This window comes from Bos grunniens, chromosome 5 (genome assembly GCF_055505025.1).
Source record: "Bos grunniens cultivar Pamir isolate PY7600 chromosome 5, Bosgru_T2T1.0, whole genome shotgun sequence".
Taxonomy (NCBI): domain Eukaryota; kingdom Metazoa; phylum Chordata; class Mammalia; order Artiodactyla; family Bovidae; genus Bos; species Bos grunniens.
In genome coordinates this window covers 79,197,385-79,341,563 of record NC_141169.1, presented here as the reverse complement: position 1 = coordinate 79,341,563, position 144,179 = coordinate 79,197,385, and the positions used below count along the sequence as shown (strand labels likewise).

At 40.2% G+C, this 144,179-nt stretch overlaps 2 protein-coding genes and 1 long non-coding RNA gene across 46 annotated transcripts; 2 read left to right on the top strand and 1 right to left on the bottom strand.

The window, feature by feature from the left end:
• Nucleotides 1-37,435: 37,435 nt before the first annotated feature.
• On the top strand, nucleotides 37,436-61,315 carry ETFBKMT (electron transfer flavoprotein subunit beta lysine methyltransferase). Of its 20 annotated transcripts, none has more exons than XR_015164117.1 (6): nucleotides 37,451-37,634; nucleotides 39,715-39,897; nucleotides 40,022-40,404; nucleotides 42,614-42,744; nucleotides 46,117-46,220; nucleotides 47,401-47,524. XR_015164117.1 is itself a non-coding variant. In XM_086401437.1 (6 exons), exons 4-6 carry the CDS (start codon nucleotides 40,079-40,081, stop codon nucleotides 47,742-47,744), a joined length of 801 nt encoding a protein of 266 aa, XP_086257563.1. In that variant the 5' UTR covers nucleotides 37,498-37,634; nucleotides 38,503-38,620; nucleotides 39,715-39,897; nucleotides 40,022-40,078; the 3' UTR covers nucleotides 47,745-47,914. The 20 variants fall into 20 exon arrangements, 17 of the variants coding, with proteins under 17 accessions (XP_086257561.1, XP_086257560.1, XP_086257551.1 ...); XM_086401437.1 differs by lacking the exon at nucleotides 46,117-46,220 and adding an exon at nucleotides 38,503-38,620 and having other exon boundaries at nucleotides 37,498-37,634; nucleotides 47,401-47,914; XM_086401435.1 differs by lacking the exon at nucleotides 46,117-46,220 and having other exon boundaries at nucleotides 37,436-37,634; nucleotides 47,401-47,914.
• AMN1 (antagonist of mitotic exit network 1 homolog) lies at nucleotides 55,989-124,617 on the bottom strand. Of its 25 annotated transcripts, none has more exons than XR_015164129.1 (9): nucleotides 123,740-124,617; nucleotides 120,563-120,626; nucleotides 103,310-103,442; nucleotides 101,685-101,829; nucleotides 100,648-100,762; nucleotides 99,108-99,325; nucleotides 98,740-98,796; nucleotides 86,835-86,946; nucleotides 55,989-57,659 (listed from the first exon to the last, which is right to left on the bottom strand). XR_015164129.1 is itself a non-coding variant. In XM_086401445.1 (8 exons), the coding sequence occupies exons 3-8, from the start codon at nucleotides 103,424-103,426 to the stop codon at nucleotides 57,586-57,588; spliced, it is 723 nt and encodes a 240-aa protein (XP_086257571.1). In that variant the 5' UTR covers nucleotides 103,427-103,442; nucleotides 120,563-120,626; nucleotides 123,740-123,868; the 3' UTR covers nucleotides 55,989-57,585. The 25 variants fall into 25 exon arrangements, 12 of the variants coding, with proteins under 12 accessions (XP_086257571.1, XP_086257572.1, XP_086257581.1 ...); XR_015164127.1 differs by lacking the exon at nucleotides 120,563-120,626 and adding an exon at nucleotides 71,742-72,638; XR_015164128.1 differs by having other exon boundaries at nucleotides 56,331-57,659; nucleotides 100,648-100,774.
• LOC147372496 (uncharacterized) lies at nucleotides 123,874-127,153 on the top strand. Its single transcript, XR_015164133.1, has 2 exons — nucleotides 123,874-124,292; nucleotides 126,978-127,153. It is a non-coding gene; the product is annotated as an uncharacterized LOC147372496 (long non-coding RNA).
• Nucleotides 127,154-144,179: the final 17,026 nt, after the last annotated feature.

Sequence of the window (144,179 nt, the reverse complement as noted above, 5' to 3'; positions counted from 1 at the left end):
TATTTCAAATCCTAAAAGATGATGTTGTTATAAAGTGCTGCACTTAACGAGTCAGCAAATTTGGAAAACTCAGCAGTGGCCACAGGACTGGAAAAGGTCAGTTTTCATTCCAATCCCAAAGAAAGGCAATGCCAAAGGATGTTCAAATTACTGTACAATTTCACTCATTTCACATGCTCAAAATCCTTCAAGCTAGACTTCAGGAGTATCTGAACCAAGAACTTCCAAATGTACAAGTTAGATTTACTAAAGGCAGAGGAACCAGAGATCAAATTGTCAACATCCATTGGATCATAGAAAAAGTAAAGGAATTTGAGAAAAACATCTACTTCTGCTTCATTGACTAAGCTAGAGCCTTTGACTGTGTGCATCACAACAAAATATGGAAAATTCTTAAAGAGATAGGAATACCAGACTACCTTACCTATCTCCTGAGAAATCTGTATGCAGGACAAGAAGCAACAGTTAGAATCAGACATGGAACAACAGCCTGGTTCCTGTTGGAACCTGGGAAAGGAGTACATCAAGGCTGTATATTGTCACCGTACTTATTTAACTTATATGCAGAGTACATCATGCAAAATGCCAGGCTAGATGAATCACAAGTGGGAATCAAGATTGCTAGGAGAAATATCAACTACCTCAGATATGCAGATGATACCACTTAAATGGCAGAAAGTGGAGAGGAACTAAAGAGCCTCTTGATAAAAGGTGAAAGAGAAGAATGAAAAAGCTGGCTTAAAACTCAACATTCAAAAAACGAAGATCATGGGATCCTGTCCCATCACTTTATGGCAAATGGGAAAAAATTGAAACAGTAACAGATTTTATTTTCTTGGGCTCCAAAATCAGGGAGGACAGCCACTGCAGCCATGAAATTAAGATGGTTGCTCTTTGGGGGGGTGGTCCCAAGATGGCAGAGGAATAGGACAGGGAGATCACTTTCTCCCTGACAAATTCATCAAAGGATCATTTCAATGTTGAGCAATTTCCACAAAACAACTTCTAAACACAGGTGGAGGACATCAGGAAATCCCTGAAAGGCAGCCCAATCTCTTCAAAAGGAGGTAGGACAAAATATAAAAGACAAAAACAGACAAAAGATTTAGGGACAGAGACCCATCTGGGGGAGGGAGTCATGAAAGAGGAGAAGTTTCCACACAGTAGGAAACCCTCTCAAGGCGTGTCCGTGGGGAATTTTGGAATCTCAGAGGGCAACATAACCAGGAGGGAAGAAGGAAAAAAAAAAAAAACAACTCACCACAGAATATGTGCCTAACTGCAACTACAAGCAAAGACCAAGAAGTGGCACAGATGTTCGCATCTGCCACCAGCGAGTGTGGGCTGGGCAGGGAGGTGCGGGCTGCATCGTAGGATAAGTCCTTAGGATAAAGACTGGGTCTAAATGCCCTGAGGACAATCTGAGGGAGCTTATGGGAGATTGCAACCCAAACTGTGGAATTACCAGAGAGAGAAGGAAAAAAAAGACCTTTCCCACATAGGCTCTAATGCTGCACAGTGACGCCTGGCACATTCACAGAACAAAGAATTGAGCGAATACCAAGGGAGAGCAACTGCTGCTGCTGCTGCTGCTAAGTCGCTTCAGTCGTGTCCGACTCTGTGCGACCCCATAGACGGAAGCCCACCAGGCTCCCCCGTCCCTGGGATTCTCCAGGCAAGAACACTGGAGTGGGTTGCCATTTCCTTCTCCAATGCATGAAAGTGAAAAGTGAAAGTGAAGTCGCTCAGTCGTGTGCGACTCTTAGCAACCCCATGGACTGCAGCCCACCAGGCTCCTCTGTCCATGGGATTTTCCAGGCAAGAGTACTGGAGTGGGGTGCCATTGCCTTCTCCGAGGGAGAGCAAATTGGCTGCCATATAGGGCCCTCCTTCCCCAGAGGCAGAGAGGCAGACATGTGACAGTCAGAGCTGGAAGGCCAGGGGATGTTTCAATTTCGGCCCCAGAGACCGCATCTTCCATCAAACTGTGAGCAGGTTCCCAGTTGCTAACCATGTCTTCCTGGGATCCTGGATGGTTGACATCTGCCAGGAGTGTCACAGCCTAAGATCAGCCCCCAGAAGAGACACATGGCACACCTGGGACTGTGCTCTCGTGGCACCCCTGGGAAACCAAGCAGCCGGGACCAGGGAGGTGAATAAGATGCACAGCCCACCTGGGACAGTGCACTCATCAAGCACCCAGTGGACTGAGCTGCTTGGATCTGGGATGCGCACAAAACACACAGCCCATCTGTGTCTGTGCCCCTGCTGAGCAGCCAAGAACCTAAGCAGCTTAGACCTGCGAAGTGCACAAAATGCAGGGCCCATTTGGGACAGTGCCCTGGAGCCTGAGCAGTGGAGACCTGGGAAGTACACGCTGGCTTGGGTTGTGGCAAACCCAGTGTGGTCCATCCACTGAGAGCACTCCCCACACATGACAGCACACAGTATTTGTTTGCAGTGTCTCTCTCCCCACAATACAACTAACAAGTGAGCCTAAATAAGTGGCCACCTTCATCCTTGTGTCAGGGCAGAGATTAGATACTGAAGAGACTTGCAAACAGAGGAAGCCAAAATAAATAAAGAAAGGGGAACCACTCTGGAAGTGACAGGTGCAACAGATTAAAATCCAGCAATTAATACTGAGACTGTGCATTTGAGGGACACCTATAGAACTTAAGAACAAGTACAAGCCAGAACAAGGGACTATCTGACACTGAACTGACCCCACATTGCCCACAACAGCGCCAGAGAAATTCCTAGATACATTTTTACTATTATCACTTCTTAATTAAAAAAATTAATTCTTTATTACCCCTTTAACTTTCATTTTTTTATAGCCTACCATTATCTTTCCAAAAAACCCCCTTATTTTTTAAAAAACAAATTCCTTATATATATATATATATATATATTTAATTTTGGTGATTGATTTTGTTTTGTATTTTTTATAATGTATTTTTGAGAGTCTAACCTCTATTCTCTGCTGGGAAAGATTGAGGGCAGGAGAAGGGGATGACAGAGGATGAGATGGTTGGATGGCATCACAGACTCAATGCACATGGGTTTGGGTGGACTCCGGGAGTTGGTGATGGACAGGGAGGCCTGGCGTTCTGCACTTCATGGGGTCACAAAGAGTCGGACACGACTGAGCGACTGAACTGAACTGAACCTCTCCTCTAGCTTTTTAATCTTTGCTTTTTGATATTTGTTATCAATTTTTTACCTTCAAGAAACTAATCAGTATCCATTTTCACTTAAGCATTTAATTACTGGCTTGATTGCTCTATCCCCTTTTAACTCTCCCTTTTCTCTACCAGGTCACCTCTATCTCCTTCCTCCCTCTTCTCTTCTCTGCATAACTTTGAGAATCTCTCTGCCTCTGGGCTGTGGAGAGCACTTAGGGATTTGATTACTGGCTAGATTTCTCTCTCCCCTTTTTACTCACCCTTTTCTCCTCCTGGTCACCTCTCTCTCCCTCCTTGCTCTTCTCTATATAAACCTTTGTTCCTGGCTGTGGAGAATTGTTTCACCATTGACCTAGGGGTTTTATCTTCTATGCTGTATGGATGGAGAAATCTAGAGGCTACTGTAAGAGAAGGACCAAAAGCCAGAGTCAGGAGGCTTAACTCCAAAACTTTAGAACATCAGAGAACTCCTGACTCCAGGGAACTTTAATAGACAAGTTCAGTTCAGTTCATTTCAGTCACTCAGTAGTGTCTGACTCCCCATGACCCCATGAACCGCGGCATGCCAGGTCTCCCTGTCCATCATCAACTCCCAGAGTTCACCCAAACCCATGTCCATTGAGTTGGTGATGCCATCCAACCATCTCATCCTCTGTCGTCCCCTTCTCCTCCTGCCCTCAATCTTTCCCAGCATCAGGGTCCTTTCAAATGAGTCAGCTCTTTGCATCAAGTGGCCAAAGTATTGGAGTTTCAGCTTCAGCATCAGTCCTTCCAATGAATATTCAGGCCTGATTTTCTTTAGGATGGACTGGTTGGATCTCTGTGCAGTCCAAGGGACTCTCAAGAGTCTTCTCCAACACCACAGTTCAAAAGCATCAATTCTTTGGCGTTCAGCCTTCTTCACAGTCCAACTCTCACATCCATACATGACCACTGGAAAAACCATAGCCTTGACTAGACGGACCTTTATTGGCAAAGTAATGTCTCTGCTTTTGAATATGCTATCTAGGTTGGTCATAACTTTCCATCCAAGGAGTAAGTGTATTTTAATTTCATGGCTGCAATCACCATCTGCAGTGATTTTGGAACCCAGAAAAATAAAGTCAGCCACCGTTTCCACAGTTTACCCATCTATTTGCCATGAAAGGATGGGACCGGATGCCATGATCGTTTTCTGAATGTTGAGCTTTAAGCCAACTTTTTCACTCTCCTCTTTCACTTTCATCCAGAGGCTGTTTAGTTCTTCTTCACTTTCTGCCATAAGGGTAGTGTCATCTGCACATCTGAGGTTATTGATATTTCTTCTGGCAATCTTGATTTCAGCCTGTGCTTCCTCCAGCCCAGCGTTTCTCATGATGTACTCTGCATAGAAGTTAAATAAGCAGGGTGACAATATACAGCCTTGACACACTCCTTTTCCTATTTGGAACCAGTCTGTTGTTCCATGTCCAGTTCTAATTGTTGCTTCCTGACCTGCATACAGGTTTCTTAAGAGGTAGGTCAGGTGGTCTGGTATTCCCATCTCTTACAGAATTTTCCACAGTTTATTGTCGTCTCACCCCAAAGTCTCCATACCTACACTGAAATCAAGCTCCACCCAAGAGCCAACAAGTTCTAGTGAAAGACGTGCCATGCTAATTCTCCAGTAAAACAGGAACACAATCCTGAACATTAAAAGATGGGCTGCCCAAAGTCATGCCAAACCCATAGACACTTCAAAACTCACTACTGGACACTTCATTGCACTCCAGAGAGAATAGATCCAGCTAAACTCAGCAGAACACAGATGCAAGCTCCCCCAGCCAGGAAATCTTGACAAGCCACTAGTCCAACTCCACCCACAGGGACTCCACAATAAAGAGGAACCACGAACTCCAGCCTACAGAAAGGGCATCCCAAACACAGAAGTATAAACAAAATGAAAAGGCAGAGAAATAGTCAGCTGGTAAAGGAACATGATAAAAACCCACCAAACCCAACAAAAAAGGAGGAGTTAAGGATTCTACCTGAAAATGAATTCAGAATAATGATAGTATAGATCATCCCAAAATCTTGAAAACAAAATAGAGTTACAGACTAGAGACAAGGATTAAGATGATTCAAGAAATGTTTAACAAGGACCTAGAAGAAATAAAGAAGAGTCAATCAATATTGAACAATGCAATAACTGAGATCAAAAGCACTCTGGAAGGAACCAACAATAGAATAACTGAGGCAGAAGAAAGGATAAATGAGATGGAAGATAGAATGGTGGAAATAAATGAAGCAGACAAGAAAAAAGAAAAAGAATTAAAGAAATGAGGACAGCCTTAGAGACCTCTGGGACAATGTTACATGCCCCAACATTCGAATCATAGGTGTTCCAGAAGAAGAAGACAAAAAGAAGGGGTATGAGAAAATACTTAAGGAGATAATAGTCAAAAACTTCCCTAAAATGGGAAGAAAATAGCCACCCAAGTCCAAGACACCCAGAGAGTCCCAAACAGGGTAAACCCAAGGCAAAACACCCCAAGACACATATTAATCAAACTAACAAAAATCAAACACAAAGAACAAATATTAAAAGCAGGAAGGGAAAAGCAACAAATAACACACAAGAAGATCCCCATAAGGATAACAGCTGGTCTTTCAATGGCAACTCTTCAGGCCAGAAGGGAATGGCAAGATATATTTAAAGTGATGAAAGAGAAAAACCTATAACCAAGATTACTCTAACCAGCAAGGATCTCATTCAGATATGAAGGAGAAATCAAAAGCTCTACAGACAAGCAAAAGCTGAGAGAATTCATCACCACCAAATCAGCTCTTCAACAAATGCTAAAGGATCTTCTCTAGAAAGGAAACACAGACAAGGTTTATAAAAATGAACCCAAAACAACAAAATAAATGGTAATGGGATCATACTTATCAATGATTACCTTAAATGTAAATAGACTAAGTACTCCAACCAAAAGACAAAGACTGGCCAAATGGATACAAAAACAAGAGCCCTATTTATGCTGTCTACAAGAAACCCACCTCAAACCTAGGAATACATACAGACTGAAAGTGAAGGGCTGGAAAAAGATATTTCATGCAAATGGAGACCAAAAGAAAGCAGGAATAGCAATACTCATATCAGATAAAATAGACTTTGAAATAAAGACCGTGCTAAGAGACAAAGAAGGACATTACATAATGATCAAAGGACCAATCCAAGAAGATATAACAATTGTAAATATATATGCACCCAACACAGGAGCACTTCAACACATAAGGCAAATGCTAACAAGTATGAAAGGGGAAATTAACAGTAACACAATAATAGTGGGGGACTTTAATACCCCCCTCACACCTATGGTTAGAGCAACCAAACAGAAAGTTAGCAAGGACACAAGCTTTAAATGATGCAATGGACCAGTTAGATCTAGTTGATATCCAATTGATAGATATCAGCACCTTATTGATAGGTATTTCACTCCAAAACAATGGATTTCACCTTTTTCTCAAGTGCACGTGAAACATTCTCCAGGATAGATTACAACCTGGGCCATAAATCTAGCCTTGGAAAATTTAAATAAACTGAATCATTTCAAGCATCTTTTCTGATCACAATGAAGTAAGATTAGATGTCAACTACAGGGAAAAAAAAACTATTAAAAATTCAAACATATGGAGGCTAAGCCACACGTTTCTAAATAACCGACAGATCACAGAAGAAATAAAAAAGGAAACCAAAATATGCATCAGTTCAGTTCAGTTCAGTCGCTCAGTTGTGTCTGACTGTTTGTGACCTCATGAATCACAGCACGCCAGGCCTCCCTGTCTATCACCAGCTCCTGGAGTTCACTCAAACTCACGTCCATCGAGTCAGTGATGCCATCCAGCCATTTCATCCTCTGTCATCCCCTTTTCCTCCTGCCCTCAATCCCTCCCAGCATCAGAGTCTTTTCCAATGAGTCAACTCTTCGCATGAGGTGGCCAAAGTACTGCAGTTTCAGCTTCAGCATCATTCCTTCCAGAGAACACCCAGGACTGATCTCCTTTAGAATGGACTGGTTGGATCTCCTTGCAGTCCAAGGAACTCTCAAGAATCTTCTCCAACACCATAGTTCAAAAGCATCAATTCTTTGGTGCTCAGCTTTCTTCACAGTCCAACTCTCACATCCATACATGACCACTGGAAAAACCATAGCCTTGACTAGACGAACCTTTGTTGGCAAAGTAATGTCTCTGCTTTCGAATATGCTATCTAGGTTGGTCATAACTTTTCTTCCAAGGAGTAAGCGTCTTTTCATTTCATGGCTGCAGTCACCATCTGCAGTGATTTGGGAGCCCCAAAAAGATAAAGTCTGACACTGTTTCCACTGTTTCCCCATCTATTTCCCATGAAGTGATGGGACCAGACGCCATGATCATTTTCTGAATGTTGAGGTTTAAGCCAACTTTTTCACTCTCCACTTTCACTTTCATCAAGAGGCTTTTTAGTTCCTCTTCACTTTCTGCCATAAGGGTGGTGTCATCTGCATATCTGAGGTTATTGATATTTCTCCTGGCAATCTTGATTCCAGCTTGTGCTTCTTCCATCACAGCATTTCTCATCATATACTCTGCATATAAGTTAAATAAGCAGGGTGACAATATGCAGCCTTGATGTACTCCTTTTTCTATTTGGAACCAGTCTGTTGTTCCATGTCCAGTTCCAACTGTAGCTTCCTGACCTGCATACAGATTTCTCAAGAGGCAGGTCAGGTGGTCTGGTATTCCCATCTCTTGAAGAATCTTCCACAGTTTATTGTGATCCACACAGTTAAAGGCTTTGACATAGTCAATAAAGCAGAAGTAGATGTTTTTCTGGAACTCTCTTGCTTTTTCCATGACCCAGCGCATGTTGGCAATTTGATCTCTGGTTCCTCTGATTTTTCTAAAACCAGCTTGAACATCTGGAAGTTCACGGTTCACGTGTTGCTGTACCCCACGTCTGAGGTCAGGGGTGGCGGCTGAGAGGAGCTACCCCGTGTCCGAGGTCAGGGGCGGCAGCAGAGAGTGCCAGGCTGTGACAGCGCAGGAGCAGCCAAGAGGAGCTACCCTCAACCTGAGGCCAGGGGCGGCTGCTGGGAGGAGCTACCCCATGTCCAAGGAATGGTGGCTGAACGGGTGCAGGAGGGCCTAGAGGAGCTACTCCATGTTCAAAGTCAGGAGGGGCAGCAGTGAGGAGATACCCCATCCAAGGTAAGGAGCTGTGGCTGTGAAGAGATAACCCACGTCCAAGGTAAGAGAAACCCAAGTAAGATGGTAGGTGTTGCAAGAGGGCATCAGAGGGCAGACACACTGAAAACTTGCATAGAAGCAAATGAAAATGAAAACATGAAAAGCCAAAACCTATGGGATTCAGTAAAAGCAGTGCTAAGAGGGAAGTTCATAGCAACACAAGCCTACCTCAAGAATCAAGAGAAACAACAAATAAACAACCTAACTTTACATCTAAAACAACTAGAAACAGAAGAAGAACTCCAAAGTTAGTAGAAGGAAATAAATCATAAAAATCACAGCAGAAATAAATGAAAAAGAAATGAAGGAGACTATAGCAAAAATCAACATAACTAAAAGCTGGTTCTTTGAGAAGATAAATAAAATAGGCCAACTGTTAGCCAGACTCATCAAGAAAAAAAGGGAGAAGAATCAATAAAATTAGAAATGAAAATGGAGAAATCACAACAGACAACACAGAAACAAAAAAGATCACAAGAGACTGCTATAAGCAATTATATGCCAATAAAGTGGACAAGTTGGAAGAAATGGACAAATTCTTAGAAAAGTATAGCCTTCCAAAACTGAACCAGGAAGAAATAGAAAATCTTAACAGAGACAGCACAAGCACAGAAATTGAAACCGTAATAAAAAATCTTCCAACAAACAAATGCCCAGGACCAGATGGCTTCACAGGTGAATTCTACCAAAAATTCAGAGAAGAGCTAACACCTTTCCTACTCAAACTCTTTCAGGAAACTGCAGAGGAAGGTAAACTCCCAACTCATTCTGTGAGGCCACCAGCACCCTAATACCAAAACCAGAAAAAGATGCCACAAAAAAAGAAAACTATAGGCCAACATCACTGATGAACATAAGTGCAAAAATCCTCAACAAAATTCTAGCAAAGACTCCAACAACATACTAAAAAGATCATACATCATGACCAAGTGTGCTTTGTCCCAGGGATGCAAGGATTCTTCAATATTTGCAAATCAATCAATGTGATGCACAATATTAACAAACTGAAAGATAAAAACCATATGATTATCTCAACAGATGCAGAGAAAGCCTTTGAGAAAATTCAACACCCAGTTACAATCAAAACTCTACAGAAAGCAGGCATAGAAGGAACATACCTCAACATAATTAAAGTGATATATGACAAACCCACAGCAAACATAATCCTTAATGGTGAAAACTTGAAAGCATTTCCTTGAAAATCAGGAACAAGACAAGGGTGCCCACTCTTACCACTACTATTCAACATAGTTTTTGAATCCCTAGCCAAAGCAATCAGAGAAGAAAAAGATATAAAAGGAATCCAGACTGGAAAAGAAGTAAAACCCTCACTGTTTGCAGATGACATGGTCCTCTACATAGAAAACTCTAAAAACACCACCAGAAAATTACTAGAGCTAATCAACGAATATAGTAAAGATGTGGGATATAAAATTAATACACAGAAATCTCTTGCATTCCTATTCACTAACAATGAGAAAACAGAAAGAGAAATTAAGGAAACAATCACATTCACCTTTGCAACGAAAAGAATAAAATGCCTAGGAATAAATTTACCTAAAGAAACAAAAGAGCTCTATATAGAAAATAATAAATCACTGATGAAAGAAATCAAAGATGACACAATTAGATGAAGAAATATACCATGTTCATGGATTGGAAGAATCAATATAGTGAAAATGAGTAGCAATCTCTAGCAATCTATAGATTCAATGCAATCCCTATCAAGCTACCAATAGTATTTTTCACAGAACTAGAACAAATAATTTCACAATTTGTTTGGAAATACAAAAAACCTCGAATAGCCAAAGCAATTTTGAGAAAGAAGAATGGAACTGGAGGAATCAACCTGCCTGATTTCAGACTATACTACAAAGCTACAGTCATCAAGACAGTATGGCCCTGGCATATAGACAGAAATATAGATCAATGGAACAAAATACAAAGCCCAGAGATAAATCCATGCACCTATAGGCACCTTATCTTTGACAAAGAAGGAAAAAATATACAATGGAGAAAAGACAATTTCTTTAACAAGTGGTGCTGGGAAAACTGGTCAACCACTTGTAAAAGAATGAAACTAGAACACTTTCTAACATCATACACAAAAGTAAACTCAAAATGGATTAAAGATCTAAATGTAAGAGCAGAAACTATATAACTCTTAGAGGAAAACATAGGCAGAACACACTCAGACATAAATCACAGCAAGATCCTCTATGATCCACCTCCCAGAGTAATGGAAATAAAAACAAAAATAAACAAATGGGACCTAATTAAACTTAAAAGCTTTTGCACAATGAAGGAAACTATAAGTAAGGTGAAAAGAACAGAAGCCTACAGAATGGGAGAAAATAATAACAGAGGAAACAACTGACAAAGAATTAATCTCCAAAATACACAAGGAGCTCATGCAGCTCCATACCAGAAAAATAAATGACCCAATCAAAAAGTGGGTTAAAGAACTAAACAGACATTTCTCCAAAGAGGACAAACAGATGGCTAACAAACACATGAAAAGATGCTCAACATCACTCATTATCAGAGAAATGCAAATCAAAACCACAATGAGGTACTATCTCATGCAGTTCAGAATGGCTGCCATCAAAATGTCTATAAACAATATATTCTGGAAAGGATGTGGAGAAAAGGGAACCCTCTTATGCTGTTGGTGGGAATACAAACTAGTACAGCCACTATTGAGAACAGTGTGAAGATTCCTTAAAAAACTGGAAATAGAAGTGCCATATGACCCAGCAATCCCATTGCTGGGCATACACACTGAGGAAACCAGAATTGAAAGAGACACATGTACCCCAGTGTTCATTGCAGCACTGTTTACAACAGCTAGGACATGGAAACAACCTAGATGTCCATTGGCAGATGAATGGATAAGAAAGTTTGGTACATATACCCAATGGAATATTACTCAGCTATAAAAAAGGCCACTTTTGAGTAAGTTTTAATGAGGTGGATGAAACTGGAGAATATTACACAGAGTGAAGTAAGTCAGAAAGAGAAACACCAATACAGTATGTTAATGCATATATACGGAATTTAGAAAGACAGTAACTATGACCCTATATGCATGACAGCAAAAGAGACTCTGACATAAAGAAGAGACTTTTGGACTCTGTGGGAGAAGGCAAGGGTGGGATGATTTGAGAGAATAGCATTGAAACATGTATTTTGCCATATGTAAAACAGATGACCAGTGCAAATCTGATGCATGAAGCACGGCAAACAAAGCCGGTGCTCTGGGACAACCAGAAGGATGTGGTGGGGAGGGAAGATGGAGCGGGGTTCACGATGAGGGGACACATGTACACCCATGGCTGATTCATGTTGATGTATCGTGAAAACCACCACAATATTATACAGTAATTAGCCTCCAGTTAAAAAAAATAAAAAGACAGTTGCTCTTTGGAAGAAAAGCTATGACAAATCTAGACAATGTATTCAAAAGCAGATATATCACTTTGCCAATAAAGGTCCGTATAGTTAAAGCTATGGTTTTTCCAGTAGTCATATGTAGATGTGAGAGTTGGAGCATAAAGAATGCTGAGTACCAAGGAATTGATTCTTTCAAACTGTGGTGGTGGAGAAGACTCTTGAAAGTCCGTTGGACAGCAAGGAGATCAAAAAGTCAATCCTAAAGGAAATCAAACCCTGAATATTCATTGGAAGAACTGGTGCTGAAGCTGAAGCACCAGTATTTTGGCCACCTGATACAAAGAACTGACTCTCTGGAAAACACCCTGATGCTGAGAAAGACTGAGGGCAAAAGGAGAAGAGGCTGGCAGAGGATGAGATGGTGGGATGGCGTTGCAAACTCAATGAACATGACCTTGAGCAAACTCTGGGAGACAGTGAAGGACAGGGAGGCCCAGTGTGCTGCAGTTCATGGGGTCACAAAGAGTTGGATAGACTTAACTACTGAACAGCAATAGACACTACAGACAATAATAGTAGAATATATATCCTTCTCAAGTACACATGGAAAGTTCTCCAGGATGGACAGTATGGTGGGTGAAAAATGATATCAGTGAGCCTCAATGATATCAAAAGTATTGAAATCATACAAAGTGTGCTCTCTAATTCCAATGGAATGAAATAAAAATCAGTGACAGATGAATCTTGGGATATTCTGACACCATCCATTTGTAGTTAGCATCAGATTCCACAGGTCCAAGGGCTCAGTCCCATAAGACTGCCCTCACTGCAAACACCAGTCACCGGGACCAAGTCCTCAGGTTACCAACACTTGTCCAACTTGACTACAAAGTCAGAGCTTCCCACAACCCCTTTCTCAGTGTCAGTAAATCACTACAACCCCCAGAACTCAAGAAAGTGATTTACCTTATCGGGATTCCCAGGTGGCTCAGTGGTAAAGAATTTGCCTGCCAATGCAGGAGATGTGCAATCTATCCCTGGGTTAGAAAGTTTCCCTGGAGGAGGAAATGGCACCCCACTTCAGTATTCTTGCCTGAAAAATCCCATGGACAGAGGAGCCCAGTCGCAAAGGGTCATACACAACTGAGCACAGCACAGCACTAGTTACAACTGAGGAACAATCAAATGGAAAAATATATAGTAGAAGGTACTGAGGAGGGAGGGAGGGCAGAGCTTTTATGCCCTCTCTAGGAGTACCACCTTTCCACAATCTTGATGTGTCTTCCAACCCAGAAGTTCTCTGAAACCCCTTCATTTAGGGGCTTTTATGGAGGTTCCATTAGGTAGACAAGATAAATTAAATTATTGGCCATTGGTAGTTAGCTCCATCTCGTCTGTCTCTGCTCCCTTGAGTTCTGGGAGTGGAGTTGAACGTTCCAGCCCTCCAGTCATAAGGCTTGTTCCTCTGATGAGCAGCCCTCATCCTGAAGCTGTCTAAATATTTACCAAGAGTCAGTTCATCAACTTAAACTCAGGGTTGGTTGAAAAGGGCTTGTTATGAGTAATAAAAGATGCTCCTATAACAGGAAATTCCAAGGGTTTTAGAAGCTTTTTGCCAGGAACTGGGGACAAAGACCAAATACATATTTTTAAATATGCCACAGGTCTGAGGATCCTAACAGTTAAGAGATGTGGCACATGACTAGAACCGACTGTCATTAATAATTATTCTGGACTGGAATCCTTACTGTACAAAAATGTCTCCAGGGAAAGTCACTCAAGTTTGCAAACTTCCATTTCATCTTGTCAGGTTCTAAAAGCAGGAGCACTGCCAGCGGTACCTGGCTTCATCCTTTCAGACATCTGATAAATTGAGCTAAGAGACAATGTCATCTCTTGCTCTGAATCTCTTTTGAGTATTAATATAATATTGGGATTCCCTTGTTTAATAACTCATTTATTCATTCCTATAGTGCTATTCCTCCTCTCTACTTATACCCAAACTTTTATACCTTTGGAAGAACATTGGGTTTGGCTACACTGCTGGTTTAGTCTGCAGGCAGCAAAACCAGTCTAGCAGGAACCTCCCTTCAGTGCACCCTGATTCATATAGGAAAGGGTTATAAGATTAGTGAGCTGTTTCTATCACTAGGTAATATAGCTGCCTCACTGTTAACCCAAATTTTGTCAGATAGGGTGAAGGTACAACCTGTACCAGGAACAATGACCAAATATATATATCTTACAATATCACAGTCTTTTATAAGCCTTTAGGAAATCTTCCATAAGATTTCAGAGGATATCTCTGGAAGGTGATCCATCCATCCAAACCGTATTCCTAGGAAATCTCTTAAAGAAGGAACATTGAAGTGAGCCAAAAACATTTATGTCCTTTAAACTTCTACATATGGATTTAACTCAGCTTCTTTCTCATGAAATTCTATATGTGTTCTTACTACTCTGTCTCTGTTTTTTGATTGGATAGAAGCCTTCTCTTGTAAAGCAACTGCTCTGACGGTAGTAAAATTTTTTTAGTTCTTATGTTCCCACTTGGAGAAAATCCACCTAATTTGTCTAGTGATGAAGGAACCCAATTCGCTGAAATAGTTAAGGAACTCTCTAGGGCTCCGTCACACATAAACTTTGCTGCCTTATCACCATTAGTTCTCAGAGAAAATTGAATAAATGGTAATTTATGAAACTACCAAAGGAACTCCAATTACTGCAGCCAAAGGCTCTCCTGGACTTTAGGGTCACTCCAAAAAGAACTCATAGACAATCCCCATGTAAGGTACTCACTGAACTCTTCAGTATCTGTGGATCTCACCCTTACCCTTGAGGCTGCTCTTGTACAGTCCAATATGGCAAAAGGTGAGGGTGAATGCAGAACTTCCCTGTTTATAAAATGGGTTCAGCAACTTTTCTAAAAGGTAAATCTCTGCATGACCTTCATCCCAGAGAGTTTGGCTTATTAAAAATCATAATAGTGTAAGACTGTCTTGAGCATCACTGGGAGGAAATTTATCAGAAACAGAAGCATCATGAAGGAAACTATTTTCACAAGAGCCTCAGACTATGCAGCAGGTGGCTAGCTGTGGGTAACTTCAACCCAAGACCTGGGAATCAGGATCCAGGTGTACCTAAAGTCAATGACTGCCACACTCTTTGTCTCTTTCTCTACTTTTGCTTGGCTATCTCTTCTCTGTGTGTTAATTTTAAGCTCTTATTGCTAAAATGAAATTCTTAAAGTTTCTTCCCTTGATGTTTATTACTTTGGGAAAATGAGAAGGATGAGCAAAGAGAGTGTTACAGAAACACATTAATATATAATCCTATTTCTCTATAGATTCAGGGGCCAGCAGGTAGGGCTCTTGATGAGGACCCTTTTCCCGTTTCCACACAGCCATCTTCTACCTACATCTTCACATGGTGCTGAGCAGAAAGAACAAGCTCTCTCCTGTCTCTTCTTATAAGGGCACTAATTCCATCATGATTGCCCTATCCATATGACATAATCACCTCCCAAAGGCCCCATCTCTAAATTCCATCACACTGGGGATTATGGTTTCAAATCTGAATTTGGGTGGGGGTGGGGGAGATGTAAATGGGCAGTCCATGACAGTTGACAATTATTTACTATTTTCTCCTCTGGGCAACCACTCAGTCATAAGGTGACTGGAGTTACAAAGGCAAAAGTCATGGGAATCCTGAATGTCTGTGTTTCACTGAGCCTTCAGGGGCAACATAGATCTAGTGAATTGAACAAGCCAAGATGTAGTAAGATCTAGATATGAGACTCAGTATCCCCATCAACCAAAACGAGGGACTGCAAGACTAGAAAAGAAAGACTAGAAACTTTCCACTGAGAACCTGGCAGGTCTTTGTCCCAAGAGTTCTTCTGCCCAACCTTTGGACACAGGACTTAAATCTGTTCTTTCCCAGCACTGCAGCCAAACTGCAGATTGCTAAATATATGGTTGCTAATCCTCAAGAATGATTCTTCTCTATTCCTGGAACAATCTGAACTTTGACACACTCTGCTTGCTAAAGTCCCATAAAACATTCTACTCTTTTCCCCTAAATTGACTGCTCCTCTTGAGATTTCTCATGCCAGGTATTCTCAAAAAAAAAAAAAAAAAAAAGCTTAGATTCTGCAGTTCACTTTTTCCTCCATAGATAATAATTACAATTTCTCAAATGCCTGGGAGATGCCTACAGTCCTTTCAAAATAATTACCTGAAAGTCTGATTATGGTGAAGATGAAGAAATAGAGTTTATCAAACCCTGAAAGAGCTAATTCAGAAGTTAACATGAAACTATCACCAGGAAGAGACCCACACCTACACGAAACTAAACTACTTTCTCTTTTCCCACCACAATCCATTAATCTATGCCCACATCTGTGCTCACTTAACAGAAACTAAGGCAGATGCTGCTGCTGCTAAGTCATTTCAGTCGTGTCCAACTCTGTGTGATCCCATAGACGGCAGCCTACCAGGCTCCTCTGTCCCTGGGATTCTCCAGGCAAAAACAGTGGAGTGGGTTGCCATTTCCTTCTGCAATGCATCAAAGTAAAAAGTGAAAGTGGAGTCGCTCAGTTGTGTCTGACTCTTAGCGACCCCATGGACTGCAGCCCACCAGGCTCCTCTGTCCATGGGATTTTCCAGGCAAGAGTACTGGAGTGGAGTGCCAGTGCCTTCTCTGAAGGCAGATGACACATAGCAAAACCACAGAACCAGCTGGAGTCAGAAAGGCCCAAGATGGGCAGAGTCAACTGCCCTGAACCAGTTTCACCTGGCCATGAATGCAGTGCCTGCACAGAAGACCCAAAGTGTCTAAAAGTTGCCTTTACCCCTTACCATGCTAGAACCTCTGCCCAAAGGTGGAACTTGTATGTCACTAGGCGCCATTAGTTCTATGCAAAGGAGCCCACCCCTTCATGGATTGCAGTCTTGTCGTGGTGATGGGGCTTGCATAACTCAGTGAAGCCATGAGCCGTGTCATAAGGGCCACCCAAGACAGACAGGTCATGGTGGAGGGTTCTGACAAAAAGTGGTCCACTGGAGGAGGGAATGGCAAATCACTCCAACATTCTTGCTGTGAGAATCCAATGAACCGTATGAAAAGGCAAAAGGATATGACACCAGAAGATGAGCAACCGTATGAGGAGGCAAAAGGATATGACACCAGAAGATGAGCAACCGTATGAAAAGGCAAAAGGATATGACACCAGAAGATGAGTGCCCCCAGGTCAGAAGGTGTCCAATACGCTACTGGGTAAGAGCAGAGGTCAATTACTAATAGGTCCAGAAAGAATAAAGTGACTGGGCCAAAGTGGAAATGACACTCAGATGTGAATGTGTCTGGTGGTGAAAGTAAAGTCTGATGCTGTGAAGAACAGTATAACATGAACCTGGAATGTTAGGTCCATGAATCAAGGTAAATTGGACTTGGTCAAGCAGGAGGTGGCAAGAGAGAACATTGACATCTTAGGAATCAGTGAACTAAAATAGAAGGGAATAGGAGAATTTAATTTAAATGACCATTTTATCTCTGTGGGCAAGAATCCTTTAAAAGAAATGGAGTAGCCCTCATGGTCAACAAGAGTCCAGAATGTAGTACCTGGGTGCAATCTAAAAAAATGAGAGAATGATCTTGGTTCGTTTCCAAGGCAAACCATTCAACATCACAGTAATCCAAATCTATGCCCCAGCCACTAATGCTAAAGAAGCTGAAGTTGACTGAAGTTCTACGAAGACCTACAATACCTTCTAGAACTAACACCAAAAAAAGATGCCCTTTTCATCCTAGGAAGTCTAGTGATACCCGAAATAATAGGCAAGTTTGGCCATGGAATACAAAATGAAGCAGGGTAAAGGCTAACACAGATTTGTCAAGAGAGCACATTGGTCAGAGCAAATGTCCTTTTCCAACAACACAAGAGACAGCTCTACACATGGACATCATCAGATGGTCAATATCAAAATTAAATTGATTATATTCTTTGCAGCTGAAGGTGGAGAAGCTCTATACAGTCAGTAAAAACAAGATCTGGAGCTGACTGTGACTTAGGCCATGAGCTCCTTATTGCAAAATTCAGGCTTAAAACTGAAGAAAGTAGGAAAAACCACTAGTCCATTCAGATAAGACCTAAATCAAATCTCTTATGATTATACGGGGGTGGGGGGGGTGATGAATAGATTCAAAGGATTAGGTCTGATAGAGTGCCTAAGGAACTATAAACAGAATTATAACATTGCACAGGAGGCAGTAACCAAAGTCATCCCAAAGAAAAAGAAAAGCAAGAAGGCAAAATGGTTGTTTGAGGAGGGCTTACAAAAGATGAAGAAAGAAGAGAAGAGAAAAGCAAGGGAGAAAGGAAGAGATATACCCAACTGAATGCAGAGTTCTAGAGAATAACCAGGAGAGATAAAAAGGCCTTCTTAAATGAACAGTGCTAAAATGGGAAAGACTAGAGATCTCTTCAAGACAATTAGAGATACCAAGGGAACATTTCATGCAAAGATGGGTATGATAAAAGACAGAAGCAGTAAGGACATAAAAGAAGCAGACGAGATTAAGAAGAGGTGGCAAGAATAGAAGAAATATACGAAAAAGGTCTTAATGACCCAGATAACCACGATGGAGTGGTCCCTCACCTAGAGCCCTCACACTCCCTCATCCTGGGGTGTGAAGTCGAGTGGGTCTTAAGAAGTATTACTGCAAACAAAGCTAGTGGAGGTGATGGAATTCCAACTGAGCCATTTCAAATCCTAAAAGATAATGTTGTTAAACTGCTGCACTCAGTGTGTCAGCAAATTTGGAAAACTCAGCAGTGGCCACAGAACTGGAAATGGTCAGTTTTCATTTCAATCCCAAAGAAGGACAATGCCAAAGAATGGTCAAACTACGGTACAATTGTGCTCACTTCATATTGCTAGCAAGGTAATGCTCAAAATTCTTCATGGTAGGCTTTAGTAGTGTGTGAACTGAGACCTTCAGAAGTACAAATTGAGTTCCAAAAAGGCAGAGGAACCAGAGAGCAAATCACCAACATTTGTTGGATCATAGAGAAAGTAGGGGAATTCCAGAAAAAAATCTGGTTTTGCTTCATTGACTACATGAAAGCTTTTGACTGTATTATTGTTCAGTTGCTCAATCATGTTCAACTCTTAGCGACCCCATGGACTGCAGCATGCCAGACACAACAACAACAAACTGTGGAAAATTCTTAAAGAGATGATAGTACCAGGCCATCTTACCTGTCTCCTGAGAAACCTGTATATTGGTCAAGAAGCAACAGTTAGAACCTTACATGGAACAAATGATTGATTCAAAATTGAGAAAAGAGTACATCAAGTCTGTATATTGTCACCCTGTTTATTTAACTTATATGCAGAGTAAATCATGCAAAATGCTGGGCTGGATGAATCACAAGCTGGAATCAAGATTGCTGGAAGAAATATCAGCAACCTCAGATATACCACTCTAATGGTAGAAAGTGAAGAGGAATTAAAGAGCCTCTTGATGAAGGTGAAAGAGGAGAGTGAAAAAGCTGGCTTAAAGGTGGGGACCTTCAAGATGGCAGAGGAATAGGATGGGGAGAACACCTTCTCCCCTACAAATGTATCAAAATATCACCTGCATGTAGAACAACCCCCAGAGAGTCTACCTCGGAGCCCAAGGGTCTTGGTTCTGCCCCACAGCCCAGAGCCAACTCCTTTGGGGAAGTACAGGACTGCCTCAGACTGTGGTGACCTCCTGCATAACCCAGCTGAGGCAAGCACTCCCCACTACCACAGCGGAATCTGCTGAACCCCTCTCTCCAGCACAACTGAGCAAGTGAGCCTGAATAAGTGGCTCCTTTCACCCACTCCTGTTTGGGCAGTGAACAGATATTGGAGAGATTTAAAAGCAAAGGTGGGCCCCAAACCAAAGCAGAACACCAGGGTCTATGTGAGCAAAGGAAAAAAGGGGAAATCATCCCAGAAGTTATAGCTGTAGTGGTTTAAATCCCAGAATTTAGCCGGAAACTATGCTTTAGGAGCAATTGTAGACTATGAGAGCAAGTACACACTGGAGCAAGACAAGACCTGAGACTGAGCAGACCCCCACACTGCCCAAAACAGATCCAGAGACCTTCTTAGATATACTAGAAGACTTTCTGAGTAGGCAAATCAACTGGAGCAGGAAATCAGAGAAATTACTTGGACATTCCTCTGACTATATTCCTGTCACCTTTCAATATATATATTCTCCCCTCCATTTTCCCCCTTTTTATTTTTTTTCCTCATACTGTCCTAATGTCATTCTTCATTACTCCTTTAATTTTTATTTTTTATAACCTACTTTTCCCTCTTTTTTTTTTTTAAGACCTATTTTAAAAATAAATTCCAAGTTTTCAACTTTTGTTTTAGATGTTTTATTTTTGATTTTGTATCTTTGAGAGTCTAACTTTTTCTACATTTTTGATTTGGCTTTTTTTAATCTTTTGTTTTGGATTTTTTATCTTTGAGAGTCTATTAATATTTTTTGTATCCATTTTCATTTAGGGGTTTAATTATTGGCCTGATTGCTCTCTTTTGACTCTTCTTATCTTTTTCTTCATTTCCCCTCTTTCCTTCTCTTTCCCCTCTTTTCTTCTCTGTGTGAATCTCTTTGGGTGATCTTCACTATTTTGTCTTCTGCTGTGTGTCCTGTGAAATCTTGATGTTACAGTAAGGGGTTGGGCTTGAATCACAGAGGAGGAAGACTCAACTCCAGGACTTTGGACCACTAAATAACTCCTGACCCCACAGAACATTAATACATGAGAACCCTCCCAAAAGCCTCCTTTCAACACTAAGACAAAGCCCTACTCAAAAGCCAGCAAGCTCCAGTGCTGAATGCCCCACACCAATCCTTCAGCAAAACAGCACAACGTTGCACATTAGCAGACAGGCTGCCCAAAGCCATACGAAACCAATAGACACCCCAAAACACACTACTGGACACAGCACTGCCCTTCAGAGACACAAGATCTAGCTCCATCCACCAGAACGCAGGCACAAATCCCACAAACCAGGAAACTTAAACAAGGCATTGCACTGGTCCAACCCCACCCAGGGGAGGCAGACTCCAAAATTAAGAGAAAATGCAACCTTCCAGCCTGCAGAAAGGAGACCCCAAACACAGTAAATTAAACAAAATGAAAAGCCAGAGAAACATCCAGCTGATGAAGGAGCATGGTAAAAACTCACAAACAAATGAAGAGAAAATAGGCAGTCTACCTGAAAAAGAATCAGAGTAATGATAATAAAGATGACACAGAATCTTGAAAATAAAATGGAGGCATGGATAACTAGACTGTTTAACAAGGACCTTGAAGAATTAAAGAATAAACAATCAATAATGAAAAACACAACAACTGAGATTACAAATACACTGGAAGGAACCAACCATAAAATAACTGAGGTGGAAGAACACGTAAGTGAGCTGGAAGATAGAATGGTGGAAATAACTAAAACAGAATACAAGAAAGAAAAAAAAAAGTAAAGAAAGTAAAAAAAAAAAAAGTAAAGAAAGAAAAAAAAAAAGAGTAAAAAGTAATGATGACAAGCTCAGAGACCTATGAGACAACATTAAATGTAGTAATATTCTAATCATAGGGGTCCTAGAAGAAGAAGACAAAAGGAAAGGCCATGTGAAAATATTTGAGAAGATTATAGTTGAAGAGTTCCCTAAAATGGGAAAGGAAATAGCTACCCAAATCCAGAATGCCCAGAGAGTACCATACAGGAGAAACCCAAGGAGAAACATGCCTAGACACACATTAATCAAACTAACAAAAATTAAACACAAAGAATAAATATTAAAAGCAGCAAGGGAAAAGCAACAAACAACAAATAACATACAAAAGGATCTCCATGAGGCTAACAGCTGATCTTTCAACAGAAACTTTGCAGGTCAGAAGGGAATGGCAGGACATACTTAAAGTGATAAAAGGGAAAAACCTACAACCTTAATTACCCTATCTAGCAAGGATCTCATGAAGGAGAAAAAAGCTTTACAGACGAGCAAAAGACACAGATTGGCTGAATGGTTACAAAAATAAGACCACCTATATACGGTGTCTACAAGAAACTCACCTCAGACCTAGGGACAAATATAAAAGGAAAGTGAGGGGCTGGAAAAAGATATTCCATGCAAATGGAAATCAAATTAAAGCAGGAGTAGCAATACTCTTATCAGATAAAATAGACTTTAAAATAAAGACCATTACAAGAGACAAAGAAGGACATTACATAGTGATCAAGGGATCAATCCAAGAAGATATAGCAATTATAAATATATATACACCCAATATAGGAACACTTCAACACATAAAGCACATGCTAATGCCTATTAAAGGGGAAAGTGACAATAACACAATAATAGTGGGAGACTTTAATACCCCACTCACAGCAATGAACAGATCATCCACACTGAAAATTAACAAGAAAACATAGGCTTTAAATGATACATTAGACCAGTTGGACCTGATTGAGATCTACATGGCATTTCATCCAAAAACAATAGATTTCACGTTTTTTTCTCAAGTGCACATGGAACCAGAATAGATCACATCTTGGGCCACAGATTAAGCCTTGGTAAGTTTTTAAAAATTGAAATCATTTCAAGCATCTTCTCTGATCACAATGCTGTAAGATTAGACATCAACTACAGAAAAAAAAAACTATAAAAAACACAAAAACATGGAGGCTAAACAACATGCTTCTGAATAACCAACAGATCACTGAATAAATCAAACAGGAAATCAAAATATGTCTAGAAACAAATGACAATGAAAACATGACAATTCAAAACCTATAGGTTGTAGTAAAAGCAATGCTAAGATGGAATTTTATAGCAATGCAAACCTACGTTGAAACAACAGACATCAAATAAACAACCTAAACTTACAACTAAAGCAACTAGAAAAAAAGAACAAAAAACCCCCACCAAAATTAGTAGAATGAATGAAATTGTAAAGATCAGGTTAGAAATAAATGAAAAAGAAAGGAAGGAGGCAATAACAAAGATGAATAAAACTAAAAGTTGATTCTTTGAGAAAATAAACAAAGTTGACAAACTCATCAAAAATAAAAAAAGACTCAGATCAATAAAATTAGAAATGAAAAAGGAAACATACAGCAAACAACACAGAAATACCAAGGATCATGAGAGTACTATGAGCAACTCTATGCCAATAAAATGGGCAATCTGGAAGAAATGGACAGATTCTTAGAAAAGTAAAACCTTCCAAAACTGAACCAGGAAGAAATAGAAAATATGACCGGAACAACCACAACATGGAGATCAAAATTGTAATAAAAAATCTTCCAACAAACAAAAGCCCAAGGCCAGGTGGATTCACAGGCTATTTTTATCAAAGGTTTAGAGAATAGCTAACACATTTTGTGCTCAAACTCTTCCAGAAAATTGCAGAGGGAGGAAAACTCCTAAACTCATCCTACAAGACCACCATTACCCTGATACCAAACCAGACAAAGATACCACACACACACAAAATTATAGGCCAATATCACTGATGAACACAGATGCAGAAATCCTCAACAAAATTCTAGCAAACAGAATCCAACAACACATTAAAAAGATCATACATCATGATCAAATGGGCTTTATCCCAGGGATGCAAGGATTCTTCAAACACAAGTCAATCAATGTGATACACCATATCAACAAATTGAAAGATAAATACCATATGATCATCTCAATAGATGCAGAGAAAGCTTTTGATAAAATTCAATACCCATTTATTATAAAAACTCTCCAGAGAGTAGGCATAGAAAGAACAGACCTCAACATTATAAAGGCTGTATACAACAAACCCAGGCTTCCCAGGTGGCACTAGTGGTAAAGAACCCACCTGCCAATACAGGAGACATAAGAGATGTGGTTTCGATCCCTGGGTTGGGAAGATGCCCTGGGGGAGGAAATGGCAACCCACTCCAATATTCTTGCCTGGAAAATCCCATGAACAGAGGAACCTGGCAGGCTACAGTCCTTAGGATCACAAAGAGTCAGACACAACTGAAGCAACTTAACATGCACAGCACAACGAATCCACAGCTAACATTATTCTCAATGCTGAAAAATTGAAAGCATTTCCTTTAAGAGCAGGAACAAGGCATGGGTGCCCACTCTTGCCACTATCATTCAACATAATTTTGGAAGTCTTAGCCACAGTAATCAGGGAAGAAAAAGAAATAAAAGTAATCCAGATTGGAAAAGAAGAAGTAAAACTCACACTGTTTGCACATGGCGTGTTTCTTTATATAGAAACCCTAAAGATTCCACCAGAAAATTAGTAGTGCTAACCAATGAAAATAGTAGTCACAGGATATAAAATTAATACACAGAACTCCTTTGTATTCCTATACACTATCAATGAAAAATCAGAAGAGAAATTAAGGAAACAATCCCATTCACCATTGCAGCGAAATGAATAAAATACTTAGGAGTAACACACCTAAAGAGACAAAAGACCTGTTTGCAGAAAACTGTAAGATGCTTATGAAAGAAATTAATTAACAGATGGAGAGATATACATTGTTCTTGGATTGGAAGAATCAATATTGTGAAAATGATTATACTACTCAAAGCAATCTATAGATTCAATGCAATCCCTATCAAACTACCAATGATATTTTTCACAGAAGTAGAACAAATAATTCCACAGTTTGTATGGAAACACAAAAGACCCCGAATAGCTAAAGCAATCTTGAGAAGGAAGAATGGAGCTGGAAGAATCAACCTCCCTGACTTCAGGCTTTACTGTAAAGCTACAGTCATCAAGGCAGTATGGTACTGGCACAAAAATAGAAACATAGAAAAATGGAACAAAATAGAAAGACTGGAGACAAATCCACCCACCTATGGGCAATTTATCTTTGACAAAGTAGGCAAAAATGTACAATGGAAAAAAAGACAGTCTCTTCAAGAAGTGGTGCTGGGAAAACTGGGCAGTTCCAGTTCCAGTTTAGTTGCTCAGTCATGTCCGACTCTTTGCAACCCTATGAATCGCAGCACGCCAGGCCTCCCTGTCCATCACCAACTCCTGGAATTTACTCAAACTCATGTCCAAGGAGTCGGTGATGCCATTTAGCCATCTCATCCTCTGTCGTCCCCTTCTCCTCCTGCCCCTAATCCCTCCTAGCATCAGGGTCTTTTCCAATGAGTCAACTCTTCACATGAGGTGGCCAAAGTAGTGGAGTTTCAGCTTTAGTGTCAGTCCTTCCAATGAACACCCAGGACTGATCTCCTTCAGAATGGACTGGTTGGATCTCCTTGCAGTCCAAGGGACTCTCAAGAGTCTTCTCCAACACCACAGTTCAAAAGCATCAATTCTTTGGTGCTCAGCTTTTTTCACAGTCTAACTCTCACATCCATACATGACTACTGGAAAAACCATAGCCTTGACTAGACGGACCTTTGTTGGCAAAGTAATGTCTCTGCTTTTTAATATGCTATCTAGGTTGGTCATAACCTTCCTTTCAAGGAGTAAGCGTCTTTTAATTTCATGGCAGCAAACACCATATGCAGTGATTTTGGAGCCCAGAAAAATAAAGTCTGACCCTGTTTCCCCATCTATTTCCCATGAAGTGATGGGACCATATGCCATGATCTTCATTTTCTGAATGTTGAGCTTTAAGCCAACTTTTTCACTCTCCTCTTTCACTTTCATCAAGAGTCTCTTTAGTTCCTCTTCACTTTTCTGCCACAAAGGTGGTATCATCTGCATATCTGAGGTTATTGATATTTCTCCCAGCAATCTTGATTCCAGCTTGTGATTCATCCAGCCTAGCATTTTGCATGATGTACTCTGCATATAAGTTAAGTAAGCAGGGTGATGATATATAGCCTCGATGTACTCCTTTCCCAATTTGGAACCAGTCTGTTCCATATCCAGTTCTAAAAGTTGCTTCTTGACCTGCATAGATTTCTCAGGAGGTAGGTCAGGTGGTCTGGTATTCCCATTTGTTTTGATCCACACAGTCACAGTATTTGGCATAGTCAATGAAGAAGAACAGTCACAGTATTTGGCATAGTCAATAAAGAAGAAGTAGATGTTTTTCTGGAATTTTCTTGCTTTTTTTATGGTCCAATGGAAGTTGGCAGTTTGATCTCTGGTTCCTTTGCCTTTTCTAAATCCAGCTTGAACATCTGGATGTTCATGGTTCACGTACTGTTGAAGCCTGGCTTGGAGAATTTTGAGCATTACTTTGCTAGCGTGTGAGATGAGTACTATTGTGCAGTAGTTTGACCTTTTTTTGGTATTGCCTTTCTTTGGGATTAGAATGAAAACTGATTTATTCTAGTCTTGTGGCCACTGCTGAGTTTTCCAAATTTGCTGGCATATTGAGTGCAGCACTTTCACAGCATCATCTTTAAGGATTTGAAATAGCTCAGGTGGAATTTCATCACCTCCAGTAGCTTTGTTCATAGGATTGCTTCCTAAGGCCCACTTGACTTCACATTCCAGGATGTCTGGCTCTAGGTGAGTGATCACACCATCGTGGTTTCTTGGGTCATTAAGATCTTTTTCGTATAGTTCTTCTGTGTATTCTTGCCACCTCTTCTTAATACCTTCTTTTCTGTTAGGGCCATACCATTTCTGTCCTTTATTGAGCCCATCTTTGCATGAAATGTTCCCTTGGTATCTCTAATTTTCTTGAAGAGATCTCTAGTTTTTCCCATTCTATTGTTTTCCTCTATTTTTTTGCACTGATCACTGAGGAAGGCTTTCTCATCTCTCCTTGCTATTCTCTGGTACTCTGCATTCAAATGGGTAATCTTTCATTTTCTTTTGCCTCAGCTATTTGTAAGTCCTCCTCAGACAACCATTTTCCTTTTTGCATTTCTTTTTCTTGGGAATGGTTTTGATCACGGCCTCTAGTCCAGTGTTACAAACCTCTGCCCATAGTTCTTCAGGCACTTTATCAGATCTAATCCCTTGAATCTACTTGCCACTCCCACTGTATAATCATAAGGGATTTGATTTAGGTCATACCTGAATGATCTAGTGGTTTTCCCTATTTTATTCAATTTAAGTCTGAATTTTGCAATAATTAATGATCTGAGCCACAGTCAGCTCCCAGTCTTGTTTTTGCTGACTGTATAGCGCTTCTCCATCTTCAGCTTCAAAGAATATGATCAATCTGATTTTGGTATTGACCATCTGGTGATGTCCATATGTAGAGTTGTCTCTTGGGTTGTTGGAAGAGGGTGTTTGCTATAACCAGCATGTTCTCTTGGAAAAACTCTGTTAGCTTTTGCCCTGCTTCATTTTATACTCCATGCCAAACTTGCCTGTTACCCTAGATATCCCTAGACTCCTACTTTTGCATTTCAGTCCCCTAGGATGAAAATGACATACTAATACCATACTCAAAAAATCTCAAAATGGACTAAAGATGTAAATGTAAGACCAGGAGCTATAAATGTCTTAGAGGGAAACATAGACAGAACACTCTTTGGCGTAAACCACTAGATCCTCTCTGACCCACCTCCTAAAGTATTGGAAATAATAACAGAAATAAACAAATGGATCTAATTAAACTTAAAAGCTTTTGCACAGCAAAGGAAACAATAAATAAGAATAAAAGACAACCTTCAGGGAGAGGACATATGTATACCTATTGCTGATTCATGTTGATGTTTGGCAGAAACCAGCAAATACTGTAAAGCAATTATTCTTCAATTAAAAATGAATAAATAAAAAAAGATACAGCCCTCAGAATGGGAGAAAATAATAGCAAAAGAAACAACTGACAACCAATCCCCATAATATACAACCAGTTCGTTCAGGTCAATACCAGAAAAACAAACAACCCTATCAAAAAGTGGGCAGAAGATTTAAGCAGGCATTTCTCCAAGGATGAGACATTTCTCCATACAGATGGCTAATAAACATATGAAACGATACTCAACATCAATCATTATTAGAGAAATGCAAATCAAAACTACAATGAGGTATCATCTCACACTGGGTCAGAATGGCCATCATCAAAAAGTCTACAAACAATAAATGCTGAAGAGAATGTGGAAAAAAGGGAAACCTCTTCCACTGTTGGTGGGAATGCAAACTGATACACCCACTACGGAGAACAGTATGGAGATTCCTTATAAAAAACTAGGAATAAAGCTACCGTAAGAGCCAGAAATCCCACTACTGGGCAAATACTCTGAGGAAATCATAACTGAAAAAGACACATGTACCCTAGTGTTCATTGCAGAACTATTCACAATAGCCAGGACATGGAAGCAACTTAGATGTCCATCGACAGATGAATGGATAAAGAAGTTGTGGTACATATACACAATGGAATATTATTCAGCTATAAAAAGGAATTAAAAAAGGTTCTAACGAACTGGACAAATCTAAAGCCTGTTATACAAAATGAAGTAAGTCAGAAAGAGAAAGACAAATATCATATATTAATGCATATACACGGAACCTAGAAAGATGGTACTGATGAACCTATCTACAGGGCAGCAATAGAGATGCAGACATAGAGAACGGATTTTTGGACACAGTCGGGGAGAGAGAAGGTGGGATTGTTTGAAAGAGTAGCAATGAAACAAATATATTATCATATGTAAATTAGAAAGCCAATAGGAATTTGCTGTATGACACAGGGAACCTAAAACTGGTGCTCCAGGACAACCTAGAGGGGTGGGCTGGGGAGGGAGTTGTGAGGGAGGTACAACAATACAAACAACAGTGTAGCTGAATCTCAAGAACATTATGCCCAGCAAAAGAAGCCCAGATACAAAAAACTGTGTAATTTCATTTATGTGAAACTCTAAAACAGGTGAAGTTAATCTAGACTTCCCTGGTGGTCCAGTGGTCAAGAATTCACTTGCCAGTGCAGGGAACACAGGTTCGATCCCTGGTCTGGGAAGATTCCACATGCCTCGGGGTGACTAAGCCCACGTGCTGCAACTATTGAGCCCTTGCTCTAGAGCCCACATGACACAACTACTGAAGCCTGAGAGCTCTAGAGCCCATGCTCTGCTACAAGAGAAGCCATAGTAAAGAGGAGTCCGCACACCACAGCTAGAGAAAAGCCCACCTGCAGCAATGAACACCAGCACAGCCAAAAACCAAACAAAACACTTAAGACAATTGTTGAAGGAACACCCTGACCATCCAGTGGTTAAGATTACATGCTTTCACTGCCAAGGGATGGGATTCAATCCGTAGTTGGGGAACTAAAATCTCACAAGCCAGGCTTCCCTGGTGGCTCAGTAGTAAAGAATCTGCCTGTGAATGCAGGAGACATGGGTTCAATCTGGGAAGATCCCACATGCCGTGGAGCGACTAAGCCCCTGTGCCACAACAGCTGAGCCTGTGCTCTAGAGTCAGTTCAGTTCAGTTCAGTCGCTCAGTCGTGTCTGACTCTTTGTGACCCCATGAATTGCAGCACACCAGGCCTCCCTGTCCATCACCAACCCCCGGAGTTCACTCAGACTCACATCCATCGAGTCAGTGATGCCATCCAGCCATCTCATCCTCTGTCGTCCCCTTCTCCTCCTGCCCCCAATCCCTCCCAGCATCAGAGTCCCGCAACTACTGAAGCCCACATGCCCTAGAGCCCATGCTTCACAACAAGAGAAGTTACTGCAATGAGAAGCCAGCGCACCGCAACTCGAGAGTAGCTCATACAGCAACGAAGACGCAGGAAAGCCAAAAACAAATTTAAAAAGTAATGAAAAAAAAAAAAAGATTTCACAAGCCACACACCACGGCCAAACAAAAAACAAAACAGTAGAAGTTGGTCGAGTGTGTATGAAAGGTCGTCAAAATAGGGGAAAGCAGTCGGAGTGGAAGTCACGCCAGGAAGGAACAATAGGGCGTTGTCAGAGGGCTCCAGTGAAGTGCTGATAACTTCACTTCCTTCTCAAAGGATCACTTTAGCTCTTTTGTTGTTAATAGATCACCGGGAGAAGACGGCAGAAATCTAGGGGCTGGTTCAGAGACTGTCACAATAATCACCTGACACTGGGTGTACTGGAGGGAAGCACTGCAGGTGGTGAAGAGAGCTCAGAGTCTAGTAAATTTTGAAGGAAAAGCCTACGGATTTCCTGATGGGTTAGTTGTGGAGTGTGTGTGCGTGTGTTTGTGTGAGACAGAGATAGAATCATGAGTGATACCCATTCTTTCATAAATTTTAGGCCTTCACTTTAATCAGCGATAAGTATTTCTGTTGCATCGTACAACTAAACATGTATACCAGTGTCTGGTCAAATTGTGGTTGAGAATCTTGTGTATTATTTTAAAATTTTTACCATTTTTGCTCGGAGACACCTACATTACCACTAGATGGCACTATGGATTTAGTTGGTTGAGGATTTCACATCTCTGTGGGCCCACAATCTTTTTTTATAACAGACTGGTCTTAAAGGGCCAGATGTCAGGATTTTTAGGCAAGATTCAGTGACAGGTGTTCAACATTTGTCTAGAGATTGCCCTGGTGGTCCAGTGGTTAAGACTCTGTGCCCCTATTGCAAGGGGTATAGGTTTGATCCCTGATCAAGGAAATAAGATCTCATGCGCTGTGAGGTGCAGCCAAAAAAATAAAATTAAATAAATAAAAGCTTGCCAAGTGACGAACTGAAGACTGCAAATGCAGATAAGGAACTGAGAAAAGGAAGCCTAAAAAAGACATGGTGCTATAGACTTTTTGCAAGGGCAGTTTGAGGGAGAAAAGAGGAAGCCAAAGCTCTAGAAAATCCAAAACCTCAAACTTAATTTAAAGTCTGGCAAGAAACACATTCTGGGATGGCAGAGGCAAATCACACTTTCCTAAGTACAATTTATCTGTTGTTCATATCTCAAGGCTGATTGAAGTAAATGTTTTATTAGAAATATATTTACAAGCATTTACCTGATGGTCCAGTGGTTAAGAATCTACCTGCCAATGCAGGGGACACAGGTTTGATCCCTGGTCAGGGAAGATCCCACGCTGGGGAGTAACTAAATACTGAGCCTGCACTCAAGAGCCTGTGCTCCGCAACAAGAGAAGCCACAGCAATGAGAAGTCTGTGCATTGCAAACCCCACCTCACAACTACTAGAGAAAGCCCACGCACGGCAACAAAGACCCAGTGCAGCCAACACTAAGTAAATACATAAAATAATTTTAAAATAGCTATATTTACAAATTTATTTAGAATCAGTATTTATAAACATCTGCCAATTGTGTTATATTTATAAATAAATTATCTGAAAAAGGTTATTTTTCTCTCATAATTCCAGATAATTCCACTAGCTTTATTGAACTATTCTTCCAGCACTGAGGAAAAACATAGATAAAAAAATGCCTATTTTAAATGTGCCCAAATTATGAAAGATCAGAAAAATAATGCAACAATTTGGATGCTGAGACACTGTTAGTCTTTGAGGAAATGCAAATTAAAACCATGATGAACTAGCACTTCATGCCTCCTAGGATGTCTATAATCAGAAAGAAAGAAGTGTAGATGAGGATGTGGAATGTGTTGAGAAGCCAGAGCTTGTGTACTGAGTTAAGTATATATAGAGGGCTTCCCTGTTGGCCCAGTAATAAAGAATCTGGTGCCAATATAGGAAACACAGGTTCTATCCCTGGTCCAGGAAGATTTCACATGCTACAGAGCAACTGGGTCTGTGCACCACAATTATTAAGTGTGTACACTGTTGCCTGGGAGCCACAACTACTGAGCCTGTTTGCCCTAGAGCCTGTGCTCTGCAATAAGAAAAGCCACCACTGTGAGAAGCCTGTGCACCAAAACTAGAGAATAGTGCCCACTTGCAGCAGATAGAGAAAAGTCCATACAGCAACAAAGACCAAGTGCAGCTAAAAGTAAATTATATGTATATATAAGAATGGGCTTCTATGGTGGCTCAGTCAGTAAAGAATCCACCTGCAATGCAGGAGACCTAGGCTTGATCCCTGGGTTGGGAAGATCCCCTGGAGGAGCGCATGGCAACCCACTGCAGTATTCTTGCCTGGAGAATCCCCATGGACAGAGGAGCCTGGTGGGCTGCAGTCCATTGGGTCACAAAGAGTTGGACATGACTGAGTGACTAAGCACACATGCACATATATAAGAATATGTAAATTATGACCTGAATAATGAAGGGGCAAAAGTCACTCAGGGTCAGTATGTAGCTCCCTCAGCAAATAAGCTCCCAGTTTGGGGAATTGAAGCCCATGGGTCATGTTAAGTGAAGATGCAGTTTCAGTATACCCACACAAAGGAAGTAGAATCACAAGATTTATTATTACTTCCAGATCCCAGAAGCAAGGAGGGTACGTTGAGCTGTGGAAAAGGAGAGCTAGGTAAGTAGGAAGTGGAGAGCAGGGTAGCAAGCACCTGTTACTCCAGGTGGTTGGGCAGAGGTTGCTAACTTTAATCAGGCTTTCCTCTAAGTTGTTATTTTAAAAGGTGCCCTGCAGAAAGCAAAGCAGGAACTTACTGTGGGTATCATCAACTCAAGTTTTTTCTAAATGTTCAGACTCTTGGTGTGAGTGGTGTTTTCATATTGTAAAACGAATAGGTAGCAACACTTTGGCCACCTGATGTGAAGAGTTGACTCATTTGAAAAGACCCCGATGCTTGGAAAGATTGAAGGCGAGAGGAGAAGGGGATGACAGAGGATGAGATGGTTGGATGGCATCACTGACTCAATGGACATGAGTTTGAGTAAACTCCGGGAATTGGTGATGGACAGGGAGGCCTGGAGTGCTGCAGTCATGGGGTTGCAAAGAGTTGGATATGACTGAGCAACTGAACTGAACTGAAGCAACCCAGAAAAATGAAATTATTTTTCTCATCTCTTTGAAAGACCGGGGTTTTCATTCGCTGATGATTGAAATGTAAAATGACAACCCTTTTGGAAGAGGTTTGCAGTTAATCACACCACCGTGTGACTTAGCCGTTTCACTCCTAAGTATTTGCCCAATGAAAAAAAGAGCATATGTCTATAAAAGACTTGGGGCTCTGAAGGTGATGCTAGTGGTAAAGAACCCAGCTGCCAGTGCAGGAGATATAAGAGACGCAAGTTTGATCCCTGGGTCAGGAAGATCCCCTGGAGAAGGAAATGGCAACCCACTCCAGTATTCTCGCCTGGAGAATCCCATGGATTCTATGGGGTTGCATGAAGTCAGACATGACTGAAGCGACTGAGCACATACAAAGACTAGTGCTCAAGAGTTTGCAGCAGTTTTGTTTGTAATAGTAAATAAACAAAATCCCCCAGATTGTTCATCAACAGATAAATGAATAAACACATATTATACATACATACTAGCTTTTCCAGTAGTCATGTAGGATGTAAGAGTTGGACCATAAAGAATGCTGAGCACTGAAGTATTGATGCTTTGAATTGTGCTGGAGAAGACTCTTGAGAATTCCTTGAACTCAGTCAATCCTAAAGGAAATCAACCCTGAATCTTCATCAGAAGGATGGATGCTGAAGCTGAATCTCCAATACTTTGGCCACCTGATGGGAATAACTGACTCATTGGAAAAGACCCTGATGCTGGGAAAGATTGAGGGCAGGAGAATAAGGGGGAGACAGAGGATGAGATGGTTGAATGGCATCACCAACTCAATGGACATGAGTCTGAGCAAACTCTGGGAGATAGTCAAGGACAGGGAAGCTCAGTGTGCTGTAGTCCGTGGGGCTGAAAAGAGTTGAATACAACTTAGCAACTGAACAACACAGCAACAACAATATATACATGCAATAGAAAATTACTTTGCAATGAAAAGGAATGAATAACTGATGCATGAAATAGCATAGATGAATCTCAAAATAATTATGATGAGTGAAAAAAAAAGACCAAAAAAAAGAGTACATACTGTAAAACTGCATTTACATAAATATCTAGAAAATGCAAACTATACTGACAGAAAGCAGATCAGAGGCTACTGGGGATGGAGAGGATGTACGGAAGGGCAAGAGGGAGGGATAACAGAGGGCACTGAAGATGTTCAGTCTCTTGATTTTGGGGACAATTTCATAGCAAGACATTAAAGTGTACACTTGAAATTTGTGAAATTTATTGTATGTCAATTCTACCTCAAAAAAGCTGTTAAAAATAAAATTTGGAAATGAGATACTGATATGTAATATTTGCTAATTTCCTTCTTTATTTGGTTTTTCTTTCACTTAACTGAATTTATTGAATGTCTTAACTGTGGCAGAAGATAAAAGAGGAATGAAATGGTCTTCCTCTAAGTCCAGTAGAGGAGCCAGACAATGACAGTTTGCATGGTATTCTTGCTGGATATGCCCATAGGAAGCTAATGAAATGTCAAGATCAGTGTGTGTGTTGGGAATGGTTTCTGAGGGCTTTAACTCTGAGCTGCATTCTGAAAAATGAGGAGGTGGTTAGGGACAGTGAGGAGGGGATGTATGTGTGGTAGGCCCGGTAACTTTGTTGGAAGCAAGGCATGAAGTGAGAGGACAAGGGCTTGTTACAAGAAAACAAAGTATAGGAGAGAAAGGGTTTTCTAAAGGCAAGATGGGTAAGCAGGGACTGATTACCAAGAGCTTAGGAAGCTGTGATCAGGAATTTGGCTCTGATATTGACTGCTTGGGAAGTCAGACAGGATTTCAAGCAGGGAAGAATGAGATCAAATAGCATGGTGATTAAGAGCCCAGGTCAAGCTGATAAAGAAAAAAATGACATCTTGCCCTTGTATTGTCTATCATTATGGTTAAGCATAGCTAGCTTAACCATGGTGGCTCTGACGGTAAAGAATCTGCCTGCAATGAGGGAGGCCTGGGTTCGATCCCTGGGTTGGGAATATCCCCTGGAGAAGGGAATGGCAACCCACTTTAGTATCTTTCCTGGAGAATCCCATGGACAGAGGAGCCTGGCGGGGTGCAGTCCATGGGGTCACAAAGTCGGACACCACTGAGTGACTAAGCACATGCACGCACATGGTTAAGCAAGCATATTTAATTGGTCTCCAAGTCCTGCCAATGGCTTTTGCTGAGTCACACTCAAATGTGTCCATTTCTTCCCATGCCTTCATTAATTCTTCTTTGGGTTACCACCAGGTTCTTCAACTGATGTCTCCTTCAGTCCAACCTCTCTCTTTGATACCCACAGTTTAAAACTGTTTTCTAAAACTCAAATCTGATCCCGTCGCTCTTCACTGAAAACCCGATCTTCATCTTCCAGTCTTGTTTCTTATTAATACCAACACTAACTCCATAGTTTCAACAATGATAATCACACTGTTCAGATATGTCAGCAACTGTGCCAAGCACTTTATTTTCTATCTCATTAAATCCTCTCAATACATTGTTATTATCATCATTATTTTACAGATGAGAAAACTGATACTTAGTGTAGGGGAGGTAAAGCTTTTCTTTACCTTCTTATGTTCACTGTCTGGGATTTGTAAGTTAAACTCACAAAAGACAGATTAACAGGAGAAAAAAAAAACTCAAGTTTATATATGCAACACATACCATACACACAGGAGAATTCAGTGATGACTAGCTCATAGGGAGTGGTTAAATTTTTGTGTTTATATATCTAACTCAGTTGGTGTTGATGAAAAATTAATAGTAAATCTAAAGAAGAAATAGAGGGTTTTTTTTTTTTTCCCTAGCCAACCTGAAGGCTATAACACTAGAGACAGTCAGATAACTCTGCAGACTGTTCCCCTTGGTTAGAAGTCAAAAGCACATTTATATATTTTTAAGACAAAGGATCATTCATCAAACTGGTACACTGACATTTTACAGTTCAGCAGAGACATGAAGTCCAGACCTACATGTAGGAAGGGAGCAGCAGGTCACCATGACCCCTTACAGGATTAGGAAAGGAATGTTATCTTCTAAGGAGTCACATTGCTGGCGTCAGAAGAAGGGAAAAACGAACTTTATGGTTGAGCAGACATTTCTGTTTGAGGAGGTCTGGTTAATGTATAATGAAGAAGCACATTGCAGATTAGGGAGAGCCCTGTCCAGGAGGGCATGTGTTATGCTTAAATTTTCTTGTCCTGCCTTAAAAAACATACATTTTATTCCATCATAGGTGATAGGGAAAGAGAGCTTATAGGAATGACATTTTGGAAAGATAAGTGGTTTACTAGGAGAATAGATAAGAGATATGATAATCTTGAGACAATGTCTGTTTGGGTGTGGTGTCCACTTTTCAAGTCCAAGAAGATTAAGGGTGTTTTCAAGGAGGGCTTTTATGACAATTGAGTTCTTTGGGGAGAGTCTGCTTTAGGCAGATAAGAGATTTCAGAAACTCAAATCTCTTTCACTCAAAACAATTCCTGTGCTACAGTGGCATATCCTGATCCCCATTCATTAGGAAGGTTTAATAATGTGCCCAAGGTCACACAGCTAATAAGTATACTTAAATAACTTGTTCAAAAAAAACTTTAAAGACAAATTTGAGTATGAGATTTATTTTTTTTAACTTGCAAGAGTGTCCAGTTATTAGGGAATTGGAACGTGTACAGAGATGTAGGCAGATATTTAAAGGCAAAAATCACAAGGTCAGATAGATAGCTCAGTTGTTACCAAACAATTGACAGGTCTGCTTGGTTGCATTTGGGTCAGTTTTGATAAAAGAGAGACAATTCTTTCTCTCAATTAAAAAGAACAAAAGGGACTTCCCTGGCTGTCCTGTGGTTAAGACTCCAGGCTTCCACTGCAGGGAGCACAGGTTCAATCCCTTATCAAGGAACTAAGATTTTTGCCCTGTGACAAAAATAAATAAATAAAAATAAAAAATCAACAGCAAACAATAGAAAAGAAAGTCCAGGTTTGCTTCTCAGGGCTTACAGTCTGTTTCTCTTGGCTTATCTGCTTAGCTTATCTTGTAGGAATCCTTTTTTTTTGGACTATGGAATGAAAGTTTCAGAAAAAAACATTTAAATTGCACAATAGTGAATGGGATATAAAAGGCAGGATTGCAGAGAAACCAGTTGCAGGAATTCAGGCAAGCAATCATAAGGCAGATCTAAGGGCAAGGCAAGAGGAATGGAAAGAAGATCAATTTGAAAACTGTCTCTATGATAGAATACATTAGCTGGTTAAACACTAAAATCCTGAGACAAACCGATCTGGATTTTTTTTTTTTTTTTTGCCACACCGTGTGGCATGTGGGATCTTAGTTTTCAGACGAGGGATCATGCCCCCTGCATTGGGATAATGAGAGTCTTAACCACTGGATTGCCAGGGAAGTCCCTAGATCTTGAATATCTATTAGGAATTATTACTAACAATAGAATCAGTGAGCGTTAATTGAAATGACAAGTTACAATTAAAGAAACAAAAAAGATTGTACGTGTATGAAAATTATTATAATCAGGACATATTATGATTTAATCTCAGCTGAATGTGTCATTAAGGATTTCTGCTGTGTCTATTTGGCTCACCACCCTATGCCCAGTACCTAGAAGTGTGATGGGCACAAAGCAGATGCTCCACGGCTTCAGAGCGTATTTTTTAGAAATCAGTATTTGACATTCCCTTATTTTCCAAGCGAGGTCAGGGCACCCTCTGGTTTCACACTTCTGTCCCTTTAAGAAGCCCGGGTGAAGGGAGAGAGCGCTGCCGGGAAGGAAGGCGGAGCAGGAGGTCGGGGCAGGGGCGGGGCCAGGGGTGCTGTAGCCGGCGACGCCGGGAATTCTGGATCCCGAGAGCAGTTGTAAAGAAAGCGCCAAAAGAGGTGCAAAGGCAAAGTGACTGACTTGCCCTATGCTTTGCTCCCCAGGGTGGTGTTAGCACAGACAGGTAAGGAGAAAAGGAAGACTGTGCCTGCCCCTTTAAGGCTGACTCCCTTCCTCCTCGGAGGAAAATAAGGTGCTAACGCTTTTGGAGCTTGCAAAAGCTCCAAACCTGTCTTGCTGCTACCTGGGGAGCTGGCCAAGCACGCCGCGTCCGAGGGCACTAAGGCTGTCACCAAGTATACCAGCTCCAAGTAAATATAATATGCCTAGCCGCTGTTAACGGAGAAGGCAATGGCACCCCACTCCAGTACTCTTGCCTGGAAAATCCCATGGACGGAGGGCCTGGTGGGATGTAGTCCATGGGGTCGCTAAGAGTCGGACACGACTGAGTGACTTCACTCACTTTCACTTTCTTACTAATTAATCCAAATACCCAGTGTTCCCCCCTTAATCACATATTCATAACAGATGCTTCATTGGTGCTTGGCGTGGGAGGGGGCGGCATCGGTTTGGATGACACTATGTCCAAAATAGTCTCCTATTTGCTCTGCTTTCTTTTTAAACCTTAGACTCAAGGGCTGACCCAATCCTTCCTACGCAATGAGTCCAATGAGGTCAGGCTGTTAAGAGAGCCTGTGATTACAAGGGCATAAATGTGGGCTGACACCTACTTAAAATCTATCCCGAGTTCACAGACTAGTGGCCTGACAGGCATTTTGACCCTCCTTCTGTGTTGACATTTTAATTAATTCCTGCGTTTAAAAGTGGGAATTTTTTTTTTTTTTTTTTTTCGGGTGGGGACTTGCAGCAGATGGGATCTTAATTCCAGGAGCAGGGATTGTGCTCCCTTTATTGGGAGTCTTAGCCACTGGACTGCCGGGGAAGTCTGTGGATTATTTTGAAAAATGAAAAGATCTGGCCATATGTCCCAGGACAGGCTGCAGCTTGCTGGCTCCGTTGGACTGTTTTGAAACACCTTCTAGTTTGCCACAGCCTCTCTGTTATCAGCAACCAGCCTGCATCACTCATTTATCACCAGTCTGGCCCCAGGTAGGCATTTGAGTTTGGGCCCCCTACCCTTGGACAGCAAGATCAAACCAGTCAATCCTGAAGGAAATCAAACCTGAATATTCATTGGAAGGACTCATGCTGATGCTGAAGCTGAAGTTTCAGTACTTTGGCCACCTGATGGGGAGAGCTGACTTACTGGAAAAAACCCTGATGTTGGGAAAGATTGAGGGCAGGAGGAGAAGGGGGTGACAGAGGATGAGATGGTTGGATGGCATCACTGACTCAAGGGTCATGAATTTGAGCAAACTCTGGAGGACAGCGAAGCCTGGAAGCGCTGCAGTTCATGGTGTTGCAAGAGTTGGACTTGACTTAGCAACTGAACAACTCTAAATATTTGGGTGAATTTAAGACTATTTAAAATATTTATGCAGAACAGGCCAAAGGTTCCAAACAACTTGGTGTATAATTTGTGTTTAAACTTCTCTTCCTCATTCCTACTTATTCTTAATCAAAATGTCTTTCTATTAAGTCCAGGTTTGGTGAAAATGACTCATCAGAGGTATTTACAGAAAGTGATTTGATATTCTTTTATTACGATTAAATCCATAGTATTTTTTGTTTGTTTTAGGAAAAAACAATCTTAATTACATTGATGTTTTATACTAGGGCTATTTTTTTTTTGGTTGGGCTGGGTCTTTGTTGCAGTGGGCAGGCTTCTCTAGCTGTGGTGCACGGACTGTACAGCATGAGGACTCAGTAGTTGTGACAAGCGGTCTTAGTCCCAGACCGGGGATTGAATCTGTTGCATTGAAAGGTGGATTCTTAACCACTGGACCACCAGGAAAGTCCCCATATGCTAGGCTTATCTTTATTGACCAGTCAGTATAATTTATATGTCTCTAACCATAGTTACAGTTTGATAATCTGCATAACTCTTGGCTAGACTCCATAAAAGCAAGAACTGTGTTTGCCCTGATGACCTGCTCTATTCCATCACTAGAATCTAAGTTTCCTGAAGATAGGGGCTTTTGTTTATTTTGTTCACGGTTATCAAGAACAGTGTCTGCTTAAAGGAAAATGATTTATTAAATGAATGAAAGAATGTTAAGGGTATACCTTATTTTATCTAACAGGAATGTTCCTGAGGATTCTATCAAAATCAAATGCTTATATATTTGGTTTTCTAAATTATTAAAAGGATTCTGTTGTTCACAAAGAATGAAAAGGCATGTTTTAGAAGATTGGATTTTCCTAAATTAACACAAAAAAACTTTCATCTAAAGTGACCTTGCACTTGTGCATCATCTGCTACAGAGGTACACTAATATTTTCTTACTATGTGATAGGATTTGGAAATGTTAGTGTTTTCATTATTATTATGTTTTTAGAGGTCTAGTGACTCCAGCTGAGATCAGTTTGGCAACCAAACTCTTTCCCCAGGAGAAGCAGCTCTTATCAAGAGCAACACCAGCATACCTGTGCTTTGGGACCAGACTGATGGCTTTGAGCCCAGGGTGGAGAGTGTTTGCATCATTTCCCATGAACCGCTATGTTGTCCTCTGGAAGGCTGTGAGAAGCAGTGGCTTCCCCTTGTTTCCCTGGGGTCACTGCCCCTGGAGAGGAACTGGAAGCCTTTTGGACCCTAAGATGAAAGCTTTCCTGGAAGAGAACACTGAAGTCACCAGCAATGGCAGCCTCACCCCTGAAATCCGGTTGCGGCTTTTGACCCCCAGATGCAAGTTCTGGTGGGAGAGAGCTGACTTGTGGCCCCTCAGGGATCCTTACTGGGCAATCTACTGGCCAGGGGGCCAAGCCCTGTCTAGGTATGTATGGCCTTAAGTGAAGCAGGAACCTTTACGGCTCCTCACCACCTCTCTCTTTTCTGTCCCTTCCAACTCCACATTCTCCCTGTTCCTCAAAAACAAAACAAAACAAAACACGAAACCATATTCTTTTATTAGAGTTTAGGAACAGTTCTGGGTTGCTTTGTTGCATGGTTTTCCCTTCTATTCCAAGCTTACCAAGGTGTTTCCCCATATATAGTTCTCTCCCCAAGAGAAATCCTAGGTTAGCTGTCAAGACCCTAGGTAACTGGTAATGATCCAGAAATCTCACACTGTTCTCAGGTTCATGGTTTGTGATGCCCATGAAGATCCTTGGTGGAACTTAAAGCCCCCCCACTCCTCCTGGTTTAATTCTGTAAATGTTGCTCCTCCACCACTGCCTTTTCCCAAGCACCCAAAGAATGAGGGATATGAGTGATTGGGACATCACTCTGGTGGACTTGAATCTGCATTTTTAAGTTTCCCCCTTTCAACTCCCCATACTGCAAAGGTCTTCTTTAGGACATTTTCTCACATATACACACAATGCTTTTTATTATAACAGTCGCTGAAACAAATGCAATAACTTTCAGCATTTTAATCTAGTCTTTGCTCTTAGATTGGTAAATGATTTAATTTTTTAATGCCTTGATGTTTCAAGGAACATCAAGGAAATGTATAAGGAACTTCTCTTTCACAGGAATGGTATGGTCTAGCAGAACTCAGATTGTATTTAGTTTTTTAAATTTATTTATTTGCCCACGCTATGTGGCGTGTGGGGTCTTAGTTCCCTGACCAGGAATTGAACCTGCATCCCCTGTACTGGAAGCATGGAGTTTTAACCACTGGACTGCCAGGGAAGTCCAGTTTGTATATAGTTTTAAATGCAAAATGAATAAATGCAAACATAGAATTTTTTGGAAAATCCTGAGTTCTGGAAAACTTTCCAGGTGGTATCAATTCCAATTTTCTGGTTGTTGTGTTGCCAAATTTTCCTATATTTACTTGTATCATTTAAAAAAATAAGTGATATCTTTGCAAGTGATACCTATGCAAATTGTGTGTCAACTCCAAATATAAGGGCAATCAGATTCCTTAAGAGACTGAATCAGAGGTCACAAATTGGTGATCCACAGATGTGTTTTCTGTTTTAAAAAAATGGATATGTTTTTGTAAACTTGTTTTACTTATAAACTTTTAAACAATCAGTTGCTATCATTTAAAACTTGAAGCATGTAAAAATTTACTTCAATTGAAAAATAAGAATCTCTGGGGAGTTACTTGGCACTTTCACTGCCTGGTCCAACTTCAATCCCTATTCAGGGAACTAAGATCCTGCAAGCCAAAACACATGGCCAAAAAAAAAAAAAAAAAGAAAAGAAAAGATCTCTGCTAACATCAGATTCAAATCTCTGCTAACACCTAATTCCTGTTGTGGCAACTGTTACCTCCAGATGGGTAACAGCTGTCCCTTTAGATGGGGCACTACACCCCTGCCTTGCCATTGTTCCTTAGTCTTTTTTTGGATCGCAGGATCTCAGGGATAGGCCCTTGGCAGTGAAAATGTGGAGTCCTAACCACTGGACCACCAGGGAATTTCCTCTGCTCTTTATTTTTCCAGTAGTGAGGTCAGGTGTCAGTTGACATTTATCATTTCACTGTTTGCCCATTCGTCTTCACTTGTTTGGTAACTGCTTAGCCCAGGTCCACATTCTTTGGTTGAACTGGACTTTGATGGTACCTTTCCAGAGAGGTCATTTTTATATAGTTTAAGCTGTAGGTAAAACCACTTTCTGATGAACAATGAAAAGGAGACAGTGAATTTTGGATCTAGCTTACTGAGTCCTGATTATAACAGTATTTTGTCAGTCTGTATTTTTGGTGGTTGGTGGTTTCTGGTTCGTAGTAAATGCTCAATACTTTAAAAAGTTGACTTTAAAAGCATGATTAGTCAGTTGTATGGAACTGCTCTTCGCACTTGGTAAAGTAACAGACCAAAATGACTAGGTCCTCTCTCTGCCATCTCTGCCCAGCTCTTAAAACTGACATTTTTTTCTCACTCTATTCAGGCCAAACTTGCCAATGTTGGACTGAATTCTTCTGCTAAGGTTCACTATTTCCTTGTCTAATCAATCCAAAGAAAAAATATTGGACACCTCTTACTGGCCTCCCATCTGTCTTAGATTATATTTTCCCTTTTCTAATTTAGGTATCTTTTGGATAATCCTGATCTTGTCAGAGGAAAATCTGTGTTAGATATTGGGAGTGGATGTGGAGCTACAGCCATTGCTGCTAAGATGAGTGGAGCCTTAAGGATCTTGGCCAATGACATAGACCCTAGTAAGTGTCATATTTTTGAATATTTTGAGCTCATCTTTTTTTTTTTCCTCCAGGATAAATATCTACAGTTGCTCCAACACCATAAGCCATTTCCATGTTGTATTTCATAATCTAATATGGTGAACTCAGTGGGACATTGTCTGTGGGAACCCTGTAAGGCCTGAGTTAATGGTGCATTTTTGACAGGAGGACTTGTATTTGTGTCTGGCAGATATCCCAAAGTGATACCAACCTGGGAACAATTACTGTTGGTCATCTCTGGGCTAGGGATTTCCTGAAATATGTAGGTAGTGTTTATTTGACCAAAACCCAAGTGAAGATAGACCTGGGCATTTGAGGGAGATTTTATTCCATTCGAATCCAAGTTGAGACAGGTAAGTGTTAATTTTACCTGATTTTCTCTAGTCTTCCCTTTCATTGAGGATCTAGCCCTTGAGGAGCCTTATATATAGGACTCTCAGTTCCAAGTTGTCATCCTGCTCAAACATAAGCCTTGTTTTCCTGTCTCTTATACAGCCATGACAGACCAAAAGTCTTCATTGTTGTCCAACTCTTTGTGACCCAATGGACTGCAGCCCGCCAGGCTCCCCTGTCCTTCATTGTCTCCCAGACAATGAAGTTATGGCCGTTGAGTCGGTGATGCTGTCTAACCATCTCATCCTCTGCTGCCCCTTCTCCTTTTGCCTTCAATCTTTCCCAGCACCAGGGTCTTTTCCAATGAGTTGGCTCTTCCTATCAGGTGGCCAAAATATTGGGGCTTCACCATCAGTACTTCCAATGAATATTCAGGGTTGATTTCCTTTAGGATGGACTGGTTTGATCTCCTTGCAGTCCAAGGGACTCTCAAGATTCTTCTCCAACACCACAGTTCAAAATCATCAATTCTTCAGTGCTCAGCCTTCTTTAAAGTCCAACTCTCAAATCCATACATGACTACTGGAAAAACCATACCTTTGACTATATGGACCTTTGTTGCTTTGTGATGTCTCTGCTTTTTAATACACTGTCTAGGTTTGTTATAGCTTTCCTTCCAAGGAGTAAGCATTTTTAAAAAATTCATGGCTGCAGTCTCCATCAGCAGTGATCTTGGAGCCCAGGAAAATAAAACCTGTCACTGCTTCCACTTTTCACCCTCTGTTTGACATGAAGTGATGGGACCAGATGCTATGATCTTTTCTGAATGTTGAGTTTTAAGCCAGTATTTTTAACTGTCTTCTTTCATCCTTATCAGGAGGCTTTTCAGTTCTTCTTTACTTTCTGCCATTAGAGTGGTCAGTCAGTCAGTTCAGTTGCTCAGTCATGTCCAACTCTTTGCAACCCCATGAATCACAGCACGCCAGGCCTCCCTGTCCATCACCAACTCCCAGAGTTTAGTCAAACTCATGTCCATCGAGTTGGTGATGCCATCTAGCCATCTCATCCTGTCGTCACCTTCTCCTCCTGCCCCCAGTGCCTCCCAGCATCAGAGTCTTTTCCAGTGAGTCAACTCTTTGCATCAGGTGGCCAAAGTATTGGAGTTTCAGCTTTAGCATCAGTCCTTCCAATGAACACCCAGGACTGATCTCCTTTAGAATGGACTGGTTGGATCTCCTTGCAGTCCAAGGGACTCTTATGAGTCTTCTCCAACACCACAGTTTGAAAGCATCAATTCTGCGGTGCTCAGCTTTCTTCATGGTCCAACTCTCACATCCATACATGGAGAAGAACCATAGCCTTGACTAGACAGACCTTTGTTGGCAAAGTAATGTCTCTGCTTTTTAATATGCTATCTAGGTTGGTCATAACTTTCCTTCAAAGAGTAAGCGTCTTTTAATTTCATGGCTGCAATCACCATCTGCAGTGATTCTGGAGCCCCCAAAAATAAAGTCTGACCCTGTTTCCACTGTTTCCCCACCTATTTCCCATGAAATGATGGGACCAGATGCCATGATCTTCGTTTTCTGAATGTTGAGCTTTAAGCCAACTTTTTCACTCTCATCTTTCACTTTCATCAAGAGGCTTTTTAGTTCCTCTTCACCTTCTGCCATAAGGGTGGTGTCATCTGCATATCTGGTTATTGATATTTCTCCTGGCAATCTTGATTCCAGCTTGTGCTTCTTCCAGCCCAGCGTTTCTCATGATGTACTCTGCATATAAGTTAAATAAGCAGGGTGACAATATATAGCCTTGACTTATTCCTTTTCCTATTTGGAATCAGTCTGTTGTTCCGTGTCCAGTTCTAACTGTTGCTTCCTGGCCTGCATATAGGTTTCTTAAGAGGCAGGTCAGGTGGTCTGGTATTCCCATCTCTTGAAGAATTTTCCACAGTTTATTGTGATGCACACAGTCAAAGGCTTTGGCATAGTCAATAAAGCAGAAATAGATGTTTTTCTGGAACTCTCTTGCTTTTTCCATGATCCAGCAGATGTTGGAAATTGATCTCTGGTTCCTCTGCCTTTTCTAAAACCAGCTTGAACATCTGAAAGTTCATGGTTGACGTATTGCTGAAGCCTGGCTTGGAGAATTTTGAGCATTACTTTACTAGCATGTGAGATGAGTGCAATTGTGCGGTAATTTGAGCATTCTTTGGCATTGCTTTTCTTTGGGATTGGAATGAAAACTGACCTTTTCCAGTCCTGTGGCCACTGCTGAGTTTCCAAATTTGCTGGCATATTGAGTGCAGCACTTTAACAGCCTCATCTTTCAGGATTTTAAATAGCTCAACTGGAATTCCATCACCTCCACTAGCTTTGTTCTGAGGTTATTGATATTTCCCCCAGTAATCTTGATTCCAGCTTGTGCTTCATCCAGCCCAGCATTTCACAAGATGTACCCTGCATAGAAGTTACATAAGCAAGGTGATAATATACAGCTTTGGTGTACTCCTTTCCCAATTTTGAACCAGTCCATTGTTCCATGTCCAGTTGTAACTACTGCTTCTTGACCCACATACAGGTTTCTCAGGAGACAGGGAAGATGGTTTGGTATTCCCATTTCTTTAAGAATTTTCCATAGTTTGTTGTGATCCACAGAGTTTAAAGCTTTAGCATAGCCAATAAAGCAGAAGTAAATGTTCTGGAATTCCCTTGCTTTCTCTATGACCCAACGGATGTTGGAAATTTGATCTCTAATTCCCCTGCCTTTTCGAAATCCAGCTTGTACATCTAGAAGTTTTCCATTCAGTGACTGCTGAAGCCTAGCTTGAAGGATTTTGAACATAATCTTATTAGCATGTGAAATGAGTGCAATTGTACAGTAGTTTGAATATTCTTTGACATTGCCCTTCTTTGGGATTGGAATGAAAACTGACCTTTTCCAGTCCTGAGACCACTGCTGAGTTTTTTAAATTTGCTGACACATTGAATGCAGCACTTTAACAGCATTATCTTTTAGGATTTGAAATAGCTCAGCTGGAATTCTATCACCTCCACTAGCTTTGTTCATAGTGATGTTTCCTAAGGCCCACTTGACTCACACTCTAAGATGTCTGGCTCTAGGTGAGTGACCACACCATTGTCATTATTCGAGTCATTTGGACCTTTATTGTATAGTTCTTTGGTGTATTCTTGCCACCTCTTCTTAATCTCTTCAGCTTTTGTTAGGTCCTTACCATTTCTGTCCTTTATCATGCCGATCCTTGCATGAAATGTTCCCTTAATGTCTCAAATTTTTTGGGATCTCCAGTCTTTCTATTCTGTTGTTTCCCTCTATTTGCATTGTTCATTTAAGAAGACTTTCCTATCTCTCTTGGCTATTCTCTGGAACTCTGTGTTCGGTTGGGTTTATCATTCCCTTTCTCCCTTGCCTTTTGCTTCTCTTCTTTCCTCAACCTTTTGTAACACCTTCTCAGACAACCACTTTGCTTTCTTGCATTTCTTTTGCTTTTGGTCACTTCCTCCTGTACAATGTTTCAAACTTCTGTCTGTAGTTCTTCAGGTACTCTGTCTACCAGATCTAATCTCTTGAATCTATTCATCACCTCCACTATATAATTATAAGGGATTTGACTTAGGTCATACCTGAATGACCCAGTGGTTTTCCCTACTTTTTCAATTTAAGCCTGAATTTTGCAATAAGGAGCTCATGGTCTGAGCCACAGTCAGATTCAGGTCTTGATTTTGCTGACTGTATAGAGCTTCTCAGTCTTCAGCTGCAAAGAATATAATCAATCTGATTTTGGTATTGGTGATGATGATGATGATCTGGTGATATCCATGTGTAGAGTTGTCTCTTGTGTTGTTGGAAGAGGGTGTTTGTTATGACCAGTGTGTTCTCTTGACAAAACTCTATTAGCCTCTGCCTTGCTTCATTTTGTACTCCAAGGCCATACTTGCCTGTTACTCCAGGTATTTCTTGACTTCTAGTTTTACATTTCACCCCACTAGGTTGACAAGGACATCTTTTTTTGATGTTAGTTCTAAATGGTCTTGTTGAGATAAGCAAATATTCCTTAAAACCTCTCCTTTTCCAGGTGTGTGGTATTGTTTGGTTTTCAGAATAGTCATATATTTGAGCATTGTAGGAAATAGCCTATAGTTTAGGCTTCTTTACCTAAAAAAACAGCTTTCAACAGAAAAGGGAAAAAAAACCTATTGGATATTCTCTAAAATTATTTAATCAGTAGGAAATGAAAATAACCTAGCATATACCAATTCACCATGTCCTTTTTTTTTAAAGTTGCAGGAATGGCTATTACACTAAATTGTGAGTTGAACCAACTGAATCCTTTTCCCATTTTAATCAAAAACATTTTGGATTTGGAACAAGATAAGTGGGACATTGTTGTCCTTGGAGATATGTTTTATGATGAAGACCTTGCAGACAGTCTGCTTCAATGGCTGAAGAACTGCTTTGAGACCCACAGAACTCAAGTACTGATTGGTGACCCTGGGCGACCCCAATTCACTGGACATAGCATTCAGCATCAACTGCACAAAGTAGCAGAATATTCACTTCCAGAGCCTACAAGGCAGGATAACAATGGACTGACAATAAGCACGGTGTGGCAGTTTCAGCCTTGAGCTGTTGAAGTTCCTCCAATAGGGGATATAGCTATGTTTGGGTTTAACCTGAAAAGACTGTCTGGTTCAATTTGTGTTAAATGGTAAATCTTGCTTCGAAATATGAGGTTAAAATTTTGTCAGCCTTTGCCATATAACTTGTTCTACAGTAAGCCAAATGCAAAAATCTCTATCTGTGTTTTTTTTTTTTTCTAGTTTTACTGCTGTGCTTAGTTGTTCTGTCATGTTGAACTCTTTGCAATCCATGGACTGTAGCCCACCAGGCTCTTCTGTCCGTAGGGATTCTCCAGGCAAGAATACTGGAACGGGTTGCCATGCCCTCATCCTGCTATAGGAATATAATTATACAAGGCAGTCAGAAAACGAAGATCATAGCATCCGGTCCCATCACTTCATGGCAAACAGATGGGGAAACAGTGGAAACAGTGTCAGACTTTATTTTTCTGGGCTCCAAAATCACTGCAGATGGTGACTGCAGCCATGAAATTAAAAGACGCTTACTCCTTGGAAGGAAAGTTATGACCAACCTAGATAGCATATTCAAAAGCAGAGACACTACTTTGTCAACAAAGGTCCGTCGAGTCAAGGCTATGGTTTTTCCAGTGGTCATGTGTGGATGTGAGAGTTGGACTGTGAAGAAAGCTGAGCACCGAAGAATTGATGCTTTTGAACTGTGATGTTGGAGAAGACTCTTGGGAGTCCCTTGGACTGCAAGGAGATCCAATCAGTCCATTCTAAAGGAGATCAGTCCTGGGTGTTCATTGGAAGGACTGATGCTGAAGCTGAAACTCCAATACTTTGGCCACCTCATGCGAAGAGTTGACCCATTGGAAAAGACTCTGATGTTGGGAGGGATTGGGGGCAGGAGGAGAAGGGGACGACAGAGGATGAGATGGCTGGATGGCATTACCGACTCGATGGACATGAGTTTTGGTGAACTCCAGGAGCTGGTGATGGACAGGGAGGCCTGGCGTGCTGCAGTTCACAGGGTCGCAAAGAGTCGGACATGACTGAGGGACTGAACTGAACTGAGGCATCAATGGTATGTGAACCAAGACATTCCAGATATACAAGCTGTATTTAGAAAAGACAGAGGAACCAGAGATCAAATTGCCAACATCCACTGAATAATAGAAAAAGCAAGAGAATTCAAGAAAACCATCTGCTTCTGCTTTATTGACTATGCTAAAGCCTTTGTGTGTATCACAACAAACTGGAAAATTCTTCAAGAGATAGGAATACCAGATCACCTTACCTGCCTCCTGAGAAACCTGTATACAGGTCAAAAAAAGCAAGTTACAACCAGACATGGAGCAATGGACTGGTTAAAAATTGGGAAAGGAGTACCCCAAAGCTGTATATTATCACCTTGCTTATTTTAACTTCTATGCAGGGTACATCATGGGAAATGCTGGGCTGGAAGAATCAGAAGCTGGAATCAAGATTTCTGGGAGAAATATCAATAACCTCAGATATGCAGATGACACCACCCTAATGGCAGAAAGCAAAGAGGAAATAAAGAGCCTCTTGATGAAAGTGTAAGAGGAGAGTGAAAAAAACTGCCTTAAAACTCAACATTCAAAAATGAATATCATGGAATCTGGTCCCATCACGTCATGGCAAATAGATGGAGAAACAAAGGAAACAGTGACAGACTTTATTTTCTTGGGCTCCAAAATCACTGCGGATGATGACTGCAGCCATGAAGTTAAAAGACAGTTGCTCCTGGAAGAAAAGTTATGACCAACCTAGACAGCATATTCAAAAGCAGAGACATTACTCTGTCGACAAAGGTCCGTGTAGTCAAAGCTATGGCTTTTCCAGTAGTAATGTACAGATGTTTTGAGAGTTGGAGCATAAAGAAGGCTGAGCGCCGAAGAACTGATGCTTTCGAGTTGTGGTGTTGGAGAAGACACTTGAGAGCCTCTTGGACTGCAAGCAGATCAAACCAGTCAATCCTAAAGAAATCAACCCTGAATATTCATTGGAAGGGCTGATACTGAAGCTGAAGCTCCAATATTTTGGTCACCTGGTGGGAAGATGTGAGTCATTAGAAAAGACCATGATGCTGGGAAAGATTGAGGGCAGGAGGAGAAGGGGACGATAGAGAATAAGATGGTTGGATAGCATCACTGACTCAATGGATGTGAGCTTGAGCAAGCTCTGGGAATTGGGGAAGGACAGGGTAGGCTAATGTACTGCAGTTCATGGGGTCTCAAAAAGAGTCGGACAGGACTGAGTGACTCAACAACAACAACATACTCAGTACTGTGATACCTTATGATGCATTTTTATGGTTTATTAAGGTCATTTCCTGGAGAAGGAAATGGCAACCCATTCTAGTATTCTTGCCTGGAGAATCCCATGGACGGAGGAGCTTGGTGGGCTACAGTCCACGGGGTTGCAAAGAGTCGGACACGACTGAGCGACTTCATTTCAAGATCAGTAACAGTTTGTTATACCACAAATATCCCAAGTTGTCAGGATCTTATATATCAATAAGAATGTTGGGACATAAACGAGAAACAATGTGAAGGATTATATGTACAGTATACCACTATTTATGACAAAAAAAAAAAGATGTGTATGTACCTACATATGAATGTATGTGTAAAGCATATATATTTATTTGCAGTAGACATATTATGCCTTCAGAAAGGTAAGTTAAGAAACTGGTCAGAGTGGTTGTGTTCTGAAAGGGTACCAGATGGCTGATGGATGAGGGTGGGAGGAAGACCTAGTTTTTACTTTTGGGTCTTGTAATTTTGTACTGATTTTATGTACTATATTTCCTGTTCTTCAATTTAAAACAAAACATGACCACAATACATATTACAAGTGAAGTATAAAATGCAACTTTGTATACATGTGGGGGTTAGGGTGCTGACAATCGCCAACCACCCTCTTAGAATTCAAAATCTACATATAACTTTACATTACAAATCCAAGTTTCTGCATCCGAGGATGGACTGCATAATACTGAAGTATTTATTGAAGACCAACCAAACAAAAACACATAAAGTGCAGTTCACACCCATGTTGTTCAAGGGTCAACTGTACTCTTGTTCTTACATACTACTTAGGAATTGGTTATGACACTTGCATTATATGCTTTCTAATAATACACACATGCCAATGGGATTAGGATACCAGGGAGATGTGATCATAGTTACAGTTATTCAACAGAAATGTAGAGAAAGCAGTTAGGAGAAAGTTGTTGCTTAGATAGGAAAACAGGATCATTACATGGGAGTTTTGGAGCTGAGGTCAACAGAGGATCCTCTGATTTCTGAATTTAGAAGTCAGAGATTATTATAACCCAATAAATCAATTCTTGTATCCAATTTCCATTGGTCTACTGGGGGTCAATTATAAACTCAAAAGTTTGATTCCGCATTGGTAAACATTAATGGAAATTATAGGCTACAGTGGTATTGGATGGTATTTGAGGAGAAAGAGTTTTGTTGACATATTCTTGGAAAATTCAGGATATTCTGCTGGGTAATGTCTTTCTCGGCAGGAAAAGAAGGAGAAAATTAAAGGGAATTATACTCTGGAGCACTGTTGGACATTGACTTGAAGAGGCCAAGAGTAGGTTTAATTTTAAATACCTACAACCCTGTTTCTGTTATCTTCTCTTAATTATTTATGAGGTGGGTACAAGAAGGTGTTTGAGATATTCAAATATTACTTAAAATATTTAAAATCTCCCATATATATATAACAGTGATCCTTGAAATGACTTAATAGCTAACAAACAGGTTGTATTAAGACTGTTCACATATGCACTTCCCTGGTGGTGCAGTTGTTGAGAATCTGAGAGTCAATTCCTAGGTAGGTTGATAAGAAGTCCAGGGTCCCCGAGAAGACGATAGGAGTCTGGAGTTGTCAAGGAGGATAAAGGACAAATGTTTTTTCTTTAAATCAAGACCTGATGATTGCACAACAAAACAACTCATCTTGCTCAAGGATATGTTTTTCCTTAAACTCTGTACCACGACTATATAACAACAATGTATCCTGCTCAAGGACATATTTCTCCTTCCTAAGAACCTTCTGAATAATCCTTAGAAGAAATGTAGTAGCCTCATAGTCAACAAAAGAGTCCGAAATGCAGTACTTAGTTGCAATCTAAAAAATGATAGAATTATCTCTGTTTGTTTCCAAGGCAAACCATTCAGTATCACGGTAATTAAAGTCTATGCCCTGACCAGTAATATTGAAGAAGCTGAAGTTGAACGGTTCTATGAAGACCTACAAGACCTTCTAGAACTAACACCCCCCAAAGATGTCCTTTTCATCATAGGGGACTGGAATGCAAAAGCAGGAAGTCAAGAAACACCTGGAGTAACAGGCAAATTTGGCCTTGGAGTACAGAATGAAGCAGGGCAAAGGCTAATAGAGTCTTGCCAAGAGAATGCACTGGTCATAGCAAACACCCTCTTCCAACAACACAAAAGAAGACTCTACACATGGACATCACCAGATGGTCAATACCAAAATCAGATTGATTATATTCTTTGCATCCAAAGATGGAGACGCTCCATATAGTCGGCAAGAACAAGACCAGGAGCTGACTGTGGCTCAGATCATGAACTCCTTATTGCCAAATTCAGACTTAAATTGAAGAAAGTGGGGAAAACCACTAGAACATTCAGGTATGACCTAAATCAAATCCCTTATGATTATACAGTGGAAGTGAGAAAATAGATTTAAGGGATTAGATTTGACTGTGCCTGATGAACTATGGATGGAGGTTCATGACATTGTACAGGAGACAGCGATCAAGATCATCCCCAAGAAAAAGAAATGCAAGAAAGCAAAATGGCTGTCTGAGGAAGCCTTATAAATAGCTGTGAAATAAAGAGAAGTGAAAAACAAAGGAGGAAAGGAAAGATATACCCATTTGAATGCAGAGTTCAAAAGAATAGCAAGGAGAGATAAGAAAGCCTTCCTCAGTGATCAGTGCAAAGAAATAGAGGAAAACAGTAGAATGGGAAAGACTGGAGATCTCTTCAAGAAAATTAGAGATACCAAGGGAACATTTCATGCAAAGATGGGCTCAATAAAGGACAGAAATGGTATGAACCTAACAGAACCAGACGGTATTAAGAATAGGTGGCAAGAATACACAGAAGAACTATACAAAAGAGATCTTCACAACCCAGATAATCACAATGGTATGATCACTCACCTAGAGCCAGATATCCTGGAATGTGAAGTCAAGTGGGCCTTAGGAAGCATCACTACAAAAAAAGCTAGTGGAGGTGATCCAGTTGAGCTATTTCAAATCCTAAAAGATGATGCTGTGAACATGCTGAACTCAACATGCCAGCAAATTTGGGAAACTCAGCAGTGGCCACAGGATGGGAAAATGTCAGTTTTCATTCCAATCCTAAAGAAAGGCAATGCCAAAGAATGCTCAAACTACCACACAATTGTACTCATCTCACACGCTAGTCAAATAATGCCCAAAATTCTCCAAGCCAGGCTTCAACAGTATGTAAACCATGAACTTTCAGATGTTCAAGCTGGTTTTAGAAAAGGCAGAGGAACCAGAGATCAAATTGCCAACATCTGTTGGGTCATGGAAAAAGCAAGAGAGTTCTAGAAAAACATCTGCTTTATTGACTATGCCAAAGCCTTTGACTGTGTGGATCACAATAAACTGTGGAAAATTCTTCAAGAGATGGGAATACTAGACCACCTGACCTGCCTCTTGAGAAACCTGTATGCAGGTCAGGAAGCAACAGTTAGAACTGGACATGGAACAACAGACTGGTTCCAAATAGGAAAAGGAGTACGTCAAGGCTGTATATTGTCACCCTGCTTATTTAACTTATATGCATCATGAGAAACACTGGGCTGGAAGAAGCACAAGCTGGAGTCAAGACTGCCGGGAGAAATATCAATAACCTCAGATATGCAGATGACACCACCCTTATGGCAGAAAGTGAAGAACTAAAAAGCCTCTTGATGAAAGTGAAAGTGGAGAGTGAAAAAGTTGGCTTAAAGCTCAAAATTCAGAAAACTAAGATCATAGCATCCGTCCCATCACCTTATGGCAAATAGATGGGGAAACATTGGAAACAAATGGCTAACTTTATTTTTTTGGGCTCCAAAATCACTGCAGATGGTGATTGCAGCCATGAAATTAAAAGATGCTTACTCCTTGGAAGGAAAGTTATGACCAACCTAGACAGCATATTAAAAAACCGAGACATTACTTTGTCAACAAAGGTCCATCTAGTCAAGGCTGTGGTTTTTCCAGTAGTCCTGTATGGATGTGAGAGTTGGGACTATAAAGATAGCTGAGCGCCAAAGAATTGATGCTTTTGAACTGTGGTGTTGCAGAAGACTCTTGAGAGTCCCTTGGACTGCAAGGAGATCCAACCAATCTATCCTAAAGGAGATCAGTCCTGGGTATTCATTGGAAGGACTGATGTTGAAGCTGAAACTCCAGTAGTTCCACCACCTGATGCGAGAGCTGACTCATTTGAAAAGACCCTGATGCTGGGAAAGATTGAGGGCACTGACTCAATGGACATGAGTTTGGGTAAACTCAGGCACTGGTGATGGACAGGGAGGCCTGGTGTGCTGCAGTTCATGGGGTTGCAAAGAGTCGGACACGACTGAGCAACTGAACAGAAGTGTCATCTGAAAATGTAAATTATGGGACTGGATCTAGTAAGATCTTTGTAACCTTGAGACATTCTTTTGATTTATTGTTATACCCAATTAAAAAGTATATAGCTCCCTTGCTAAGACTAGCAAGTGGGGTGCTATCCGTTCCCCTTGTGATGTCTATGTTAGAAGATTTCTTTGTCCCCTCTTATACTTTAATAAAACTGTGCTACACAAAAGCTCTTGAGTGATCAAGCCTGGTCCCTGGTCCCGAAGCTAAATCTTCTTCAGAGTTCTTGCCAATGCAGGAGAAACTGTTTCGATCCCTGCTCTGGGAAGAACGCAGAGCAACTAAATTTGTGTGATGCAACAATAAGCCTGCGCTCTAGAGTGCACTTGCTGCAACTACTGAAGCTCAAGTGACTAGAGCCTGTGCTCTGCAACATAGTAGCCTGAACACCCTATCAGAGTCGCTGGCACTCCTCACAACTAGAGAAAAGCCTGCATGCAGCAACAAAGGCCCACCCCAGCCAAAAGCTTAAATAAATAAATCTTTTAACAAATAGATTGTTCACATTTAAACATTTAAAGACATTATTGATATAGTTGGATTAATTTCTACCATCCTTATAGCTGTTTCCTATTCCTTGCCGTTGTTCTTTTTTGTGTTCTACTTTTTCTTCCTTATTTTATCTTTTTTTGTGGGGTTGGGGTGGGGGTGGGGCTGCATTGCAAGTCTTGTGGGATCTTAGTTCCTGGACCAGGAATAGAACCCAGGCTCCACTCCAGTACTCTTGCCTGGAAAATCCCATGGACGGAGGAGCCTGGTAGGCTGCAGTCCATGGGGTTGCTAGGAGTCGGACACGACTGAGTGACTTCACTTTCACTTTTCACTTTCATGCACTGGAGAAGGAAATGGCAACCCACTCCAGTGTTCTTGCCTGGAGAATCCCAGGAACGGGGGAGCCTGGTGGGCTGCCATCTCTGGGGTCGCACAGAGTCGGACACGACTGAAGCGACTTAGCAGCAGCAGCAGCTTGTCAGTGAAAGTGCAGGGTCTTTAGCCACTGGACCACTGGGGAATTCTCCTTTATCTTTTTTTGTTTTTTGGCTGTGCTGGGTCTTTGTTGCTGCTTAGGCTTTCTCTAGCTGTGGTGTGTGGGCTCCTCACTGCCGTGACTTCTCTTCTTGTGGAGCATGGGCTCAAGGGTGCATCAGCTTCCATAGTTGCGGCTCTTAGACTCCTGAGCACAGACTCAATAGTCGAGGCGCACTGACTTAGCTGCTCCACGGCATGTGAGATCTTCCCAGACCAGAGATCAAGCTCGTGTCTCCTGCATTGGCAGGCGGATTCTTTACCACTGAGCCAGCAGGGAAGCCCCCTTTTCTGGTAATTGAGCATTTTATATGGTTTCATCTCCCCTCCCTTAGGATGTCAATCATATTTATTAAAATTTATTTTACCGGTTGCCCTAGAGTTTGCAGTGTACATCTACAACTAACACAACTTTACTTTCAAACAATGCTGTACTGCTTCATGATTTTCAGTTTGTTCAGCTTTTATCTTGTGGGAGTGATGACTTCCAATCTCTGTACATGTCACAGACCAGAAACTTGAAGTATGGGTATTACTTTTATTTATTTTCTTGTCTATTTATTCAACAAATATTTGGGTGCTTATTAGATACCAGACACTGTTCTAGGTACTGGAGATACAGCAGTGAAAAAAGAGAAATAATGTCTGTCTTCATGAAGCTTATATACTAGGGTGGGCAGATAGATAATAAATAAAAAAATAAGATGTCAGATGGTAAAAGATGGATAGGGGAAAAACAGAGTTCAGAATGACAGGTAAGGGTGAAGTTATAGGTAGGATAGGGATGGGAGACCAGACTTTTAAGCAGGGTGCTGAAAAATAGTTGATATAACCAGTAATATAAAAAAGATCAAGCCACAAGCTGCTTTAGGATGATAGTCCTTTATAGACCTTAAAAATCTCACACTTTAGATCTTGAAACTAGTTTCTTCAAAAGGGGAAAAAGGTAGTGACTTGGTTAGGTGTTCAATATTAAATCTTACTGAATTTGTCTTTAAAGAAATTTCACAGCTGGAACAGGCCTTACCCATTTTATACATACACGCATGTGTACCACCTTTGCAGTGGCAATACACTATATTGTACACTATACACTATAAACATAGCACATTTATAAAGTAGTTAATAGTAAGGAGAAGAAGTAGAGTTGAATATGTAAACCTGTCCCTCTACGTATGTCCAAGTAATCTACCATACCATACTTTCCCTGTTATTCACTGTATCACAGTTCAAATAGGAAGTCTTTAAGAAGGTCCCACTGACAAAGGCTTTTGGCATAGGGAATATGGTGAATTTGGGGGTAGTTTAAACATGGTATGTTTTAGAGAATTTTGTGATTATAGATAGTAATATATTGCATTTGAAAACTAAGATCTCTGCTGTTTATTTTACAATGTGAAACCAGTAGAGCTTCAGGATACAACCTCTGTGATGCTATTTCATATTGACTCATTCTTACACATTCTTGAATGCAGTTTTTAAGGAAGAAAGTTTGTAGATGAATAGCATGTATTGGGGGAAAGTAGCCATAAAAACCAATGTAATAAGTGGCCGGGCAAAGGCCTCAGTATCACTCATATGCTAAATGGCTAAGGTATGATATCTGAGATTATGATATTAAACTATTACATTTCTTTGTTTCATTGAAATAATAATTTTTGTGAAGAATATACAGGCATGATATTCAGCTTTGCTTTTTGGCCAGTGGACATTTAAATACTTTGGAAGGCAGTAGCCAGAAAACAGCTAGGAAGGTAACTATGCTTTTAGAAATAACTTAGAATTCTCCTGTTTATCCACAGTGATAAATATCTCTTATAGTAGCTCAAATATCTAGTTAGGAGAAGGAAATTCCCAGCGGAAATAGGTAACTAAAAACGTTCTTATTTAAGAAGAAAACAGTACCCTTCCCCAATATATCAGAGGGCATGCTATAACTGCCATTTCAAGAACACTCACTCATCAGCAAACTTATATATAGAAATAAAAGCACTATTAAAATGTTTAAAAGCCAGGTTAACTTCAAAGCATAAATCATACTATTGGAAAGCCAATCTCTGAGACCATTGTTTCCAGGGCAAGTAGTATGAAGATTATAGATCTGATAAGCTTCAGTGAGCATCAATACACAGTCCACGTCACTTGCTTTAGTTTGTTCGGGCCTACTAATTGCTCCAAGACTTCTCGTGAATGATCTACAAAAGAAAACAATAACAATATGTTAATACACAGTAATCAGCGATATTGAATGTATCCTCATGTATAAACTGGGGATGATGACTGTTATACATCATAGGGTTAAAAGACTGAGATGATATACAAAGCATAGTATAAACTAAAAATACGTTTAATTAATGGTAGCCATCACTATTATTGGACTTCCCTGCTGGTAGTTCAGATGGTAAAGAATATGGCTGCAATGTAGGAGACCTGGGTTTGATCCCTGGGCTGGGGAGATCTCCTAGAGGAGGGCATGGCAATCCACTCCAGTATTCTTGCCTGAAATATTCCATGGACAGAGAAGCCTGGTGGGTTATAGTCCGTGGGGTTGCAAAGAGTTGGACATGACTGAAAGACTAACACAGCTGCAGTAAACATAGTAATACTTTGAAAAAAAAAAACAGGCATTTCTTGTTTTCTCAGTAATCTCATCTTTTTTTTTTTTTTTGGTTGTGCTGGGTCTTCATTGTTGCTCAGAGGCTTTCTCTCATTGTGGTGAATGGGGGGTACTCTTCTTTGCAGTGAGGGAGCTTCTCCTTGTGGCAGCTTCTCTTGTATAGCACGGGCTCTAGGCACAAGGCCTCACAGGGTCTCAAGCATGGGCTCAGTAGTTGTGGTACATGGGCTTAGTTGCTCTGCAGCATCTGGGATCTTCCCTAACCAGGATTTGAACCATGTCCCCTGCTTTGGCAGCTGGATTCCTATCCACTAGACCACCACGGAAGTCCTGTAATTTTATCTTAATTACATCAAACAGACAGTAACAGGGTTAAACTTTCTCAGGGTCCTGCCAGGAATTAGATGACACACTAAAGTAGCATGTTTGAACAGTGGTTAATGAAGTGACTGTTTACAAAGGAGTGATTAAAGAAAGCCAGAAGGTATGGTAAAACACCTTGGGAAGCTGCAACATGCTGAAAGAAGTCAGGGGAGAGAGTAGTTACTAGAACAGGACAACTTAACCAATTGTTGAACATGTTCCATGTCATATACTTACAAAACATGATTTTAAATAGATAACTATTACATGAATTCCTTGTAATTTAACCAATGTATATGACTAGACATTTAGATGGTTTTCAGTTATTCACAATATATAGGAGTGATTTTAATATGGTTTATGTTTACAAAGTCAGTTTTATAATATCTTCTAATGTAAAAATACTGCTAAAAGTTTATTACTTTAAAAATTATTTCAAGATAAATGCTGGAGAGGATGTGGAGAAAAGGGAACCCTCTTACACTGTTGGTGGGAATGCAAACTAGTACAGCCAGTATGGAGAATAGTGTGGAGATTCCTTAAAAAACTGGAAATAGAACTGCCATACGACCCAGCAATCCCACAGCTGGGTGTACACAATGAGGAAATCAGAATTGAAAGAGACACGTTGGGATCTCCCCAAGAGAACATTGGGGTCAATGTTCATCACACTACTGTTTACAATAGCTAGGACATGGAGGCAATCTAGATGTCTACTGGCAGACGAATGGATAAGAAAGCTGTGGTATATATACACAATGGAATATTACTCAGCTATTAAAAATAATGCATTTGAATCAGTTCTAATGAGATGGATGAAACTGGAGCCTATTATACAATGAAGTAAGTCAGAAAGGAAAACACCAATATAGTATATTAACGCGTATATATGGACTTTAGAAAGATGGTAATGATGACCCTATAGGCGAGACAGCAAAAGATACACCAGTGTAAAGAACAAACTTTTGGACTCTGTGGGAGAAGGCAAGGGTGTGATAATTTGACAGAATAGCATTGAAACATGTATATTACCATATGTGAAATAGATGACCAGTCCAAGTTCGATGCATGAAACAGGCCACTGAAAGCCAGTGCACTGGGACAACCTTGAGGGATGGGATGGGGAGGAAGGTGGGAGAGGGGTTCAGGATGGGGGACACAAGTACACCCATGGCTGATTTCATGTCAATGTATGGCAAAAACCACTATAATATTGTAAAGTAGTTAGCCTCCAATTAAATTAATTAATTTTAAAAAAATTCAGGAGTTTCAGCTATAAAAAGGAACGAATTTGGTCGGTTCTAGTGAGGTCGATGAACTTAGAGTCTGTAAGTAAGTCAGACAAATATCATGTATTATCACATATATATGGAATCTAGAAAAATGATACTGATGAACCTATTTGCAGGGGAGCAATAGAGACACAGACATAGAGAATAGACTTGTGGACACAGCGGGGGAAGGAGAAGGTGGGACAAATTGAGAGAGTAGCATTGAAACATACATTGCCATAGCCAGTGGGAATTTGCTGTATGACATAGGTAGCTCAAGCAGTGCTCTGTGACAACCCAGAGGAGTGGGATAGGGTGGGAGGTGTGAGGGAGGTTAAAGAGGGAGGGGACATATGTAAACCTATGGCTGGTTGACTGGATGTTTGGCAGAAACCAACAAAACATTGTAAAGCAATTAACAATCTATGTTGTATGTATAACATATCTCTAACCTAGTCTTAGTGGTTCTCAGACTTAAAGAGACTATGCTAAACCCTTTGACTGTGTGGATCACAGCAAGCTGTGGAAAATTCTTAAAGACATGGGAATACCAGACCACCTTACTTGCCTCCTGGGAAACCTGTATGTGGGTCAAGAAGCACCAGTTAGAACCAGACATGGACTGGTTCAAAATTGGTAAAGGAGTACGTCAAGGCTGTATACTGTCACCATGTTTATTTAATTTATATGCAGAGTACACCATGCGAAATGCTGGGCTGGATGAAGCACAAGCTGGAATCAAGACCGCAGAGAGAAGTATCAATAACCTCAGATATGCAGATGACACCACCCTAATGGCAGAAAGCGAAGAGGAACTAAAGAGCCTCTTGATGAAGGTGAAAGAGGAGAGTGAAAAAGCTGGTTTGAAACTTAACATTGAAAAAACTAAGACCATGGTATCTGGTCCCATAACTTCAGGGCAAACAGAAGGGGGAAAAATGTAAACAGTGGCTGACTTTATTTTTGGGGGGCTCCAAAATCACTGCAGAAAGTGACTACAGCCATGAAATGAAAAGACACTTGCTCCTTGAAAGAAAAGCTATGACAAACCTAGACAGCATATTAAAAAGCAGAGACATCACTTTGCCAACAAAGGTCCGTATAGTCAAAGCTATGGTTTTTCCAGTAGTCACATTTGGATCATAAAGAAGAAGGCTGAGTGCCAAAGAATTGATATTTTTGAACTATGGTGTTGGAGAAGACTCTTGAGAATCTCTTGGACTGCAAGGAGATCAAACCAGTCCATCCTAAAGGAAAGCAACCCTGAATACTCATTGGAAGGACACATGCTGAAGCTGAAGCTCCCAATACTTTGGTCATTTGATGCAAAGAGCCAACTCACTGGAAAAGACCTTGATGCAGGGAAAGATTGAGGGCAGGAGGAGAAGGGGGCAACAGAGGATGAGATGGTTAGATGGCATCACTGACACAATGGACATGAGTTTGAGTAAATTCTGGGAGATAGTGAAGGACAGGGAAGACTGGCGTGCTGCAGTCCATGGGGTCGCTGAATCAGACATGACTAACCAACAGCAATAAGAAAGAAAAAAAAGAGGGCCCAACATATGTTTACTAGATTTTATTTTAAGTAAAACAAAAATAAGTCAAACATTAAGATTTAGTATAAGAAAGAGAACCATAGAGTGTCTGGAAACAAGAAATTATAGTTGTGAAATCAAGGTTTACATTGGCAGCTAATTTTGTTAAGTGCCCAAAAATACAACAAATGGGGTTTTCATTGTTTTAAAAGTATCATTAATTATTACACAGGAAGTCTATTATTACAGGAAATTTAGATTAATGGCAGATTTCAAATAGGTTGAAAGTAAAAGGATGGATAAAGACAGCAACTATAACAAAACTATGTATAGAAGTTTATACCCCACCTATGAGAGGGAGGAACACTTTCTAGTTTATTTTATGAGGACAGTATTACCTTTACACAAAAGCCAGACAAAGACATTACACGCACAGGGAAAAAGAACAACAGGTCAATGTTTTTTATGAATATATATTCAAAGATCCTCAGTAAGACAAGAGCGAACCAAATCTAGCAACAGAGAAAAAGGATTTATCTTAGGAATGTAAGGTTAGCTTAACATTTGGGAATTAATTAATGTAGTACACTATTTTCCCCTTCATGGACAGTCTTGTTGTGGTGACAGGACACATTAATTGTCACATTAAAAAACTTATTATAATGGCAAATTCGTAAAGACAGAAGATAGAACAGACGTTGCCAGAGGCTGGGGGAAAGGATAATGGGGAGTTATTGTTTAAAGGGCAAAGAGTTTCTATTTCGGATGAGGAAAAATTTCTGGGGATAGTTAATGGTGATGGCTGCACAATGATGTGAATGTACTTAAATCCACTGAATTGTACCCTAATACTGGTTAAAATAGTAAGTTTTATGTATATTTGCCAATATCTATTTTTTTCAACAATTCTGAAAGTAAGATTCATCTTATTAATAATTGATATGTGAAGAGGAACTCAAAAGCCTCTTGATGAAAGTGAAAGTGGAGAGTGAAAAAGTTGGCTTAAAGCTCAACATTCAGAAAACGAAGATCATCGCATCCGGTCCCACCACTTCATGGGAAATATATGGGGAAACAGTGGAAACAGTGTCAGTCTTTATTTTTCTGGGCTCCAAAATCACTGCAGATGGTGACTGCAGCCATGAAATTAAAAGACGCTTACTCCTTGGAAGGAAAGTTATGACCAACCTAGTAATGTCGAAAGCAGAGACATTACTTTGCCAACAAAGGTCCGTCTAGTCAAGGCTATGGTTTTTCCCGTGGTCATGTATGGATGTGAGAGTTGGACTGTGAAGAAAGCTGAGCACCGAAGAATTGATGCTTTTGAACTGTGGTGTTGGAGAAGACTCTTGAGAGTCCCTTGGACTACAAGGAGATCCAACCAGTCCATTCTAAAGGAGATCAGCCCTGGGATTTCTTTGGAAGGTGTGATGCTAAAGCTGAAACTCCAATACTTTGGCCACCTCATGCGAAGAGTTGACTCATTGGAAAAGACTCTGATGCTGGGAGGGATTGGGGGCAGGAGGAGAAGGGGACGACAGAGGATGAGATGGCTGGATGGCATCACTGACTCGATGGACGTGAGTCTGAGTGAACTCCGGGGGTTGGTGATGGACAGGGAGGCCTGGTGTGCTGCAATTCATGGGGTCGCAAAGAGTCGGACATGACTGAGCGACTGAACTGAACTGAACTGAAACTGATGGCAGAAGTTTTCTTTTCTATTGAAAAGTTGATATTATGTTGGTGTACATATTATTATAATTAATAATATCTTAAAGGAAACTTGAATATATTGAAAATTAATGAAAACTGAGGTGAAAACATCATATATTTTACATTGGACAAGGCATTCTATCATATGAATTGGCAAAGTGACAGACAATGAACCCCTTCATGGATCACAGCCTTGTTGTGGGGCAGATCAGATCAGTCGCACAGTCGTGTCCGACTCTTTGTGACCCCATGAATCACAGCACACCAGGCCTTCCTGTCCATTACCAACTACCGGAGTTCACTCAGACTCACGTCCATCGAGTCGGTGATGCCATCCAGCCATCTCATCCTCTGTCGTCCCCTTCTCCTCCTGCCCTCAATCCCTCCCAGCATCAGAGTCTTTTCCAATGAGTCAACTCTTCGCATGAGGTGGCCAAAGTATTGGAGTTTCAGCTTTAGCATCATACCTTCCAAAGAAATCCCAGGGCTGATCTCCTTTAGAATGGACTGGTTGGATCTCCTTGTAGTCCAAGGGACTCTCAAGAGTCTTCTCCAACACCACAGTTCAAAAGCATCAATTCTTCGGTGCTCAGCTTTCTTCACAGTCCAACTCTCACATCCATACATGACCACGGGAAAAACCATAGCCTTGACTAGACGGACCTTTGTTGGCAAAGTAATGTCTCTGCTTTTGACATTACTAGGTTGGTCATAACTTTCCTTCCAAGGAGTAAGCGTCTTTTAATTTCATGGCTGCAGTCACCATCTGCAGTGATTTTGGAGCCCAGAAAAATAAAGACTGACACTGTTTCCACTGTTTCCCCATATATTTCCCATGAAGTGGTGGGACCGGATGCGATGATCTTCGTTTTCTGAATGTTGAGCTTTAAGCCAACTTTTTCACTCTCCACTTTCACTTTCATTTTCATCAAGAGGCTTTTGAGTTCCTCTTCACTTTCTGCCATAAGGGTGGTATCATCTGCATATCTGAGGTTACTGATATTTCTCCCGGCAATCTTGATTCCAGCTTGTGTTTCTTCCAGTCCAGCATTTCTCATGATGTACTCTGCATATAAGTTAAATAAACAGGGTGACAATATACAGCCTTGACATATTTATTTGGAACCAGTCTGTTGTTCCATGTCCAGTTCTAACTGTTGCTTCCTGACCTGCATACAGATTTCTCAAGAGGCAGATCACGTGGTCTGGTATTCCCATCTCTTTCAGAATTTTCCACAGTTTATTGTGATCCACACAGTCAAAGGCTTTGGTATAGTCAATAAAGCAGAAATAGATGTTTTTCTGGAACTCTCTTGCTTTTTCCATGATCCAGCGGATGTTGGCAATTTGATCTCTGGTTCCTCTGCCTTTTCTAAAACCAGCTTGAACATCTGAAAGTTCACGGTTCACATATTGCTGAAGCCTGGCTTGGAGAATTTTGAGCATTACTTTACTAGCGTGTGAGATGAGTGCAATTGTGCAGTAGTTTGAGCATTCTTTGGCATTGCCTTTCTTTGGGATTGGAATGAAAACTGACCTTTTCCAGTCCTGTGGCCACTGCTGAGTTTTCCAAATTTGCTGGCATATTGAGTGCAGCACTTTCACAAATCATCTTCCAGGATTTGGAATAGCTCAACTGGAATTCTATCACCTCCACTAGCTTTGTTCGTAGTGATGCTTTCTAAGGCCCACTTGACTTCACATTCCAGGATGTTTGGCTCTAGGTCAGTGATCACACCATCGTGATTATCTGGGTCATGAAGATCTTTTTTGTAGAGTTCTTCTGTGTATTCTTGCCATCTCTTCTTAATATCTTCTGCTTCTCTTAGGTCCATACCATTTCTGTCCTTTATCGAGCCCCTCTTTGCATGAAATGTTCCTTTGGTATCTCTGATTTTCTTGAAGAGATCTCTAGTCTTTCCCATTCTGTTGTTTCCCTCTATTTCTTTGCATTGATTGCTGAAGAAGGCTTTCTTATCTCTTCTTGCTATTCTTTGGAACTCTGCATTCAGATGTTTATATCTTTCCTTTTCTCCTTTGCTTTTCACTTCTCTTCTTTTCACAGCTATTTGTAAGGCCTCCCCAGACAGTCATTTTGCTTTTTTGCATTTCTTTTCCATGGGGATGGTCTTGATTCCTGTCTCCTGTACAATGTCACAAACCTCATTCCATAGTTCATCAGGCACTCTATCTATCAGATCTAGGCCCTTAAATCTGTTTCTCACTTCCACTGTATAATCATAAGGGTTTGATTTAGGTCATACCTGAATGCTTTAGTGGTTTTCCCTACTGTCTTCAATTTAAGTCTGAATTTGGCAATAAGGAGTTCATGATCTGAGCCACAGTCAGCTCCTGGTCTTGTTTTTGCTGACTGTATAGAGCTTCTTCATCTTTGGCTGCAAAGAATATAATCAGATTTTGGTATTGACCATCTGGTGATGTCCATGTATAGAGTCTCCTCTTTGTGTTTTTGGAAGAGGGTGTTTGTTATGACCAGTGCATTTTCTTGGCAAAACTCTATTAGTCTTTGCCCTGCTTCATTCCGTATTCCAAGGCCAAATTTGCCTGTTACTCCAGGTGTTTCTTGATTTCCTACTTTTGCATTCCAGTCCCCTATAATGAAAAGGACGTCTTTTTTGGGTGTTAGTTCTAAAAGGTCTTGTAGGTCTTCATAGAACCGTTCAACTTCAGCTTCTTCAGTGTTACTGTTTGGGGCATAGACTTGGATTACCATAATATTGAATGGTTTGCCTTGGAAACGAACAGAGGTCATTCTGTCGTTTTTGAGATTGCATCCAAGTACTGCATTTCAGAAACTTTTGTTGACTATGATGGCTATTCCATTTCTTCTGAGGGATTCCTGCCCGCAGTAGTAGATATAATGGTCATCTGAGTTAAATTCACCCATTCCAGTCCATTTGAGTTTGCTGATTCCTAGAATGTCGATATTCACTCTTGCCATCTCTTGTTTGACCACTTTCAATTTGCCTTGATTTATGGACCTAACATTCCAGGTTCCTATGCAATATTGCTCTTTACAGCATCGGACCTTGCTTCTATTACCAGACACATCCACAGCTGGGTATGCTTTTTGCTTTAGCTCCATCCCTTTATTCTTTCTGGAGTTATTTCTCCACTGATCTCCAGTAGCATATTGGGCACCTACTGACCTAGGGAGTTTGTCTTTCAGTATCCTATCATTTTGCCTTTTCATACTGTTCATGGCGTTCTCAAGGCAAGAATACTGAAGTGGTTTGCCATTCCCTTCTCCAGTGGACCACATTCTGTCAGATCTCTCCACCATGAGCCGCCCGTCTTGGGTTGCCCCACGGGCATGGCTTAGTTTCAATGAGTTAGACAAGTCTGTGGTCCTAGTGTGATTAGATTGACTAGTTTTCTCTGAGTATGGTTTCAGTGTGTCTGCCCTCTGATGCCCTCTTGCAACACCTACCATCTTACTTGGGCAGGGGCTTGCATAAGTCATTCAATCTGTGAGCCATGCCATGCAGGGCCAACCAACAGATGGGTCTAACTGAAGAGTTCTGACAAAATGTGGTCCACAGGAGGAGGAGTTGGCAACCCACTCCAATATTCTTGCCCGGAGAACCCAATGGACAGTATGAAAAGGCAAAAAGATATGACACCAGAAGATGAGCCCCCCCCCAGGTAGGAAGGTGTCCAATATGCTATTGGGGAAGAGTGGAGGGCAATTATGAATAGCTCCAGAAAGAATGAAGCGGCTGGGTCAAAGGGAGAACAACACTCACCTGTGGAGGTATCTGGTGGTGAAAGTAAAGTCTGACGATATAAAAAACAATGCTGCATAAGAACCTGGAATGTAAGGTCCATGAATCAAGGTAAATTAGATGTGGACAAGAAGGAGATGGCAAGAGTGAACATTGACATCTTAGGAATCAGTGAACTAAAATGGATGGGAATGGGCAAATTTAATTCAGATAACTATAATGTCTACTACTGTGGGCAAGACTCCCTTAGAAGAAGTGGAGTAGCTCTCACAGTCAATAAAAGAGTCCACAATGCAGTACCTGGGTGCATCCTCAAAAATGATAGAAAGATCCTGGTTCATTTCCAAGGCAAACCATTCAATATCAGAGTAATCCAAGTCTATGCCCAAACACTGATGCTGAAGAAACTGAAGTTGACCGGTTCTATGAAGACCTACAACACCTTCTAGAGCTAACACCAAAAAAGATGTCCTTTTCATCCTTGGGGATTGAAATACAAAAGTAGGAAGTCAAGAGATACCTGGAGTAACAGGCAAGTTTGGCTTTGGAGTACAAAATGAAGCAGGATAGAAGCTAACAGAGTTTGCCAAGAAAACACACTGATCATAGCAAACACCCTTTTCCAACAACACAAGAGATGACTCTATACATGGACATCACCAGGTGGTCAATACTGAAATTGATTACGTTCTTTGAAGCCACAGATGGAGAAGCTCTATATAGTCAGTAAAAACAAGACCTGGAGCTGATTGTGGCTCATATCATGAGCTCCTTATTGAAAACTTCATGCTTAAATTGAAGAAAGTAGGGAAAACCACTAGGCAATTCAGGTATGACCCAAATCAAATCCCTTATACAGTGATGTGACAGATAGATTCAAGGGGTTAGATCTGATAGACAGAGTGCCTGAAGAACTATGGACAGAAGTTTGTAACACTGAACTGGAGGCAGTGACCAAAACCATCTCAAAGGAAAAGAAATCCAAGAAAGCAAAGTGGTTGTTTGAGGAGGCTTTACAAATAGCTGAGGAAAGAAGAGAAGTGAAAGGTAAGGAAGAAAAGGGAAAATATACCCAACTGAATGCAGAATTCCAGAGAATAGCGAGGAAGAATTAAGAAGGCCTTCTTAAATGAATAATGCAAAGAAATAGAGGAAAATAATAGAACGAGAAAGACTAGAGATCTCTTCAAGAAAATTGGAGATATCAAGGGAATATTTCATGCAAGTATGGGCATGAAAAGGACAGAAATGGTAAGGACCTAACAGAAGAAGAAGAGATTAAGAAGAGGTGGCAAGAATACACAGAAGAACTGTACAAGAAAGGTCTTAAAGACCCAGATAACCACAATGGTGTGGGCACCCAGCTAGAGCCAGACATTCTGGAGTGTGAAATCAAGTGGGCATTAGGAAGCATTGGAAGTCTCACCCATGGAGCAGATGTGCTGCCTGGGACCCTTTCCCAGTTGGGACTCCAGATGTGCTGTGGCACGGGACTTTCCAGTTTAAGTCCGGATGTTGGTCAAAACCCAATTTGGTGATGTACTCTCTGCTCTTTTTATTTCTCTTTTATTTTAATGTTATTATATTGAAAGTAAGGTAGATAGTTCTCTAATAAATATCTATTATTTATCTGTATATAATAAGTGGCTTATTTTGTTAACAAATCCTTTGAACCTCAGATGAAAGTGAAAACTTTCCACAAAACATTAATTGGTGCTGTGAGCAGGATCTGTGAGACAAAATGCCACTCAGAAAAGAAAGAGATTAAGGTTGATGAAGTTGATGAAGTTTTTATTCCTAGATGGGAAGATTCACCCTATTGCTCGTTAGCTAGTGAATGGAATGTATTCACTGGATTATGTGAGAATTGGAACCTTAAATTAAAGCAGGCAAAACCTTTAGAGGGCTTCTCTGGTAGCTCAACTGGTAAAGAATCCACCTGCAATGCAGGAAACCCTGGTTTGATTCCTGGGTTGGGACAATTGGCCAGAGAAGGGATAGGCTACCCACTCCAGTATTCTTGGGCTTCCCTGTGGCTCAGCTGATAAAAAAATCCACCTGCAATGCAGGAAACCTGCCTTCAATCCCTGGGTTGGGAAGATTCCCCAGAGAAGGGAAAGGCTGCCCACTCCAGTATTCTGGCCTGGAGAATCCCATGGACTGTATAGTCCACGGGGTTGCAAAGAGTTAGACACAACTGAGCAACTTTCACTAGGAATCATTACTGTTAATATGAACAAAGATAGTGAAAGTGATGGAATTCCAGCTGAACTATTTAAAATCCTAAAAGATGATGCTGTTAAAGCACCGCACTCAATATGTCAGCAAGTTTGGAAAAATCAGCAGGGGCCAGAGAAATTGGAACAGGTCAGTTTTCATTCCAATATCAAAGAAGGGCAATGCCAAAGAATGTTCAAACTACCACACAATTGCACTCATTTCACATCCTAGCAAGGTTATGCTCAAAATCTGTCAAGCTAGGCTTCAGTAGTACATGAACTGAGAATTGTTAGATATACAAGCTGGGTTTAGAAAAGGCAGAGGAACCAGAGATCAAATTGGCAACATTCGTTGGATCATGGAGAAAACAAGGGAATTCCAGAAAAGACATCTACTTCTGCTTCATTGACTATGCTAAAGTCTTTGGTTGTGTGGATCACAACAAACTGTGGAAAATTCTCAAAGACACTGGAATACCAACTCACCTTACCTGCCTCCTGTGAAACCTGTATGAGTCAAGAAGCCACAGTTAGAACTAACATCGAATAATTGACTGGTTAAAAATTGGGAAAGTGGTATGCCAAAGTTGTATATTGTCTCCTTGCTTATTTAACTTCTATGCAAAGTACCTCATGTAAAATGCTGGAATCAAGCTTGCTGGGGGAAATATCAATAACCTCAGATATGCAGATGATACCACTTTAATGTCAGAAAATGAAGAATAACTATGGTGCCTCTTGGACATGAAAGAGAAGAGTGAAAAAGCTGGCTTGAAACTCAACATTGAAAAAAACTAAGATCATGGCATCACTTCATAGCAAATAGAAGGGGAAAAGTGGAAGCAGTGGCAGATTTTACTTTCTCAGGCTCCAAAATCATTGTGGACGGTGACTGCAGCCATGACATTAAAAGACACTTGCTCCATGGAAGGAAAGCGATGACAAACCTAGACAGCACATGAAAAACCAGAGACATCACTGCCAACAAAGGTCCATATAGTCAAAGCTATGGTTTTTCCAGGAGTCATGTATGGATGTGAGAGGTGGACTATAAAGAAGGCTGATCACCAAAGAATTGATGCTTTCAAACTGTGGTGCTGGAGAAGACTCTTGAGAGTCTCTTGGACTGCAAGGAGATCAAACCAGTCATTCTTGAAGAAAATCAACCTTGAATTGGAAGGACTGATGCTGAAGCTAAAGCTCCAGTACTTTGGCCACCTGATGGGAAGAGTCAACTCACTAGAAAAGACCCTGATTCTGGGAAAGACTGAGGGCAGGAGAAGAAGAGGACGACAGAGGATGAGATGGTTGGATGGCATCACCAACTCAATGGACATGAATCTGAGCAAACTCTGGGAGACAGTGAAAGACAGGGAGGCCTGACATGCTATAGTCCATGGGGTTGCAAAGAGTTGGATATGACTGAGTGACTGAAAAACAACATGTATGGTTGTGAGAGTTGGACCATAAAGAGAGCTGATTGCCGAAGATTCGTTGCTTTCAAATTGTGGTGCTAGAAAAGACTCCTGAGAGTCCCTTGGACAGCAAGAGAGATCAAACCAGTCAATCCTATAGGAAATCAATCCTGAATATTCATTGGAAGGATTGAGGCTGAAGCCAAAGCTCCAATACTCTGGCCACATGATAGGAGGAGCTGACCCATTGGGAAAGATCCTGATGCTGGGAAAGATTGAGGGCGGGAGGAAAAGGGGATGACAGAGGACCAGATGGTTTGATGGCATCACCAACTCAATGGACATGAATTTGAGTAAACTCCGGGAGATAGTGAAGGACAGGGAATTTGGTGTGCTGCAGTCCATGGCATGGCAAAGAGTTGGACATGACTTAGCAACTGAAGAACAATGACTGTATTGGGCTGACCTGGATAACTCAGGATCATCTTCCTATTGTAAGGTCAGTATATTTGTAGGTTCTAACCATTATAACATGGATGTATTTGAGTGGGGGCATTATTTTGCTTATGGCTATACCATGTTAATAGAATAAAGGATAAAAATGACATAATCATTTCAAAAGACACAGAAAAGACATTTGATAAAGTCCAACATTCATGATAAAAACATTTAGCATACTAGAAACAGAAAGGAACTTCTTCAACCTGATAAAGGGCATCTATGAAAAAGCTGCCACTAACGTCATCCTTCCTGGTGAGAGACTAACTACTTTCCCCCTAAGATCAGGGAACAAATACAAGGATTTCTGCTTTTGCCATTTCTATACTACGGTACACTGGAGGTTCTAACTATGGAAATTAGGGAAGAAAAAGAAAAATCATTCATGTTGGAAAGGAAAAAGTAAAACTTTTTAAAATTGTAGTTAAATAATACAGTTTATAGAATTTTCTAAGGAATCTACTAAAAATTAGAATAAATCAGTTCAGAAACATTGCAGTGCATAAGATCAATATACAAAAATAAATTTATTTCTAAACAATGAGCAATCCAAAAATTGCAAGTAGTTCTTTGTCCCTTTCATGTTTGCCCATTTCTTCTCCCCTCTAATCATAAAAGAACTAATTGAAATGAAATCAGTAAGCAATTGAAATGAATACCTGACTTATGCTCTCCTGAGTGCACATTGTGCCTTATCTAACCTGTTGATTCTTTTCCTGGATAAAAAAGAAGTCAGAGTAAAGAATTAAGTAGTTTAAAAAATGACTGGTTCTTTAACCCCAGAAGTCCCCTTAGCAATCCTGCAGGCAGATCATGCTGGCAAGGTTTTCTTCTCTCTGAAGAAAGAGTCAGCCAGTCTGCACTCTATGGAGAATGATGTAAAACCCATCCCCCTACCTTGATGTGTCACTAAGATTCTTTCTCCCATCTTTCCCTTTAAAAACTATCATTGCTGAGCAGAATCCTTGGAGTTGGTCTCTGGACATGAGTCCACCATCTTCCTCGATTGCCAACTTTTTGCTTTCTTTCTTCTTCTCCTTCATTCGGTTCAGTTGCTCAGTCTTGTCCAACTCTGCAATCCCATGAACTGCAGCACGCCAGGCCTCCCTGTCCATCACCAACTCCCAGAGTCCACTCAAACCTATGTCCATTGAGTCGGTGATGTCATCCAACCATCTCATCCTCTGTTGTCCCCTTCTCCTCCTGCCCTCAATCTTTCCCAGCATCAGGTTCTTTTCAAATGAGTCGGCTCTTCGCATCAGGTGGCCAAAGTATTGGAGTTTGAGCTTCAACATCAGTCCTTCCAATGAAAACCCAGGACTGATCTCCTTTAGGATGGACTGGTTGGATCTCCTTGCACTCCAAGGGACTCTCAAGAGTCTTCTCTAACACCACAGTGCAAAAGCATCAATTTTTCGGCACTCAGCTTTCTTTATAGTCCAACTCTCACATCCATACATGACCACTGGAAAAACCATAGCCTTGACTAGACGGGCCTTTTGCAAAGTAATATCTCTGCTTTTTAATATGCCATCTAGGTTGGTCATAACTTTTCTTCCAAGGAGTAAGCGTCTTTTAGTTTCATGGCTGAAACCACCATCTGCAGTGATTTTGGAGCCCAGAAAAATAAAGTCAGCCATTGTTTCCACTGTTTCCCCATCTATTTGTCATGAAGTGATGGGACCAGATGCCATGATCTTCGTTTTCTGAATGTTGAGCTTTAAGCCAACTTTTTCACTCTCCTCTTTTCACTCTCATCAAGAGACTCTTTAGTTCTTCTTCACATGTGGTCCACTAGAGAAGGGAATGACAAACCACTTCAGTATTCTTGCCTTGAGAACCCCATCAACAGTATGAAAAGGCAAAAAGATAGGATACTGAAAGATGAACTCCTCAGGTTGGTAGGTGCCCAATATGCTACTGGAGATCAGTGGAGAAATAACTTCAGAAAGAATAAAGGGATGAAGTGAAAGCAAAAAACAACACCCAGTTGTGGATGGGACTGGTGATAGAAGTAAGGTTCGATGCTGTAAAGAGCAGTATTGCATAGGAACCTGGAATGTTAGGTCCATGAATCAAGGCAAACTGGAAGTGGTCAAACAGGAGATGACAAGAGTGAACATCAACATTCTAGGAATCAGTGAACTAAGATGGACTGGAATGGGTGAATTTAACTCAGATGACCATTTTATCTACTACTGTGGGCATGAATCCCTTAGAAGAAATGGAGTAGCCATCACAGTCAACTAAAGAGTCTGAAATGCAGTACTTGGATGCAATCTCAAAAACGACAGAATGATCTCTGTTCGTTTCTAAGGCAAACCATTCAATATTATGGTAATCCAAGTCTATGCCCCGACCAGTAACTCTGAAGAAGCTGAAGTTGAACAGTTCTATGAAGACCTTCAAGACCTTCTAGAACTAACACCCCCAAAAGACGTCCTTTTCATTATAGGGGACTGGAATGCAAAAGTAGGAAGTTAAGAAACACCTGGAATAACAGGCAAATTTGGTCTTAGAGTACAGAATGAAGCAGGGCAAAGGCTAATAGAGTTCTGCCAAGAGAACGCACTGGTCGTAGCAAACACCCTCTTCCAACAACAAAAGAGAAGACTCTCCTTCATTATTATTATATTATTTTGGCCATACCAGGCGGCTTGCAGGATCTTAGTTATCCCACCAGGGATCAAACCCAGGCCCTTGGCAGTGAAAGCATGGAGTCCTAACCTCTGGAATGCCAGGGAATTCCTCCAAGCTTTCTGATTAAAGCACTTTCTTTTCTAATGACACTTGCCTCCTGAGTTACTGGCATGTGAGAGGCAAGCAGCCAAACCTGGGTTTGGTTACAAAATGAAATTAAGAAAATAATTTCATTTATATTACCATCAAAAAGAATACTTAGGAATAAGTTTAACAAAATAAGTGAAAACTTATACTTAGCTCAGCGCCAAAGAATTGATGCTTTTGAACTGTGGTGTTGGAGAAGACTCTTGAGAGTCCCTTGGACTGCAAGGAGATCCAACCAGTCCATTTTAAAGGAGATCAGTCCTGGGTGTTCTTTGGAAGGACTGATGCTAAAGCTGAAACTCCAATACTTTGGCCACCTCATGCCAAGAGCTGACTCATTGGAAAAGACTCTGATGCTGGGAGGGATTGGGGGCAGGAGGAGAAGGGGACGACAGAGGATGAGATGGCTGGATGGCATCACTGACTCGAAGGACATGAGTTTGAGTGAACTCTGGGAGTTGGTGATGGACAGGGAGGCCTGGCATGCTCCAATTCATGGGGTTGCAAAGAGTCGGACATGACTAAGTGACTGAACTGAGCTGATAGTCTGAAAACTACAAAAGACTGTTGAAAGAAATGAAAGTAGGTCTAATAAATGTGAAGATGTCCATTTATTCAAAGATCAGAATAAATGATTCATGTATCATTATCCATTTTTTCATAGATCAGAAGAGTTTTCGTTAAGATGGCAGTACTCCCCAAACTGATCTACAGATTCAATGCCATCCTTAGCAAAATGCCACCTAATTTTTAAAAAAGAAATTGACAAAACAATCCTAGTATTTACACAGGAATTTAAAGGAATCAGAACAGTCAATACGGTTTTGAAAAAGAACAAAATGGGAAACATATACTTCCTGATATACTTTAGTTGGTGTTTCTAAGACTATTTTGGCATATTTACTAATTATGAATTTATTATCAAATATATGTAAATATTTAACTTCTGATTATATATTTCTGTCATTCTTCTGTAGGAATCTACTATTACACATATATATATATAGAAAAACACTTTTCCCTCTAGCTCTGAGTATACAGTGTATATTAATGTAATTACAAATTTTGATGCTAGAGGGCAGTTGCCTAATTGTGTCTGACTCTTTGCAACCCCATGGACTATAGCATGCCAGGCCTCCCTGTCCCTCACCATCTCTTGGAGTCTGCCTAAGTTCATGTCCATTGCATTGCTTATGCCATCCAGCCATCTCATCCTCTGATGCCCTCATCTCTTTCTGCCCTTAATCTTTTCCAGTGTTACATTACTCAGTCTATTCAGGCAGCTTTTCCTCATAAATATATAGAGTACTCAGGGCAGTGAGTTAATAGTAGGAATATTTGATGCCTGTAAGTTTCTTATGCTATAGGGAGAAACTGTGGCGTCTCTAAGTATTTCATGGTCTCTTGCCAGAGTATTTTGTAGAAACTGTGGAAGAGGAAAAAAAATTCTTTACCCTTCTGAGCTCTTGGCTGAGATCCCCTTGTAACCAAAGATGAATTAACAAAAGAAAAACAAACAGAAGTTTATCAACAAGAATACTTCATGTATATATGGGAGATAAATCAGGAAAAATGAGTAAACTCCTTGAGATGGCCCAAGTTACCACCATTTTCAGCAAAAGACAATTGAGAGATGTTGGGATTGTTGGGAAACTGGTTATGGAAAGTTACCAGTAAAAGTACAATTAACAGGGTAATGAAACCAAACTCTGCCAGGCCCTCCTAGGTACAAGTCCCTCCTTGTCTCCCACTTCTTATTTATAGAAAAACTTTGTGTCTATTAGGCCTTCCTTGAGTTCCAAAGAATAGACTTAAACAGTTAATGATTAGAGAAATAGAAAATGCAGAAACAAAGAAAGCAATCAAGCAAGAAAAGTAATAATAGCTTGAACAATAGAGTCACAGGACTCCTAGTTCCTCCTGAAGGGATACAGATAACAATCTGATGCATATCTTTGAGTTTTTCTGCAGAAACTAACACCCCTTTCACCAAGTGGAAGATGTTGACTACATGATGACCACCAGCATTCTGGCTGATCCCAGACTGGCTGAAACCAGGAGATTGATGATTGAGATTCCCAAAACATCAACCTGCTATTTCACCACCAACCAATCAGAAAAACATGCATGAGTTGATCATGCACCCTGTGACCCTCATCACTTATGTTGCCTTTAATAACCCTTGGCTGAAAGCTATCAGGGAGTTCCTGCCTTTTGAGAATCAGCTGTCCATGCTTCTTGCTTGGCACCCTGCACCTTCCCTCACTACAACCTGGTGTCAGGATTGGCTTTGCAGCACATGGGGTGAAGAGACCCGATTTCAGTTTGGTAACAGTAAGATTCACTATGAAGATTTAAAGTGCCTTATCCACTGAATATGATTCTGATTTAGAGTCACCCCTCTCTTCTCACTTTTACTCTCCTCTTGGTACAGAGAGGGAGACAAGGAGGGAGACATTTTACAAATGAAGATTTTCTTTAAAAATGTAAACTCTCTTCACAAAAGGATAACTTCTCTTTTCAGAGCTCCTCCAGTGTCTGCTGATTCTCAGGGAAAATGGCTTAAAATAATCCTTATGCCAAAGAGGCATATTTGGGGTGGCTTATTCTGCTACTTGGGCTTCTCTGGTGGCTCAGTGTAAAGAACACACCTGCCAATGCAGGAGACCTGGGTTCGATCCCAGGGTCTGAAAGATCCCCCAGAGAAGAAAATGGCAACCCACTGCAGCATTCTTGCTGGGAAATCCCATGGATAGAGGAGCCTGGCAGTCAGACTTGACTAAGCAACTAAATAACAACAATTCTGCTACTCAACAAAACCAGACTCAGGACTGAAAAAGACTCTAAAGGTCATTTATACCAAATCACATTACTGATGCTTGATGTCACTCTCCTACTTCCTTCCCTCTCTACTAGTAGTTAAGCCACTTGACACCAAAGGCTTAGGAAATTGCTCTATTGGAAAAAGAAGTAGAGATTGTGGATTAGGTGATTTAGGTTTTTTACTTCCAGTTCTATTAGTACCTATTTCTAATATTTGGGACAAGCCACCTAAATTCACTAAACTGTGTAGATGACTTCTGAGGAATCTTTTACTTTACCATCTTTTAAAAAACCTATGACTAATGTAGATGGAGACCACTTTTTGAAAGAGATTCACTATGGTAGCTGTTGAAGCCCCAAGAAAAAGAAGAAACTATGGGAATATAAATTAACAAACTAAGTTTTTCAAATTATCAAGGAGAATGTAATTAACACATTTTAATAAAATACACAGGTAAATAAGTGAGGCTGTGCACATTTTTTCTAATATGCCATTACAGTGTGTGGCATAAAGAAGTTCTGTCATGCTGGATTAGTAATAGATGACTAAAGAATGATGAAGAAACAGAATAATATAGGATATAGAAAATGAAATACATGAAATTTAAAAAGTGTCCTTGAAGCAAGGAATCAGCTTTAATTATAGGAAACTCTGAAACAAACCACTTGGCTCAATGTGGTAAATCTTGACATATTTATTATCCAGAAATCTAAAGAACTTGCTTGTAAAGTAATCAAGCTGAAACAAATCCTCAGATATCACTAAAATTTGAGTCAAGTCAACCAAAAGTGGCAGATTTCCTGTTGGGTTTTCCTGCCTTTCAATATAAACATAGGATGTTTGTGCTAATTGCTTTATTGCCCTTCTAAAATCTAAGCCTAGGTGGCTGTGAATACTGTGAAACATGTTTAGACAAGGTTAGAAATAGAAATGCATGTCCAATTAAGGAGATTAACAAAACTGTATGAGTTGATATTACTGAAAATCATAGCAGACATAACTGAATTTAAAATAATACATTTTAAAATTATTTTCCTGTTTTCCATAATGTCTATGATTTACAGTATTTTAAACAGCAGCTTTTTTGTCTTTTCTGCAGATATAAAATCAGAATGCTTCTAATAGTTTCAATACCTAATTTATAATGTATAGTTTTCCTTACAGTCTGATTGTAATGTTAAGAAATTTTATAAAAACTTAGAAACACGGAGGAGAAGATAAACTTATTAATTCAGGGAATCAGATGAGTAACTGCCAATTTGGGGTTCAGGTTGCTTTGAGGATAACGTAATACTAGAATTGCACAAACATATGTATATACATACATTCTTTTTTTAAAGTGGACAATTTTTAAAGTCTTTATTGAATTTGTTACAATATTACTTCTGTTGCATGTTTTAGTTTTTTGTCCTAGAAGCATGTGGGATCTTAGCTCCCTGAGGAGGAGGAGGAGGTTTAGTTCCTAGTTCAGTTCAGTTCAGTTCAGTCGCTCAGTCGTGTCCGACTCTTTGCGACCCCATGAATCGCAGCAGGCCAGGGCTCCCTATCCATCACCAACTCCCGGAGTTCACCCAAACTCATGTGAATCGAGTCAGTGATGCTATCCAGCCATCTCATCCTCTGTCGTCCCCTTCTCCTCCTGCCCCCCAATCCCTCCCAGCATCAGAGTCTTTTCCAATGAGTCAACTCTTTGCATGAGGTGGCCGAAGTACTGGAGTTTCAGCTTTAACATCATTCCTTCCAAAGAAATCCCAGGGCTGATCTCCTTCAGAATGGACTGGATGGATCTCCTTGCAGTCCAAGGGACTCTCAAGAGTCTTCTCCAACACCACAATTGTGTCCAACTCTTGCGACCCCATGGACCGTAGCCTGCCAGGCTCCTCTGTCTATGGGATTCTCCAGGCAAGAATACTGGAGTGTGTTGCCATTTCCTTGTCCAGGGGATCTTCCTGACCCAGAAATTGAACCTAGGTCTCTTGCATTGCAGGCAGATTCTTTACCAACTGAGCTACAAGGAAACCCCCACCAGGGATCAAACCCACACCCCTCTGCATTGGAAGGTGAAGTCTTAACCACTGGACTGCCAGGGAAGTCCCGTACATACCTTCTTTTTACAGAATATAAATCATATTGTTTTATCTACTCATATGTGACAAATCACATGAATATAAAAGACGATGCACATACAGTGTTAGGATAGGAAAGAAGAAAGAACTTTCATTTATCAGGTTAAAAATAAAGCATTTGTCTTCTTTGGAGAAAAAAGAAATTAATAAACATAAGGTGAATATATTAACTCATTTTATTTTTATTGAACTATGGTGTTGGAGAAGACTCTTGAGAGTCCCTTGGACTGCAAGGAGATCCAACCAGTCCATCCTAAAGGAAATCTGTCCTGAATATTCATTGGAAAGACTGATGCTGAAGCTGAAACTCCAATATTTTGGCCACATAATGCGAAGAACTGACTCACTAGAAAAGACCCTGATGCTGGGAAAGGTTGAAGGAGGGAGAAGAAGGGGATGACAGAGGATGAGATGGTTGGATGGCATCACCAACTTAATGGACATGAGTTTGAGTCAACTCTGGGTGTTGGTTATGGACAGGGAGGCCTGGTGTGCTGCAGTCCATGGGGTCAAAAAGAGTTGGACACAATGAGTGACTGAACTGATTTATTTTTATCAATGATGGTAGCAAATTTCTAGGAATCAGCGAACTAAAATGGACTGGAAAGGGTGAATTTAACTCAGATGACCATTATATCTACTACTGCGGGCAGGAATCCCTCAGAAGAAATGGAATAGCCATCATGGTCAACAAAAGAGTCCAAAATGCAGTACTTGGATGCAATCTCAAAAACGACAGAGTGATCTCTGTTCGTTTCCAAGGCAAACCACTCGATATCACAGTAATCCAAGTCTATGCCCCAACCAGTAATACTGAAGAAGCTGAAGTTGAACGGTTCTATGAAGACCTACAAGACTTTTTAGAATTAACACCCCAAAAAGACGTCCTTTTCATTATAGGGGACTGGAATGCAAAAGTAGGAAGTCAAGAAACACCTGGAGTAACAAGCAAATTTGGCCTTGGAATATGGAATGAAGCAGGGCAAAGACTAATAGAGTTTTGCCAAGAAAATGCACTGGTCATAGCAAACACCCTCTTCCAACAACACAAGAGAAGACTCTACACATGGACATCACCAGATGGTCAACACTGAAATCAGACTGATTATATTCTTTGCAGCCAAAGATGGAGAATCTCTATACAGTCAGCAAAAACAAGACCAGGAGCTGACTGTGGCTCAGACCATGAACTCCTTATTGCCAAATTCAGACTTAAATTGAAGAAAGTAGGGAAAACCACTAGACCATTCAGCTATGACCTAAATCAAATCCCTTATGATTATACAGTGGAAGTGAGAAATAGATTTAAGGGCCTAGATCTGATAGAGTGCCTGATGAACTATGGAGGGAGGTTTGTGACATTGTACGGGAGACAGGGATCAAGACCATCCCCATGGAAAAGAAATGCAAAAAAGCAAAATGGCTGTCTGAGGAGGCCTTACAAATAGCTGTGAAAAGAAGAGAAGTGAAAAGCAAAGGAGAAAAGGAAAGATATAAACATCTGAATGCAGAGTTCCAAAGTCTAGCAAGAATAAATAAGAAAGCCTTCCTCAGCGATCAATGCAAAGAAATAGAGGAAAACAACAGAATGGGAAAGACTAGAGATTTCTTCAAGAAAATTAGAGATACCAAAGGAACATTTCATACAAAGATGGGCTCGATAAAGGACAGAAATGGTATGGACCTAACAGAAGCAGAGATATTAAGAAGAGGTGGAAGGAATACACAGAAGAACTGTACAAAAAAGACCTTCACAACCCAGATAATCACGATGGTGTGATCACTGACCTAGAGCCAGACATCCTGGAATGTGAAGTCAAGTGGGCCTTAGAAAGCATCACTACGAACAAAGCTAGTGGAGGTGATGGAATTCCAGTGGAGCTATTTCAAATCCTGAAAGATGATGCTGTGAAAGTGCTGCACTCAATATGCCAGCACATTTGGAAAACTCATTAGTGGCCACAGGATGGGAAAAGGTCAGTTTTCATTCCAATCCTAAAGAAAGGCAATGCCAAAGAATGCTCAAACTACCACATAAGTGCACTCATCTCACACGCTAGTAAAGTATTGCTCAAAACTCTCCAAGCCAGGCTTCAGCAATACGTGAACCGTGAACTTCCAGATGTTCAAGCTGGTTTTAGAAAAGGAAGAGGAACCAGAGATCAAATTGCCAACATTCGCTGGATCATGGAAAAAGCAAGAGAGTTCCAGAAAAGCATCTATTTCTGCTTTATTGACTATGCCAAAGCCTTTGACTGTGTGGATCACAACAAACTGTGGAAAATTCTGAAAGAGATGGGAATAGCAGACCACCTGACCTGCCTCCTGAGAAATCTGTATGCAGGTCAGGAAGCAACAGTTAGAACTGGACTTGGAACAGCAGACTTGTTCCAAATAGGAAAAGGAGTACATGAAGGCTGTATATTGTCACCCTGTTTATTTAACTTATATGCAGAGTACCTCATGAGAAATGCTAGGGTGGAAGAATCACAAGCTGGGATCAAGATTGCCAGGAGAAATACCAATAATCTCAGATATGCAGATGACACCACCCTTATGGCAGAAAGTGAAGAGGAACTAAAAAGCCTCTTGATGAAAGTGAAAGTAGAGAATGAAAAAGTTGGCTTAAAGCTCAACATTCAGAAAATGAAGATCATGGCATCTGGTCCATCACTTCATGGCAAATAGATGGGGAAACAGTGAAAACAGTGTCAGACTTTATTTTTCTGGGCTCCAAAATCACTGCAGATGGTGACTGCAGCCATGAAATTAAAAGATGCTTACTCCTAGGAAGGAAAGTTATGACCAACCTAGATAGCATATTGAAAAGCAGACATTACTTTTCCAACAAAGATCCATCTAGTCAAGGCTATGGTTTTTCCCGTGGTCATGTATGGATGTGAGAGTTGGACTGTGAAGAAAGCTGAGCACCGAAGAATTGATGCTTTTGAACTGTGGTGTTGGAGAAGACTCTTCAGAGTCTCTTGGACTGCAAGCAGATCCAACCAATCCATCCCAAAGGAAATCAGTTATGACTATTCATTGGAAGGAGTGATGTTTAAGCTGAAATTCCAATACTTTGGCCACCTTATGTGAAGAACTTATTCATTGGAAAAGACCATGATGCTGGGAAAGATTGAGGGCAGAAGGAGAAGGGGACAACAGAGGATGAGATGGTTGGATGGCATCACCGACTCAATGGACATGAGTTTGAGTCAACTCCAGGAGTCAGTGATGGACAGGGAGGCCTGGCGTGCTGCAGTCCATGGGGTCGCAATGAGTTGGGACACGACTGAGCGACTGAACTGAACTGAGGAGACCAATGCTGACTTAAAAAAAAATGCATAATGTGAGAGTTATGAGATAAATTTTATTTGGGAGCAAAATGAGGACTGCAGCCCAGGAGACACTACCTCAGAGAAACTGCTCCAAAGATGTAGCGGGAAAGGTCAGGATATATGTGATTTTGGGGAAGGGAGAGTATATGCAGTCAAGCATACATTTTCCCAGAAAGTTGCCTCAAGCCTCGTGAAGCTTTCTGCTAGTCACAAGAAACAATTGTCTCCATGAAAGATTTTAGTGCTTTTCTACAGATGAGGAGATACAAGAATTGGGTGTATAAAATCGGCTCCTGAAAATATCTAACTATCTGAAGACCTGACCTACCAGTTTCCCCCTCCCCACCAGCACAGAGTGCCTCCTTTCTCCACCCTGAACTCCTTTCAGCGGGTGTTGAAGGTCAGCAGCTACAGCAGCACAAGATTGAATCCTTGTAGAGGTAGATGGCAGGCTCCCATGGCAAGTGCCTATGTGTGGCTGACACTGAGGATTGGTGCTCATTTCACTTCATATTAGCACTATTATTAAAAACTCTGTCACAAGGGGCAAGTACTGTTTCAGTTTCTCACTTTCCTATTTTGGGAAAGCAGGGATAAAACACACACACACACGCACACACACACAAATTATCCTGTGTTAAAAAAATTTGACAAATGCTTGTTTGGGGAGCAAAACTTTGTAGCCATCCCAAAGTGTCTGGCATCAGGATTATTTCAAGCTGAAAACAATCAAGGCCCAAAAGACTCAAGAAGAAACTTTGCTCTTTCCCCTTACTGCCTAAAGGAAGTATAGGTAAGTCCTCCTACCCCTATCAGAGATTATCTGCAAAGAATGTGGGCTAGGTATGGCGGGGGAAACTCAGTGAGGGGCCTAGAGTTCAGAGAACCTTTATGTTCCATTGTCTCTGCATGGCCCAACAAATACTTGTCTACCAAGCATTTGCTTTTTTTATCTCCATGTGAATTGCCTTCATTTCTTTTGAAGTTCCAAACCCCTACCCCTGCATGTCCTCTTTAGCTGCTGAAGATGTTTCAGACACTTTGGCTAGTTACTCAGTTCTCTTGGGTCTCTCCCATGTATGTAAATTCGGATTTTCTCCTCTTTACGTGCCTCCTGTCAATTTAATTCTTAGATAAGCCAGAAGAATCTAAAAGGGTAGGGGAAGATTTCTAACTCCTTGACACTCGGATAAAAAAAGTTTCTTAGCATAGTAATTCTTAGAGCCTTTGAAAAATGAATATTCATTATAGTGATATATTTTCTAAACTTTTTGAACATATAAACATATTTTATGTTGCATACCTTGAGCAAGGGATTGTGTGGCAGAACAAGAAAAAAGATCTGACCACAAGGTCGCAGTAGCATACAAGGAGATTTATTTGGGCAGGGCTTTGCTAGGTTTGCAGGGAAGGGGGTTCCCATACAACAGAACTTCCAAAGGAGTGTGTGTATGAGTCTCAAAAAGGAAGTAAGGTAAGGGAACTCCCAGGAGACTGAGGAGGGAGGTTATTTGTCATCCCTTTCTAGGCCACATTAGAGTTGGTAAATTCAGTGTTTGAGTCATTATATGGATAGGAAAAGTGTGGGATTAAGCTTTCCTTGTGTCTACAGTCAGGGGCTTCCCCGGTGGTGTAGCAGTAAAGAATCTGCCTACAATTCAGGAGAACTGGGTTTGATCCCTGGGTCAAGAAGATCTCCTGGAGAAGGAAACAGCAACTCACTCCAGTAATCTATATCCAGTATCATATAATCATACCAGATAGGCATTTCTCTTTAATTTACCAGCTGATAATATATCTTTGGTTTCCAGTGATCTCAGTAATTATATAATTTATCTCAAAACTGTCTTTTTGCTTTAAAAATCAGACTAATCACTGCAACATATTTTCAATTCATATTCATTAGTCATTTCTATATTAATACAGGCACATTTAAGCATTTTAATATTGGTCTTGTACTCAAATTTTCAGTTTTTGGTTGTACCTTCTAAATATTTCATTACCTATAAGGTCTTTGATAATTGTTTTAAGCAGTTTGCCTAGGAGAAGCTTTTCTGGTTGACTGTGTATAGTCTGTTTTCACTTCTATTAAAAGTAGAGACAAAATGCCAAATTAACTATTTCCAAATTGTAACCAGAAAGATGATCAAGGTAAAGTTAACAAAAGTTGAGTTTATAATGTGTTAGGTAGTCAAGCTGATCTGAGACAAATACAACAGAACATTAAACCAGAATTATTCCAGTAAGGTTCTAGGGGACACTGTGGCTGCATGGGCCGGAGGTATCAGCTACTTTCTCATTCCAAAATGAGATACCAGACCACTTGTACATGACTTGTAAATGCTTGGCTGAAAACTGATTTTGGAATCTTTGGTGCCTTATCCATTCAAAGATATAAAAGTGTAAAAATGGGAAGTGATGGAAAATTGGAAATTAAAGAAAGGATTTCTTTGAAGACAGTTGTGATTTGAGTTCTAGAAAGAGGGCTGCAGGTGCTTGCTCTTCCCTTCAAGCCTAGTGAGAGAGGGCTCCAAGGGGATCAGTTGGAGAATCTGATATGTCCCTTGGAGCTTGGGGAACACAATACACATCACAAACAGTACACATCAGACCTAAGAAAACTAAAAAGCAGGCTCTGTTAAGAGTCCATGTGGCCAAAGAGAGGACTGAAGCGGGGAAATATCTGCACTCTCACCATCTAAAGTATTGTGTTCCCTGTGGACAGATGTGGGCTAGCATGGGTTGCCTTGTATTTTGCTCATGAAAGGCAACCTAGATGGTCGAGGCAACCTCAACAGAAAGAAAATGAAGGTACGTTGCTAAAGGAATGAGGGCAGAGGAAGAAAACGCTTGCTACTAGCCAGGAGACACATTTGCTTGAATCAAGAGAACTGTAGATAGGAGATATACGCAGTGAGGAGGGGAGTGGCAGAAAGTGGACTCTGAGAAGCTCAACAGTGCCCCGCTTTTGTGAGAGTATGGATCAGGATCGGCTCACCCACTGAGCCCATGGTGCTGCCACTAGATCACAGCGGTAGTGCTCAAGGAAGACTTTTCTTTCCCTTACCTGCCCTCCTGCTCATTGCAGTCCGACCCTGCACTAACACTGCTGAGATCAGAAACCATGGTGGGTGAGTTAGGAAAGGAAGAGGAGAATCAGGAGGGAAAACAGGGAAACTAACAATGTTCCCTTAACACAGCAGCCTTTCCACCTACAGCAAACCTGAGCTAACTGGAGAAGTAAAAAGCTTTAATTTGAACTCGTTTGGAGTATTACATGAGAATGATAAGAAAAGTCAGTGGCACATGTTTGAGATTTTCACTTGGGTTTGGGAAAAATTAACTCCTGTAGAGCAAATTTGTAATTAATATAGTGAGAGGAAAATGGAGTCACTTTATGAATACCACTTTCTTGTTCAGTGTATTGATTAAACATACACATACCTCACTGAGTAGATTTACACACTTTTAGTTGGTATTCTGAGAAGACCTATTACCAAAAATGGCTGCAATTACATTTCACATATTGTGGCTCTTCCACCTTACAATAATGGCCTTCTTGTTAAAATATAATTTTCTGCTTTGTTTGATGATTAGAGAGCTTCTGCCTGCCTTCTCACAACCCTCAGAATAGTGTTCACATTAACTGATTCCCTGTACTCAGTCACATGAATTTTTCTGATTCTAAATTATTTTCTTAAAATTATGATTATTAATTTTTAATAGGTAAAATCATTCACATGGTACAAAATTCAAAAGGACAAAAGGATATATGGTGAAGGCTTTTTCCCACTCTTGTCTCTCCACAACCTTCCCCAGAGGTACCCACTGGTAATAGTTTCCAACTAAAGTTTTGGCGTTAGTGTTCTGAAAAATGTCTACCTAAAATAAGATTTTAGTCTTCATTACAGATGTCTTTGATAACCAAATATAACCCATTACAGGCTTAGTTTAGATTGGCAGTTCAAACAGAAAACGTGGAAGTTGTCAAAAGGACAGTAACTATTAAACTATAATTAGGAAAATAAGCTGGAAGGGCAGGGCATTAAGTACTGACTTACAAATGAGAACCAGGTTATATTGTGGTAGGGGACCCATGTGTAGGAATAATGTGAAAGAGGTGTCATGGCTCTTACACAAGCCAAAGGCTGTGACTAATTAAGTGAAGTACCACATCAGCCAAATGATTCTGAATCTCAATGGCTACATCTTGGTGTGATTACAGTTAACAGGTCATTTAGCATACTTGATAGATGTAATATTATAAACGACTACACAAAGCATCATGTTTAATATCATGACTACTACTACTGCCACCATCGTCCTTATCATCACAGTTAGCATTTATTGGGCCTTGGACATCACCACCATCACCATCATTATCATGATTAACATTTACTGAGCCCTCAGTATGTGCTAGGCACCAAAAAATGTGTTGTTGTGATCAAGTTTATAAGGTAGGTACTGTCATTATACTCACCTTCAGATGAGGAAACTGAATAATGAAATGGGTTAAGTAATTTACTCAAGGTTACACAGTTATTAAAAGATGAAACCAAGATTTGAACCCAAGCAGCCTCATACTTACCCTGGTGGATCAGATGGTATAAAGAATCTGCCTGCAATGTAGGGCACCTGGGTTCAATCCCTGGGTTGGGAAGATCCCCTGAAGAAGGAGGGGCTTCCCTGGTGGCTCAGTAGTTAAGAATTCACCTGCAATGCACGGACTTCAGGAGACATGGGTTCGATCCCTGGGTTGGGAAGATCCCCTGGGGGAGGACATGGCAACCCACTCCAGTATTCTTGCCTGGAGAATTCCACAGACAGAGGAGCCTGGCGGGCTACAGTCCATGGGGTCGCAAAGAGTCAGACATGATTGCTCAACTAACACACACACACACAGCCTTATACTAACCTGTTATTAGAGGGCATCCATGGAAGAGTAATATACATATCTGAGGACAGCAAGTAAGGACAGCTTCTACAGCCTCGTCAGTCAGATTCACACAATGCCCCATATGAATCTCCTGTTTAAAAATAAAGAAAGTATAATCAAAAGAAAAAACGGGACAATAAGAACAGTGTGAAATGCTTGGGAAATACTGTACTCTGATAACAAAACCCCCAATACCTACTTGCAAGAAAAACTCTATAGGAAGGACCAGTGAAAGACTATAGTAATTTGGAAGGTATAGCAGCTTTAAAAGTTAAATGCCCAACCACTTTATAAGGCAATCTGGCAGTATCAGTATCCTCCAGAAGCCAGCAATTAATTCCAACTGCTATATAGACACCCACTATATAGAGAGAAATGCTTGTACATGTGTGTAAGGAAACAACTTATAAATATGTCAACTGAAATACTACTTGTAATAGTAAATAAATGGAGATTGGGTAAGTAAATGGTGGTTCATTAATATATTGTAATAAGATAAAACAGTTACAAACAAAAATATTTACTTGTATTAATAGACATAAATCTTAAACATAATGTTAGTTCAGACACTTTAGAAAACAGTGTTGTAGCATTTTATAAAGCTAAACATGTGCTTACTGTATGACACAGCAATTCCATTCTAGTTATTACCCCCCAAAATGAAACCATATGTCTACATAAAGACATATGCAAATGTCCACAGCAGTATTTATAATAGTCTAAAATTGGAACAACCTGAAAGGTGAATATATGAGCAAGCTGTGTTATACCCAGACTATGGAATACTACTCAGCCAAAAAAAGGGATGAAATATTAACATGTTTAACAACATGGATGAATATCAAAAATATTATGTCAAATGAAAGAAGTAAAGAAAACAGTAAAAAAACAAAAGATGATATACTGCATGATTTCATTCATATAAAATATTATAGAAAAAGCAAAACTATATTGATAAATGAGTGGTTGCTTGGGGGAAGGCCACAGCAGAGCACTGACTGAAAAGACATGAGAGAAAACCTCTTGGGGTGATGGAAATATTCTATACTTAATTGTAGTGGTTATAAGATTGTAAAACAATTACCAACATTCATCAAATTGTATGCTTAAAATAGGTGAATTTTATTGTATGTAAATAAAACTCCAATAAAGCTTGAAAAAAATTTTAAAACACGATTTTGAATAAAAAAATCAAATTGTAAAACAACACATATGATATGAAACTATTATGCACTATTTAAAAACACATGACTCATTTGAAAAGACCCTGATGCTGGAAAAGATTGAAGGCAGGAGGAGAAGGGGATGAGATGGTTGGATGGCATCACTGACTCAATGGACATGAGTTTAACTCCGGGAGTTGGTGATGGACAGGGAGGCCTAGCGTGCTGCAGTCCATGGGGTCGCAAAAAGTCAGACATGACTGAGTGACTGAACTGAACTGAAAAACACATAATATAATATCTTGTTTATGAACATATCACAATGAAGGCAGTGGAGAAGGGGACGACAGAGAATGAGATGGTTGGATGGTATCACCGACTCAATGGACACGAGTTTGAGTAAACTCCAGGAGTTAGTGATGACAGGGAGGCCTGGCATGCTGCAGTCCATGGGGTCGCAAAGAGCTGGACACGACTGGGCGACTGAACTGATCACAAATGATGAAGCACAAGCTGAAATCAAGATTGCCGGGAGAAATATCAATAACCTCAGATATGCAGATGACACCACCTTTAGGGCAGAAAACAAAGAGGAACTAAAAAGCCTCATGATGAAGGTAAAAGAGGAGAGTTAAAAAGCTGGCTTAAAACTCAACATTCAAAAAAGAAGATCATGGCATCTGGTTCCATCACTTCATGGCAAGTAGATGGAGAAACAATGGAAAAAGTGAGAGACTTTATTTTCTTGGGCTCCCAAATCACTGCAGATGGTGACTGCAGCCACAAAATTAAAGGACACTTGCTCTTTGGAAGAAAAACTATGCCAAAACAGTATATTAAAGACCAGATACATTACCTTGCCAACAAAGGTCTGTAGAGTCAAAGCTATGGTTTTTCCAGGAGTCACGTATGGATGTGAGAGTTGGAGCATAAAGAAGGCTGAATGCCAAAGAACTGATGCTTTTGAACTATGGTGTTGGAGAAGACTCTTGAGAGTCCCTTGGACTGCAAGGAGATCAAACCAGTTGATTCTAAAAGTAATCAGTCCTGAATATTCATTAGAAGGACTGATGTTGAAGCTGAAGCTCCAATAGTTTGGCCACCAGATGTGACGAGATGACTCATTCTAGGTAAGACCCTGATGCTGGGAAAGATTGAGGGCAGGAGGAGAAGGGGACAGTAGAGGATGAGATAGTTGGATGGCATCACTGACTCAATGGACATGAGTTTGATCAAGCTCTGGGAGATGGTGAAGGACAGGGAAGCCTGGCATGCTGCAGTCCATGTCTGCAGAGTCAGACATAACTGAGTGACTGAACAACAGTCACAGATACACACACACATACGTAGAAAGACAGATGAAATAGTCAAACATGGAAGGAAAGATACACAGGCATCTTCAGAAGAGCAGTTACCTCTGACAGAAGAAGGGGAATAAATGAGGGGAGGGAGCTTTAGATATCACATTTAATAATTTAAAAAAAAAATAACTCGCTGGAATAAATGCAGGCAATGTTAAAATTCACATTGTGGTTGGCTCAAAGGTCTCTGTTATAAAGATTTCTATACATTTTCATATATTTGAAATATTTTCTATCTTTTGTTTAATGTTCTAATTTGAAATACTTTCTCATTGCTAGTGAGAATGTACAAGGGTACAGTTGCTATGGAAACAGTATGGCAGTTCCTCAAAAAATTATATATAGAATTAGAATATTATCTAGCTATTTCACTTCTAGGGATATACTCCAAAGAACTGCATGCAGGGATGTAAATAGATGTCTATACAGCTATGTTCATAGTAGAGATATTCACAGAAGGCAAAAGGTAGAACCATATCAGTGGATGAATGGTTTTTAAAAATGTCACTATAATGGTAAATTCATAAAGACAGAAGATAGAACAGAGGTTGTCAGAGGTTGGGGGAAAGGATAATGGGGAGTTATGGTTTAAAGGGTAAAGAGTTTCTATTTGGGATGAGGAAAACATTCTGGAGATAGTTAATGGTGATGGCTGCACAATGATGTGAATGTACTTAAATCCACTGAATTATACCCTAAAAATGGTTAAAATAGTAAATTTTATGTATATTTGCCATCAAAAACTTTTTAACAATTCTGAAAGTAAGATTCAGCTAATAATTGATATGTATACTTATGGTAGTAGTTTTTCTTTTCTATTGAAAAGTTGGTATTATGTTGGTGTATATATTATTATAATTAATCATGTCTTAAAGGAAACTTGAATATATTGAAAATTCTTGAACACTGAGGAGAAAGCATCATATTCTACATGGAAAAGGCATCCTATGATATGAATTGGCAAGGTGACAGACAATGAACCCTTTCATGGATCACAGCCTTGTTGTGGGGCAGGGGCTTGCATAACTCATTGAATCTATGAGCCATGCCATGCAGGGCCACCCAAGACAGACGGGTCATACTGAAGAGTTCTGACAAAATGTGGTCCACAGGAGGAGGGGTTGGCAACCCACTCCAATATTCTTGCCTGGAACCTGATGGACAGTATGAAAAGGCAAAAAGACATGACACCAGAAGATGAGCCCCGCCAGGTAGAAAGGTGTCCAATATGCTACTGGGGAAGAGTGGAGGGCAATTATGAATAGCTCCAGAAAGAATGAAGCAGCTGGGTCAAAGGGAGAACAACACTCACCTGTGGATGTATCTGGTGGTGAAAGTAAAGTCTGATGATGTAAAAAACAATGTTGCATAAGAACCTGGAATCATAAGGTCCATGAATCAAGGTAAATTAGATGTGGACAAGAAGGAGATGGCAAGAGTGAACATTGACATCTTAGGAATCAGTGAACTAAAATGGATGGGAATGGGCAAATTTAATTCAGATAACTATAATGTCTACTACTGTGGGCAAGACTTCCTTAGAAGAAGTGGAGTAGCTCTCACAGTCAATAAAAGAGTCCACAATGCAGTACCTGGGTGCATCCTCAAAAATGACAAAAAGATCCTGGTTCATTTCCAAGGCAAACCATTCAACATCAGAGTAAGCCAAGTCTATGCCCAAACACTGATGCTGAAGAAACTGAAGCTGATCGATTTTATGAAGACCTACAACACCTTCTAGAACTAACACCAAAAAAAGATGTCCTTTTCATCCTTGGGGATTGGAATACAAAAGTAGATAAGTCAAGAGATTCCAGGAATAACAGGCAAGTTTGGCCTTGGTGTACCAAATAAAGCAGGGCAAAGGTTAGCAGAGTTTTGTCAAGAGAACACACTGGTCATAGCAAACACCCTTTTCCAAAAACACAAGAGATGAGTCTACACATGGACATAACCAGATGGTCAATACCAAAGTTAGATTGATTATATTCTTTAAGCCGAGGATGGAGAACCTCTATACCTAGAGCCAGAGCTGAGTGTGGCTCATATCGTGAGCTCCTTCTTGCAAAATTCAGGCTTAAATTGAAGGAAATAGAGAAATCCACTAAGCCATTCAGGTATGACCTAAATAAAATCCCTTATGGTTATACAGTAGAGGTGATGAATAGATTCAAGAGATTAGATCTGATAGAGTGCCTCAAGAACTATGGACATTTATATGAGATTACTATTAAATGAGGTTTATAACATTGTACAGGAGGCAGTGACCAAAATCCATGCCAAAGAAAAAGAAATGCAAGAAGGCAAAGTGGTTATTTGAAGAAGCTTTACAAATAGCTGAGGATAGAAGAGAAACAAAAGGCAAGGGAAAAGGGGAAAGAAAGATACACGCACTGGATGCAGAGTTCCAGAGAATAGCAAAGAGAGATAAGAAAGCTTTCTTAAATGAACAATGCAAAGAAACAGAGGAAAACAATAGAATGAGAAAGACTAGAGATCTCTTCAAGAAAATGGGAGATATCAAGGGAACATTTCATGCAAGGATGGGCATGATAAAGGACAGAAATGGTAAGGACCTAACAGAAGCAGAAGGTATTAAGAAGAGGTGCAAAAATACACAGAACTATACAAGAAAGGCCTTAATGACCCAGATAACAATGATGGTGTGGTCACTCACCTAGTGTTGGACATCCTGGAGTGAGAAGTCAAGTGGGCCTTAGGAAGCATATTATGAACAAAGCAAGTTGAAGTGATGGAATTCTAGCTGAGTTATTTCAAATTCTAAAAGATGATGCTGTGAAAGTGCTGCACTCAATATGCCAGCAAATTTGGAAAACTCAGTAGTGACCACAGGCCTGGAAAAGTTCAGTTTTCATTTCAATCCCACAGAAGGGCAATGCTAAAGAATATTCCAACTACCATACAATTGCACTCATTTCACATACTATCAAGGTAGTGTTCAAAATTCTTCAAGCTAGGCTTCAGCAGTATGTGAACAAAGAAACTTTAGATGTACAGGCTGGGTTTAGAAAAGGCAGTGGAACCAGAGATCAAATTGGCAACATTCTTTGGATCATGGAGAAAGCAAGGGAGTTCCAAAAAACATCTGCTTCTGCCTCATCAACTATGCTAAAGCCTTTGACTGTGTGGATCACAACAAACTGTGGAAAATTATTAAAGAGATGAGAGTAGCAGATCGCCTTACCTGTCTCCTGAGAAACCTATATGCAGGTCAGAAACAACAATTAGAAATGGACATGGAATAATGGGTTGGTTCAAAATTAGGAAAGGAGTACAACAAGGCTGTATATTTGTCACCTTGTTTATTTTACTTATATGCAGAGTACATCATGCAAAGTGCCAGGCTGGATGAAGCACAAGCTGGAATACAAGACTGCTGGAGAAATATCAACAACCTCAGATATGTAGATGATACCACTCTAACGGCAGAAAATGAAGAGGAACTGAAGAGCCTCTTGATGAAGGTGAAAGAGGAGAGTGAAAAAGCTGCCTTGAAACTCAACATTCAAAAAACACAAGATCATGGCGTCTGGTGCCATCACTTAACGGCAAAAAGTGGAAGAAGTGACAGGTTATATTTTCTTGGGCTCCAAAATCACTGTGAATGGTGACTGCACCCATGTAATGAAAAGATGCTTGCTGCTTGGAAGGAAAGTGATGACAAACCTAGATAGTGTATTAAAAAGCAGAGACTTCACTTTGCTGACAAAGATTCTTACAGTCAAAGCTATGGTTTTTCCAGTAGTCATGTACAGATGTGAGAGTTTTTTAAAAGGTCCTAAATTCACATTTGGAGAAGGCAATGGCACCCCACTCCAGTACTCTTGCCTGGAAAATCCCATGGACAGAGGAGCCTGGTAGGCTTCAGTCCATGGGGTCACTAAGAGTCGGACACGACTGAGTGACTTCACTTTCACTTTTCACTTTCATGTGCTGGAGAAGGAAATGGCAACCCACTCCAGTGTTCTTGCCTGGAGAATCCCAGGGACAGAGGAGCCTGGTGGGCTGCCATTTATGGCAGCCTACATCTATGTGCAACTCTATGCCGTTGCACAGAGTTGGACGTGACTGAAGCGACTTAGCAGCAGCAAATTCACATTGCTATGTTGTTTCCCATGAAGTTTATGTTGTGAATTTGAAATTTTTGCTAGGACCTGTATTTGCCAGAATTGAATATTTTCTTTTTTTAAATGCCTTAATATACTTTAAATGAAACCTGAGCTGAACACTGTTCCTTCCATCTGTTGTTCTCATTGTATGTTATTGTTGTTCAGTCGCTAAGTCGTGTCCAACACTTTTCAACCCCATTCTGTAGCACCCCAGGCTTCTCTGTCCTCACAACAAAGGCTGAGTGCTGAAGAACTGATGCTTTCAAACTGTGGTGTTGGAGAAGACTCATGACAGTCCCTTGAACTGCAAGATCAAACCAGTCCTTCCTAGAGGAAATCAACCCTGAATATTCTTTGGAAGGACAAATGCTGAAGCTGAAGCTCCAATACTTTGGCCACCTGATATGAAGAGTTGACTCATTGCAAAAGACTCTGGTTCTGGGGAAGATTGAAGGCAAAAGGAGAAGGGGGTAGCAGAGGACAAGATGGTTAGATAGTATCACCAACCCAATGGACATGAATTTGAACAAACTGTAGGGGATGGTGGAGGACAGAGGAGCCTGCTGTGCTATGGTATGGGGTCACAAAGAGTGGGACATGACTTAAGAGACTGAAGAACAACAATAGGCAATGACATAGAATTGATCCACTTGTGTTGTTTTAGGGACTTAATTACAGTAAAAGAAGAAAAGGTGATATGTCCCAACATATGATTATTTCCAATAGATAAAAGCTGTAAATAAGCTGAAGTACCAACATCAGAAAATCAATTCAGGAAAAGTGATACATAACATGGACAGATTTTGTTCTCTGATATGACAGTGCCTAGAACTTAGCAGATACCCAATAAATATTTGTTTAGTAAATGAATAATTCTTTCACAGCAAATTAAATTTTAACCATGAAGACTGTGGAAAACTATTAAAATGACTGTGATATAAAGTTTAAAATATGACAACATTTATTGAGGTACTACTGTGTGACTGGAACTGTAGTTAAACCTAGGTATAGAATGATGACCGAGTGAAGAACAAAATGATCCGCTCTCACTGAGAACTCAGACCAATAAAGATTTCAGAGTCAATACTGACATTCAATTAATGCTGTGTGTATGTGAAAGGCGCTCAGTCATGTCCAACCGTTTGCGACCCCATGGGCTGTAGACTGCCAGGTTCCTCTGTCCGTGGAATTCTCCAGGAAAGAATACTGGACTGGGTAGCCGTTTCCTTCGCCAGGGGATCTTCCCAACCCAGGGATCAAACCCAGGTCTCCCACATTGCAGGCAGATTCTTTACCATCTGAGCCACCAGGGAAGCCCATAAATGCTGTAACATATGTTTTTACTAAATGGCAATCTTTAAGAGAGGTTCTTAGACTTTTAATCAAATTTATTTTCAAATTATAAACTATTTAGCAACCTTGATATTTAACTTGCCAGAAAATGAAAGTGAAAGTCACTCAGTTGTGTTCAACTCTTTGAGACCCCACGGACTATGCGGTCTATGGAATTCTCCAGGCCAGAATGCTGGAGTGGGTAACCTTTTCCTTCTCCAAGGGATCTTCCTAACCCAGGGATCGAACCCAGGTCTCCCGCATTGCAGGTGGATTCTTAACCAGCTGAGCCACAAGAGAAGCCCAAGAATACTGGAGTGGGTAGCCTATCGCTTCTCCAGCGGATCTTCCTGATCCAGGAATTGAATCTAGGTCTCCTACATTGCAGGTGGATTCTTTACCAACTGAGCTATGAGGGAAGCCCCTAATTTCCAGGAACTGAACAAATTAAAAGCAACAGGTTAAAAATGGGGTATCTGAAAAATGTAGGTATATATATTACCCAAAAGAGAAGAATCAGTTAAAAAAAATGAAGATGTTTGCATTTCAAATAGTCTTTTTTTTTTTTTTTTTTTAATTTCAGGTATACACGTGCTCCCCATCCTGAACCCTCCTCCCTCCCCCCTCCCCATACCATCCCCCTGGGCCGTCCCAGCGCACCAGCCCCAAGCATCCAGCATCGTGCACTGAACCTGGACTGGCATCTCGTTTCATACATGACATTTCACATGTTTCAATGCCATTCTCCCAAATCTTCCCACTCTCTCCCTCTCCCACAGAGTCCATAAGACTGTTCTATACATCAGTGTCTCTTTTGCTGTCTCGTATACAGGGTTATCGTTACCATCTTTCTAAATTCCATATATATGCATTAGTATACTGTATTTATGTTTTTCCTTCTGGCTTACTTCACTCTGTATAATAGGCTCCCGTTTCATCCACCTCATTAGAACTGATTCAAATGTATTCTTTTTAATGGCTGAGTAATACTCCATTGTGTATATGTACCACAGCTTTCTTATCCATTCATCTGCTGATGGACATCTAGGTTGCTTCCATGTCCTGGCTATTATAAACAGTGCTGCGATGAACATTGGGGTACACGTGTCTCTTTCTCTTCTGGTTTCCTCAGTGTGTATGCCCAGCAGTGGGATTGCTGGATCGTAAGGCAGTTCTATTTCCAGTTTTTTAAGGAATCTCCACACTGTTCTCCATAGTGGCTGTACTAGTTTGCATTCCCACCAACAGTGTAAGAGGGTTCCCTTTTCTCCACACCCTCTCCAGCATTTATTATTTGTAGACTTTTGGATCGCAGCCATTCTGACTGGTGTGAAATGGTACCTCATAGTGGTTTTGATTTGCATTTCTCTGATAATGAGTGATGTTGAGCATCTTTTCATGTGTTTGTTAGCCATCTGTATGTCTTCTTTGGAGAAATGTCTATTTAGATCTTTGGCCCATTTTTTGATTGGGTCATTTATTTTTCTGGAGTTGAGCTGTAGGAGTTGCTTGTATATTTTTGAGATTAGTTGTTTGTCAGTTGCTTCATTTGCTATTATTTTCTCCCATTCTGAAGGCTGTCTTTTCACCTTGCTAATAGTTTCCTTTGATGTGCAGAAGCTTTTAAGTTTAATTAGGTCCCATTTGTTTATTTTTGCTTTTATTTCCAATATTCTGGGAGGTGGGTCATATCGAGGAAATTAAATTTGCAACCAAGAAAAAAAAAAAAAAATAAATAAATTCAACCACCAAAAAAAAGAAAAAAAAAAAAAATGAAGATGTTTGCATTTCAATTTGTCAGAAATTGTGGTCACAAAGATGCAATGAGTCAAATGTTAAAATATGTTCCTTTGTTTAAGGAAGGAATTAAGTTCTAACAAATTTTAGAAAGATTTTCATTAAAATATTTTGATACTTACAGAAATAAGCTTTGGAAAACTGAAAAAATGACAAATTCAATAACATTACAATGACCAATGCACTGGTTATTGGATTTTTTCCTCAGTCTGCCTAGGTACTCTTTATTTTATAAAGCTGAAGTAAATATGTAGGTATATTCCCTACCACTGCACAACAACTAATTTCCTGGTGGTTTTATTAGGATGTGATAAACTAGGTTAAATGTTTGAGAGCTTTGATAAAATTGATGGTGATTATAGGATAATGTTGTAAAAATAAAATAATCTAATGAGGATAATTAGCATGGAGGATAGTATATTAAATACTCAACAAATGTTTCTATTTAAAACAGTAAAAGTCTTGGCAGTTTATTGCCCCTACAGTTAGAATGCAATTTGGAATTTGGAACTTCATTAAAAAAAAAAAAAAATTTCTTAATGAAAAGATTCATTAAAATATATATGCTATTTTATATATACACACACATATATATATATATATACATATAAGCAGGATGAAGATATATAAACATCACAAAAAAAATTCTTTGGGCAATAAATCAAGCAGAAATATTTTGGCAAAAACATGGCACCACCATTCTAATAGTGGTTACTAACATGTATAATTCATTTATAGGCTGCTTACTTCCAAAAAGGATTTGATGTGACTTTTTGTTGAAAAGGGCTTCCCTGGTGGCTCAGAGGTTAAAGCATCTGCCTGCAATGCGGGAGACCTGGGTTTGATCCCTGGGTTGGGAAGATCCCCTGGAGAAGGAAATGGCAACCCACTCCAATATTCTTGCCTAGAAAATCCCATGGACAGAGGAGCCTGGTGGGCTATACTCCACAGGGTAGCAAAGAGTCGGACACGACTGAGCGACTTCACTTCACTTTTGTTGAAAAGCACAGCTTTTAATTAAGAGTAAAAACAAACTAAAACACTGTAAACTGGGAAAGGAAAAAAAATCAAAATCTTGGGACAAAAGACTTCTTAATATTTAGAAACAGGTTATAGCTGCCACATCTATCATTGAATACAAAGCAGGAACACTAATTTAAGATCTTTTTAAACAGCTGCACAATGTGGCTTCTGGGGGAGGAAAAACCTTTTCTCTATCCGCTTATATTTGTCTTTGGAAGCCTTTAAATTAAACTGACAATAAGATTAACAAGAGGAAAGGCAAAATTTATTCACAAGCTCACAAAGGTCGTGGTTCAAAGAAATGGCTAGAATTTAGTTTATATATCATCTTAACAGGGGAAGAGGAGGGGGAGAAAGGATACTTAACAGTCATACAAATGACTTTTAGGGAAGGCAAAATGGACCTTTAGGAAAATAGATGGGAGTTATGATAATCTTGTGACAATGCCTGTTTAATGCAGTTTCTCATCTGAAAATCTTTCTTAAAAAGAATTTGAGGCATTTTAATTATTTTCGAAGTGTCTGCTTTTAGGCAAAGAGTGGGGATGGGAGGCGGTTCAGACGAAGTCTTTTTTTTTTAACCTCTGTTGTTTCTTAGACATCTTCAGTGCAAAATAATCTTTATGCCACAGTGGTATATTCTGGATACCTTCATAGATTTAGAAAAAGATGATCAAGAGAGAATAAATATGATGTCAAGAAAAATACACTGGCAAGAGCATAAGTAGTCCTGGTAAAAATATCAGTCAGACATGAAAATTCTAAAGGATGTCATTTTACATTGATAAATTTTCATTATCTTTATCCATAATAAGACTATCCTTAAATGTATTAGAAGTTAAAACCTCTGGAAAATAAGAATATTTATTGGAAGTAAAATGGGTTTTTTATAGAGCATACTTCATCTCCTAACTTTACCAGTTTTTTTTCACTCTGGAATAAAGAGGCGGAAGGGAAAAAAGTCCTTGGAAATACCTAACTGAGAATAAGGCACTGGTTGTCTTCTAGGTTTAATAAAGAATTTCTGAGGATAATATAAATTCAATTATCATCATCTTTATAGATATTTTTAAATTACCTCTAATTTCTTGGCACAAGGTCCACTAACAAGCGCAACCACACCATGGTCAGATACCTAAGCAAAGGGAAAAAGAACACAGCACATAAATGGAGATGATGGAAGCATATTTTTCTAAAAATTATTATTTAGATATTGTTTTATTTCCTCCCATTTAGCAAACATGTGTTTTAGCCACCACATACCTTCCACCCTTACTTAAAACAATTGAGGGGAGGGTGCCAAATTATATTGCAATTATTTAACTATCAAAATATGAAGTCAATAATTTCAGCAACAACAAAAAAATTGTGTTCTGATGAGTTATGGAAATATACTGGGCAAATAAATACATACAGTCTCTACATTTCAAGTTTTATTTCATTTACCTGAGTAGCTGAAAAATCAACACACTGCAAAAATGCGCAGTTTTCTCCTAATGCCTGCAAGGACACATCAGTAATACCTAAGCAGCCTCCTAAATCAATGATCTTTAACAGCCGGCAATTGAGTGCAAGAGCAAGGACTCCTTCATCAGTGAGATTGCAGCATCTTTTCAAAGAAGCTTCATGCAGGTAAGAACAAGATGAAGCCACAGCTTTTATTCCTGAGGGAAGATATAATTCCATATCAATGAGCTATAGATGTTTATCTATGAGAAATGTGACTGATTTTTATTTTAGTAATCACCAGTACTGATACATCCAATTAGCCTTTTCCAAAGCAGTTCATATGGGGAATATACTATTTTTCTAGTGATGCTGTCATTATTTAAAACTCTTTTAGAATGTTTCAAGAATTCTCTATACAATCTGTAGTATAGTCTTCACAATAGCTGCAATTAATGACATGCCTTTTTATGATTAGATTTGCTTTTAAGAAATGACCAAATATCATTCAGAACCAAATTAGGTAATTAAATAGTAATGATTCTCCTTTTTGTTAAAAGTTTTAAAGTAATAAAGTTAATTTTCTTGTAGACTCTGAAAAAAAAAATCAAAAGTTAAATGCCACAAATGTCTTAAGTAATAGCTTTCATGCTTATCCTTAGAAATCATACCCATGTTTCTGTGTTTTCCCCTCCCTCTTTGATTCTACCCTTTCCTACCACCATGCTCCTTCTCTGTTAGCCTGGACGAATCTTAAATTTTACCGAGGGTCAAGAAAAGAGAGGCCCTTAAATCCAATTAAACTGATGTAAAAGCACTTTGGTGACAGGTATGTGATGATGTGCCATATAAATAAAAAGAGTACTGAAGGAATCCTGGGCCCTTCAGCCATGGACAAACATTATAGCACTGTTAAAAGACACCTTTACGGGCAAAATACACAAAATGGAAGATGGTAAATTCGTGTGTAGGTCATTTTTATTGTTTACTATGTCTTAAGAAAGAACTCTTACTTTATTCATTAGTGTTCAGCATGAAAGTTCTTTTTAGAGAGTCAGTATTTGTGTAAACATTTTAAAACTTATGCTTCCTTGCAGTATTATGAATATCCTAACTTGCTAACCAAGCTAATTGTAAAATAGAGCCAACTACCTACAAAATTTTCCAGAAACCTAGGTAGCCAAATAACTCCCTCTTTCTTATATTGAAAAGAGTAAAAATTTTATATTTTTAAAAAATGGTAAAAATCCATTAATTCATGTAACAGTCACACTGATACATGCAGTCTGCCTGGTTATAAAACACTGTAACTGGACAAGGTCAGTACCAAACCCAGTTTCAGCTTCCTGCCACTCAGAAGGTCAAATCTCAAGAGACAAGTGTTGGTGGAAAACTTCAAGTTGCTTTAGTCAGGAAGGGGGCAAACTGAGGAGATGGTAGACTGACATCCTCAAGAGCATCTCCAAGTTGCCAGTTGGGAGATAAAGCTTCTAAAGCTTATGTGAGGGAGGGGGCTGCAAGGTACACAAGCAGTTCATACACAGTTCTCAGATTGGTTGGCATCAAGGTAAAGTTTCAAACATCACCAGTCTTCTGGTTTCAACTGGTCTGGGAGTTACATGCTTGCAGTCAGCAGTTTTCATCTGGTCTGCTTCCTGTGAAAACAACTTAGGAGTGTGTGTTAGACCTTTATATCTTTCAGAGAACTTGGTGATTTTGCTATGTGACTGGTTTATAGTCTAAATTGTTTCAGCTTCCCTGCCAATGTCCTTGAAGTTGGTATCTGGAATTAAGCAAGCAAGATTAGTTCTTTCTTAGTCAATTAGTCATTGTCTAAAACAGTTTTGAGGCATGCTTAGGTCAGCAGGAGTGGAAAATAAATGTTTCAAGTTTTGTGCAGCTCAAAATGGGGCAGTTCTGGCTACAAAACTATGTGTTATACAGGCTGATAGGAGAGAACCTAGTAAATATTTGCTTATGATTTAACTTTCTGTTGTACTATTACAACAAAAAAGTCTTAACAAAGTTATGAACTGGTCATTTCTTGTTTCACTATACTAGGCAAAATATTTAAAATATTTATCTAGCCATGTTTATTTTAAATATGTTTAAAATTTAAATAGTGACAATGTATTTCCTAACTTTCAGCACTGATTATAAGCAAGAATTCTAATTAGGATTCTCTAGCTTATTTTGAATATTTTTATTGATAAATATAGTTTCTATTTCTTTGACACCTTCATACTGTTCATGGGGTTCTTAGAACTGACTCATTGGAAAAGACCCTGATGCTGGGAAAGATTGAAGGCGGGAAGAGAAGGGGATGACAGAGGATGAGATGGTTGGATAGCATCACCAACTCAATGGACATGAGTTTGAGCAAGCTCTGGGAGTTGGTGATGGACAGAGAAGCCTGGCGTGCTGTAGTCCATGGGGTAGCAAAGAGCTGGACACAACTGAGCGACTGAACTGACTGACTGACATCTTCATACTATCTTTTAATATATCTTCCCCCTTCTCTGCTTCAAAACTATGGTGAATAGTTTCTACCAATTCATTCAGTGTTAATAAACATACCTTTTGAAGTTATGGAAATTCTGTTTTCTTTTGAGGAATTTAAATTTAATTTCTTCAGTTTTCTGCAGTTACATAGGTGCAGGAGAGCAGTATCTGAAATATCACAGCTTCGTAGATCTAGAGTTTGGACTTCAGGATGTAAAATCTATAATACATACATTATTTTGAAAAATTAAAATTTCCTATAAACATAAATATTTATTCCATATTTAGTGTTTTGATGGCCATAACAGAGAAATGGCTATAGCAAAGAATACAGAAATGCATTTGTGTGAAGACAGATACAAAAAGTAGAAAAAACCAAGTCTAATTCCAACTGAGGGTGCAGCTTATAGTGTCCCCAAAGTCTTGCTGGGACACAGAGCTCTACTGAGACAGCTGGTACAGAATAAGAACCCATTAGATATGGAAGCAGAACCAAGGTAGTGGGGTGCTTATCCTCTTCCAGTAGTTTCTGACTATCATGAGAGATTCTAACTATGTGCCTCTTTGTTCAGCAGGTACAAGTCTTTAATCTCTGTAGGCAGTGAGTGATGATAGTTGCAAACCCATTTTACAATTAAGAGAACTGAGGTTCAGTGTCAGAAAGAGTGGCAAAGCTGGTATTTTTATTCAGGCCAGAAGCTTTACTATACATTCTCCCTTACAGAATTGTTAATTTTAGCTTAATTAGGGAAAGGGCTTCCTGGGAAGCTCAGTTGGTAAAGAATCTGCCTATAATGTGGGAGACCTGGGTTCAATTCCTGGATATGAAAGATCGCCTGGAGAAGGGCATGGCAACCCACTCAGTATTCTTGCCTGGAGAATCCCACGGACAGAGGAGTCTAGTGGGCTACAGTCCATGGGGTCGCAAAGAGTCAGACACGACTGAGCAACTAACATATATATAGGGAAAGGGAGTAAGTATAAGTTAGATGGAGTGAGGTAGCCAGAAGAAGAATGAAAAGAGTTTAGAAGAATGATTTTTAACTGATTGTTATCCTTGAATGGATAAAATCAATCTAGTAGGCTATGAACAACATTTTTTAATTGAAATAAGACACACTAGAATAAAATAGAAAATATCCAAGTGTACTATACACTGTACTGTTACACGTAGGTGTGGTTTGTGTCCTAGAGTCACAATGTAACATTCATATTTCTTCTTGTGGGTCTTTTTTTTTTTTTGCCATTTGTTTTTTCACTCTGCATTTTAATTTTTTCTAGATTTACTAAGGTATACTTAACCCAAAAGTTTAACATTTCTTGAAAATATGCAGTTCATGGATGTTGGTACCATGAAGACAAGGGGAATAACTGAAGGAACAGTGGGAGAAGATTTTTAATTTTTATTTTATTTGTTTTTTGGCTGCTCAGCATGTGGGATCTTAGTTCCCCAACCAGGAATGAAATCTGCACCCCCTGCATCGGAAGCGTTGAGTCTTAACCTCTGGACCCCCAGGGAAGTCAATGGGAGATTATTTTAGAAGCTATTACACAGGACATTATGGTTATCTGGAGAAAAAAATAACTTTAGTATATTCTAAAATTACTCATCCTAATATAAAACATTGTTCCAAAAATCTGAAACCATAGCTGACCAGTAAAATATAATAAGCTTGCTTTACAGTTGTATATTTTCTTACCTCACTTATGTTTGAATCTGTTATCTGCCCCTGCACGCTCATAATTTTGATGAGTCTATCTTTTATGTTGGGTGGCAAAGGCTTAATGTCTGTGATATATCTAGAAATATTCTTCATGAAGCACCAAAGGCATCTGAAATACAAATACAATACAGTAAATTACACTATACAGGTATTGACTTCTAACATTTGTTTAATGCATTTGTTAGCACTTAGTTCTTTCATAAGTAAGAAAGAAAAAATGGGTGCACATTTTATATGAATATTTACAACTTAAGCTTGGTAAGATTCAAAAGCCTCAGTTATGAACAAGTTGCCCTTTTCCTCTACAACTTTTTCTCAGCATCCATCACTTACTAAAATGCATTCTGAATGACAAAGAATTTTTCTTAAGTCAGTCTCTCCAATTCCTAAGACATACAGTTACTACCAAGCTTTTAGTCACATACATTCCTAAGTAAACATTAAACTAGGGCCTATTAATTGACAAATTTTATGTGTTAATCCAACAAACTCGCTTTCACTATTTTTCTTAAAAATTGTACAGGTATAAGAACCAAGAAAGAACTGTAACCACAAAGATTCCACAAATAGTACAAATCACAGAGATAATAAACTTAGTGCCAGTATTATATATTACAGAGTTATCAAGGCAGGCAACAACCAAGACCCATACAACCAACATATTTCATATTGATATGTGGCCTGAAATCCCAACTATCTGAGATACTTGTATGTTAAATAAATACAAATCTTTCTTAGTTTCTGCCTACAAATACTTTCACATATACACACTTGAATTTTTTTAGTGCAGTCTTTTTCTTTCTCTTTTCTTCTTTTGGTTGCCTCTGCCTTTCTTTCTCCTATCTTTCCCCCTTCCATTAGTTTAGTTCCTCATGCTATTCCTTGTATATTCTTATTTTTCCTGTGCTTATACACACACACACATTCACTCACACATGTATCTATGTTCTCACACATACTTTTACAAGTTAGGGTGGGGGTGGGGAGAGATCACTGTTTCTTAGAATGGCATCAGTGTATACTCACTTTTCTACAAGCTCTTTCATTTAATAATAATTCTTTAAAGCATCAAGTATAGTTTTAATTCTCCTTTAGTGGCTAAATATTGTATTTCATAGTGTGGATGACTTAGTCATCCCCTATTGAGGAGCATTCCACTGTTTCTAGGATATAACATATGTTGTCAGATTATTTTCTTCATATTTCCATCGGAAGTGTTGGAGAGTTCCCTTTCCTCTACATCGCTAAGCAACAGATGTTATTGTTCATTTTATTTATTTTTCCATTTATTTTCATTATGTCCATTTCCCAATCTCATCCCCCAGCTCTAGGAAATCATTCTAATGTCTAATGTATATCCTTTTGTTGTATGTATCCTTTTAACATGATTGTTCTATGGATGTATTTCTAATTTATGCGTGAGGTATTTGTCATAGATTTGTTTGGTTTTTCACTGAGCACGATTTTTACCATCTGCTTACTCTTAAATGTTGACAGATCTCATGGGTGAAAACTAGTATCTCATTACTAATTTAATTCTTATTTCTCTAATTTCTAGTAAATTTAAAATCTTTTCATAAAGTTGCTGGCTATCTAGTCTTTCCTCAAAATAATCTATTCATATCTTCTATCTATTTTGCTTTTTACTTAAATCTATGAGCTATTTTTGTGGTCAAATACATAACTAATTTTGTATGTGCTCTATAAATATTCAGAAAATGTATATTTTCTATCTGAGAGTTGTAATGTTCTCTTTCTGTGTTTTATATATGTGTGTCTAAATATCTCTCTCTGTGTATGTACATGTATGTGCATATAAATATATTATGTGTGTTAGTGTTAATCTCTCAGTCATGTCCAACACTTTGCAACCCCATGGACCGTAGCCTACCAGACTCTTATGTCCATGGGATTTTTCAGGCAAGAATACATTTCCTTCTCCAAGGGATCTTCCCAATCCATGGATTGAACCCAGGCCTCTAGCATTGCAGACAGGTTCTTTACCATCTGAGCCACTGTGTATGTGATTATTCATTGATTAGTATCTTTTAATTCTTCTATGTTCTTATTCTTTCTACTAAATCTGTAGAATTCTTAGTTTGCAATACTTGTATTTTTAAAAAAATAGTTATTTATTTGGCTGTGCTGGGTCTTAGTTGCATCATGTGGGATCTTAGTTCCTTGACCAGGGATGGAAGCCATGCTGCTTGCAGTGAGAACGTGGAGTCTTAACCACTGGACCACAGGGAAGTCCCTTACCTTTCATTTTTTACTTAAAAACTCTCTTGTAATAGATTTTTGTAACTGTCAAGAGTCGCGCAGAATCTGAGAGTTGATCCTACTTACCAGTTTATGAGTTAGCTTTATTATCATTTTATGAATGCTGGCAGAAGAATGCTGGGTCAGTGAAAAATGACTTTATTACTCAGGATAAGAGCAGTAGCCAGGGATCTTCCCTGGTGGTCCAGTGGTTAAGAATCTGCCTGCCAATGCAGGGGACTGGGGTTCGAACCCTGGTCCAGGAATTAAGAACTGACATGCTGCTGAGCAACTTAACCCCATACTTCACAACCACGAGCCTGTGCATCCTAGAGCCTGTGCTCTGTAACAAGAGAAGCCACAGCAATGAGCAGAGTAGCCCCTGGTCGCTGCTACTAGCCCATGGGCAGCAACAAAGACCCAGCTCAGTCAAAAATAAATAAATTAAAAAAAAGAAAAAGAGTAGTAGCTGGAGCTTCATGTTTGTGTTGGTTATCCATGTCCCAGGTCCTACAGTATAATGTAGGAAGGTCGGTCCAGATAGATGTTTACTCATGTAGTGGGTTGTACAAGACAGAAACACTGAGCTTGAGGGGGTTCACCATTTTTATAGCAACCAGAAGCAAGACTGCTCTTTTTGGAAGGAGAAAAATACTTCATCTCTCAAGGCTGTTTACTACAAATGCAACCTTGAGAAATGGCCTAGGTAATCAAGGCCCTGCATTCTTGGTATACTCAGCAAGAATGTGCAGGTCCATGGTATTGCCTCTTCCAACAATCCACCCCAATAAGTTCTTGGCTTAATTCAAATATTCATGGAAGTATGCCACTCTTATCAGCTACTTTAATTTGACCAACAGAGGCTAAAACCTAACCTGTTCAATTTGTCTCTTAAAGCACTTAATTAAAGCTACTATCAATAGCCAACTCATTGGAAAAGACCCTGATCCAAGGAAATATTGAAAGCAAAGGAGAAAGGGGTGGCAGAGGATGAGGTAGTTAGATAGCATCACTGACTCAATGGACATGAAACTGAGCAAACTGTCGGAGACAGTGGAGGACAGAGGAGCCTGGTGTGCTACAGACCATAGGGTCACAAAGAGTTGGATATATGACTTAGTGAGTGAACAACTATCAATGTCGTGGTCTTTATAGACTGGGACCTGGGGACTGGAGACGACGAAAAGAGGGACGCAGGGGACCCAAGTCTCGAGTGAAACAAGGGTGCTTTATTTGTGGCAGAGTGTGCTTATATATCCCCATACAAGGAAGCTTTAGGCAGCAAAAATAAAGTTGAGTAAAAACAGAACCAGGTGAATAACAATCGTCACAGGGCCAAAAGACAATCCATATCTGAGTAACAGGGACATGACTGAATAGTTTACATTAAAGTAAAAGGTCACTGAAGGGAATCCATGTATGTGCTCTGCCTCATGACCTCAGACCTAAGAACTGTGTGCAGCTCTGTTCATTCCTGTTTTCCAGGAACTCATAAGGAACAGAGGGCCCTTGAGAAACAGCACACAAAGGAAGAAAACAACATGTTGGATTCCTTAAAGTTGAATGTCCCCTGACATATCAGTAGTACTCCAAGTAGCAGGATAAGGTCGACCTGCAGTAACGACCTCAAAAGTAAGGTCGTTTTGAGGCTGGGCCTCAGATTCAGCTAACTGTGAAAAAGTGTGGAGTGGGGGAAGGGAACCAGTAGGTGTTAATTTCAACACACAGGATGTGGTCAAAGTCCAGTCTATCACCTCTTACGAAAGATACAAGGGAATTTAGGTGGTTATTTCAATGACTACATTTTTCTTTCTTAGGGCTTTTAATTTTTTAAAATTTATCTGTTATTTTATCTATATTCATCTGTTAAGAATAACTGTTCCTTTGTTTTTGAACATTTCCAATATATTTGTTTTAAAATATCTTTCAAGTTATTCTACTGTCCAAAGTTAATAAAGTGTCAATTGTCCTATTTTCTGTTGAGTCTCTCTCATGCTATTTTGTTCTTTAGGTACTTTGTAAATTTTGACTGTTAACACTTCTTTGGCAGAAGTAGTTTTGCGTGAGAATCCTGTGTTCTTTGTGTTGTGAAAGCAAACCTCATGGTGAAAGTCTGAGTTTTCCTCCTCTTTAAGGACACTGTCTTTGTCTGGTTGAATTGCAATAACAAAATGCCATAGATTGGATAGATTTGCTAAACAAAAGAACTTTAATTTTCACAGTTCTGGATGCTAGAAGTCTAAGATCAAAGTGCCAGCATGGTTGAGTTAGGGCTCTCTTCCTGATCCACAGCTGGCACCTTCTCTATGTGTCCTCTTATGGTAGAAGGGGCTAGGGATTTCTCTGGAGCTTCTTTGTAAAGACACTAATCCAATTTGTAAGATTTTTGAAATGGAGCAGGACCCTATTGTCCTTATCCCTACCCCATGTCCTGTCTGCCTTTTGTCTGTGGAAAACTATAGTCAAAGAGAAAGTTTAATCAGAGAAGTGAGAAATGTGGAAAACAAAGAAAAACAGTCAAAAGAGACCAAATAATAATGTAGGCATTAAGCATAGTCAAGGACTTTTAGTTCTTTCTCAAGGGCTACAGATAATATTCTGAGCCATATCCTGTGAACTGTCTTATAGATATTAAAACATGGGGGTGAATAAGTTAACTACATAGTGACCAGACTGTACCCATGACATGAGCTGTCACAATTCCTAGAACTGGCCTCAAAGAAATGGTAACAAATGGATTTTGGAACTGAAGATTAACTGTACCTAAAACAACCAATTAAAACCAATTAAAAGACGCTTGCTCCCTGGAAGAAAAGCTATGACAAACCTGCTGCTGCTGCTGCTAAGTCGCTTCAGTCGTGTCCGACTCTGTGCAACCCTATAGACGGCAGCCCACCAGGCTCCCCCGTCCCTGGGATTCTCCAGGCAAGAACACTGGAGTGGGTTGCCATTTCCTTCTCCAATGCATGAAAGTGAAAAGTGAAAGTGAAGTCGCTCAGTTGTGTCCGACTCTTAGCGACCCCATGGACTGCAGCCTACCAGGCTCCTCGGTCCATGGGATTTTCCAGGCAAGAGTACTGGAGTGGGGTGCCATTGCCTTCTCTGATGACAAACCTAGACAACATATTAAAAAACAGAGATATTACTTTGCCAACTAAGGTCCATATAGTCAAAGCTATGGTTTTTTCAGGAGTCATGTATGGATGTGAGAATTGGACCATAAAGAAAGCTGAGTGCCAAAGAATTGACGCTTTTGAACTATGGTATTGGAGAAGACTCTTGAGAGTCCCTTGGACTATAAGGAGATCCAACCAGTTTATCCAAAAGGAAACTAGTCCTGAATATTCATTGGAAGGACTGATGCTGAGGCTGAAACTCCAGTACTTTGACCACCTGATGTAAAGAATTGACTCACCGGATAAGACCCTGATGCTGGGAAAGATTGAAGGCAGGAGGAGAAGGGGACCACAGAGGATGAGATGATTAGATGGCATCACCAACTCAATGGACATGAATTTGAACAAGCTTCGGGAGTTGGTGATCGACAGAGAAGCCTGGCATGCTGCAGTCCATGGGGTCACAAAGAGTCAGACGTGACTGAGCAACTGGACTGACTGAACTGAACTGAAAACAACCAAGATGACACTGGTCAGACCACTAATGACCAATTTGAGGATGACTGTCAGAGATTACTTCAGTTTCTCCATGTAGCAACCCCCACTCCCGACTCTCTGCTTGTTGGGATGGGGAGTTGGCCTTTGGGCATATGTTCACCCTCCCTACCAGTTGCTGGCATCTGAAATAAAGCAAACATTCCTTTCCACCAACCCGGCCTGTTTACTGGATTTTGGGCGGTGAGCAGCCAGACCCCACACTTTTCAGTAACAGCTCCACCCTCATGATTTAAACACCTCCCAAAGGCTCCAGTTACTAAAGGCATCACCTTTAGGGGTAGGATTGCAACATATGATACAAAAACATTTAGACCATAATAGGGCCTTATGAATATTCACAAATTCCAAAGCATAGTTAAATGGTATTTTTTCATCTGAGGAAAAAATACACTTGTACATAATAAAGGCATGAGACCCTAGGTTTTAAACAGGAATTCTAGTTTTGACTGGGATTTTATATCCTTGCCATCGATGTGGGCTGCTCCTGGAAGAGTGTGACTTGAAGTAAGGTGACTGCAGAGTCAGCAGAGGTAGATCCTGAAGGTGGGTAGAAAGTCCTTCCTTGAAGGGTGATCCGGGTAGCACATCTCCATGGATATTACTCTCATTTTTTAAGTGATTCATATTTAATAGACTGCAAGTAATAAGACTTATTGGAAAAGACTGATGCTGGGAGGGATTGGGGGCAGGAGGAGAAGGGGACAACAGAGGATGAGATGGCTGGATGGCATCACTGACTTGATAGACGTGAGTTTGAGTGAACTCCAGGAGTTGGTGATGGACAGGGAGGCCTGGCATGCTGCGATTCATGGGGTCGCAAAGAGTCGGACACGACTGAGCGACTGAACTGAACTGAACTGAAGGAATAAGAAGGGTGACAAGTTTAGACACTCTCAGCTCTCATTCTCTTCAACTCTGTTATGATGTTGAAATCAGATGCTCTACCATTAACAGAAATTTATGTCATTTATTCTAAAAGTTAAATGCTTAGCAAAAAAGGATCATTTGGGGAGTAACTGCTTTATTAAGATATAACTGACATAACAGTGGTTTTTAGTGAATCTACAGAGTTGTGCATCCATCATCAGTATCTAATTCCAGAAGATTTTCAATACACTAAAAATAATTTTATACCCATTAGCAGTCACGTCTCTATCCCCGCCACGTTCTATAGCCCAGGGAACTATCAGACGCTCCAGAGAAATCTCAAGCCCTTCTACATGTGAGGACACATAGAGACAGGGTGCCATATTCTGTCTCTCTGCTGCTGCTGCTCCTGCTAAGTCGCTTCAGTCATGTCCGACTCTGTGCAACCCCATATGGCAGCCCACCAGGCTCCCCCTTCCCTGGGATTCTCCAGGCAAGAACACTGGAGTAGGTTGCCATTTCCTTCTCCAATGCATGAAAGTGAAAAGGGAAAGTGAAGCCACTCAGTCGTGTCTGACTCTTTGCGACCCTAAGGACTGCAGCCTACCAGGCTCCTCCATCCATGGGATTTTCCAGGCAAGCGTACTGGAGTGGGGTGCCATCGCCTTCTCCGATATATTACTTGCTAGTGTTAAAATAAAATGGAAATTAAGCTTCAAAATCCTCCAAGAAAACAAAACCAGTTAGGCTATATAAGTGAAACTCCAGATTATTTCATGAACTTAAGCAAAAGTTAACTTAGACTATTTCTTATATATGCTTCTGATAACAATAGGCAAAACTTAAATCATCTTCCAAAATAGTATAAGATAAACATTTTTAACCAAATTCCTGTCATCCGTAAACTTCCACTGTAATAGACCATCATTGTAAATGTTAAATGACTTCCTCATTCTCACTTTATAAATCATCCTTTAACTACATAACTCTGAACGTCTAACCACTTTCAGTTTGAAGTCTCTGTTCATGAGTAGCTTCTTCCTCATTCAAAAAAATATTCATAACAAGCAAATCTCTCTTTATTTCCTTTTGACAGTTTTTGGTGTCAGAAGTGGGACCTATAGACAACCCCCGATTAGTCAAGAGCCTGGTGAGTAAACAAGTGCCAGTACTAATAGAGTTCATTGTGCTGACTATTTTCTCACTGACCATGGAGTTTCATGGTAAATCTTTCTTGGATCCAAGCATCACTCCCTTTTGTGTTGAGCTCTCCAATTTTACTAAGAACTGTTACTGAAACTTTTTGGTAAGTACCCAACTCTATTCAAAAAGTAGGGGGTTGGGAGGAGTAATCCCCTGGTTTCATAACAGCTGTTCAAAACAGGACCCCTCAGAGTTAAGATGTCCTAGAGAATCTACGGTGAAGATGGGTTCTACCTGCTCCAAATCACAGGCCAAGATCTTGAGACTTTTTGAAAAAATGGGTGAACTTTATGAAGGATAACTGGATTTGCAGTAGCCACTTTGGGGAATCTTTAATTTAGATATGATAGTCCACCTTAGTGACACCCTTAAAAAAAGAATATCCCAAACTTCTCAGAGACAATGGTAGGCAAAAACTTCTAAAAGACAAAATGACACCAAAAATATCTTCCCTAAAAGAATTCTTATAGCACACAGACAGAAAAATTTTGGTAAAACAAACTCTGGCCATAAGCAGGTAACCTTAATTTATTCCATCTGTCAGAAACAATTTGGATTCAGCTATTTTATTTTTTTTTAAGCTTTATATTATTGTACCTGACGCATGGCTAAATTTTTAAAATGAAAGTTATATGATCTCTGTGTCTATTTATGCATATAGATACATGTATACACAAATTCATGTATGTTATGTGAAAATTTTTAAAGAGCTCTATTTAATCTACTTAAAGGAAAATAAGCATTTACATAAATTATAGAGACTGACCCACATGTTTTTCAAGTTTGTATTATCTGGAATAAACTTTTCTAAATAAAAGCCAACTTAAATGTGTCAGTTTAATAAAACAGGTTTGTCCTCAGGGTTGTCAATATTAAATATAATGTAAATACACAACCATTTCTACCCAGGTTTAATAGTCAAAGAAGTTTGTGCTATTTCTATGCTACAAAATTTGTCAGCAAGAAAAACAATATAAGATGATTATTAGCTGTTTAATGTTTAAGGCCAAGCATATTTATTAAAAACAAGTAGATTAAATAGATGTAAGATAAAAGTTTATACTAAGTTAAATTAAATGATGGATATTCATTACCTATCATAGCTTTTCTAGACTGCTTCTAAATATGATAATATACTGAAACATTAATTTTTACCTACTTTTGGCTTTTTAATTTTTACAATTGTTTATTTTTAAAAAAATATTTATTATTATTATTTTTAGTTATGTTGGATCTTAGTTGCAATACTTGGGATCTTGCTTGTGGCACAACGGCTCTTCATTGCAGTGTGAGGGCTTCTCTCTAGTTGTGGTGTGCGGGCTCAATAGTTGTGGCGTGCAGGATTAATTGCCCTGCAGCATGTGGAATCTTCGTTTTCCAACCAGGGATTGAACTCGAGTCCCCTGAATTGGGAGGCAGATTCTTAACCACTGGACAACTGGAGAAGTCCCTACTGAGATTGAGTAATAAACACGCCTCTTGCAGATTAAAAACATTACACTATAGAAAATATGAACAGGCCAGTTATGAATTTGAATTAAACTGAATCAGTAATTTAAAAATCTCCCAACAAACAAAACTGCAGGACCAGATGGCTTTATAAGTGAATTCTACCAAAAATTTAGGAAAAAAGTTAACACCTGTTCCAAATAAATCCAAAAAAAATTGCAGACCAAGGAACACTTCCAAACTCATTCTGTGAGTGAATATCATCAATCTGATACCCAAACCAGACAAAAATATCACAAAAAAGAAAATTACAGGCCAACATCACTGATGAACATAAATGTGAAAATCCTCATCAAACTATTAGCAAGCTGAATTCAATAGTACATTAAAAGAGTCATCAGGGATGGGATGAATCAGTCTCATCCTTGAATAGTTCAATATCCACAAAGAAATCAATGTGTTATACCACATTAACATATTGTAGAAAAATATCATCCTCTCAATAAATGTAGAAAAACTTTTGACAAAATTTAACATCTAGTTATGGTAAAAACTCTCAACAAAGTTGGTATAGAAGTAATGTACTGTAACATAATAAAGGCCATATATGACAAGCCCACATCTAACATCATACTCAACAGTGAAAAGTTGAAGGCATTTCTTTTAAGATAAGGAACAAGACAAGGATACCACTCTTACCAAGTCTATTCAACGTAGTATTGTAAGTCCGAGCCACAGCAATCAGAACAGAAAAAGAAATAAAAGGAATCGACATAAGAAAGGAAGAATTAAAACCATCACTGTTTGCAGATGACATGATACTACACATAGAAAATCCCAAAGCCACCAATCTAAAAAACCATATTTGATCAGTGAATTCAGTAAACTTGCAAGATACAATGTACAGAAATCTGTTGCATTTCTGTATATTAACAATGAACTATCAGACAGAGGAATTAAAAAAAAAAACACTCCCATGTTCAACTACATCAAAAAGAATAAAATACCTAGGAATAAATATAACTAAGGAGGTAAAAGATCTGTACTTAGAAAACTATAAAGCACTGATGAAAGAAATTGAGGATGATACAAATAGATGAAAAGATACACTGTGTTCATGAACTGAAAGAATTAGTATTGTTGCAATGATCATACTACTCAAGGCCATCTACAGATTCTATGCAATTCCTATCAAAACACCACTGGCATTTTTCAGAGAACTAGAAAAAATAATCTGATAATCTGTATGGAAACACAAAAGACCCCTCAACAGCCAAAACAATCTTGAGTAAGAAGGACACAGATGGAAGTATCATGCTTCCTGATTTCACACTGTACTACAAAGCTACAGAAATCAAAACAGTATTGTACTGGCACAAAAACAGACACATTAGGTTAAATGAAGCAGAACAGAAAGTCCAGAAATACACATTTTGGTCAGTTAAACTATGACACACGGTCAAGAATATACAATGAGGAAAAGACTGTCTCTTCAATAAGCATTGCTGGGAAAATTGAACAGTTACATTTAAAGAAATAAAAGTAGAACATTTTCTCATACCATATATAAAAATAAACTCAAACTGGGTTAAAGACTTCAACAAAAGGCCTGAAACCATTAAAAATCCTAGAATAAAACATAGGTAGTTAAGCTCTCTGACATTGGTCCTACCAATACTTGTAGGGTTATTTCTCCTCAGGCAAGGGAAACAAAAGCAAACATAAACAAATGAGACTAAATTAAACTAAAAAGGTTTTGCAGAGTGAAGGAAATTATCAACAAAACAAAAGGCCACCTAGTGAATTTAAAGATATTTGCAAACAATATTTCTGATAAGGGTTTAATATCCAAAATATACAAAGAATTCATACATCTCAACATTAAAAAACAAACAACTTAAAAAATGAGCAGAGGACTGGAATAGATACATTTCCAAAGAAGACACACAGATGGCCAAGAGGCACCTGAAGAGATGATCATTTCACTCATCATCAAGGAAATACGAATCAAAACCACGAGATATCAACTCACACCTGTTAGAATGGACATTATCAAAAAAAGAAGTAACAAGTGCTGATAAGGATGTGAAGAAAAGGGAAGCCATGTGCACTGCTGGTGAGAATGTAAATTGGTGCAGCCACTATAGAAAACAGTATGGAGATTCCTCAAAATAGAACCACCATATGATCCAGCAATTCCACTCCTAAGTATTTATCTTTAGAAAACAAAAACTAATTTAAAAAGATAAATACTACACTACGTTCAATGCAGCATTACTTATAATAAAGATATGGATGCAACCTAAGCACCCACCAAGAGCTGAATGGATAAAAATGTGATATATGTTGCAAAATGGAATATTACTCAGCCATTAAAAAGAATGAAATATAGCCATTTGCGACAATATGAATGGGCCTAGAAGGCATGATGGTTAAGTGAGATAAGTCAGACAAAGACAAATACTATGTAATTTCACTTATATGTGAAATCTAAAAAACAAAACTGAACATAACAAAACAGATATAGCTATAGATTTAGAGAACAAATAGATGGCTGCCAGAGGGGAGGGGATGGGGTGAGGAAAAAATAGATGAGGGGGATTAAGAGGTACAAACTTCTGGTTGAAAAATAAATGAGTCATGGGTATGAAATACACAGTGTATAGAATATAATCAATAACTATAAAATATCTTTATATGGTGAGATATTATAACTAGATTTATTGCAGTTATTACTTTGAAATGTGTAGAAATACTGAATCACTATTTTGTGTACACTAATACTACTAGTATTAGTATTTTGTGTACACTAATACTACAACACTAATATAGTGTTGTAGGACAATTATGGAGAAGGCAATGGCACCCCACTCCAGTACTTCTGCCTGGAAAATCCCATGAATGGAGGAGCCTGGTGGGCTGCAGCTCATGGGGTCGCTAAGAGTCGGATACAACTGAGTGACTTCACTTTCACTTTCCACTTTCACGCATTGGAGAAGGAAATGGCAACCCACTCCAGTGTTCTTGCCTGGAGAATCCCAGGGACGGAGGAGCCTGGTGGGCTGCCATCTATGGGGTCGCACAGAGTCAGACACGACTGAAGTGACTTAGCAGCAGCAGCAGCAGGACAATTATACTTTTAAAACAAAAAACAAATTTATAGAAAGATATCAGATTTGTAATTACCAGAAGCAGGGGGAATTGGATGAAGGCATTAATCTTTAAGTTATAGGACTTATAGTACAAATAGGTGCTAGGGATGGAATGCACAACACAGCAAATACAATTAACACTGTATGTCACATATAAAAGTTGTTATGAGAATAATTCCTAAGAGTTCTCATCATGAGAAAAATCTTTTTTCTCTGTTCTATTTTGTATCTATATAAGATGACAGATGTTCACTGAACTTACTGTATATGTCAGTCAAGTCATTATGCAATATATTTCAAACTTACACAGTGCTGCATGTCAATTATTTCTCAATGAAACTGTGAGAAAAAGTTGTACTGTAAAAAAAATGTCTCTAAAAATATGTTTTGTAATTATGTATTCATGAATTTGCTAATCTACTACAGGATGCTGCTATATGACAGTTCATCAACTGCATGCTTCTGAGTTTCCACTGGAAAATAAATGTTAATAAAAGTTAAATTTAATAATCAATATATAAAAATAAACACTAGAAACAAAAATGAAAGAAAACAACTTTGTATACAAGGTATGAGAAATGGGATGTATTTCTATATGAAAGTGAAAGTCTATCAGTTGTGTCCAATTCTTTGAGACCCCACTGGTGGTGGCCTGCCAGGCTCCTCTGTCCATGGAATTCTCCAGGCCAGAAAACTGGAGTGGGTAGCTGCTTCCTTCTCCAGGGGATCTTCCTGACCAAGGAATCAAACTCAGGTCACCTGCCCTGCAGGCGGAATCTTTACCAATGGAGCCACCAGGGAAGCCCCAAAATACTGGAGTGGGTAGCCTATCCCTTCTCCAGGGGATCTTTCTGACCCAGGAATTGAACTGGGGTCTCCCCATCACAGGTGGATTCTTTACCAACTGAGCTATCTGGGAAGAATAGGCAGGAATATAGGTTGTGTTTCTGTTATGGAAAGAAAGGGAGTAATTTTATACAGTAACTTTGTAAAGTAAAATTACTGATTACTCCAAAATCAGAAAAAGGACTAATACAAAGTCTAAATGAACATAGAAAGTTGCTTGTTTATAAATTTCATGTTGAAAGGTGAAATTTAGCTAAACTTAAATAGATTTATTTATAAGAGTTTAAAAAATGAGCTCAGTAATAAACTGATACAAATTGGAGGTTCCCCGTCCCCCGTGTTAAAAAGTTTCTTAGATTACTGATCTGTTCTTAATGTTATAAAAGGTTTTACTTTACCTTTTGTGTAATCTATCTAGAAACTAAAGATTCTGTGTCTTAGCAAAATAATTTCCTATGCTTCATATTATCTTTATCAGGTCTGTAATTAGTTAGGAAAACTGAACCTTTGCGACAAGAGGTAAGGCTTTTTGGTTTTATAAAAAAAAATTATTTATTTACACTAATTTTTGTCTGAATTTTCATACTGTTCATGGGGTTCATGGGGTTCTCTAAAGAACCTCTTGATGAAAATAAAAGAGGAGAGTGAAAAACTTGGCTTAAAACTCAACATTCAAAAAACTAAGATCATGGCATCTGGTCCCATCACTTCATGGCAAGTAGATGGGGAAACACTGGAAACAGTGACAGATTTTATTTTCTTGGGTTCCAAAATCACTGCAGATGATGACTGCAGCCATAAAATTAAAAGACACTTGCTTCTTGGAAGAAAAGCTATGACCAACCTAGACAGCACAATCAAAAGCAGAGACATTACTTTGCCGCCGACAAAGGTCTGTCTATTCAAGCTATGGTTTTTCCAGTAGTCATGTATGGGATGTGAGAGTTGGACCATGAAGAAGGCTGAGCACAGAAGAATTGATGCTTTTGAACTGTGGTGTTGGAGAAGACTCTTGAGAATCCCTTGGACTGCAAGGAGATCAAACAAGTCAATCCTAAAGGAAACCAATACTGATTATTCATTGTAAGGACTGATGCTGCAGCTGAAGCTCCAATACTTTGGCCACCTGATGCAAAGAGCCAACTCATTGGAAAAGACCCTGATGCTGGGAAAGATTGAAGGTGGGAGGAGAAGGGGACAACAGAGGATGAGATGGTTGGATGGCATCACCGACTCGATGGACAAGAGTTTGAGCAAGTTCCGGGAATTGCTGATGGACAGGGAAGCCTGGTGTGCTACAGTCCATGGGTTGCAAACAGTCGGACACAACTGAGTGATTGAACAACAGCAAAATGTTATTAATATGTGTTCCAGAAATTACATGAAATTCTTAGAAATCTGACACATCCTAGTATAATGTTATCAGTCATCTTAAAATATTGTATGTCATAGAAATAACTGAATTTATCTGACAATTTTATCATTTTTTTAAATAGGGAACTCTCATCAGATCTTTAACCATGGCTATTTTTAACTCTTTTGTCATTCACAGAGGGTTATTGTTCTACTCTAATTCTTCTCATAAAGCATTTACAATCAACTATAGGCTGGAACAACAGAATGGTTCCAAATGGGAAAAGGAGTATGTCAAGGCTGTATATTGTCACCCTGCTTATTTAACTTATATGCAGAGTACATCATGAGAAACGCTGGGCTGGATGAAGCACAAGCTGGAATCAAGATTGCCAGGAAAAATATCAATAACCTCAGATATGCAGATGACACCACCCTTATGGCAGAAAGTGAAGAGGAACTAAAAAGCCTCTTGATGAAGGTGAAAGAGGAGAGTGAAAAAGTTGGCTTAAAGCTCAACATTCAGTAAACTAAGATCATGGCATCTGGTCCCATCACTTCATGGCAGATAGATGGGGAAACAGTGGAAACAGTGTCAGACTTTATCTTTTTGGGCTCCAAAATCACTGCAGATGGTGACTGCAGCCATGAAATTAAAAGACGCTTACTCCTTGGAAGGAAAGTTATGACCAACCTAGATAGTATATTCAAAAGCAGAGACACTTCTTTGCCAACAAAAGTTCGTCTAGTCAAGGCTATGGTTTTTCCTGTGGTCATGTATGGATATGAGGGTTGGACTGTGAAGAAAGCTTAGCGCTGAAGCTGAAGCTCTAATACTTTGGCCACCTGATGCAAAGAGCCAACTCATTGGAAAAGACCCTGATGCTGGGAAAGATTGAAGGTGGGAGGAGAAGGGGACGACAGAGAATGAGATGGCTGGATGGCATCACTGACTCGATGGACATGAGTTTGGGTAAACTGTGGGAGTTGGTGGTGGACGGGGAGGCCTGGCGTGCTGCAGTTCATGGGGTCGCAAAGAGTCGGATGCGAATGAACTGAACTGATACGCCAGAATGCTTTGTCTTTGTGTAGATTCACAGAAAGGACCCTGACAAGTACTCTAGAATATAGCTTTCTGATAATTTTAAGATCACACCAGTAAACTAAGAATTTCTAGAACTCTAATGGAGAAACTGCTTAATTCATAAAACTGGTAACCCAAGATTAGGGAAAATAAAGATTAATTCCAAGAGCCCAAATGAACTGATGAAAATAACTAACTTTTATGACTTTTCTTGAAACATTGTTGGTTCTTTAATGCTTGTTTTCCAGATTTAAAATCTTTTTTTCCCTCTCCTTCTAAGTTATCTAAATCTACAACAATTTGGTATACTTTTGTAAACAAAAATGAAACATTTTTTTCTCCTTATCTGATTCCTTCAGAATTAAAACAAATTTTAAAAACCATGTTATTGACTATTCCTATTTTCATGGCAATAGATATTTGCATAAATTCAATTAGAATTTGTTTTCCCTGTAATAGGACATAACTGTAATAGGACATAACTGCTAAGTACTTGGCTTGGCTTCTTAGCATAAAGAAGCTTTTAAAGATGTAACCTGAGTTTCCTTGTTAAGTCAGTTTTAAGTATCTAAAGTTGACTTAAAAAAAAAATATATATATATATATTTGTTTGTTTGTTTTTGGCTGTGATGGGTCTTAGTTGTCACACAAGGGATCTTTTGTTGGCACGAGGGATCTTTTGTTGCCACACAGGCTCCAGAGATAGCGGGCTCCAAAGTTGTGGTACATAGGGGCTTATTTGCCCTAGGGCCTGTGGGATCTTAGTTCCTGACCAGGGATCGGATTTGGGTCCACAGTATTGGAAGGTGGATTCTTAACCACTGGACCACCAGAGAAATCCCTAAAGTTGACTCTATAGAGTCAATAAAGGACCTTGAATATTACCAAAGCTTTGATTGGAATATCATATTCGAGAATGCACATAAAATCTATTCTTGCTGTACTTATGTAAATAACAAGTCAAATTTAAAGAGACTAGACTTATTTTACAAATTACTTACTATGATTATCTTTGGTAAAAATGACTATAGAGAGAAAAATTATGTTTAAACAGAAAACTTTGACATACCCATAATCAAATTCTAGTCCTGCTTATTTTCTTGGGTTTTTGTTTCTAACTGTAAACTGGACTGGATCCTGAACTCTTATGGTTTTCTCTAACATCTGGCTAACTCTTCAAACTAATATTTTCAATTTTCTCCCACCCTTCTGACTTGAAATTAAAACTAAAACTGTTCTTTTCCTCAAACACTACAAGATAAAGCTATAGGTCTTGATATAGACTTCAGAGAATTCACCACAATGGATCATGTATAGACAAAAAATCAACCTTCATACTTACTTCTTCTATGTAGGCCACTCAGACCTCAGCAGAACACCTGATGACATCATCACTGACATTCAAACTGCAAACCAGGAAAATCTATCAGTTTAAAACTGCCATCTTCATTCCACCATCTAAAAATCTAAGCTCAGCTCCAAAAATTTTCTTGACTGGCTGCTCTCTAGACTCAGTAACTGCATTTATACTTTGTTCCAACTAATCTTTAATCTTTGCCTTTCTTTTGTTTCCATAGTAATACTTATTAAATAACTGATTGCTTATACCATATAGAAGATTACTTACATGGAAGCTTACCTATCACACCACCTCCTAAAATAAGGCATCTTCATGTTAATCCCATCCAAAGTAACCATGACATAGTTCAGTACTATAAGACACTAATATAATACTGAAAGGCTTATTTCCACCAGGTCCATAAAGCTTTCTGTGGTCTGCTTCTAAAACAAGACAATGCCTCATATATTAAAACCTAGAGATTCAGTTTATTGGAAAAGACACCAACAAAAAACTGCACTTAAATCTCACTAGGAGAGACTTTATCCTCTGAAAAACTATAATCACAGTAAGAATCTAGAAATTCTTTAGCCAGAGTTATTTTAGACAACTGCATAGCCTTAGACACCCTAACTACCCAAGATGGAGGTGCATGTACTATTGTAAGAGAGCAAGATGAGCACAGCCCTTAGCAGGCAGCCATTGCTGTGCCTCACTACTCTGTACTCTGTTACTAGGCAACAGGTCTTGCTCAGTCATTGCTCAGTGCCCCAGTAGGCCCTGCCCACAAGTAACTGTCAATGAAGGGCCGTTAGGGAAGTGATTTACCCAAGGGTCATTGGTGTGGTGGTCATTAGGTGGAAAGTGAAGTAAGAGGCAGATTTGGGCCTTCTCCTGGAGGCCCTCCAGCTCACTCAGCCTTGGGCCAGCAGGTGAGCTGGAGCGCCCAGGTAACACACTAAGAACTGTGTTCTTCTATAGGGCTCCAGAGCCCTTACTAAGGCCCTCCACTAGCCTTGGCCCAGGCCTTGAACCTGGTCTCCGCATCTGGGTGGTTTGAGGAGACTGAGGGCCAGTTGGGTTGAGTGCCTGGCTCCCTCAGAGATGACATCTGGGCAGGATGTGGGAACCTGGCCCTGAGAGATCTGCCAACTGAGATCTGCCTCCTATTAGCCAGAACTGGGCTCTTGGAGGGTGAAAGTTGTGCTTTGGGACCTTGCCCTTTCTTGTCAAGACACAGAATAACATTCATTTGGTAGAGATTTACAGGAATGTTGTTACCTGATCACGACCTGACCTCAAGAGCAAAGGATCTTACACAAGAAGTTTGTAACAACTAACCACGCCACTCCCTCACCTTTTACTTTTAAAGGAGCTTGCTGAAAGCTTTCAGTAACTTTGGGGTTCTTAGAGCATGAACCACCCATCTCCTTGTATGAATCTGTAATAAATCTCTGTTTCAAACTCTAATGTTTTATTATTGATGCGCCTCACTGGGCACACGGACTTGTGATTCGTTAACAGCATAACTGGTTAAAAAAAAAGTTTCTATGCTAATATACCAAAAAGATCTGAAAGACTAGATGCCAATCTTTCATCAAATAGGCAACACTTCTGAAATATGGGTTCAATCCCTGGATCAGGAAGATCTCCTGAAAAAGGATATGCCAACCCACTCCAGTATTCTTGTCTGGAGAATCCCATGTACAGTGGACCCTGGCAGGCTATAGTCCATAGGGTCGCAAAGAGTCAGACATGACTTAGGTGACTTAACACACACACACTTCTCTTGATTATTTAGTTGGAAATCTCTGCTCTGGAGAATCCTTTTCAATACTTGGCTGTTATTCTCCTGATAGTCATCATCTTAGCCTCCTTAATGCATTGGATCCTCTCTAGAGTTCTAAATGTCTTCAGCGGCTACTCACACATCAAATGTTACCCATTAGTGTTAGACAACTGGAAGAACACAAAGACCCTACTGCCAGTACCCACGGTGACTGTGCAACTACCAGTAAGGGCCATTACAAAACCATCCATCCCAACGCCTACACTGAAGGAGCAGTGAGAGTAACACTATATTGGTTCACTCTCAGCTTGCTGAGAGAATGACTGAAAGTTGGGGATTTTTTTAAATAAAATAAATAGAGACCAGGCTTGAAAAATCCCTCAGAGTGACCAAACCAGTTAAGTCACATAAGCAAAACCAAATCTAGTTTATATCATGAACATAAGTGAAACTTATTTCTTATAAATGCCTCTGACAATCAACTTAAATCATCTTCTTAAAATAGCCTAATCACTTTTAACCAATCTCCTACCATCTGTAAACTCCTAATGTCATAAACCATTGCAAAGGTTAAAGAACTTCCTTATGCTCACTTTATAAGCCATCCTACAATGACATGCTTATAAAATATTCATATCAAGTTAAGCTCTCTGAAATTTCTTTTAATACTAGGCAGTTACAGGCCATAGCGTTACAGGGAGGAGTAAATTTAACATACTTAGAAGACTGCCTAGTATTAAAAGAAATTTCAGAGAGCTTAACTTGATACGAATATTTTACAGGCATAGAAAATCCCCACGGACAGAGGAGCCTGGCTGGCTACAGTCCATGTGGTCGTAGAGTCAGACACGACTGAGCGACTAAGCACAGAACGCCATGAGATAGGTAACTGTTATTATACTAACTTTGTAAGGTTAAGCTACTCTCCATAGTCATACAGCTGGAGAATGGTAGACCTGGGAGCTGAACCCAGCAAGCGCAATCAGGGATTTAAGCGCTGTGTCAAAGAATCAATAATTATCCCCATTACAGTAACTGGGTGTAACTCTGCTGAAGGCTTTTGAGAGCCCCGTCCAGTGTTTTGTTTTATTTTACTAAGGCTTTTAGCTCCTGCCAGAGACAGGCCATTGCCAGGAATCGCCTGGGCGAGGAGCTGTCAAGGCTGAGTTCGGACACCTATCGGGGGACAGAGGGGCAAGCCTGCCGGGCAGCCCACTTGGCACGATTTTTCTCAGCCAGGATAGGAAAAATCACGGACCCAGGAGCAGAAACAGCCTGTGGACCTCCTCGATGGGAGGCAGGAAGGGGGCGGGGATGGGGTGCCGTGATGGGTGGCGGGCGCGGGCTGTGCCGGGGCGGGGCGAGAGGAAGGCGGGCCGGGGCGAACTCACAGATCCAGCAGCTGACTGACCCGCTGGGGGCTGGGCATCGCGGCCGCCCTTCGGAGCTTCTTCCGCGGTCCCGAGGCCGCGGAGATTCAGCCAGAGACCGTCTGTCAACTCCCGCCTCCAGCGCAACGCGTAGTCCCTCGTGACGTCACCCGCCTCTTCCGGTGACCAGGCGCCGGCGCTCTCGCCACTACAGAGGGAGAGCGTAGCCCCCTCGGGGCGGATCCCTGGATGCTGAGTCCGAGAGACAGTGTGATAAACTAGAGGGAAATCTTGGGCTCTGAGAAGGACTGCGTGAGCTGTCATTCTGCAGTCCCGCCGGCGCGGCTTGGGCGGTTTCCCTCGTGGGCTAGCCAGGTGCCGGACCTCTTCTAGTACCTCCTGGAACCTCGCGGCTCTGCGCGTGGCCGCTGTTACTACAGGGGTGCATTTCATGCTGGGCCCAGCGTTAGTGGATGCACACCGGAGACCCTCTTAGATACAGAAACCATGACCGTCAAAGGGCGTGTTTTAGAGGACTGGAGAGTGACGTTTATCGAGCACTTCCTGTAAGAAAGTGAGCACTAAACTACCTGTTTTCAATAAGTAACCATATTTTGGTCTTCCCTGATGGTACCGTGGATAAGAATCAGCCTGCCAATGCAGAGGGCATGGGTTTAATCCTTGGTCGGGGAGGATTCCACAGGCGTCAGAGTAACTAAGCCCGTGAGCCGCAACTACTGAAGCCTATTTTACTAGAGCCTGTGCTCCAGAAGAAGAGAAGCCACTACAAGGAAGAGTAGCCTCCTACCCGCTACTGCAACTAGTGAAAGCCTGCGTGCAGCAACAAAGACCCAGCATAACCAAAAATAATAAAAAGTTAACCATATTCTTTTAATCCTGTGAAATCGGAATTTGTTGTTGTTAGTCAAGTTGTGTCCAACTCTTTGCGACCCCATGGACTGCAGCTTGCCAGGCTTTCCTGTCCTTCATCTCCCAGAGCTTGCTCAAACTCATGTCCGTTGAATCGGTGATGCCATCCAATCATCTCATCCTCTCTCGCCCCCTTCTTCTCCTGCCTTTTATCTTTCCCAGCATCAAGGTCTTTTCCAATGAGTTGGCTCTTTGCATGAGGCGGCCAAAGTATTGGAGCTTCAGCTCAGCATCAGTCCTTCCAATGAATAATCAGGATTGATTTCCTTTAGGATTGACTGGTTTGATCTGCTGCTGTCCAAAGGACTCTCAAGAGTCTTTCCCAACACCACAGGTCGAAAGCATCAGCCTCGGTACTCAGCCTTCTTTATGGTCCAACTCTCACATCCATACATGACTACTGGAAAAACCATAGCTTTGACTGTATGGACACTTGTGGGCAAAGTGATGTCTTTGCTTATTAATACATTGTCTAGGTACGTCATTAGAGAAGGAAATAGCAACCCACTCCAGTGTTCTTGCCTGGAGAATCCCATGGATGGAGAAGCCTGGTAGGCTGCAGTCTATGGGGTCGCACAGAGCCAGACACGACTGAAGCGACTTAGCAGCAGCAGCAGCAGCAGGTATGTCATAACTTTTCTTCCAAGGAGCAAGTGTCTTTTCATTTCATGGCTGCCGTCACCATCCACAGTGATTTTGGAGCCCAAGAGAAATTAAACCAGTCAATCCTAAAGGAAATCAGTCCTGAACATTCATTGGAAGGACTGATGCTGAAGCTGAAACTCTAATATTTTGGCCACCTGAAGCAAAGAGCCAACTCATTGGAAAAGGCCTTGATGCTGGGAAGGATAAAAGGCAGGAGGAGAAGTGTGCAACAGAGGATGAGATGGTTGGAAGGCATCACCAACTTGATGGACATGAATTTGAGCAAGCTCTGGGAGTTGGTGATGGACAGGGAAGCCTGGCGTGCTGCAGTCCATGGGGTCGCAAAGAGTCAGATGTGACTGAGCCGCTGAACTGAACTGAACTGAACTGTTTTCATTTTTTTCCCCATCTATTTGCCATAAAGTGATGGGGCCGGATGCCATGATCTTAGTTTTTTGAATGCTGAGTTTAAGCCAGCTTTTTCACTCTCCACTTTCACCTTCATCAAGAGTCTCTTTAGTTCCTCTTCCTTTTCTTCCATAAGGGTGGTGTCATTTCCATATCTGAGATTGTTGATATTTCTCCATGCAATTTTGATTCCAGCTTGTGGTTCACCCAGCCAGGCATTTCGCATGGTGTACTCTGCGTATAAGTTAAATAAGCAGGATGACAATATACAGCTTTGACATACTTCTTTCCCAATTTTGAACCAGTTGTTGTTCCATGTCCAGTTCTATCTGTTGATTCTTGACCTGCATACAGCTTTCTCAGGAGACAGGTAAGGTGGTCTGATATTCCCATCTCTTTAAGAGTTTTCCACAGTTTGTTGTGATCCACAGAGTTAAAGGCTTTAGCATAGTCAGTGAAGCAGAAGGGGATGTTTTCTTGGAAATCTCTTGCTTTTTCTATGATCCAACAGATGTTGGCAATTTGATCTCTGATTCCTCTGCCTTTTCTCAATCTAACTTGTACATCTGGAAGTTCTTGGTTCACATACTGTTGAAGCCTGGCTTGAAGGATTTTGAGCATGATCTTGCTAGCATTTGAAATGAGTGCAATTGTATAGTAGTTTGTACATTTTTGGCATTGCCCTTCTTTGGGATTGAAATGAAAACTGACCTTTTCCAGTCCTGTGGCCATTGCTCAGTTTTCCAAATTTGCTGGCATATTGAATGAAGCACTTTCACAGCATCATATTTTAGGATTTGAAATAGCTCAACTGGAATTCTATCACCTCTACTAGCTTTGTTTGTAGTGATGCTTCTTAAGGCCCACTTGACTTTGAACCCCAGGATGTCTGGCTCTAGCTGAGTCATCACACCATCATGGTTATCTGCATCACTAAGATCTTTTTTGTATAGTTCTTTGTATTCTTGCCATCTCTTCTTAATATGTTCTGCTTCTGTTAGCGTTTCTGTCCTTTATTGTGCCCATCTTTGTGGAAATGTTCCCTTGGTAATTGGAATTATTTAGCTTTATTTTACAGATGAGAACACTACATGACTACAAAAAGCTCAGTAAGAATTTCATCATAGAGGGGGCTTGTATTCAAATCAGAAAGAATTCTAAAGAAGGGGAAACTTTCACCTGGTGGAATTCTCTCTACTTGGTTATACTGCAGAGTACTTGCTACTTTTCAATTCTTTGTAAATTAATTTGTCATTTATATGTCTTCCTTTTGCAGACTTTTGAAAGTTGGAAGACAGTATTGTTCATTTCTTCAAGATGCTGCTTATTCAATCACCACACTTTTACCAGTGCTGAAGGAGGGCAAGAATTGTGCTGGGTGCTGAGGATTCAGTGGTGAACACTTGAACCAGACAAATAAAGGGCAATCGAAATAACTGTTAAATGCTAAAATGGAGTTAGTTCTATTGAAACACCATGGAGGGGTGGAGAGGAGAGCAGATCAGAGAGAAAAACATAGTCTGTTAGGGACTGCAAATAGTTTGGGGTTGCTACAATGGAGAGTGGTGAGAGGCAAGTATAAAAGAAGAAATAGGCAAATTTTTTGTATGAAGAGTAACATACTAATAGTATACATATTTTCGTTTTTGTGGGACATTCTTTGTCACTGAATTGAACTGGGCTCTTGCTCATCTTACCTGAAGCCAAGCCAATCTACCCACAGTGGACTGTGGTGAGAGAAAGTACAAGGCTCCAAGCAAGGGAAACAGGCAACTGATTTGCCAAACATCAGAATTTCCCTCATGGCTTTCAGGCAAGAGTTCTTAAAGACAACCCTGAGGGTGAGGGTGGGCTTCCCGGGTGGCTCAGTGATAAAGAATCTGCCGGCCAATGCCAAAGACATGAATTTGATCCCTGGGTTGAGGAGATCCCCTAGAGAAGGAAATGGCAACCCATCCCATTATTCTTGCCTGGGAAATCCCATGGACAGAGTAGCCTAGTGGGCTACAGTTCATGGGGTCGCAAAGAGTCAGACACAACTTGGCAACTAAACAACAATAAAGGATGAGGGCAGCAGGTGTGTAATCAGCTTGAGGACATTTTTTCTCATTGGTCAGTGGTGAGGTAACAGCATGACTGATGTTTGCTGCTGCTGCTGCTAAGTCGCTTCAGTCATGTCCGACTCTGTGCAACCCCAGAGACAGCAGCCCACCAGGCTCCCCCGTCCCTGGGATTCTCAAGGCAAGAATACTGGAGTGGGTTGCCATTTCCTTCTCCAATGCATGAAAGTGAAAAGTGAAAGTGAAAGTGAAGTTGCTCAGTCATGCCCGACTCTTCGAGACCCCATGGACTGCAGCCTACCAGGCTCCTCCATCCATGGGATTTGCCAGGCAAGAGTACTGGAATGGGTTGCCATTGCCTTCTCCAGACTGATGTTTGGGGAATCTTAATTATCAGCCTTCTGGCTTCTGCCCATTGTAGGGGAGGGATTGATTTTACTTTATTTAAACGACATTATAGGACTCTGTGGGAGAGGGAGAGGATGGGAAGATTTGGGAGGATGACATTGAACCATGTAAAATATCACGTAAGAAACGAGTTGCCAGTCCAGGTTCGATGCACGATACTGGATGCTTGGGGCTAGTGCACTGGGACGACCCAGAGGGATGGTATGGGGAGGGAGGAGAGAGGAGGGTTCAGGATGGGGAACACATGTATACCTGTGGCGGATTCATTTTGATATTTGGCAAAACTAATACAATTATGTAAAGTTTAAAAATAAAATAAAATTAAAAAAATAAATAAACAACATTATAATGTTATTTATTTGACCTTGTGAGTTATAAAACTTCTTAGACCCCGTGGCGTTGGCCAGACCTCCAGGGACTCAAGAGTTCCCAGACTCCTCCCTTTCTTATGTAAAATGCCTTCTGACTTGCTGAGCTTGCAGGCAGGCACAGAATCCCAGCAGTGTCCAGACAGGTCAGAGGCCTGCTCTCCTACTTCTGAAGCCTGAACACGACTTCCTCCATTTTAATTTCCTAACAGTCAGCCTCAAGATTGTTTAGGCTGTAGAGCACAAGAATAAAGCAAAATAAAATGAGCAGTCTTCTTAATTCTATAAATCAAATATTAATAGCAGTTCTAGATAGTCAATAGAAACAAAGTGATCAAAGAAACATGTATGGGTTAAACAATGCAGAAAACAATTTTTGAGCAGTAGGGGATTTAGTAAAGAAAAAAATCCCATGAACAAGAAGTTTGTACATCAACTCCTACATCTATTAACTTATTTGCAGAAATAGTAGTAATAACAGTAATAAGAGAATCAAGGTACAATTATGTTTATCTATGAAATTTTGTGACTCTTTGATTCCTTGCAAAATCTTACTTAAGGGGAAGCTAATATTGGGAACAGAAAGAGTAGGGAATAACATTTGAGTCCACAATACTGGAATTCTCATGGGGGAGTAAGAGAAAATAAATAGGTGATACCCTTCCAATATAAGGGCTTCCCTGGTAGCTGAGATGGTAAAGAATCCACCTGCAATGCAGGAGACCTGGGTTTGATCCCTGACTCAAGAAGATTCCCTGGAGAAGGGATTGGCTACCCACTCCAGTATTCTTACATGAGAAATCTCAGACAGAGGAGTGTGGAGGGCTATAGTCCATGGGGGTCACGAAGAGTTGAACATGACTGAGCGACTAACACTTTCACACTACTATCACTTCCAATATAAATGATCAATATGTGTTAGGCATCTGAGAAAAGGGGTTCCTAAAATGACAGAATGATCATTGTTCATTTCCAAGACAAACCATTCAATATCACAGTAATCCAAGTCTATGCCCCAACCAGTAATGCTGAAGAAGCTGAAGTTGAAGCTAAGTCTATGAAGACCTCCAAGACCTTTTAGAACTAGCATCCAAAAAAGATGTCCTTTTTATTATAGGGGACTGGAATGCAAAAGTAGGAAGTCAAGAAACACCTGGAGTAACAGGCAAATTTGGCCTTGGAATACAGGATGAAGCAGGGCAAAGGCTAATAGAGTTTTGCCAAGAGAACACACTGGTCACAGCAAACATCCTCTTCCAACAACACAAGAGAAGACTACACATGGACATCACCAGATGGTCAACACCGAAATCAGATTGATTATATTCTTTGCAGCCAAAGATGGAGAAGCTCTATACAGTCAACAAAAACAAGACTGGGAGCTGACTGTGGCTCAGATCATGAACTCCTTATTGCCAAATTCAGACTTAAATTGAAGATAATAGGGAAAACCACTAGACCATTCAGGTATGACCTCAATCAAATCCCTTATGATTATACAGTGGAAGTGAGAAATAGATTTAAGGGCCTAGATCTGATAGAGTGCCTGATGAACTATGGACTGAGGTTCGTGGCATTGTGCAGGAGACAGGGATCAAGACCATCCCCATGGAAAAGAAATGCAAAAAAGCAAAATGGCTGTCTGGGGAGGCCTTACAAATAGCTGTGAAAAGAAGAGAAGTGAAAAGCAAAGGAGAAAAGGAAAGACAAAAGCATCTGAATGCAGAGTTCCAAAAAATAGCAAGGAGAAATAAGAAAGCCTTCCTCAGTGATCAATGCAAAGAAATAGACAAAAACAACAGAATGGGAAAGACTAGAGATCTCTTCAAGAAAATTAGAGATACCAAGGGAACATTTCATGCAAAGATGGGCTCGATAAAGGACAGAAATTATATGGACCTAACAGAAGCAGAAGATATTAAGAAGGGGTGGCAAGAATACACAGAAGAACTGTACAAAAAAGATCTTCATGACCAAGATAATCATGATGGTGTGATCATTCACCTAGAGCTAGACATCCTGAAATGTGAAGTCAAGTGGGCCTTAGAAAGCATCACTATGAACAAAGCTAGTGGAGGTGATGGAATTCCAGTGGAGCTATTTCAAATCCTGAAAGATGATGCTGTGAAAGTGCTGCACTCAATATGCCAGCACATTTGGAAAAATCAGCAGTGGCCACAGGACTGGAAAAGGTCAGTTTTCATTCCAATCCCAAAGAAAGTCAATGCCAAAGAATGCTCAAACTACCACACAGTTGCACTCATCTCACATGCTAGTAAAGTAATGCTCAAAATTCTCCAAGCCAGGCTTCAGCAATACGTGAACCGTGAACTTCCAGATGTTCAAGCTGGTTTTAGAAAAGGCAGAGGAACCAGAGATCAAATTGCCAACATCCTTGGATCATCAAAAAAGCAAGAGAGTTCCAGAAAAACATCTATTTCTGCTTTATTGACTATGCCAAAGCCTTTGACTGTGTGGATCACAATAAACTGTGGAAAATTCTGAAAGACATGGGAATACCAGACCACCTGACCTGCCTCTTGAGAAACCTATATGCAGGTCAGGAAGCAACAGTTAGAACTGGACATGGAACAACAGACTGGTTCCAAATAGGAAAAGGAGTACATCAAGGCTGTATATTGTCACCCTGCTTATTTAAATAATATGCAGAGTATATGATGAGAAACGCTGGGATGGAAGAAGCACAAGCTGGAATCAAGATTGCCAGGAGAAATATCAATAACCTCAGATATGCAGATGATACCACCCTTATGGCAGAAAGTGAAGAGGAACTCAAAAGCCTCTTGATGAAAGTGAAAGAGGAGAGTGAAAAAGTTGGCTTAAAGCTCAACGTTCAGAAAACGAAGATCATGGCATTTGGTCCCATCACTTCATGGGAAATAGATGGGGAAACAGTGGAAACAGTGGCAGACGTTATTTTTGGGAGGCTCCAAAATCACTGCAGATGGTGATTGCAGCTGTGAAATTAAAAGACCCTTACTCCTTGGAAGGAAAGTTATGACCAACCTAGATAGCATATTAAAATCAGAGACATTACTTTGCCAACAAAGGTTCATCTAGTCAAGGCTATGGTTTTTCCAGTGGTCATGTATGGATGTGAGAGTTGGACTGTGAAGAAGGCTGAGCACCGAAGAATTGATGCTTTTCAACTGTGGTGTTGGAGAAGATGCTTGAGAGTCCCTTGGACTGCAAGCAGATCCAACCAGTCCTGGGTGTTCTTTGGAAGGACTGATGCTAAAGCTGAAACTCCAATACTTTGGCCACCTCATGCGAAGAGTTGACTCACTGGAAAAACTCTGATGCTGGGAGGGCTTGAGGGCAGGAGGAGAAGGGGATCACAGAGGATGAGATGGCTGGATGGCGTCACCAACTTGAGGGACATGAGTTTGGGTGAACTCTGGGAGTTGATGATGGACAGGGAGGCCTGGCATGCTGCAATTTATGGGGTCACAAAGAGTCAGACACGACTGAGCAACTGAACTGAAGTGATATATAAAAGTATATTCTACGTCATTGGTACAATACATACAAATTGAGGGGCTATTTCTAAAACATAGGATTTAGGGAAGATAACCCATTCACAGTAGTTGATGGAGTTCTCCAATAGGCAGGGATCCCACATGTGAAAAGTTGGTCCACATAACAGTCCCTCAGTAGCCTTTTTACAGTTTATCAGTAAGTGAGTGCAATTATTAACATCCAAATAATTTCCAGTGAAATGAGGTAGCCAGTATTCTCCAAAAAGAATAGGTAAAATTGGCACATTAAACTCATATTGGCTATACAATAACAGTATAGAGCTCCTTGGTACCAGGTGCCAGTGCATTTGGTAATGCTTCAGAAATAAATACCCAGTGATTTTTAGGAAACATTCTCTAAATAATTTTTCCACTCGTATGCATTAGTAGACATTAAAATTCCTTGGGCCTTATCCTTTTGAGCAAGGTAATATAACAGCTGCATAGAACAATCCAATCAAACATGTCAGTTAAGGATTTAGTTTGGTATAGCTGAAATATTACTTTCAGCTTTTTTTTTTTTTTTAACATACCATAAAAGTCTTTATGGTATGTTAAAACTAAGTTCATGGGGTTTTAATATTGTAGGCATCCACTTAGCATTAATGGTCAAGGCTTGAGCTATGTCTTTACAAATGCTGTGTAATCTAGCAAACAGATAAATTTTGTCCTTAGAAAGTCAAAGTTAAGAAAAGACAATCTTATTTGCTCGGCAGGAAAAATTATCTTGGGTTCAGGTCCAGCTCATGTTTCTCCAGCTAAAGATCCTTGAAGGTTGAGGTGCAAATCACAATCTGCATTACAGTCAGGCTTTTAAGAAGAATCTATTTGTGAGAATTAACAGTGGGTTAATTCTCACAAATTAACCCATATTTCCATTTTTCCTGTCCAGGGATCATCACTAATACAGTGTTATCCTTTCCCTGTGTAATCACATCAGCAGGTATGGGAGAACTGTTAGACTGCTTCACCCAGACTTTAGCTCCAATTGCATATATTTCGTTTGTGGACCCAAACCCTCTATCACCTCTGTTAGTACGGTGGGAGAGTCTCCTTTTTGTACTTTTCCATTTACATTAGAAAAATCAGCAATTGGGCCATTTGATTATGGTTTATTAACAAATAGATCATCTTTTCCTTCATTTTGTAAAATTACTAAGATTTCTCCTTGGTAGTCTGGATCTGTAACTCCCCCATGGACACAGATCCCTCTTAACGCTACACTGGAACATTCTTTGATTAATCCTAAGTGTCTGAGAGGCATTTTAATTACAAGACCAGTTGAAATAGCACATGTCAATCTTTCAGTAAGTCTTTGTTCACATATAGAGTACAAATTCTGTCCTGTGGCCTCAGGAGTAGCTCGGAAAGGAGCTAATGCTCTTGGGCTAATTTTCCAATTTGTTATTGTTGTTTATTCTCTCAGTTTTAATGTCTGGCTCCTTTGCAATCCTGTGGACTGTAGCCTGCCAGGTTCCTCTGTTCATAGGATTTCTCAGACAAGAATACTGAAGTGGATTGTAATTTCCTTTTCCAAGTTTCCCAATACTTAGTTGTTTCAGGAAAAAAGTGTATTTTATGAATTTGTAAATTTGGAATAATCATCCTCATCAAAGGAATTTCTGATTCTCCTCATGCTCATGCTCAAAATGCTAAGTCATGTCTGACTCTTTTGCAACCTCATGGACAATAGCCTTCCAGGCTCCTCCTGTCCATGGAATTTCTGGAGTGGATAAGAATACTGGATTGGGTTGCCATTTCCTTCTCCAGGGAATCTTCCCGACCCAGGGACTGAACTCATGTCTTCTGCATTAGTAGGCAGGTTCTTTACCATTGAGCCACCTGTCCTCCAGTTTTTATAAAAGCCCTCTCCAAGTTTAATTAATCTCTGTTTAAGCAGACCATTCCTTCTTTAAATCAAACCGGCAGCTTGGAGATAGTAAGGAATATGAAAAATCCGTTGTATGTTATGTTCCTGGGCAAACTCTTGCATTAACTTACCTTTAAAATGTAACCCATTGTCACTCTCAGTTTGAAATGGAACACCATAATATAAATTATCTCCAATGTTTTAATAGTTTTAGCCTAATTGGCTTTCCTGAAGAGAATGACCACTAAATATCCAGAATAGGTGTCCACAGCAGTACACATGTGTTGACATCCTTTATCTCAAATTAATGGATCCAATATAATCAATTTGCCATATTTGCGCACATGCCAATTGTCCTTTGACTAGGTGTGCAAGCTTCTATGAATAATACATTGACAAATTGGACATTTTAAATCGGACAATTGGACATTTAAATCTGCATTGTAAAATCGCAAGAGTCTTCTCCAACACCACAGTTCAAAAGCATCAATTCTTCAGCGCTCAGCTTTCTTCACAGTCCAACTCACATCCATACATGACCACTGGAAAAACCATAGCCTTGATTAGACGGACCTTTGTTGGCAAAGTAATGACCTTCAACGTGGGATACCTCCTCTAGGCCCTCCTGCGCCTGTGCAGCCAGGGCTCTTTGGACGTGGGGTTGGTCCTCCCGGCCACCGCCCTTGGCCTCGGGTGAGGGGTCGTGGGGGCATGGGGTAGCTCCTCCCAGCCGCTGCCCCTGACCTCGGTCACGGGGTAACTCCTCTCGTCGTCACCCCTGACCTCGGATGCAGGGTAGCTCCTCTCGGCCGCCACCGCTGACCTTGGACGCGGAGTATCTCCTCTCGGCCGTTCCTGTGCTGTCGCAGCCTGGCACTCTCGGCCGCTGCCCCTGACCTCGGACATGGGGTAACTTCTCTTGGCCGCAATCTCAAAAATGACAGAATGATCTCTGTTCGTTTCCAAGGCAAACCATTCAATATCATGGTAATCCAAGTCTATGCTCTGGCCAGTAGGGCTGAAGAAGCTGAAGTTGAACGGTTCTAGGAAGACCTACAAGACCTTTTAGAACTAACACCCCAAAAAGATGTCCTTTTCATTATAGGGGACTGGAATGCATAAGTAGGAAGTCAAGAAACACCTGGAGTAACAGGCAAATTTGGCCTTGGAGTACAGAATGAAGCAGGGCAAAGGGTAATAGAGTTTTGCCAAGAGAACACACTGGTCATAGCAAACACCCTCTTCCAACAACACAAGAGAAGACTCTACACATGGACATCACCAGATGGTTGACACTGAAATCAGATTGATTATATTCTTTGCAGCCAAAGATGGAGAAGCTCTATACAGTCAGCAAAAACAAGACCGGGAGCTGACTGGCTCAGATCATGAACTCCTTATTGCCAAATTCACACTTATTGAAGAAAATGGGGAAAACCACTAGACCATTCAGGTATGACCTGGATCAAACCCCTTATGATTATACAGTGGAAGTGAGAAATAGATTTAAGGGGCTAGATCTGATAGAGTGCCTGATGAACTATGGACAGAGGTTCATGACATTGTACAAGAGACAGGGAGCAAGACATTCCCCAAGAAAAAGAAATGCAGAAAGGCAAAGTAGCTGTCTGAGTAGGCATTACAAATAGCTGTGAAAAGAAGAGAAGTGAACAGCAAAGGAGAAAAGGAAAGATATACCCATTTGAATGCAGAGTTCCAAAGAATAGTAAGGAGAGATAAGAAAGCCTTCCTCAGTGATCAATGCAAAGAAATAGACGAAAACAACAGAATGGGAAAGACTAGAGAGCTCTTCAAGAAAATTAGAGATACCAAGGGAACATTTCATGCAAAGATGGTCTCGATGAAGGACAGAAATGGTATGGACCTAAGAGAAGCAGAAGATATTAGGAAGAGGTGGCAAGAATACACAGAAGAACTGTACAAAAAAGATCTTCACGACCCAGATAATCATGATGGTGTCATCACTCACCTAGAACCAGGCATCCTGGATGTGAAGTCAAGTGGGCCTTAGGAAAAATCACTATGCACAAAGCTAGTGGAGGTGATGGAATTCCAGTTGAGCTATTCCAAATCCTAAAAGATGATGCTGTGAACGTGCTGCACTCAATGTGGCAGCAAATTTGGAAAACTCAGCAGTGGCCACAGGACTGGAAAAGGTCAGTTTTCATTCCAATCCCAAAGAAAGGCAATGCCAAAGAATGCTCAAACTACCGCACAATTGCACTCATCTCACATGCTAGTAAAGTAATGCTCAAAATTCTCCAAGCCAGGATTCAGCAATACATGAACCATGAACTTCCAGATGTTCAAGTTCATTTTGGAAAAGGCAGAGGAGCCAGAGATCAAATTGCCAAAATCCACTGGATCATGGAAAAAGCAAGAGAATTCTAGAAAAACATCTATTTCTGCTTTATTGACTATGCCAAAGCCTTTGACTGTGTGGATCACAATAAACTGTGGGAAATTCTGAAAGAGATGGGAATAGCAGACCACCTGACCTGCCTCTTGAGAAACCTATATGCAGGTCAGGAAGCAACAGTTAGAACTGGACATGGAACAACAGACTGGTTCCAAATAGGAAAAGGAGTACGTTAAGGCTGTATATTCGGAGAAGGCAATCGCACCCGACTCCAGTACTCTTGCCTGGAAAATCCCATGGAAGGAGAAGCTTAGTAGGCTGTGGTCCATGGGGTCGCTAAGAGTCAGATATGACTGAGCAACTTCACTTTCACTTTTCACTTTCTTGCATTGGAGAAGAAAATGGCAACCCACTCCAGCGTTCTTGCCTGGGGAATCCTATGGACAGAGGAGCCTGGTGGTCTGCTTTCTATGGGGTCACAGAGAGTCAGACATGACTGAAGTGACTTAGCAGCAGCAGCAGCAGCAAAGCTGTATATTGTCACCCTGCTTATTTAACTTTTATGTATAGTATATCATGAGAAATACTGGGTTAGAAGAAGCACAAGCTGGAATCAATTTGCCGGGAGAAATATCAATAACCTCAGATATGCAGATGATATCACCTTTATGGAAGAAAGTGAAGAAGAACTAAAGAGCTTCTTGATGAAAGTGAAAGAGGAGAGTGAAAAAGTTGGCTTAAAGCTCAACATTCAGAAAACTAAGATCATGGCATTGGTCCTATCACTTCATGGGAAATAGATGGGGAAACAGTGGCAACAGTGGCTGGCTTTATTTTTGGGGGCTCCAAAATCACTTCAGATTGTGACTGCTGCCATGAAATTAAAAGACGTTTACTCCTTGGAAGGAAAGTTATGGCCAACCTAGACAGCATATTAAAAAGCAGAGACATTACTCTGTCAACAAAGGTCCATCTAGTCAAGGCTATGGTTTTTCCAGTAGTCATGTATAGATGTGAGAGTTGGACTATAAAGAAAGCTGAGCACCAAAGAATTGATACTTTTGAACTGTGGTGTTGAAGAAGACTCTTGAGAGTCCCTTGGACTGCAAGGAGATCCAACCAATCCATCCTAACAGAGATCAGTCTGGATGTTCATTGGAAGGACTGATGTTCAAGCTGAAGCTCTAATACTTTGGCCACCTGATGTCAAGAGCTGACTCATTTGAAAAGACTCTGATGCTGGGAAAGATTGAGGGCAGGAGAAGGGGACAACAGAGGATGAGATGGTTATAAGGCATCACCGACTCAATGGATATGAGTTTAGGTAAACTCTGGGAACTGGTGATAGACAGGGAGGCATGGTGTGCTGCGGTTCATGGGGTCACAAAGAGTCAGACATGACTGAGCGACTGAACTGAACTGAACTGAACAGCATATTCATCACCAAATTGAGTCAACACCTATATCCAGACTTGAACAGCACTGGGAAGTTCCACATTAAGAGAAATCTGGAGTCTTAATTGAGAAAAGGTCCAAAGTAGTGTATCTACTCCATGGGTGAGATGTCAAATTGCAGTTTGGGGGCTCCCATTTATAATCCCAGACTACAAACTGATGTTATCATCAGTTTACATTAAAAAATGCAGCTATGGTTTTACTCAAACTTTTACAATGCTGTTTGTTACACTTGTGAGTCATAAGACTTCTTAGATCCCAGGAGGTTGGCTAGGCCTCCAGAGTATGAAGAATTCCAAGACACGTTCCCTTTTTTATCTAAAGAACTGCCTGACTTGCTACAATTGTAAACAGGCATAGAATGTGGGCAGTGTCCAGACAGGTCAGAGGCCTGCTCTTCTGCTTCTGAAAGCTGAACAATACTTCTTTTTGAATTTCATTAGCAATTGGTTGGAGTGTAGGGGAAAGATTTGAGTCAAGGCTAATTTCTAGAATTTAGGTTTGGAGAATTGAGTGACATATGGTGGTGCATTTAATGAGCTGAGAGGATTAGAGAGGTTTTTTGAAAAGACAGTGATGTTAAATTTTGGACATGTGAATTTTGTTGTTGTTCAGTCGCTCGGTCATGTCCAACTCTTTGCAACCCCATGGACTGCAGCACGCCAGGTTTCCATGTGCTTTGCCATCTTTTGGAGTTGGCTCAAACTTATGTCCATCGAGTTGGTGATGCCATCCAAACATCTCATCCTCTGCTGTCCCCTTCTCTTCCTGTCTTCAATCTTTCCCAGCTCAGGGTTTTTCCTAGTGAGTCAGCTCTTCCCATCTGGTGGCCAAAGTATTGGAGCTTCAGTTTCAGCATTAGTCCTTCCAATAAATCTTCAGGGTTGATTTCCTTTAAGATGGACTGGTTTGATCTCCATGCAGGCCAATGGACTCTAAAGAGTCTTCTTGAACACCACAGTTTGAAAGCATCAATTCTTTGGCACTCAGCTTTCTTTATGGTCCAAATCTCACATCTGTACCTGAGTGCTGGAAAAACCATGGCTTTGACAAGAGATGGACCTTTGTCAGAAAAGTAATGTCTCTGCTTTTTAATATGCTGTCTAGGTTGGTCATAGCTTTTCTTCCAAGGAGCGAGCATCTTTTACTTTCTGCAGTCACCATCCACAGTGATTTTGGAGCCCAAGAAAATAAAGTCTGTCACTGTTTCTATTGTTTCCCTATCTATATGCCATGAAGTGATGGGACCAGAGCCATGATCCTCATTTTTTGAGCGTCGAGTTTTAAGCCAGCTTTTTCACTCTTCACTTTCACATTCATCAAGAGACTCTTTAGTTCCTCTTCACTTTCTGCCATAAGGGTGGTGTAATCTGCATACGTGAGGTTTTGATATTTCTCCTGGCAATCTTGATTCCAGCTTGTGCTTCACTCTGCATAGAAGTTAAATAAGCAGGGTGACAATATACAGCCTTGATGTACTCCTTTCCCAATTTGGAACCAGTCTGTTGTTCCATATCTGGTTTTAACTGTTGCTTCTTGACCACATACAGGTTTCTCAGGAGACAGCTAAAGTGGTCTGGTATTCCCAACTCTTTAAGAATTTTCCACGGTTTGTTATGATCCACACAAAGACTTTGGTGTAGTCAATGAAGAAGATGTAGATGTTTTTCTTAAATTCTCTTGCTTTTTCTATGATCTAGTGCGTGTTGGCAGTTTGATCCCTGGTTCCTCTGCCTTTTCTAAATCCAGCTTGTACATCTGGAAGTTGTCTATTGAAGGATTTTGAGCATGACCTTGCTAGCACATGAAATGAGTGCAATGGTGCAGTAGTATGGACATTCTTCCTTTGGGACTGGAATGAAAACTGACCTTTTCCAGCCTCATGGCCACTGCTGAGTTTTCCAAATTTGTTGGCATATTGAGTGTAGCACTTTCACAACATCATCTTTTAGGATTTGAAATAGCTCAGCTGGAATTCCATCACTTCCTCTAGCTTTGTTTGTAGTCATGCTTCCTAAGGCCCACTTGACTTTGCAATCCATGGTGTCTGACTCAGGGTGAGTGATCACACTATCATGGTTGTCTGGGTCATTAAGATCTTTTTTGTACAGTTCTCTTTATTCTTGCCATCTCTTCTTAATATGGTCTGCTTCTGTTAGGTCCATTCCATTTCTGAATTTTGTAGGGCTATGGAAAATATAGGCTTGCAGCTATAGATCTGGGAAGTTATGCTGGTTTGCTTTTAGCGGAAATATTGAATACTAGCAATAGTACATGTATTTACTTATGAATTCAGTAATCTGGGGGAAGAATCCTCTGTTGCTCTGATCGTTTAGACCTTAGAAGACCTTGACAGATCAGATAAGAGCAGACTTCATGGTCCTTCCTGTCTGTTTGTTGAGGGATCCCCAGTTTGAGTGCTACACAGCTGTCCATCTAGGTCTTCCCGTTGATTACTTCATTCTTCAATACCGGAAAAATGCAGGTCACTGCTCCAGTCTTATGAGGTACTCAACTTTGGGTGCCTGCATTCTTCAAGATTAACTATATTCTTCTAAATAGTCAAAGAAGATGTCACAACTTTTTTGTTTTTTAAGGAAATGTCAATTATATAAAAAGGTGGGATAACAAAGTTCTAGTTATTTCTCGCCAATTATTTTAAATGTCAAAGATGTACAAATCCTCATGATATCACAATTCTTAGAACTAGAACATATTTTACAAAGATTTCCTACAGATTTTAGGGCCTACAATTTACAAACTAGCCTCTCAGATACTTACCACATCTGTACCAAGAATATGAATCTCTTGCTCCTGGATAAGATAGGTCTGATGTCTATTATAATTGCCTTAACATACTCATCTCATTCCTTCCTTATTTTATACCAGCAATGTGGTTTGGGGACTGACCCCATATTCAGAGATGGGTCTAGATTAAGGCTAATCAGTGATTACTGTAATTATTGATTCAAGGGTTAACAGGCTTAGACTAATCAAGAAATTACAATATTCCCTTAGCCATTCAAATGGATTCAAGAATGGTCACATGGGCATAAGATTCATTCATTGCCAATAAGAAGCAGGAAAATTTTTCTGGGGATTTCTGGGAAAGAGGGCTTCCCTGGTGGCTCAGCTAGTAAGGAATCTGCCTTAAATGTGGGAGACCTGGATTCAATCCTTGGGTTGGGAAGATCCCCTGAAGAAGGGAAAGTCTACCCACTCCAGTATTCTGGCCTGGAGAATTCCATGGAATGTATAGTCCATGGGGTCCCAAAGAGTCAGACACAACTGAGTGACTTTCACTTCACTTCATTCGTGTCTTACTTCAAGTTGGAAACAATAGTGCTCATGATCATAAGTTCTGCATTGTTAAAATTTTCATTAGCTTGATCCTTGATTTAATTTGTTTCTAGACTATAGATCCATGAATTTGTAATTCTCATGGATTTGAGGCATATAGTGTATGATTCTGGATCTAAGTCAGGAAACAGCTGGGCAAACTCAAACAAGAAAAGCAAAACCTTAATAAAGAGGCTGTTTACAAAGGTTTGGGTACAGGAATAATAATGTTTCAATACCTTAGGACTAGCAATAGCAGAAAGCCCTTACCTCTCCTAGCCCTGAAGGGATAGGGAGGGAGCAATTACCAGAATCTGAAGAGAATTAACATAGGTGTGAGTGATGTCGCTCAGTTATGTCCGACTCTTTGCCACCCTATGGACGGTAGCCTACCACACTCCTCCGTCCGTGGGATTTTCCAGGCAAGAATACTGGAGTGGGGTGCCATTTCCTTCTCCAGAGGATCTTCCCAAACCAGGGATGGAACCCGTGTCTTCTGCATTGTAGGCAGATTCTTTACCGTCTGAGCTACCAGAGAAGCCACCTCACATAGGTGAGGCCACCAAAAAGGAGGTATGGCCTCTGGGTCAGTAAGGGAACACAGTCAGCAAGTGCAACCCAGACAGGAGAGAACTGGAAGAATAAACAGTCTAACTCATTCTCTATCTTCTCTTTTGATCTGCTGGTGCCATCATGCCTTCAACCTAACCAGAGGTTAGAGGTCAAGGGATCCCAGTTTACACAATCTATAAAGGTCAGCTTATTAGAGCCCAGAGTACAGAAGGATTGTTGTTGTCAGTCACTCAGTCATGTCCAACTCTGCAACCCAATGGACTGCAGCACGCCAGGCTTCCCTGTCTTTCACCATCTCCTGAGCAAACGTGGGTTTGGGTGGACTCCTGGAGTTGATGATGGACAGGGAGGCCTGGTGTGCTGCGGTCCATGGGGTTGAAAAGAGTCGGACACAACTGAGTGACTGAACTGAACTGAATTGAGCTAGCTCAAACTCATGTCCATTGAGTCGGTGATACCATCCAAGCATCTCATCCTCTGCCATCCCCTTCTCCTTCTGTCTTCAATCTTTCCCAGTCAGGGTCTTTTCCAACGAGTTGGCTCTTTGAATCAGGTGGCCAAATATTGGAGCTTCAGCATCAGTCCTTCCAATGAATATTCAGGACTGATTTCCTTTAGAATTGATTGGTTTGATCTCCTTGAAGTCCAAGGGATTCTCAAGAGTCTTCTCTAACACCACAGTTCAAAAGCATCAATTCTTCAGTGCTCAGCTTTCTTTATGGTTCAACTCTCACATCCATACTTGACTACTGGAAAAACCATAGCTTTGATTATATGAACATTTGTTGACAAAATAATGTCTCTGCTTTATAATAAGGCATCTAGGTTTCTCATAGCTTTTCTTCCAAGAAGTAAGCATCTTTTAATTTCACAGCTGCACTCACCATCTTCAGTGATTTTGGAGTCCAAGAAAATAAAGTCTGTTACTGTTTCCATTGTTTCCCCATCTATTTGCCATGAAGTGATGAGACCAGATGCTATGATCTTAGTGTTTTGAATGTTGAGTTCTAAGCCAGCTTTTTCACTCTCCTCTTTCACTTTCATCAAGAGGCTCTTTAGTTCCTCTTTGCTTTCTGCCATTAGGGTGAAATCATCTGCATATGTGAGGTTATTGATATTTCTCCCAGCAATCTTGATTCCACCTTGTGCTCCATCCAGGCCAGCATTTTGCATGATGTACTCTGCATATAAGTTAAATAAGCAGGGTGACAATGTACAGCCTTGATGTACTTCTTTCCCAGTTTTGATCCAGTCGTTTCTCTACCTTCGGTTCTACCTGTTGCTTCTTGACCTGCATACATGTTTCTTAGGAGGTAGGTAATATGGTCTGGTATTCCCATTTCTCAGGAGGCAAGAAAGGTGGTCTGGTATTCCCATCTCTTAAAGAATTTTCCACAGTTTGTTGTGATCCACAGTCAAAGGCTTTAGTGTAGTCAATGAAATAGAAGTATATGTTCTACAATTCTCTTGCTTTTCCTATGATCCAACAGATGCTGGCAATTTGATCTCTGCTGAAAAGCCTTTTCTAAATCCCGCTTGAACATCTGGAAATTCTCGGTTCACATACTGTTGAAGCCTAGCTTGGAGAATTTTGGGCATTATTTTGCTTGCATGTGAAATGAGTGCAATCTGTGGTAGTTTGAACATTCTTTGATTATTGCCCTTTTTAGGATTAGAATGAAAACTGACTTTTTCCAGTCTTGTGGACACTGCTGAGTTTTCCAAATTTGCTGGCATATTGAGTACAGCACGTTCACAGCATCATCTTTTAGGATTTGAAATAGCTCAGCTGGAATTCTATCACCCCCTCTAACTTTGTTTGTAGTGGTGCTTCCTAAGGCCCGTTTGACTTCACACTCCAGAATGTTTGGCTCTTAGGTGAGTGATCATACCATCATGGTTTTCTGAGTTAGGAAGATCTTTTTTTGTATAGTTCTGTGTATTCTTGCCACCTCTTCTTAATATCTTCTTTTTCTGTTAGGTCCATACTGTTTCTGTCCTTTATTGTGCTCATCTTTGCTTGAAATTTTCCCTTGGTATCTCTAATTTTCTTGAAGAGATCTCTAGTTCTTCCCATTCTATTGTTTTCCTCTATTTCTTTGCATTGATAACTTAGGAAGGCTTTCTCATCTCTCCTTGATATTCTTTGGGACTCCACATTCAGATGGGTATATCTTTCCTTTCCTCCTTTGCCTTTAGCTTCTCTTCTTTTCTCAGCTATTTGTAAGACCTCCTCAGACAACCATTTTGCTTTTTGCATTTCTTTTTCTTGAGGATGGTTTTGATTATCACCTCACTAAACCACCAAGGAAGTTCCCACAGGACAGAGTGGAAAATATCCAATTCATAAATAAACCACTGATTTTTAGATAAAGTAATTAAATATTACTAACATTTTGAACACTAATAAGAATAATAGTTAAATAAAGCCAAAATGACAATGATCAGTTTTGCAACAGTGAGAAGATGGCAACTGGTTTCCTTCA

Coding starts and splice junctions, on each gene's coding strand:
- AMN1 (XM_086401444.1), bottom strand. CDS start 123,777: ATGCCCAGCCCCCAGCGGGTCAGTCAGCTGCTGGATCT. Junction 86,947..98,739: donor CTTGTGCCAAGAAATTAGAG/GTAATTTAAAAA, acceptor ATTTTTAAACAG/GAGATTCATATGGGGCATTG. Junction 57,660..86,834: donor TGGATGCCCTCTAATAACAG/GTTAGTATAAGG, acceptor TTTCTTTTGTAG/ATCATTCACGAGAAGTCTTG.
- ETFBKMT (XM_086401425.1), top strand. CDS start 40,079: ATGGCTTTGAGCCCAGGGTGGAGAGTGTTTGCATCATTTCCCATGAAC. Junction 40,405..42,613: donor GGGGGCCAAGCCCTGTCTAG/GTATGTATGGCC, acceptor TTTCTAATTTAG/GTATCTTTTGGATAATCCTG. Junction 42,745..51,912: donor GGCCAATGACATAGACCCTA/GTAAGTGTCATA, acceptor TTTGTTTCCAAG/GCAAACCATTCAGTATCACG.